General features: G+C 40.2%; 1 protein-coding gene, 1 long non-coding RNA gene and 1 other non-coding gene across 3 annotated transcripts; 2 read left to right on the top strand and 1 right to left on the bottom strand.

Annotated features, from left to right (window-relative positions):
- Positions 1-5,370: 5,370 nt before the first annotated feature.
- On the bottom strand, positions 5,371-81,336 carry Dgkk (diacylglycerol kinase kappa). The gene is made up of 29 exons (XM_074062182.1): positions 81,174-81,336; positions 73,974-74,158; positions 70,029-70,139; positions 68,053-68,133; positions 66,049-66,153; positions 41,875-42,010; positions 41,342-41,448; positions 40,897-41,022; positions 38,863-38,965; positions 31,954-32,137; positions 31,187-31,295; positions 30,329-30,468; positions 29,390-29,471; positions 27,277-27,368; positions 26,293-26,392; positions 25,203-25,431; positions 22,953-23,060; positions 22,440-22,536; positions 20,597-20,704; positions 18,546-18,642; positions 18,197-18,304; positions 17,450-17,563; positions 16,994-17,128; positions 15,703-15,863; positions 14,974-15,115; positions 13,850-13,936; positions 10,249-10,356; positions 6,960-7,083; positions 5,371-5,978 (listed from the first exon to the last, which is right to left on the bottom strand). Exons 5-29 carry the CDS (start codon positions 66,100-66,102, stop codon positions 5,968-5,970), a joined length of 2,862 nt encoding a protein of 953 aa, XP_073918283.1. The 5' UTR covers positions 66,103-66,153; positions 68,053-68,133; positions 70,029-70,139; positions 73,974-74,158; positions 81,174-81,336; the 3' UTR covers positions 5,371-5,967.
- On the top strand, positions 9,905-83,137 carry LOC141419714 (uncharacterized). The gene is made up of 4 exons (XR_012444331.1): positions 9,905-10,188; positions 37,818-37,946; positions 78,614-78,713; positions 83,010-83,137. It is a non-coding gene; the product is annotated as an uncharacterized lncRNA (long non-coding RNA).
- Positions 20,967-21,039, top strand: Trnaa-agc (transfer RNA alanine (anticodon AGC)). Its single transcript has one exon. It is a non-coding gene; the product is annotated as a tRNA-Ala (tRNA).
- Positions 83,138-121,896: the final 38,759 nt, after the last annotated feature.

Here is a 121,896-nt window from a genome sequence, read left to right as displayed (position 1 = left end):
CCCATCTATGGTTGCATGTGACTCTTTTGGATACTTCACCCCCAGTGCTATGTGACCTTCTTCACACTTAGGTTTTTAAGTTTTATCTCCCTGCTATGCCATACCCTCCCCCCTGCTACATTATCAGAACACAGACTTGCTTGTTTCTTTTTTTGGCCCTCCTCCCTGCTACAAGCAGAATGTGAAAAGTATGTATTTTATAATCTCTGGAATACCTCCTAAGAATATACAGAGATATGTCCTAGCCACAATAGATAAATTACAGTGAAATACAAAAAATGTTCAAATAATCTGAAAGAAGGCAGGCAAAGGAAAACTGGAATAAAAAAACAAGGACCAAACATAATAAGTTATAAAATGGCAAACCTAGGTCATAAAATAAGCCTTAACCAATTAAAAAGAACTGAAATAATACATAGTATGTTCTCTGACCACTGTGGAATTAAACTTGAAATCAGTAATAGAAAAATAATGGTAAAACCTTGGAACACTTGGAAAATAACATTTATATTTTTTCTTATTTTGCCCTCCCTTCTCCCCTTCCTTCCTTCCTTTCTTCCTTCCTTCCTTCCTCCCTCCCTCCCTCCCTCCCCGCCTTCCTTCTCCTCCCTCCCTCCCTTCCTCCCCTTCTTCCTTCCCTCCCTTTCTCCCCTCCTTCTCTCCCTCCCTTCCCCCCCCTTTTCTCCCATCCCTCCTTTCCACCCTTTCTTCCCTCCTTCCTTCCTGCCCTCCTTTCCTTCCTCTCTCCTTCAATCCCAGTTCTGGGGACTGAACTCAAGGAATAATATATTTCTAAGTAATCAATGGGTCAAGAAACTGGAAACAACTTGAAGGTCCTTCAACAAAAGAATGGATAAACAAACTGGTGGATCAATGCAATGGGATACTAATCAGCAATAAAAAGAATCAACTATTGATCCAAAACAACAACTTGAAAGAATTTGAAAGGCATTATACCAAGTTAAAGAAACCTGTCTCAAAAGGTTACATATGCTATGACATTCCTGAAAGCCTAAAACTATAGCAATGGAAAATAGATCAGTGATTAGGAGTAGGGTTAATAATATGAAAAAGATTTAGGAGGCAGTGGAAACTGTCCAATATTCTGATAATATTGGTTGTCACATAAATCTCTACACATGTTAAAATTGAGCCTTACACTAGAAGTGGAGCAATTTTCTTAGATGATAAGTTTAAAAAAGACTTAAATTTAATTCTGATAGTGCTTCACTAGCCTATAGTATACAGTACAAAATTCTTAACATAGATCACAGGACCATTTACTTCATAAAGCCTAAGAATGTAGTTTTTATTTTTATGATGGCAGACTGAAATGTGGTCCTGGATGTCACAATTTTTTTCTCTAAATAAGAGACTTGTTTTTAATAGTTAGAAACTTAAGAATTTAGAAGACTCGCATTCTCACCCTGTTGTAGCATGTTGCAGAAACCTGGTCTAGTACAGCCTCAGTTGCCTACCTATTAAATGTGACTAATATTTGGTTCCTCCACACCACTATTTGTAGGGAAGAAATTAAACCACTTTTGATGCTAGGCCTGACCAATTTTGGATCTGAACAGAACTCCTTCCTACCTCAAACTCTTCTGGAGGGTAGAGGAATGTGTGATGTTTGTGTTGCAAGCCTGGGCTGGACTCCTCCATCTTACTTCACCGCTCTAACAAATAATTCATTTTATTGATATCTGTATCCTGCAGAAAATTGGCTTCAATGACAATTATAGTGGTAGGACTGTTGTCCTATGTTGCAACTAGGTTTTAGAATACTTTTTGGCAGCCCTTTTAGTATTATGATAAACTCTAATGGCTATTATTATTTTTTTTGGTGCTACTGGGGTTTGAACTCACACTTGCCAGGCAGGCATTCTACCACTTGAGCCACTCTGCCAGCCCTGATGGCTAGCCTTGACTTATGTTGCTATTGTCCACCCTCACCTGCCATCCCTATCTGCAAGTGACTTGTTTAGAGTTTGAAGGACCACCCAAATCCAATCCCCTATGTCTACTACCATTCAACTCCCCCCATGCTGAAGTAAATGATGAGGCATGGGTGTTGATTACATTTATCCATTTATTAAAATATTTTAAGAAGCAATACTTTATTACTTTATTAACTTTGAGGACTGGTGTTCCATTTTTGGGGGGGAAGAGGAATAGGCACACTTCGTGGATCTTTTCTTTCTACTTTTTCCTGTTATTCTATGATTACCCAGCTTCCTCCCCTAACCAGCCCTTGGCCCTACTGCTTATTTGCAGGGGCCTCTGAGGAAGCAAAAAACACAGAACAGAAAACAATAATGAATTACAGATTAGCAGACAGACAAATGTAGTTCCAAAAACCAATTAGCTAGTCAAGGTCCCTTATAAGATGGAAGTATGAATGGGTTTGGTTGCTTTGGTATTAGTTTCTATCTATCTCTTATGAAGCTAAAATTCTGCATGAATCCTGATAGAAAATGATATTAACCACAACTGTTTCTTCTGGTCAGTCTTTAATTTATTAAGTCAAAAATCTCTTCTTTACTCTTCCCCTGTCCTGATAGACACAGTACAAGGCCTTTTTAAAATATCCACTGACCTCCTATAGTATCACTACTGGAAATAGTTGGTGGCAGCTCAAATCTATTGGCTTTTTCTTCCGCACTGTTTTTCGGCCAGGAATTACACATCCAATCAAATCTTCAGAAAGTGCTACCAAAGATGCAACCAAACCCCAGAGCCTTGGCTCTTAATGATTTCTGTACATAATTGAGATGGATATTTTGTGTCTGGTCCCACCACCTGAGCAACTGTATTACTGCAAGTAGCTAACAATGAAGTCCTGAAAGGGGATTACATTCTCAGTGGCTAAGGCAACTCACTTTAGAGAAGGAGCACTTCTTACTTTGTTTCCAAGTGAATATATGCAAGAGCAGGTGCTCAGTAAGCTAGCTTCCTTTTTGGGAAACAACTGGTAACTAAACAATCTAGAAGGTAACTGAGAGTTTCAGCAAGCCACACGGCTCTTGGGCCTCAGCATCTGCCAATTCTGATCCATATTTGGCTCTAGTCACAAATCCACATGGTTTGATTCAATATCATTCTGACTCAGGTGGGAGGGCAGGGAGGATGAAAGGGAATACAGATGATACAATACAGCAATAGCAGCATTACAGTGTACAAAGACCTACAGTACTTCAGCAAAGTAAGCACAAGAGATGGAATCCTATTACAGTTGACTATTATCAGTGATCAAAATAATTGTAAGACAGCCCTGCCAAGATAAGGCTAATATTTACCAGGACTTTCTTTTGTTTCCTTAAATTTGCTTGTTTAGAAATTTTCCCTTTTGGAAAAGGCTTTTCTGAGAAAAAATGCAACTTGGTTCCCCACTCTGTGAGGTGTTAAATTATGCAGCCAAGGAGGAGCCAAGTCTACTACAATGGTGACCTTGCTGATTTGATGTAATACCTCCTCCTGGGAAGAAAGAGTGATGCAGAGAATTTCAAAGACAGCAACAGCATACTTCCCACTCAAATACATACTGTAAGTTAACACATTCTGATGCTTAAATAAGTTTTGAATACTTTCTGTCATCTTTTTCCATTAACTTTCTTCTCTAGTTGTAGAGCTAGGACTTTTTTTGTTTGGCACAGCAGTCAGACATTTGGGGGAATATCCCCTTGTTAGTACATTTCTCTTCGCCCCTGCAGACGTGGAACACAGGTGGCTGGTTTAAGTGGGTTAGGCTGGTGGATTTCTAGAGTTGAGAACCAGTGCTTGGAGTCTGAAATGTGCACCTCGATGAAATAGCCATTGTACTGAATCAGGTAATTGAGTACACTAAGTTTGTCTGAGAAGTGGGGAGAGGCTAGTTTTCTTGATTTCCCTTGATAAGTGGGAAGAGACACTTACCCAAAGGTATGAATTGAAGGTGGGGTGGAAATGAGCAGAAGAAACCTCTCTGGGCACTGAGTTTTGATGATATTTGCCTGATTAGAAGCATACATTTAAAAATAAGATTCAAATAAGGATTTGGAGCAATTTAAGCCTAGTTCATTTTCATGAGAAATTTGGCAGAAGAACAATGGGGATGCCGATGCTTTTAACCTTCATTTCCCCAGGTCCATGTTCTTTCTGGTCATTTTGAATGTCCCTCTTATACTCAAGGGAAAGGAACAAGATGGGAGATTTAAAGATGTTTTGGGGACTACCCCAATGTCTTGTTCAAAAGATGCAGGACAAGATAGAACTTGTGGGGAAGAGCCTAGGCTGTGACTAGATTGTTTGCCAGTCCCTAGCTCAGACATCAAAGTCACAAAGCTCAAGTTCTGGTTGCTCCATGTTGTCTTTTTATTGGGGAAGAAGGCAGTATACATTGGGGCAGTTGCTGATGTAGAGTTCAGGACAAATAGAGCTAAAAAAAGGCAGCATGCCAGCTTAGCCACTTCTGTAGGGCATTGGTATTTTTGTTCCCCCTCAGTGGCCTGGCTCAGAATTTTAAGTGGGCATCAGAATCAGCTGGGCTGTAAATAGATCCCAGCTACTTCTAAGACACTAAAAATGCACCAAAAGATTAGAAGCTCCCCCAAGAATGAGGGCAGTTGGTAGATGTTTGTGTGTGTGTGTGTGTGTGTGTGTGTGTGTGTGTGTGTATGTTTGTGTAGAGTAATTGGGGTGGGAAGGGATTCCTGGGTTAGCACAATAAATTAGAGGGTCACTTAGAGTCGAGTTCTATTTTCAGTTCTTAAAAATATATATACATCTTTATGTCTCTCTATATAATCTCTAGTGCAGCACAGTGGCAAAACATTTAGTTAAAAAAAAAAGAAACCAGCAAACACTCCATGGAGGCATGCAGGCTAGGATCAAGGTAGTAGAAGGGGAGCTTGTATGGTTGCTATGATGAGTGAGTTCCAGTGGGCCCACTCAGCCACCAGAGCACCACCTGGACATGTGCAAAGACATACATGCACACATGGTAAAATACAAAGAGTTTGCAGAGAGAGTGGGAGAGAGGATGGGAGGGAGGGAGAGAGGGAGAGGAGGGAGGAGGGAGAGAGAGGGAAAAGAGGGAGGGAAGGAGGCAGAGAGGGAAAAGACAGAGGGAGGGGGAGAGAGGGAAAAGATAGAGAGGGAGAGATGGAGAGAAGGGAGGGAAGGAGGGAGGAGGGATGGAGGGGAGAGAGGGGGAGGGAGGGAGGAAAGGAAGAGTGGAGTGAGGGAGAGACAGAGAGAGAGAGAGGAGAGACGAGAGAGAGAGAGAGAGAGAGAGAGAGAGAGAGAGAGAGAGAGAGAGAGAGAGAGAGATTCCCATGTCTACAAGGAATGATTTCACATGGTCATTGTAACAGGCAAGTGCCTAAGCCAGGATCTAGATCTCATCTTGATGAGTCACTAGGAGAGATCTTCTGAAGTTTCAGTTTTCAATTGGTAGGGATTGGGGGAGAAACACAACCAAGTCTAGCTATCCTTATCCCCTTCTCTTTATCTCCTTGAGAGTCTGTCATTCATTCATTCCTTAGTATCATCAATTTCTTTGTCAGTGAGAGAAAACCATTCCCAAACTTCCTGAAGAGGTGTACTTCCTTGAATCCTTGTAGATCCCAGGTCATTCATAAAGAGCTTATCCTACTAAGTACTGTAGTTGCTCAAGATGCACAAAGGGAAGGAGAGCTGAACAAGACACCTTGGGGCAAGAATCTTTGGCAAATGAGAAAATGTAAACCTCTAAGAAGACCTGATTAAGTCCAGGGAAAATATATCAGTATAAAGAATTGGAGAGTTTTTCTTGGTGGTGCTCAGGTTTGTTCTGAAATAATTTAGTTCAGCCTGTATTGAGGTTTTGAGAGTTTTTAGCAGAATTTAAGTGTTGTGCGTTCTCCTTCCAGCTTTCAAAGGCTACAATTGAGAACTTGATGGTGTTGGAGAATCATCACCCTTTGGTGGTTCTTTGCGATTTTTGCGATGCTACAAATTACCTTCAGAGAAAAACCAAGTATAGAAATAATGAGGTTAGTACTTTGCCAAATGCTGAAATGTATGAACCCCAAAGAGATCAAAGAGTCTGTAAGGAGACAGACTGGTTTGTTCCTATTGTGCCATCTCTGAGCCATAGAAATGCCAGATGATACCATATGAGCTAAACAAAAATAAGATAGATTCTTAGAAACTTATACTCTATGGAACCCCTATCAACTACTTCACAGTCTTCAAAAAATACTCTTCAGCACCAACTCTACTGGGAGACCAAGTACCTTGCTAGATTCCCAACTGGCAGATTCTTAGGGAACCAAACCAGTTGGACCATACCTAAGAAAATATAGCTTGGTTCAAGAGATGTGATGTTGGCATCTGTGGGAAATCAAAGTTCCTTAAGAACAAAACAAACTGCTGTCCTCTGTTTTCCCATGTCTGCTGCTGCTCTCTCTCTCAAGCTTCCAGGTTGTATAGGCCCCAAATTTAGGAGAACATCGAAATCAGAAATGGCACAACTAACAACACTAGAAGAACCTGTTTTGAGTCCCCATGACATATCAACAAATGCTTAGGACCAATTCTGAAGAAAGATGGATAGAACCAAAATTCAAAACAATGAAATAAATAGAAATTTTACATTTCTAGGGACTTTCTATAACAGATAAGGGGAAAGTGTTCAGATAGGTAATGGAATCTGTTTCTTACCCTTAGTAATGAGTCAAGCAGAAAAATAACTGCCTGATTGCATTTTTCTTTTCAACTATACATATCATAGAGGCTGCATAGCAACATCCTTCTCAGGTTCTCCCCCTTCTGGTGTCCATATCACTTTTTTTCACCTTATCCAAGAGACTGCTTGACACTAAGATTGGCTCCCGCCTGGATTCTCCATCACCACCATGCCCATGAACATTTCTAATAGGGGCTTTACATCCCTGGTTAGGGAAGTCTTCATGACCTCTGTGCCTGTGGACGAGACTTACCAAAAAAACCATGGAATCTTTGGCTTGATTTAGGCTTGACTTCCTCTTCTAGCTTCTTCTTTCTCAATTTAGGGAGTTTAACTTTCAACCTGAGGCTTTTACTATCAGTATCTGAAGCCTTTTCCTGGGAAACCAAAGCAAGAAGAACATCAAAATGTTAGTTACCTAATATCCAAAAATAATTCCTATAAGCGCAGCAAGGTGATGGACAAGGATGACTACACAAAGCAGGTTGATTTGTTCTGTATTCAGATATGAGATACTGGTCACATACTTTAGGAAAGGAATTGATCAGTACCAAGATCTTACTGAATGCCAAGTGCCTTGCTAGATACCTCAGTAAATTCTCCCATATAAGCCTTGAAACAACTTAGCAAAGTGGCCATTATCATCCCTATATCACAAATGAAGCAGAAGCTCAGAGAGGTTAAATATTTCATTTGAAGTCATGTGGCTAATGATTGGAGCAGCGAGACTGTTGGGGCTACCACTACCTCATATGGCACTTCTGCATGCATTGGAGAAAAGCATCCCTTCCTCATAAACCCCTTCCTTGATAAACCCCTGCTTAACCTTTTGGCCTTCCTATAGGGAAGACCCTATCTATGCTTCCCTGTGTGGAATGCAGAGGGCTCTCTAAACAAATTTCTTTAATTATGAATGTGGGTTCTCTGCCATACAGATCATGCAGGCCCTGTATTTCCAGCTTAACCTCCTAATTGAGCCTCACTCCTAAAAATGTGTTCTTGCTTTACTACGTGTCTCAGTAAAACATAATTCTGAGATTCACTTTGTTGCCAGAAAATCCATCCAAACACATTCTAAGAAACTTTAGGATTATCTACCCTTAAGGATTATTTGGACCTCCAATCCCATCCATTAGAAGAGTATAAACCTGTCTTCCTCCTCAGACTTCCACTTTACCCTCGCTCTGCTGGAAGTGCTCCTGGCTATGTACACCAGTCTTCAGAATTACCTTTCTGAAGCAACCTCATCTTTTTGAAGCAACCTCAAGGAAGGGAAGGACCTTACCCTCAGCCAAGTTTTGGAAAGCCCAATGCTGCTTTTTCCCAGCAAAGTGGATGGGATTTTTCTGTGCCTTAGCAAAAACACCTAAGCAAGTTTGGTGTCAAGTGAATAAGCAACATCTTACTGGATTTCTTTCCATCCACTTACCTTCTTTATAGCCTCACTTATATGAGAATACTGGGGCTCAGAAAGGAGATTATGTCCCAGGCCAGGGAGACTCATACATAAATTGGGATCTCAAGGCAGGGACTGTGTTTGTCTCATTTTTCTAAATCCCCAGCCCATTTGCATGGCTCAAGAACTTGATGAGAGATAGATAAACCAGGTAATAGTGGAATGTGATATGAGTGTTTACTTCCCTTGCTGATGTTTTCCCTCCCCAGAGGGCTGCTTATTAAGAGCATCAGGCACAAAAGGCCTTGTAAAGTGCTTGGGTCTTCAGCAAAGGCATATGAAGAAACTGTTATATCTTTTAAGATCTGAATTTGTATATGGCTTTTTCTTCAGAATGGTAGCCTGATTGCTACCATTACCACCAGTCCAAACATACTTATATAGCTTGCTAACATATGTATAACTGGTGTTTGGAGCTAGAAACAGGTGTAATGAATGTATGGGGGGTGGGATTCTAACAGATTGAAACAAATGGTTCTATGGTAGGAAATTTTTTTTTTATTATTCATATGTGCATACAAGGCTTGGGTCATTTCTCCCCCCTGAACCCACCCCCTCCCTTACCACCCACTCTGCCCCCTCCCTCTCCCCGCCTCCCCCTCAATACCCAGCAGAAACTATTTTGCCCTTATTTCTAATTTTGTTGTAGAGAGAGTATAAGCAATAATAGGAAGGAACGAGGGTTTTTGCTGGTTGAGATAAGGATAGCTATACAGGGCATTGACTCACATTGATTTCCTGTGCGTGTGTGTTACCTTCTAGGTTAATTCTTTTTGATCTCACCTTTTCTCTAGTTCCTGGTCCCCTTTTCCTATTGGCCTCAGTTGCTTTAAGGTATCTGCTTTAGTTTCTCTGTGTTAAGGGCAACAAATGCTAGCTAATTTTTTAGGTGTCTTACCTATCCTCACCCCTCCCTTGTGTGCTCTCGCTTTTATCATGTGCTCAAAGTCCAATCCCATTGTTGAGTTTTCCCTTGATCTAATGTCCACATATGAGGGAGAACATACGATTTTTGGTCTTTTGGGCCAGGCTAACCTCACTCAGAATGATGTTCTCCAATTCCATCCATTTACCAGCGAATGATAACATTTCGTTCTTCTTCATGGCTGCATAAAATTCCATTGTGTATAGATGCCACATTTTCTTAATCCATTCGTCAGTGGTGGGGCATCTTGGCTGTTTCCATAACTTAGCTATTGTGAATAGTGCCGCAATAAATATGGGTGTGCAGGTGCCTCTGGAGTAACCTGTGTCACAGTCTTTTGGGTATATTCCCAAGAGTGGTATTGCTGGATCAAATGGTAGATCAATGTTTAGCTTTTTAAGTAGCCTCCAAATTTTTTTCCAGAGTGGTTGTACTAGTTTACATTCCCATATGGTAGGAAATTTTTAAGAAAAACTCTGTCAGACCATAAAGGGAATAATTTATCTAGTGATATGTGGCCATCTTTGGGTCATTTGACTAATGAAATGGGATTTTTTTTCAATCTTAGGAAAGCACTCCGAGTTGTCAAAAAATGACAGCATCCCTATAACTATACTGTGGCCACTGATACCATGTTTGATTTTCTCTTAAGCTGTATATCTGCTGGAGGAGGAACTGAGAAAGCCTATTAACTTTCCAGGTCAGGGGCAGGAAGCAGCAGGGAGAGGTAGTATTTGGATGATTTAACTACTGGTATGGCCTAGCACCAACCACTTAGAATAGTTGTTGGCTGTAAACAACTGGTATGACTATGCTGTTATGTACCAGATGAACTTCAGTCCTGACAGCAGATACTGAACAGAGAGGGGAAATTTACAGCCAGGAGAATATACAGAAAAAAAGATTATTGCTTATTCTGTCTTGATCATCACCTGCACACCCAAAGGAGTTAGTCTCCTTTATGTTATTTTTTGATTGTCACCTAACTTTTCATGTTTTCTGTCCACTTATGATGAGGATTCTCCTTTAAAGCTGAAGCTGAAAACTGCTACTGAACTCCCTCTGCTGCAACAGTTACCATGTACTGATCCACACTGGAAGGTAAGGGACCAAAGCAGAATTCTCTTTTCCCTTTTATTTCCCATTCCCCAGGTTACATACCTCTGGAAGGATTGGATTCATCCAGGCAATTGCTGATAGGTTTTCAAACACCTTATTCATGGCATCCAGGGTATTTTGAAGTGTGGCCTCATCCTCAGCATTTCTCAACTGGTACAGACAGGAAAACAGTGAGTGCCTAATGCCTAACACTCGGTCTTCATAGTCTCTTGCTCTTTGCTATTTCCAGTCCCTGCTAGTGGCCAAGAGACTACAAGTGATAACTTGAAACTTCTTTGCCTATAGTCAGCTCTTTTCTTTCTAGCTTTAGACTGCTCTATCTCATTTATAAACAAGGAGATCCAGGAAACAACCAGATGGTGAGGCTCTCCTTGGGGCTGGGCATGCTCACAGTTTGGTGTCCAGTATGAATTAGCACTGAGTGTTTGCCTAAGTTTAGGATCTAGGACAAGAGTCCTACTCTTAACCTCAAGTTCCTGGAACCATCCTAGAGTACCCATAAATAACATCTAGTAATGTTTGAGCACATAGTGTATGTCAGGTACTATGCATATGTAATTTCATTCTATCTTTCCAACAACCTTTTAATACCTTATAAGGTATTATTGTTCTTATTTCATAGGTGATAAAGCAGACTCAACAAAGTTTAGTGCTCAAGATCATATGGCTAGACAGAACCCATATGTGTTTGAATCAAGATCCTATCCTTTATACAACACTGTTCCACCCATCTGGGGTGACCGGATGCTGAAAGAATCTGTCTTACATACTTACTGTAATTTTAAAACTATTTTGTGAAGCAATGAGAGGGCTAGAGAGAAACTACCTTAAATTTCCCCTTTCTGGAAGAGAGTCTGCCTCCCCAGGCTGTGTTGTAGCCCCCTAGCCTTTGCTTTTAGTAATTAAAAAAAAACTATGGAAGTTTGTCCCACAGGTTTTTGGAAACCATACTTAAGTGCTACTTAGCAACCCCCAGAACCTATGACATAAACTCTGTATAGTGCCTGGGAGACTTAAAATAGATTCTTTTGAGACCATCTCCAACTCAGAAGAACCAAATTCCAGACCAGCAATACAGGTGGGATTGTTCATGTTCCAGTAGGTAATGAGCTGGAGACATACAAACATACTGATGCTTTCAGCCCCAACAGGCTTATAGCCCACCTAACCTGGCTTCACCTCTCCTCCTCACCATGCACTCTACTATCAATCTGGCACTTCTGTGGCTTTTTGCTATGCATGGGTCACTTGATTTGGCAGCCATAGGTAGAGGCTTGCCACCTGTCAGAAATGGATGACAAGTGAATGGGCAGGAGATGGTTGGGAGGGATATGGAGTAACAAGGCAGTGCTTACAAATAAGTTCTTTACAACTAATGACTTGCAACAATACGGAGTGGTCCAGATGCATGGGCCAAGTGTATGCCAAATAAAGGAATTGGGAATAATTGGGTAGGGTTCACTTCATTAAAAATCTAAACCCCTGCTATAATTTGAATCTAGCATGTCACCCATAGGCCCATGTGTTAAAGGTTTAGTCCCAGGCTTGGTGCTATTTGGAGGTGGTGGAACCTTGAAGAGGTGGGCTTTAGAGAGGGGTCTTCTGGTGATTGGGGCCATGCCAATAATGGGACCCAGCTCCTTCTCTTCCTTTCTTTTCATACCTGGTCATGAGTTGAGCAGCTTTGGTGTACCACATGCTCCCTACCATGATGTGCTGCCATTCCATAGGCTGAAAGTAATGGGACCAACCAATTGTGGACTGAATCCTCTAAAATTATGTGCCAAAATAAACCTTTCTCTTTATAAGGTGATTATCTTAAGTGTTTGTTATAGTAATGGAAAGCTAACACAATCTTCTTTCTAACATTGACCTCCTTACTGTCCTTTTTCTTCAAGGAGAGGAATAATGGCCAGAAGAAACAAGCTTTATCTTCACCTCATCTCTATGACAGTCCTTCTATAGACACATAGTCATTCCTAGTTGCTTATTATCTTCTAGCCTTGTTTGAATATGTGTATGTGTGTGTGGGTCCTCTCCAGGTCCTGTGGGGTGGAAGCCTTCTGAAGTGCCCACCCCATGGTATGGTATGCGCAAGTTAGGTTGTTGGCTAGCATGGGCCAATTTTCAAGCCACAAGCTTCAAGAAAGCCTAAGTAGCAATGAGAAGCCAACCTCCCATATTTCCTGCTGCTTAAACTGGCAAGGACATTGAGTTCTTCCTATATATACAGGCAGTCCTATTGCTGTTGTCTAAAGCTAAAAGATCCTAGTTTGGGGCTCAGGTTCTGGGATAGCCTGGCCTGATTGCCTTAGCCACTCTGCCTTTTATGGAGTGTGCCAATTACATATGCAAATGAAAGTGGATATATTTCTTAGAATTTCAGCTCAGAATCCCTTCTTCAAATAAACCTTAATTAGAAGAGAGGTAAGCACAGCATCTGCCTCCTGGCAGCCAGTCTTAAAGTGGGGTGGTCATGATCAGTTAACTCATCAGGGCACGCTCACCAAGTGTGCCCATGAGCTTTGCATTCTGAGAAACATGCAACTAGTATTATAACCCCCCCTAAAACAGAGCCTTAGTCCATTCTCCCTCACTAATAAAATACCATCTTTTGAGCCACTAGGCACTGCCAGGCACTTAAGATAAAATAGCTTATTAAATACTCGCAACAACCTAGAATGGTAAGGATTGCAATTTCTATCTTGTAGACACGTAAACCAAGATCCAGAGAGATGAAGTTAATTCACACAGCTAGTGTTGTAGATTGAACTTGCACCCCCCCCACCAAGAAAAGCTATGTTGCAGCCCTAATTCCTAATACCTCAGAATGTGACTTTATTTGGAATTAGGGTTATTGCAGGTGTAATTAATTGTTGAGGTCATAATGGACAGGACAGGCCCCAATCCAATATGATTGGTGTCCTTAGAAGAAGATGGCCTTATGAAGATAGAGACACACAGGAAGAATGCTAAAGACAGATTGGAGTAATACATCTACAAGCCAAGGAATGCCAGACTTATAGCAAACCACCAGCAGCTAGGAAAAGACAAGGAAGGAATGATTCCTCTACAGGTTTCAGTGGGAGTACAGCCCTGATCAAATCTTGAATTTTTACCCTGCTTCCAGAACTGTGAGACAAGTTTATTTGTTTTAAGTCATTCAGTTCTTCATACTTAGTTATGGCAGCCTTAAGAATCCAATACAGGTAGTAAGTGGCGGATTTGGGATTTGAACCCAGAGACTTCCAAACCTCCCCTGATTTCATATTGCCTTCCTACATGGAGAAAGAGGCATGTAGAAACTTGAAATCTATAGAGCAGCTCAGAAGAACTCACTCTTGTCTATTATAGCTGCACTGGGTATGATAAAAACACCCTACTTTTGATTGGCCTGGTCTGGACCCAGGAGATACTTGCTAATGGGAGAGACTTTCTTTCAAAGAATATGGTAGTACTTATGAATTAGCATAATCTATAAAGTAATAAAATCAATGACAATCCTGGGTGACACAGCAGGAACTTTCAGGCAAGCACCTGTTCAAAATGATTCCCTATCTCCAGTAACCTGGAACCAAAACAGATTGTGACCATCTTCAGATGGGATGCTTTGCCCTCCCATGCTCCAACCCTCTGCACTCACCAAGTTTTCATCCAGGAAAGCTTTGGTGTCATCGTAGAGCCCTTTAAGACTAAATGTAACATCTACTGCATCATTTCTGCTTAGAGTCTGAGAGGAGAAGAAAGGAAAGAAATGGAAGGGAAAGGACAAAGACAGAGGAGTTACTGGTTAGTAAGCATGCAGCTGGCTTCTCCATTGGAAGGTAGGAATAGGCTAGTAGAATGTGACTGTGGGTAAAAAAGTAATATTCAAAATATAGCACAAATAGTATAGTATGGGCACCAACCAATCAGAACTGATGGTAGCTGTCAACTGGTATCGCTGAATCTGTGCGTCCTATGAAGTGGTACAGCACAACTTGGTGCAGTGGGTGTAGGAAAATAGGAAATATGTAAACCAGAGATTAAATTTAGGAAACTTCTTGTTCCTAGGTTAAAACTACCCTTCCCATGGCAGGTGGAAACTCTAGGACTTAGGTTCTGGGCCTCCTCCAACTAAGATAAGGCCACCTTTAGTCCACATTTTAGCATATCCTGACCCTATTGCATTTTTCCTAGCTCTAAATTTATGTCTTTTATTTATTTATTTATTTATTTATTTATTTATTTATTTATTTATTTATTTATTTTTTGCTTCATGCATGCCAGGCAAGTGATCTACCACTGAGCTATATGCCAAGCTCTAAAGTTACTTTTTCAAAGCATCACTTAAACCTTCTGATAGTGGGTAAAGCCATAGAATGGCACATTTAATAGTTAAATATCTGATCTGGTCCTTTCCCTCAAGAGGGAAACCAAAGCACCTTGGAGCTCTGATTCCAATGGCAGGTGTCACCTTGTCAGGGTATATGGAGAACTACCTGGGATGAAGAAGGCCCAAGATGAAGTTTATGTTCATTCATTGGTCATCTCTCTTTAAGGCTTTCTCTCAGGCTGATGAAGTCTTCTGTGGGATTTCCTAATGGTAACCACCTTGGCCTTGTTACAAGTCAAGGTACGCCTGCCTTCCCATCCACTCTATGCAATGGTTTCCTGCCATAACATTTGTCTAGTTTCTCCATCCAATTTCTGGCCCAGCTTCCTTCCTTTTCATCCCCTTTATTATATAGTTTGACTCCTTTCCTTCATCCATCCTTTCCTCCTTACCTCAATGGGAGTACAGAAAACTGCAGCTGCCTCATTGCCATTGTCTTGGCCATAAAATATATCCTTTAGCATATTAGCACTGGCCTTCACAGAATCCATAAGTACAGACACATGCTGATGGACCTTGCTCAGGTCATTAAGTCTGTAATAAAGCAAGGACAGATAGATGAACTGGGAGATCTGGATTTCTGGTGTAGAATACTGTTAGGGTGGGATAAAGGTAAAAATAAAAGTCCTGGGTTCTGGATTCTAACTCTTTACTCCCTGTTATTTATGATCTTCTCTAGGTAGCTACCAATGCCAGAAAATGTTTCTACTTTTCTCTAGGTATTCACATTTGTCCGTTCTTGTTTCTCCTGAATTTATATACTAGGAACTTGAATAGGGTGAGAAGCCAAAATAAATGAGGGTAGCTGACTCCTCCAGAAACTCCAAGGTCCTTCTGCTATTTAGGGGCAAGGATAGACATCCTTAGTCCTACTGGGTCTGGGGTAGTAAGAAGAGATCACAATTCATATCTGTACCTAATGGGAAATGTCCAAGCTGGCTAATTGCTGAGTGGAAAGAGTATTTCCTGCATGGATTGTCAGGGCCCCAGTCAATCTTCACAGCTGTAGGTAAGATGCCTTTCTGAAGGCAGCCTCCCCAGCAACCAACACACATAAATTGGCTGTCTCTTCCTGTCCCTTCCTGGGTTTCCCAGCCCTGTATCTAGGCCAGTCCACTCACCTGCTAATGAGGTCTTCTGCAAGTTGGACTAAATGCTGCATCTGGGCATACTCCTCATCAGAGAGGCTGTCTTGAGATTCCTGGGAGTCCAGCTGGGGTTGGGGAGTAGCTTGAATTTCAGTATGCTTGCATTCCCACATTTTCATTGAGTTCTCAAAGTCCTGGAGATGAATACAGTGGCAGATCCTAATGATTGTTATAGCTAAGATGGTATGTGACAGATCTGAGTCTGACATTTGTGGGTAATGTATAGGAATAGTGGGTTAAAGTGAACAAGGGACCCCTACTTATTCCCCTGTATACCCACATATACATCTACCAATCCTTTTATCAATGTCTCTTCTGTACTAGGCACTTTTAGTTTTTGTTGTTGTTAATACACTGGGATGTGGGATACCAGTCTTGAATCAGACAGATGTCTGCTTTCCAGAGGCTTGGATATGAGGACTAATGTGTCTCTCTATCTGATGACTGATAGAGTAGAACACCTTTCTTACTCCCTTCTTTGTCAAATACAGGCAATATATTGTGATAGAGTTTAGAAGCAGACATGTCTAATTTAATTTGAATAATGCTTCTGTCATTTTCTAGTTGCATGACCTTTAGCAAGCTATTTAACCTCTTAATATGGAAATAAGTGTATCTGCTTCATAGGATTGTTGGGAGTACCTATGTGAGCAATGCATGTAAAGTGCCTAGCATAAAGTAGGCAGTTTATAAACTGAACAACCCCTTCCCTCTCTGTTGATGTTTCTATGGACTGTTCACAGGTTAGAGTGGAAGATAGCCAGCCTCTAAGCACTGAACAGCTAATCAATAATGACTCTTTTGTAGCTTTAGAAGAGTTAGCTGAAGTGAGTAACATTTGTGAATGCAATATTTTAAGGAACCTTAGACCATATTCAGTGTAGAATCTGTTATTAAACGAACATATTTGTTCATTACCACCAGAGGCCCTTAGCTCTCTGTGCAGTGGAGAGTGGAGGATAACCTTGTCCTAAACCATAGGAGGGAGCCCCTTGTCTCATTCTTTTGGACAGTGGTTTGCAAATGTCAGTGTATATCAGAATGTCTCAAGGACCTTTTTTTTTTTAAATAAATGCAAGCTTCTGAGAACCACCCCTCTCCATTCTGTCCAGTGGGTCTATTTGGGATCTAGGAGTATACATTTATAACCAGCATGAGTCTGATGCAAGGGGCATGCAGACTTCCCTTTGTGGAATTCTGCTTGACTGGAAATGTTCACTACTCATGTGATAGCCATGAATGAGGCAGTGTAGGAACATCTTACCCGATCTCTCATCAGCATGTGGGCAGCATTTTTGTATCTAATTTTGATAAGGCCTGGCTTCTGAACCCAGGCCTCCCCATCCACCTGCACAGGGATACCTTCTTCACCATCAATGGTTATCACCACCTCACGGCACTGACAGAGAAGAGGAGAGGGAATAGGGGAAAATGAGGCAACCACTGTAGATCAGTCTGATAATCTTACAGTTACAACCCGAATGTGTATCTGAAGTAGCAATGGAAAAGATATGAATCAGATTATCCCAAGTAGAAACACCTATTTCCTATGATGTTTTTCCTCCTTTGGTCCCTGCCACCTCTGTGTCTAACCTCAGCCAGCACCTTGCTGCACACCAGATAACCTACTCCCTCCACCCTGGAACTCTTATACCCAGGTAACCTAGGTTGCAGCCAGAAAATTCAGCCCTTTCCTGGTGCCCACCCAATCCCTACTTACCTGGGCAATGCGATGATGATGCAGGTTGATGATACGGGACATGGCCATCTGCATAGAACTAAAGATTGCCACTACCTCCAGCTTCTTATCATCTATTGCAGGAGCCTCATATTCCTAAGGAAGAAGAACTGTGTCACATCTCCCACCCTTGAGAAACCATGCTTTGTCTATAACCAGCACATGTGCCTTGAAGACTCCTGGTGACATTTTTCTACTTCATGAAGAGTGGGCAAACTGCATTAGAAGGGAGGGAAAGATGAGGTGAGGAAGCCAATCTGGAAAAAAGAGTGGTTCCTTTTGAGGTGATAACTCATATCTTGTGTCTTCCCTGTCCAATCCAGCACTATTCATTCCCAAGGCCAGACTTATTGGCCTTATGGCCTTATTGGGTGAGCTCTGGGGAAAGGGTTTGTGATTGGTTTCCTAGGACCTTTGATCGACAGATTTCCTTGGGAAAAAGAACATGGCTTGGGTAACCTTTTGAGGATCTGTCATGGCTGAGGAGTGAGAAATTCAAACCCCAGGCATCACTGAAGGGTTGACCTAATCCTAAGATCTTTGGTTGTTTCTTATGCTCTGGGATGGTAACTGTCGAAAAACTGATCCTACAGCTGCTGCTAATAAAGATTCCCAGTCTATTTCCTCTTTTCACGTTGTTCACTTCCCACTCCAGTCATCCCAACTCCTCTATCTGAGAGACCTTAGCAGAGCCATGACTTTCTCCACCCTGTTCCTTTCCATACTCACTGTGGTTGCTGTGTTGCCTCCCCAGAAGTTGACACCTCCGGCATAGCTAGTAATATTGAGCACTACAATGCCTTGCAGGTTTGGCAGGGAGATGGCTTCTCCATCACACTGAAAGAAGAGAGTAGCTCTCATTGTCTGGCTTATCAGTTATCAATGTGAAGGGACATTTTTAGAGATGGGGAAGGGTTCTGTCTTCATACTATCATTTTCTTATTAAAAAAATGGAAATCTATCCTAATGCCTAATGCCTTCCTCTCATGAGCTGTGAGTGAGAATCACAGAGTCCAAAGGAAGAACCAAAGATTTCCTTTCTCTGTGCCCAGGAAGGACCATTCCCATTTCCACTAACCTCCAGGTGCACTCGTTCTTCCAGTTTCCTGTAAGAGCGCTGCAAAAGTTCCTTGCTTCCCAGAAGGCCATACCATATCTTGTTCTTAAAGCGGCTACTACAGGGAAATAAGGGTAGAGAAAGATAAGAGAGTGTGGAAAGACAGGAAGGGAAACCATCTCGTCTCAGGTTCCTTCTTACAGAGAGGAGTTATGTTAAATGGTAACTGAAAACAAGGTCTGCTTGGATAGTATAACTGGTATCTTCATGCAAACACTTGCAGAAATGGTTCATGGACTCCTTTAAAGCCACAGCATCCTATTGATAGGTAAATCTTCCACTTTTCCTTGCTGCTAATATTGGTCTTGGAAGAAAAAGGCTATATTTAGAAAGCAATGCTTATAAAAAGCTGTGAGCATAACTAGCTGACACACACCAGCTACCCTGGTAGTACCATTCCAGGAGCACAAGATTTCAGCTGCTTAGAATTAATTTCATTTGCAGCTGAGTCTTCAACTACATTTTTTGAAGCAAAGACTTTTTGGCAAGGTGATAGGCTTTTCCAAACAATAGACCCATATATTAAATACTTAATTCAGTGCCATAGATCAGAATTCAGCTTGGTAAGGAGACTTTAGAATAGGAGCCAGTGGAGAAAATATAACACAGGAAAAATATCAGGAACCTTGAAGTGGAGTTAGAACAAGCAGGATCTTGCTAACTGTAGGATTTCTGATAAAACAGAAAGGGAGCTTAGAATCGCTAGAAAGGCTGGATATCATTTACTACAAGCTTTTAAAATAGAGCCACAGAAATGAGTCACCATCGGGAGTAAAATTTAAAATGTAAAAAGGCTAGCGCAAAATTATTTCATGCTGTTTAAAACCAAAAGTTTTCTGGGCACTTTAGTTTTCTCATTTACAAAAACAGAGGCTTAATTTTATGGAAATGCAAAATGCCTAAACCAAAATAATTCTGAAAAAAGGGACTTTCTCTCCCAATTTCAAAAGTTACTATAAAGGTGCAGTTATCAAAACAGTGTGTTTACTCACATAGGATAGACACCTAGATCAATAGAACACGAGTCCAGAAATAGACCCTTACATTTTTGGTTAATTGGTTTTCAACAAAAGTGCTAACACAATTTAAAAATGTGGTGCTGAGATAATTGGAATATCTTCATGCAAAAAGATAAATTTAGACTATCAGCTCACAGTATATACAAAAATTAAAGTACATCATATACTTAAATGTAAGAGCCAAAACAATAAAAATTTTAGAAGAATTCTTAGGAGCAAAAATTTAAGACCTTGGGTCAGGTAAAGATTTCTTAGATTTGGCACTACAGCATGGTCCATAATGAAAAAAAAATAATTGGACCTCCTCAAAATTCCAAACTTTTAGACTTAAAATGATACCACTGAGAAAATAAGAAAAAAGCAACAGACTGAATGAAACTATTTGTAAATCATATATCTGCTGGAGTGCTTGTTCCTCATCCCATGCCTATTTTGAGAAAGGGATTCTAGTTGCAGGCACAAGGATGGTCTAGGGGGTGGTGTGCTTCTTTTTACTTTTAACTCTGAGGCTACCCTTCGGGTATGTCTGTAGTACAAAAGTACCAGAAAGTGCAAGTGAGCTAATATTAGATAAGTTAAAATTCATAGGTCCAAAGGAATCAGGTTAGGAACACAATTGCCAAGTAGGGGGATCTTTGAAACTCTGTAGCCTTGCCAAGCAAAAACAAACCTGGAGTCACCACTACGACTTAGTTAAGCAATCACAGAAAGAACAAAGATAGGCAATTTGCCGCATCAGGTCAGTTGTATTTGTTCTCAGTAACAGTAACACAGAAAGAGAACTTCAAGTTTAGGATGCCAGTGCAGTCATCACAGACCAGCCGAACATCTGGGGCAAGCTGTACCATTAGGATAGTTTTGGGACCAATACACTTTACTTCTAAAAGACCTTTTTCTTTCTGTTGCTTGTCTGAGTAGGTAATGTAAGAATACACATGTGTATTGCGATTGTGTATCTTCATGAAGAGAGGGAAGTTTTTTTTTTTTTCTTACTTGCATTGTCCTGGGTGTTCTTCTCTTCTGATGTTGAACTCCAGGGAAATTTTAGCATCTAGTCCAATTCCAAAGTAGTTGTTCATGACACATTTTTCTTTGAAGCGTCTGAAATTAGCCAAGGAAAAGGACAGATACTAATGTAGGAAAGAACTGCTGCTGCCGTTGGGTAGCAGACTTCATCTGCATGATGAAAAACCATTGAGAGAAGCCCTCTTCCACATTGGGTACAAGCCATACTGCTAGTGAGAGACACATATAGATGTCCTGTGGTGTTAACAACTAACTTGTTATCTGTAAGAGAGGGTGCCCACCCAATTGGGAAGCTTCAGTGGAATTGGGACAGTAAAGAAGTAACATTTGTGGGGTTGGTGGAGTGGCTCAAGTGGTAGAGTGCCTGCCTAGCAAGCATGAGGCCCTGAGTTCAAACCCCAGTGCCACCAAAGAAACAACATTTATGATCTTAGTCATCTTTGGAGGCTTCAGATATGAGTGGCCCATATTTTCCAAATAAAATACAGGGAAATAAAGTCATTGGATTATTCCCATGACAAACTTTTGAGTAACCCATGTACAAGTGTATTTTGAAAGTGAAGTCTGCACCATTGCTGTCATTGATGTCTTACTCATTTGTAGTACTTTCACATCAGAAGGCAAAGGAAAGGCTGATAGAAGGGGACAGACGTACACAAGAACAACAACAACAACACATCTGAGCAGTCTTTTGAGTCGCCTGCATCCATCTACAGTGTCAATTATCAAAACTAGTTGTATGCTACAGCCAGTTCATACCAGCTCATATAAACTGATTATGCATATCTGTTCCCAGCTTGGCATTCAATGACATGTCAGCAACTAGAAACAGGCTATGGTGGGAGGGTTTATGCCAGAATAAATCAGAACCCCCCAAGAGAGTTGGTTGTTAAACACTTGCCAGTGCATTGTTGATCAAAACTCATTAGGTGGATCTATGTGGCCTCAAATGTGAACTTAATCTAATGGTGAAGTGGAAAGGAGTAAGGGTTGGAGATAGGAGTAAGACTAATTACTTAAACAAATTACTTAAGAAAACATAAATAATTGTTATTTGGGTCCTTCTTTTAAAAAACTGAAAACAGGTACAATTTAGCTATTTAATGATAGATAACTTTTTAATTAATTACTGAACTAACCCTACATCTTACACATGATATTTGCCTTCCTTGAACATAGTACAGAAATTGGACTTTTTCTAACTAATGTCTAAACTGATTTTAACAGAACTCAAAATGAGTGAGTGTGGTGGAACTTGGCTGCTGGGAATATTTTAAAGAAGTAGGACTGGTGAGATAGATGTCCTTAGATTTGCTACCTAGTCCCTTAAATAATAATCATTTGTTTTTTTAGTATCTTCAACCATTTACAGTTAAGGACAACAGTAGAAAAATAAGTTCTTAGAAATAATAACTAACAGTAAGTGTTTATAACAATGATGGTAATTGATAATACATATAACATTTAACTGTGTATGCAAGCACTGTTCAGTGCAAGTACTTTACATATATAAACACATACAGTAAACCTATGTAGCAAGTTCTATAATTATCTTCATTACATGTGAGAAACTGAGGCTCACATTGGTTAAGTAACTGTGTAGATCATACAACTACTAAGTAGAGTCAGGGTTTGACTCTGGATGCCCTTAGGCTATGCTCTTTTTTTAATATTTAATTTTTTTTACTTTTATGCTGGGTGGGGGTACATTGTGGCATTTATAAAGGTTCTTACAATGTATCAAATATATCATATGCTCTAAACCAGAGAGAGGAGGGAGCCATTAAAAGGTAATAGGCAAAATACTTACATTGTTTCAGGTATAAAATGTAAGTATTCCAAGTCAAGGTTGTCTAGGTCCTCACTTTTGAGAGAAGATATAGAAGACAAAGTGTCATGACGAGAACCTAGATACAAAAGACATCACTTTGGAGTCTAATGCAAACATGAAAGCCTTAAACCCATTTGTACTTGACCCTTTTTTCTCTCCTGAGGAAAGGTCAAGTTCAATGACTTCCTCCTAAATAATATTCAGGGTTCTCGTTTCAATGAGGGATCCTCATAGGTGGTTAGGGACTTTCACTGAGAGAATAGCAAGACTAGGCTGCCTGGTTGTTGGTAGGGAAAACAGCTTCAAATCTTGGGTTTCATCAGGCCATCCTTTTCAAAGTGCCTAATGGATTCATTTTTCTGGACATCTTATAGTGTGAGATTTCTACTGCAGAGAAGAGTTATGGCTAAAGCGAGATGCATGAAAAACACATATTTATTCTTTGGAAACTAGATACAGTGATGAAGTCTAGAATATTAGAAAGATCCTTACGATGTCTTGGGCTCATCTGGTTAATATCTTCTGAGTCATCATCTCCCAGGAAGAAAGTTGATGTAAAGTTCTTAACTGATATTGTCTGTCTGCTTTCCTCATCCAGAACTAAAGAGAAAAAAGTAGAAGGAAGAAAGAAAGGAAGGGAGGTGAGATAGGAGGGATAGAAGAAAGAAAGAAAGAAGAGACAGAGGCAGGATTAGTCACATTCATTGAACATTTACTGAACATCTGTTTTGTTTAGTTAATGCCAGTCACTGTGTGGGTAGATGAGATTCCCATTCTGACCATCACCCTTCCAACATGATGCTTCTTTTTTTTTCCCCCTTTTTCTTTTATTATTCATATGCGCATACAAGGCTTGGTTCATTTCTCCCCCCTGCCCCCATCCCCTCCCTTACCACCCACTCTGCCCCCTCCCTCTCCCCCCCCCAATACCCAGCAGAAACTATTTTGCCCTTATTTCTAATTTTGTTGTAGAGAGAGTATAAGCAATAATAGGAAGGAACAAGGGTTTTTGCTGGTTGAGATAAGGATAGCTATACAGGGCATTGACTCACATTGATTTCCTGTGCGTGTGTGTTACCTTCTAGGTTAATTCTTTTTGATCTCACCTTTTCTCTAGTACCTGTTCCCCTTTTCCTATTGGCCTCAGTTGCTTTTAAGGTATCTGCTTTAGTTTCTCTGCGTTAAGGGCAACAAATGCTAGCTAGTTTTTTAGGTGTCTTACCTATCCTCACCCCTCCCTTGTGTGTTCTCGCTTTTATCACAACATGATGCTTCTTATACTACCAGCTTCCCTGCAGTGTCATCGCCATCTTTTCTATGCCTGAACTTACTGTTTCCCTAGTTACTCTTTTTCTGTCAACTGCTCAGCATACATGGCTGCAAGTAGAAGCTCAGAGCTTGAATGGGGATAGCAGAGCAGCAAACACTGTGCTCTTCTACCTCCATTCTGTTAGTTAATTTACTCAAGTGACCTTAGTCCAGACCTGAGCCTCTAGGACCATGCCACTGTTTGACCCAGCACTTTTGTGCTGTCTCCTTCCTTTCAGCAGTCTATATGTTATGTAGTCACAAGCTCTAACTCTAACAATGTGTGTTGATGGAACAGACTGAGGGTCAGTTCTGACAGAGTTATGGCTATATCAGATTAATGTCTTCCCACTACAGAAATAGAGGCAAGCTGACTTTAAATTCTTGGAAACTAACTATAAAAACAGAGGCAAACTGACTAATTCTTCCACAGTGAAGAGGGGAGGTTTCCTTTCTTTCTTGGAAACATGGCTGAGACTGTACCTAAAGGTACCAAGGCAGAGGAAGGTATGATAGCTAAAAGTTAAAGGCCAGCCAAAGAGAATTTCTTGTTGCATGGGAGTTCTGCTCAATTTCAATAGCTTAGTTAGAACATACTTGATCTTACACCATTGTCTTGATCTGCTTTTTCAAAGAAGCATTGTAGGGAAGAAGTGGTCACCAAAATGTTATATCAGGAAGTTGGAGGACTTGAACAAGTTCTTATACTGATCTTGGAGATTGTCAGGAGTTCTGGGAAATGACAACCAATGTCAGAACCACCGGGACCTCTCTTGGGACCCTTATGCCTGACTAATACTGTGTCAGGTATGCAGAGATGAGCACCATTTTCTTTCTAAAATAGTCACAGGCTAATGACTAGACTTGGTGGCTAGAAAGAAATAGGAGCAGGCTAGATGTGGTGGTGCATGCCTGTAATCCCACCTATTTGGGAGGATCCTGGTTTGAGGCCAGTCTAGCAAAAATTAATGAGAACCCATTTCAATAAGCTGGGCATGGTTATACACACCTGTTGTCCCAGCTATGCAAGAGGCCATAGTAGAATTGCAGGGAGGAGAAAGAGAGGATGGAAAGGTAGGAGAAGAGAGAGAAAAGGAAGAGGAGGAGGAAGGAAAAAGATTATATCACTAGGGGTGAAAGCTGAGGGAGCTTTGAACCAGGCCACTTAGCCTTGTAATTGTTTAGAATGTGTTCCAAAAATAAGTAAGTAGCAATAATTGAGGGCTTGGGAGGTAGGAAGAATCAAAGGAACAGCTTATCAGGACTGAAGCTTTTTCACATCAGCAGTTTGAGGACTGACTTCAAATGCAACATGGGTATGGAATCTAGTCAAGATTTGGTAGTGAGGTCAGATAACAAACCCAAAGTAAGGGAGATCAATAAACCATCCACTGGAACCTTTTCTTGCCTCTACCCCAACCCTGCTCCCCTTACCTTGCTCAACTTGGAATATGATGAGTTTCAAGGATTTTTGGAGATTCTGAGCCCTTGTGGCTAGCTCCAACTTGCACTTGGCTATGTGGTCTGTTTGAGGGACGAATGGCTTTCCTTCTGCTTTGTCACTGTCTGCATATGCTGTAGCACTTTTCTCAGCAGAGGTAGCTGCTGCCTCCTCCACCAGGACATCAATCAGAACACTGAGCTTATCATACATTAAGTCACTCTATAAAGGAAGTAAGAGGATGGACATTGTTGTGAAGGACCAGTGCTTGAGAGGACAGAATGAGGATAAGGGATGGATGGGGAGGGATGGCAAAGGGTAATAGGTGGTCAGAAATGCTGAGCACTGAAAGCTGTGTGTGAGGTAATGAAGTACATGGGGAAAGAAGTACATGGGTAGGTGTGATGATACCCAAATGGTGTTCCTGAGCAGCCTCTGGCATCACTGTATGCTTTCATGTCTTTCTCGTGTCAGGCACATGTAATGTGGCAAGCTTGAGTAAAGAGAGACATTTTTGGATTGGCATGTTCATGGGCATGCTTCTGTGAATGTGGATGTGCCTCTGCATGGTGTTGGTGTCCACCTTTGTATGTGTATATGCTTAAGGATGTATATCTGCTGTGTAATTTATGGCTTTTATTCCTAGCTCCATCACTTAATAGTTTGTGATGCAAGGCAAGTTACTTAACTTCTTTGTCCATATTCTAGAGAAGCTGTGAGGATTAAATAAATTAATATATTAAAAGTACTTAGAACAGTCTCTGGCACAGAATATGTGCTATATAAGTGTTAACTATTTTTATAGAGGTGAATGTGGGCATATCTCTAGGGCGTACTTGTATGTGCATATTCTCAAGCATGCTCTGCTATACACCCATGTACATACATGCTTGGTGTCCATTTGTATTTAGTTGTGGGCAGATGCATGCCTAGGTGCATGACACATGTATATGCATGTACCATTCTTCATTTGTTAAAGATGGAAGATAATGAGGTTGGACCTTCCCCATTTTTGCCTTTCTTTGACAATTCCCAGTAAGAGGCACATATGTATAAATAGTCACAAATGGAAAGGAAACTTACTTTCAAAATTATAGACTCTACTGCTGTGTTGTTCTGTTTTATCTGATGCCAGGCCTTAACAATATCAATGACAAAATCTTCCACTGCTGAGCACAGGAATCTGGAAAGATGAGATAGATGACATGATGGGACATGGACCATTAGGTCCAGAACCCTTCTCTCTTATAACACCATTAGTCTCTTTCTCCTCTTCCTCTCTGTCTGTCTTTCCTGATTTCTCTTTCCTTCCTCCCTGTCCTTCTCTCTCCAACTTGCCTCCCTTCCCTCTTTGTTCTTTTTTCCATACATATGGTGAAATATGCTCCATTCCCATTCTAGTCAGTTTTGTACCACTTCCCAAGTGAAATATGTAAGACAGGTTGATTAGCATTTCTTGGTCCTAATTCTGAATTTCAAAAGAAGAGAATTTACTTGGTTAAACTTAGGTCAGTTTTTACCCTGGGTCAGTCAGCTCTGGTTCAAGGGGTGAGCTAATAAAATATAAACATAATGATGTCCAGAGGTCTCTTTTGTGGGAAGTGTTTCTCAGATGAGAATGTAATAGATTGAGCAGGAACCCCAAGAAGATCTGGGAAGGATGAATGATCCACATAGGTAGAAATGGGAATGTGTTGCTCAGGTTATGAGAGATCAGCTGCAGGTAGGCATTACAGAGACCTTCCCCAGTGTCAAAGATGGAAAGCAAGGTATCTGTACTATTGGTCCAGAATGTTGTGTTTCCCTTTTTTAACCTTGCTTCCAAATACCTTGCTTGTGATTTTGTCTCTGAAGAAGCAGGAGGCCTCACTTCAATCTCATTTTTCTTTCCTGAACTTTCCATTCAGGCAGTTTGAGTTGGGAGTAATCTGACTTGGAAATATAAACACATACTTTCCTTTGACTTAACACCCCAGACTATCAAAACGAGCCCATCCATATCTGTCCTGGGAACAGCCCACAAGAGGCAAAAATACTTCAAAGGATGAGAAGCAAAGGAAAACTAACCTGGTGGCGATGATCATCTCCATGGTACACTTGGCCTTCAGGATTTTGTTCAGCTCAGTAGTTGCAGATTCTAAGTGTTGTATGGCAGCAGCCTGGGGAGGGGGAGGGAAACAGTGAGCACTCAGCCTTAGAGTCTTAGCACCATGACCTAGTGTGCTGCGCATTCTTATTCCTCACAGCCTCATTATTTCCTCCTGATTCTTTATCAGCACCTCAACTGCCTCATTCTTGTTGAAGGTCCTCAGAGATAATAGTGAATCTGTAGTCATTTTAGAAATAAGAGGTATAGTCTATTTATTATTTAAATTAATAATAAAAAAACTCATGTGAAGTGAGTACTGTTTGTTCCATGTTACATATTACATAGTGAGCAAATAATAGAACTGGGATTTGAATCCATATCTTTCCAATACCAGCATGTCACCTCTTTAAAATATTACTAATAATAACTATCCTTATAAATGGATATATATATATATATATATATATATATATATATATATATGATATAAATAGTACTATATGCCAGGCTGTGTCCCAAGCTATATGTATATATCATTTTCATGTAACTGCAATAACTACCCTAACAGATAAAGATTATTATCCCCATTTCACACAGGAAAAAACTGTGGCACAGAGAAGGAATCAATTGTAGCAGAGCTTCAACTGGATTCTAGGTAGTCTGGCTTTTGAGTCTATACTCCTAATTACAACTTCTACTCCCTGCTGTCACCTCCTACATTCAAATATCTACCAAGTCCTGATAATTCTACTTTTTCAATATGTCTCAAATATGTCCAGTTCTCCTCATCCCTGTTAGTACTTCCCCAGTTCAAATCACCATCATTTCTTGCCTAGACAATTTCAGAATTTCCTAGCTTTTCTCCCTTCCTCTAGTCTTTAGTCCTTCAATTGTCTTTCCACACTCCATGGAATTTCTTTGCTTAAAACCCTTCTGTTACATAGCAGAATGGATAGATAGCTGGATATGTGCTAAAGCAAGTATAGTGAAATGTTCATGATAGAATTTACCATTTCAACTTCCTTGTATGTTGGGAAATTTTATAATAAATAAGGGGGGAAAACCCCTTCTAGAATTCTCATTGCTGTTAGGATAAAAGTCCTAACTTACTACCATGGTTTATCAACCCTTCCTGACCTGGGCCCTGATTACTTTTCTAGTCTCATCATTTAGTCCCCCTCCCTGCATGCTCCATCCCCGAATTCTACGCCCAGCCATTATGAATATATAACTGACTATTCCATACCCTTTCTTGTCTTTGGGACAATACATGTTTGTTCCTAGAGCAGACCTCTTCTGAGCCATGCTTCTAGCCCTCTTTGTTCTAGTTGTCTTGGAGATAGGGTCTCACTTTTTGCCTAAACTGGCCTGGACCATGATACTCCTATTTTACTCTTCCTGCTGGTATGACAGGTACATACCACCATGCCCTGTTTTTTTTTAATATTGAAAAGGGGGGTCTTACGAACTTTTTTGCCCAGGCTGGCCTTGAACCATGATCTTCCCAATCTCAGCCTCCCAAGTAGCTAGGATTGCAGGTTTGAGCCACTAGTGCCCAGCTGGGTCTCTTCTTAAATGGCACTTACCCTGTGAAGCCTTTTCTTGCCCTTTCCAGATTCATATTCATTCACTCTCTCTCTCTCTCAAACACACACATACACGTGTGTGTGTATTTATACATATATGTATATATATGTCACCTGCTGTGTGTTCTTCTACTTCCTTATATACTATCTCATACTACTTTATTAAAACTTTATTTTTCTATCTCTTCAAGTAGACTGTGAGCTCCGTGGCAGCAGAGACTATGTCATTCTTCTTTATTCACTAGCATAAGAACATCTTCTAAAACAGTATCTCACATATAGTAGTTACCCCATAAATATTTTGAGTGTATGAATAAGTAAATAGCTAAATGAATCCTGTCCCTATTGCCTAACACATTCTTAGTAAATAGCTGCTGACTGACATGTCTCCAATTCTCAATGTTCTCATCAAGTCCATGGAAATACAAAAGCTTCTCTCTGGGCTTTGCCCATTATTTACTTGTGATGAAGATGTTGGCCTGAATTTCAGATGGGCAATAGTTACCTCAAATCTTGTTATGTCCATTTCAACTTGTCCTTTCAGCAGTGGGATTTGTCTGGGAGTCTCACGGATCATCACACTCCATCTGAAATGAAATTAAAAGACGGATATTTAGGGTTCTGCTTCATTACACATTGGAATCAATGTTTCACAGGTCAAGAAAGAGGTCAAACTGCTTATGTGGTAGGGGGAGGTTGGTTGCAGGGGGTACTCAAGAAATCTCTGGTCACCTGATCTCAAGGTATACCACAAGAGGGAACTCTACTTCATGACTTATCTAGGCAAGTATAATGGAAGGAATTTTTCCCAGGATTCTCAGAGTACAGTGCATCTCAACCAGAGGTAGCATCAAGATCACTGGAGGTGCTTTTGTAAAATACACATACCAGAGCTCTGCTCAACACCTACTAAATCTTTGTGGTGGGCCCAGTTTGGTATCTTGAAAAAGCACCCTAGGAAATCCTTGTGGGCAATCACAACCAAATATTCAAATGTGCCTCCAGCATAATAAGTCTTATTTCTTAGGAGATAGGATGGCAATACATTCTCTTCTTTAGAGAAGAGACAATTTAAACCAGTTGTTGGTGAACTTCCTCCCTTTTAAAGTTTCTTTGAGAACCTGATAAAACTATAGACTCTTTCGTAAGAAAAAGTATGCTTCCCATGGATGGCTATGCAATTTGAAGGAGGTTCACAGAACCCATGAGACCCCTTCTCTTTTAGGTTTGGATCTTTTAGGTTTGTAAAAGGGCTTCAATGAAATTTGACAGATCCATTGTAGACTTGGCTTCCGAAGACAAGGCATCCCAAACTTCCCTGCACTGAAGCCAGAAAGTAAATGGGGCTCTATGAGAGAGTTCAGAGCATTCCTGATTGAGATGATAAAACTGGGAGTAACTGGTATGGGACTAGAAGAAGCACAAGTGTCTTGTGGCCACTAACCTGTCAAGAATCCTCACACTAGCCTGCTCCACTCTGTTGAGGATGTCAAGTGGCGACTTGTTTTTGTTCCAAAATGCACCCCATCCCAGGACACGGGCCAGATCATTGCCAGTTCCAAGTGGGATGACTGCCAGCTGACACTGAAAGAACAAAAGGAGACACCCTTTTCAGGCAGCCTTTCTACCAAGTTTCACCCATTAAAGGACCCAAAGGGTGCTCTTTGGGAAGAACTATGGTCTTAAAGCCAGTGGTTTTAAGGGACTTCAGATTCTAGGAAGTATAATTGGAGGATATTTGAATTTGATTTAAATTGTCTCTAATGAGTTGGCCCCCACTATTAGTAATTCAGAACATACTTAGTAAAATGGAAAGTTGCTGGAATATGTGAAAAGTCATGACTATGGTTATAAAGGCAAAATATAACCACAATTTTCTATTTTGGCTGGATCCAATAGTCAGGGTGCCTCAGGAGACAAAGCTGCTGGAATCATAAGAGCAGGGGGCTGCCTAGGGTTTGGGGGAGAAGTAAAAGAAAGTTTCGCCACTCTTGAGACTTAAGTCAGTGGCCTCAGGAGGGTAAAGAAATTGGGGGCTGAATGCTACCTATGGCCTCTTCCTTTCTACTTGCTCTCTTCCCCTTCAGCTCTTCACTTTGAAGCCTAGAGAATGAGCACTGCTTATTCTTTCTGCCCACTCCTTCATTTCTTTTTCACACAGACCAACAACCAGAAAGTGGTTAGATCCTATGGAAAACATACTTTATAGTCAGGGAGAATGAAGACTTGGGACTTCTTCAAATGGGCAGCTCCACACCCCAACTCTCTCTAAGATGACTGAACAAGTCAACCAGGGACTTACCCTTTCATGTAATCCAAAGACATCAATCAGAGATAAGACCCAGCTCACACTGCCATCTCCACCACAAACCAGAACACGAAAACGAGCAAAATTCTTGAACATGCACAACCTGAAAGGAAGAAGGGGAAATGGTCATTTTATGAATAGTCAGATTTTTTATAACTCTTTCTTAAAATGTATAAGGACCCAAGCCCTGCTACCTTAAGACCCTGATAACAGATTACCTGACTCTTTTCCCTTAGCCTTTATCTCTATGTGTACCTAATCACAGGCAGTTTCACGCAGGTAATCTCAGAGATCAGGCTTTGCCTCAACTCACATTATTTTGGGCCCAGTCTTGCTCTGGAAGCCATTAGTAACCTGGTTTAATCCATTTGCTGGCCTTGCAGAATGGCCAGCATGCTCATAGGAACCAAAATAAAATAGGCCTGTATGTGTGATCCCAGGGAAGAAAGAATAAATGGCAGAAAAGTTGGACAGCAGTATCCACTTGATTCTTCCTCTGAGGTCAGGAGGCTTAGTTTTACCTCTTCCAATCAGAAAAAAGTGAAGCAAATTTGGGAGTAGGACATAAGCTTGAAAGAGTTTCTGGGACTGAGCTAAAAGCCCTCCAACCAACCAACCAACACAAAATGCTCTGGAGTTACATGGCTGTACATCTGCCCAGGTACAGGGGTTAATTCCAGGAACTTATTCTACTCTAGAATGTATAGATGGGGAGTCCCTTCTATATACCCAATTATACACATCCCTTACCCCATGCTTACCCTGCTTCAGGGCCACCCTTCGATAGGTCAAACACTTGAGACGGATTAAGGTATTGCTTGAATTTTCGGAGGAAGACAATCCCTTGATGATCGCCACTTTTGGAGTTGATGAAGATGAGTAAAGGGCATGAACAGGCAGATGACCAATCAAGATTCCAGAAGTCTGAAGATACTACTAATTGACCTGATACACAAACAACAAAAAGAAAAAGAAGAGAAATAACAGGGTCATTGTTATGGAAATTAGATATGACTTAGCATCACATTTTGCAAAGATTTTTTGAGTACCAGTCCCAGTCTCCTGAGATTGAGGGGCAGAAGGAAAGTCAGGACATATCAAAGGGGTCTTAAAAGTCTTTGTTTAGCTGTTGCTAGGCAAAAACCCCCAACATTTGCTGAGTGACTATTACATACCAGGCATCAAGCTAGATACTGCTAGGGGTTTAGCCCTTGCTCTCAAGCTTGGAAGATAGATGCATACACAAGCAAGTATGCTAAAACACAAGGACTAAAGAAATTTGTGCCACAATCAAAGATTAGTAAACACTATGGGGAAACTAACGAAGGAGAGGACTGAGAACCCAGGAGAAGGACCAATAAGCCCTTTCTCTGTCTGGATAGCTCAGTTCTCACAGTGAGAAGATACCAGCACAGGAGAGAGTGGTAGAAAAGATGTCATTTAGCCAGAGCTAACGACAGAGCATATCAATGGGTGAAGCAAAGAGCTTTAATCACTTCTCCAAGTCTCTGGCAGAGCAATCCATGTTATCACACCACTTCCAAGGGAAACAAGCCTCTAGGGAAATTGTCTGAACAAGAAAGAGGTCTTTAATAATTCCCAATATTGAAGTTACCCATGGAGAAGTGGGGTTATAGCAATCTAAATATCCAAAGCCTTCAGCTCATGCTGAATCTTAAAGCCTATTGGCAGGAAGATAGGCAGTGAGTGAGGGCCTTCTAGGAGAAGGATGCTAGAAAAATATCAGGCCTCCAAAGCTCTGACCTCATAGCTTCCCAGGAATGCCCCCGGCAAAATAAATGCATAGGGCAAAAAGTGTGTGGCTCACTTCTGAGTAGGACCAGTGAGTAGGATGAATGAGTAGGATGAGTGCGATGTCCATTTATTGTAACCTGTGTGAAAGGGCGCCTGAAGGAAGTCTACTTGAGCAGATTTCATGGCTGTTTTGCCTGGAACAATGGGGCCAATTTCTACTCACTGGCCAGTAGAGCTTGAAGGCATCCTAAGCCAAATACCAGTCATACGCCAAATTTTCAGGTCTTGCCAGGATTTGCAGCTACAAAGGGAGTCTGCTATGACCCCTAAGTAATATGGCTTGGAAGTAGTTACTTTTCCTGAACAAAACTAGTACCCATATAGCATTTTTTTAACAAAAGGTAAAATGTTCACACAATGGTCATTCTGACACATTCATTCATTCACTCAACAAATATGTATTGAGAACATTCTCTGTGCCTCTGTTTTATGTTCTGAGAGAACAGTGGTAGACAAAATGGAAACACTCTTAGAACTTCTGCTTTTGTTTTGTTTATTGTTTTTTGGTGGTACTGGAGTTTGAACTCAGACTCATGCTTGCTAGGTAGATGCTCTGCCGCTTTGCCCAAGGCCCCAGCCCAGAACTGATATTTTAATGAAAGAAGACACATAACAAATGTAAAAAAGAATGTGTTATGAAGAAAACTAAAGCAAGGAAAGGTGGTAAGAATTGTTATTTTAGACTAGGTGGTCAAGAATGCTTCTCTGGGAAGGTGATATTGGCGATGAGATTTGAATGAAACAAGGGAGTGAGCAATACACATATCTTGGAGAAGAGGTTTGGGGACAGGAAGAAGCTAAGACCTTGAGAAGGGAGACCAGGGTACCGGAGGACCAGTGAAGACAGTAGCATAGCTGTTGTACAGTGTGCGGGGAAGACTGATGGTAGTATCTTTTTATGTTCTTGCTCCTCTCCCAACCAACAATGTAGACTCCAACTGATTGCGGAGCTGCGGAAGATTGAGAAGATCAGAAAAAGGGTAGCAGCAAGACTTTTTTTTCCCTAAATAGTGCGTAGGTGTTTTTCTTTTTTAAAAAAACATTGAACTATGTGAATATATTAGCCAGTAAAAGTCAAATTAAGGAAAAGGAAAATGAGAATTATGCTAATGTTATCTGTGGGACTGAAATAATTTTTAGCTGTGTTTGGTAGCTTGGAGCATGGGCTGCCTTCTGTGGTGTACTTCTACAAGAGAGTGCAGCTGTGTGCTATACCTGGTTGCTCTCCAGGTTTCTTTGCTAACCTAGAGCAAACATCTTAACCTGTCTAGGGGTTCATCTCTCCATATGTATAATAGTAGCACGTTTCAAGGACTAATAAAATAAGCCAAGGTGGGAACTGGAAGCTGTTAGATAACAAGAAAATGCTGTAATTAGGTGGCTTGAGCTTCAGTTTTAAACCTCATTCAGTCATAAAGGAAGCAGTGCCAGAAAGAAAGCAGTCCCAGAATAAAGGGGAAGCCCCATTTAGCATTTCCCCCACAGGCAATGAACATCTGAATTTGAGCAAGGCCAAGTTTGTCCAGACAACATGGTGGCAAAAATGAGTGCCATTGTGAGCTAGCATACAGAAATATTAGGCAGATTCATATTCAGGTAAACAACTCTGCCCACAGGCTGCTTTTGAGTAGTCTGATACTACTCACAAGAAGCTCCCTGTGCTATCGCATGATTTTATTTGACAATTCAGATGGAAACGCAGAAGGCTGACTTGTTAACTTGGAAGTACCCAAACCTGAAGAAAGGGCTACTGGATGACAGAATCAAGATTAGAAAACAAACTCAACAGGCCTATGGGTCAAAGTCAACAGATGAAATGTCAAGGGAGTAAGTGTGAAGCTTGGCCTCTGGCTCAAGGACATAAGTTATGCTAGAACAGAATAATAGGGACTTGGGTTGACAGCTTCAAGTGTGAAAAGAGCTTAGGGGATTTGGTTGACTTTAAATTGCAGATGAGCCCAACAGCCTGAAAGAACCTTTCAAAAAAACCTCATGTTTCTTTGAGCTGCATCCATAAGACCACAGTGCTCTAACCCAGCAGCCAGCAGCCATGCTCATATTTATTCTCTTCCAGTCCACAGAAGGATGCTAAATTGGTATAAGGTGTGCTTACTATTCCTCTTCCTGTACTTTTTAAATCCACTTTAACAAATGTTGGACGAATTTAACCTTCATAATGCACCTGAGTACAATTATCATTCCCTATTAGCAGAAAACAAATGACAAATAAGGCACAAAGAGGTTAAGTAACTTGTCCAGGGTCACACAGTAAATGGTGAAGCATGCTCTCAGGAGTGCTGGCATCAGCAGCATTTGGAATCTTTTTAAAAATGCATATTATTTGCCCCGCCCCCCCCCAGGTCCACTGAATGAAAAGCTCTGAGGGTAGGGCCTTGAAATCTGTGTTAATAAATCTTCCAGATGAATCTGATGTGTACTTATGTTCGACAACCACTTCCCTACACTATTCTACCTCTGTATCAATCAGTGATACCTTATTAGTTACCTCTTAGTCTCTAGATTGCTCAGCACTGGACCTTTTATATGGGCACAATTCAGTAGATGTGTTAATGAATTTCTGTAACAAATCTTGACTGTGCATATACCACGTACCCAGTCGGATCAATTGCTAGGGATACAGGATTCACAGACATGTGATGAACTATAAAGTCTTGTGTTAGGTGCTCTGGGATAGGTGTTCTTGGTTTATAGCACAGGAAGTAATTAATTTAGGGAAGTGGGAAGAGGCCTTCAAACAAAAAAGACAAGGATTGATTTTGAGCTGGACCCTAAAGAATAAGAGAAGGAATTTACCTAGCAGACTGAGTAGTGAAAAGGGGCAATTAGAAGTCATCATCAGAAACTGGAGTATCTTGACTGAGTAAATTAATGTATGAATGGGTGTGTGTTACTCAACACTGGCAAGAGCTGCCTCAGAAGGTCATCAGCTGGATGCTGGAGGATTCCCTAGGCTGGCTGAGGGGTTGGACTAGATCATTTTTAAGGACTTTACCATCTCCAAGGTTCTATGACTGAAAAATTCAAAAAAGATCTGTCTGGGGTGGGACTTACCAGTAGGGAAGCTACTCTTTTTCTTTTTTAATTTTTTTTAGTACATGGCCTCAAGCAGACATTTTACCCTTTGAGCCATTTTTGCTGTAGTTTTTTTTTTTCAGATAGTGTCTTGTGCTTTTGCTCTAGCCAGCCTCAGACTGTGATTCCTTCTACCTCTGCCTCCTGAGTAGATTGGCTGAGTAGCTGGTGTATGACCATGCCTGACTTATTTTTTTGATACAGGGTCTTGCTAACTTTTTGCCCAGGCTGACCTTGAACCCTGGTCCACCTGTCTCCACCTCCCACGTAGCTAGGAATACAGGTCTGCACTATCATGTCCAGCTCAGGAACCTACTCTGCCTGGCTAAGAAGCCCAGGCAGAGTCAAGAAGATAGGGAGGTGTTTGAAGCCATTCCAAAAATGTCCCAGGTCAAGTAATGCATGATAGAAAGAAGGGCTCTCTTAGAATGAGATTGAAGTAGATCAAAATTACAGCCCACCAGGAGGAAAGGCTAAAAGCTACTTGATGTGTACACTAGATGAAACAACAGCCTAACTCAGATGCTTCTAAGCAAAATAAAGTAGTGATGTCATTAGTTGGTGATCTATAATAAGTACAAGAAGTGATACGGGATAGAAAAACCCCCAAAATTAAAAAACAAACTTCCATAAGGACAGGAAACACAGAACATGTTTGACCCAGTTATGAAAAAGAGGTAGCAGCCACCTTTATACATAGTTGGGATGATTTGTGGGATTCCAAGGTGAGCCTTCTGCTCAAATCCAACAGCCCCAGGCCCCTGTGTGTATATAGGGGAAAATCTGATTCAAAAGTATGTTGACTTTATTAGCAGCCTGAGTTTTCATTCCACTGACTAGCTTGCTACTTTTCCTCTTGTATGAATCTCACCTTCCCCTAGTCCTTTAACTCTCCTAGCCAGTCAAGCATCTCTTATTGACCGAGTTATTAATCTCATCTTCTCTCTAGTAAACTGTCTGGTTGGTGACTATATGTGGATAAATATTTGAGTAGGTCTGAGAATAATATATGCATGCATCCTTGAGTGAGCTTACTTAGTGTCTGTACATGACATTATGGGCACATATGGTTGTACTTGCCTGCAGAACCTCTGTGAGTGGCTCACTCCATGATCTCAGGTCTGTCTGTATCTGTGTTAAGGTTGAAAAAAACTGGAAGAGACTAGAGTGGCTCTGAGTGCATAAGTGTGTGTGTGTGGGGGCTCTGAATGTATATGAATATAGAATATGTCTAGTTCTAAAACTGTACTGTAATGGTACTGAAATCCTTTTGCCCTTTCTATTCTCTGATGAAGGAAATCATCTACTTTTCCTTTTCCCCCTTTTGTTGCTTCCAGCTAATGCTGGATCTTCATTGGCAATGAAATGAGCAGCCTCACTGTGGGGATAATTTTTAAGTGAATAAAATGTTGGTTCACTAATCATTCCTGGACCAGTGTACATCCCACATGTCAGAGATGGATAAATTAGCACATTAGAGAAATATAGATTTAAACATTCTGGGAAAGGTTTGGACTTTCTTTCAGTAAATGAAATTGACCATATATAGAGTGAAACTAACCATATACAAACTGAAATTAATGAGCCATGTATTTCTTTCCTGGCTTGGTAAAATAGTAGCATGTCAGTGCTAACTATATTAGATTTCTCAATTTTTTGTGGTAGTAAAAATAGGTCAGCTCTTTTTAACTGTGATATTTGATTTTAATTTTGACAGCCTCGACTCTTTAATAATGAGTAATGGGAGAAACAAATGAACAACTTGATGGCAGAAAAACTCTCAGAAGAAACAGACATAGGGAAGAAGAGGTGAACTCAAAAAGGCATAATTATCAAGTGCAAAAGAGTAAGTTATCCCCATGGAAGTCTACAGTTTTCATTTTGCCAAAACAAAAAATTAGGTATTTAGTTGACCAAGAACATTGGGAATTTAATTTTGTGCTCTTTTGGGACTATGCTTCTAGATACTTGTGGCCTTTGGTATTACCATTTATTCTTACAATTAAAAACTTCATTCCCATTTACAGATAGGCAAAGTAAAACTTAGAGAATATAAGTGACGTGCCCAAGGTCACCTAGCTAGTAGGTGACTAAAACTCATAGTTGCTCTTCTTTCTGCTCAACTTCCTACAACAGTTTAACATTTCTTACGCTTTTTGACCATGTGTTTACCATTCCTTTGACACTTAGCATATGCCACATTAAATTGTTAATTGTATTATATTGAAATCCTGGATTCATAATAATCATTTGTTCTGCAATGCCTATGCCTTCAAGCACCGTGTTAATAGAGTGCTCAATAAACCACTGTGGTCCAGGAATTGATAAAGCATCTGTGAAGAGTGTTAGAGCAGTGGTTACATTAGTTTCAGATTTGGGAACAACTTTGATACTAGTTTCTATTTTAAAAGTAACATAATCTGGGCGTTCAGTAGTTCTTCTTAGACCACTTTGACACACAGAAACTTATTTTGTGCATTATCTAGTGTTTGGAAATCATGAAAAAGCCAAAATCAATCTTTATCCATCAGAAAGAATTGTGACAGAGGCTACAGAGAACATTTCCACATACATATACACCAGAAAGATCAACGCCATCCCATAGTTCTAAAGAGAACCGTGAGCTGTCTATGCACACATACACATTTCTGTTGCCCCAAATATTTGACTTGTTGTGAAGAATAATTTAATTTCAGCCCTTCTTCCCAGCCTTTGCACCTTCCTCCCCAGTGTATTTTTGAAGTTAAGGTTTAGCTACTCACCATCACCTTTGGGGTCGCTTAGAGCAGTAGGAGGAACGATAGATGAGCGATGACTTCCGAAGCAACATTCCTTGGAAAACCGTCTCTGGCAGTCGTTGTGCACCTGAAACGACAAGAACAGAGAGAGAAAAAAGGAGGGGGGAGAGAAAAGAATAACATTGATCAGTCTTAAATTCCAGTTCCAAGAATTACATCCTTAATACTGCAATCTCCCTTTCTGAGATTTGGTGCCACATACGTACCCCTAACTGACCTGGCCAACCTCATCCTACCCTGAGCCTACAATTGTCCCTGAGTATGCAAAATTCTGGTCCTTTCAAAGTTGGCTTTCAGGAGATACCCATCTACAGGCACTGAGAAGTCACCAGTCTTAGGACTCAATCTTAGCAGCCTACAGAATGGGAAGCTTACTTACAGTATGAGTCCTAATCCTGATACTCTGGTATTATACTTCAATCCTTATGACATTATGGTAGGGAAGACATTATTAGATTCAAGTTACAAATGAACATCCACCAAAGCTCACAGAGGCAAAAGGTCTTGCTTCCCAGTGAGATAGCTGGGAAGTAGCGAAACTGAATAGCCACAAGTGGCCATTCTTCCCAGGTTTCTGACATCTTCAAGCACTGTGAACTGGACAATTACACAGTTTCTAGGGGAAATGAATCTGGCCTGGTTATTCAAAGCAATTAAAAGAAAGCAGGTGGGGGAAAAAAAGAAACATTGGCTATTCAGTATAAGATGCACCATCAGTCACCTTGATAACCAAGCAACAATTTATGATTTGTATAAACCAACCAGAAAATTTGTAAGAAAAATGTACTTTGACTTTAACATGGACATGTGTAGAATATGGCTTGAGTGGAAAGGCCAAATAGCTTTGGAGAAAAATGGACAAGAAGAAAAAAATGGTCAAGCTCATATTTCAGTTTCTTCTTGTCTTCAAAAACCCAGTTTGAGAGAAGAATTGAAAAGGCTAGAAAGTCTAGATCAGGGTCTCTGAACCTCTGTCTTATTGCTATTCTGGGCCAGATAGTTCTTTGTTATGGGATGCTGTTCTGTGAACTGTAAGAAGATTAGCAGAATCCCAGGTCCCTATCTACTACATGCCAGTAGCACCCTTCCCTTTAGTTGTAACAATCAAAAATGTCTCTAGACATTGCCAACTCTTGGGGGGGGTGGGGATGGCAAAATTATCCCCAGTTGAAGACCACTGGTTTAGAGGCATGGCAGTGTTTGTAGTTAGGAGCATAGTCTTTACAGAATTATATATAAATCAAGACTTGTTTGCTGGCTGTGTGACCTTGGGCAAATCACTTGACCTTTCTGAACCTCACTTTCCTCATCTATAAGATGGAGACAATGAGGCCAGTTTAGGTTGTTGTAAGGATTGAAATCATGAATATAAAATATTCAATACATAGTGGCAGTGATAATTTCTTAATATTATTCACCATTATTGATGTATAAAGATTATAAGTCTCTAGGAAGTAGTGAATTAAGAAGGAGAAGGATTCTTTTTTTTTGTGGTACATGGAGTTGAACTCAGGGCCTATACTTTGAGCCACCCTGCCAGCCCTTTTTTGTGATGGGTTTTTTCAAGATAGGCTCTTGTGAACTATTTGCCTGACCTGGCTTTGAACTGCAATCCTCCTGATCTCTGCTTCCTGGGTAGCTAGGATTAGGCGCAAGTCACCGGTGCCCAGCCAAGAGAAGGGTTCTTAAGATTAGACTCAGAATTTATTTTTTAATTGCCCACACCGCCATTAGAGAGTTCAGTTTTTCTTACTTGCTAAAAGGTCCCACCAATTAAGAACCACCAGATACAAGCATCTTAAATTTTTTATCCCAAAGACTCCATAGACAGATCTAGAGTGGCAAGATACTGACCTCTATACTCTGGAATCTATATAATGTATTTGGGGATAAAGATCTCTGAGATTTCTATCTATGTATATGCACCACTAAACTCCAACCCAGTCCATCTCCAGAAGTCAAGTTCTTTAGGTATCAAGGAGAAGAGAAGAGTCTTACCGTAGAATTGCACCACAGACAGCGGAAATCTTGTAGTCTTTGGTTACTGCCACAGCTCTCATGACATACTGCGCACAGAGAGCTGACAGGCATGTTGCCTTCTACCCATTGATGGGGCATTGTTTGCTGAAGGGAACAAAAAGACAAGAGGTAGAAGTTAGTGACATAAGGAAGGAAAGTCCAGCTGGAATAATTGTACTACCCACAGAGGACGTTAGGTAAAAGCCCCAAGTTATTCATGGTTCTGCCCTCCTGGCTCCAAAGGTAGTGATCAATGAAACGTGGGAGTTGAGGAGGATAATTCTTGAGACTGGTTGGACTATAAGCCTGGGGAAAGGGCCTACTTTATTATTTAGTAAGAGGAAAAGTTTTTCTATCCCTGGGTGTCTTGATTGAATGTGGACATGGAAGAGGGTGACTGTGGAAAGGCACAACTGGTACTTACTATTTCATCTGCAGGCAGGAGCAGGTCATCTGTGATGGACAAGGTATTCCACTTGCAGTCTTTGTTGGCTCTCAAAGCACACAATCTGTGAGATTTTACTTTGCACACTGAGAAGAGGAAGAAAAAGGTTGGATGTGAATATGGTGATAATAAAGAATCTAATTCCCTTCCCTGAGCTGCTCTAAAAGTTAGAATCCTGAGACATTCTAAATAGTTCTGACCCTCTTCAAAGGCCTATTTCCATTATGAATCAGTTTCTTTTGATTCTTACTGGTCAAACTTTCGACTATCCAACTTGAATGATGTGATTTCTGTCTTTTCCACCCTTATCATCATATAGTCCCATCCTCCCATACCCAATCCTGTATTTTTATTCATGAGAACTTCCCTTCATGTTAGCTCCTCCCTTCTCCTTTCCTCTATCAGGGTTAACGTCACACCTAGAGTGAGTCAATGATACTAAAGCCACTTGAATTCCTTCACCCCTATCTTTACTCACTGTAGTTCACTTTCTAGAGGAATCAGAAAATTACCTTCACAGATGATGGCATCTCTAGATAAGGGAGGAATACTCTCTCGACAAACATTGCAGTGCTGAGTCCGGGAACTGTGGCTGGAATACCAATAGTGCATTCCAACAAGGAAAGGGTTGTTTTCTGCTGCAGGTATCTAAAGTAAATCAAAGAGAAGAGAGAAAATGGAGGGTTAATCACAGAGATGGATTAGGGAAGGCCAGAAAATCTGCAGTTAAGGCTAAAATGGTCTGCTATATAGGTGTCAGGGCGTGTGAATGGGGAAGATTGAAAGTTGTAGCCAATACCTGTTTTTGGTTTTTTTTGGTCTTTTTGTTTTGTTTGCTAGTGGTTTTAGAGAGGGGAAATAGAAGGGAAGATCCTGAAATAGGAGCTGAAGGCAAGAGCAATGATCTTTATACTGCTTAGTCAACCACTAAATTGTTTTAATCCAAGCAAAATTTGCTCTTAATAGACTTGGCCTTAGTTCTCTTTTAAGTAGAAAACAAAACGGGTGGTGAGTTATAAATTTAGTGATATCTAAATGTTCTGGCCAGTGAAGAAAGGGAGGAGGCAGGGTTCTGACTCTCGACTAAGGAATACATGTCAGGCTTAACTGCCTCTTGGAGATATGCATTCCCTTCCTGGCTTCTCTGCTGCCTAGCAATTAGAACATTGCCTAACCAGGACAACAGGTAAAGGATCTTTTAATTCCTTATCTCAGGAGCTTCTTGTTAAGAATCCTTTTCTTAAGACCACGCTCTGACTACCTACAGCAGTTTCCTGGTTAATAAGTTAAATTTATTCAATAACTCATTAAACAAATATTTACTGAGTAACTACTATATGCTTGGTACTTTTTTAAGGCATGTGAGATGCAGTAATTAATAAGACAAAGTCCCTGTACTCATGGAGTGACATTCTGTTTGGTGTCCTCTTTCATGGTAATGAATTTGACATTATTGTTAACCTGCCTATGAATGCTGTATTTGCATATTACAGCCTGACCTTGCATGACTGTGAGGAAGGCATAGTATATACCAGCAATAGTTTTGTAGTTGAAAGGAGAGGGAAAAGGTAGACACTGAAAACCCCCAAGTTTCTTCTGGGTATACCTACGCAGAACTTCCTCATCATTTATCTAATTCCTGTGAATGCCTGATTTTCTGTTTCTCTGCCTTCCTTTAGAATTTAGACAAGGCATACAGCTTTTTATTCCTGACATTAAAATGGGCTATATATGTAAAGGCAAGACAAGACTTTTAAAAGAACTATGTGTTCTCCCTGACATCAGTTGATAACCAGTCCATTGGAGGGAGAGCTATTGAGGACTCTGCCACATTAAGAGTTCAACTTTGGTCAATTTACAGGAATTAGCCATCCAAGCATCCAAGACATAGCCAGCACATAGCACTCTCTGATCACTCTCCCTTCCCCTGGCATGCTGGCTATGTGCTAAACTACTGCTAGATTGACCTAGAAGCTTCTGGAAGGAAAAGCTATTTTTCTGAGCTAAAGGTTCATCAAGTAATGGCCTGGAATTCCTTTGTGACTGGAATGTTTGTTGTATATTGAAACCCTGGAAAGCTCCAGGAATATCAGAGTAGCAGGTGGAGAGATCAGATGTAGTCTTGGCTTTGACTACATCTCTGGGGTCCCAGCCTCTTTTTACTCCTCAAGTCACTATAGTCTAACTCTACAGACATCTTTCTTCCTTTCAAACTCTTTACCTCCTCCAGTAATTACTAGGAAGCTGTTATGTGTCATGTAACATACTAGGCACTGGAGCTGCAGAGATGAAAGCCACAGTTATTGCCTGCCAGGAGCTCATAGTCTATTGAAGGAGACAAATTCTAAACAGATCATTCCAGTATAGAGTGATAAATGAACTCTTTAAAAATGTGCAAGGTACTAAAGGACCACGTAGAAGAAATGTAGAATTCATCCCAGGAAGAATATTCAATATAAAGGGATGTATTTAATGGACATTACTTAGGTTGAACAGTTGAGGACATGGAATTTATGTTTATTGTGTTCATCTTATTCTATAAGGAAACTTTGATGCATCCAACCCTGGATGAGTATGTGTGGTTAGTTGAATTGTGTCTCCTAAAATATGTTCAAGCTCTAACCTTTGGTACCTGTGAATGTGACCTTGTTTGGAAATAGGGTCTTTACAGATGTAATCAAGTTAAGATGAGGTCATGCTGGATTAGAGAGATGCTTGAACCAATGACTGGTATCCTTATTGGAAGAAGGAAATATGGACAGACACACTCAGAGAGAAGAACACCTTGTAAAGATGTAGATCACACAGATGCAGGGGAGAGCACCAGGTGACAATGGAGGCAGACGTGAGTGATACATCTGTAAGCCAAGGAATGCCAAATTTGCCTGTAATCATCAGAAGCTAGGAAGAAGCAAAGAAGGATCTTCCTGAAGGGCCTTCATAGAAACTGTGACCTTGCTGACACCTTGAATTCAGACTTCTAGACTCTAGAAATATGAGAGAATAAGTCACTTTTGTTTTAATCCATCTAGTTGTTGGTTATGTGTTACAGCAGTCCTAGGAAACTAATACAGATTTTGGTACTGGGATGTGGGTGCTTCTGTAACAGATACCTAAAAATACAGAAGTGGTTTTGCAGTTGGATAATAGGTAAAAGCTGTAAGAATTTTGAGGGCAAGATAGTAAAAAGGCTATATTTGAACAGAACATTGCTAGAGATATGAACATTAAAGGTGCTACTGGTGAGGTCTCTGATGGTAATGAGAAGTATTATAGGATACTGACAGAAAGAGTGACAGAGAACTGGCTGAATTTCATTCTACAGGTGAGTGGAAAGTAGAATGTGTAAGTGATAAACTTGGATATGTAGCTGAGATTTCCAAGCAAAGCACATGGAAGGTGTGGTCTGGTTTCTCTGATGAGTATGTAAAATACAAGAGGAAAGATTATTTTGAGGGAGGAACTTGTGTTAGTCTGCTTGGGCTTCCATAATAAAATATATAGACTGGGTGGCTTAAATAACAGAAATCTATTTTCTCACAGTTTAAAGCTGGGAAGTCCAAGAGCAAAGTGTCAACCTATTCGGTTTCTGGTAAGGGCTGTCTTCCTGGCTTTTAGATGGCCACTATCTCACTGTATGCTCACATGGCATGTATGTGGAGAAAAAGAAAGATCTCTCTTTTCCTTTTTTCTTTTTTTTTTGGTAGGGCTGGGGTTTGAACTCAGGGCTTTATGTTTTCTAAGCAAGTGCTCTACCGCTTGAGCTATGCCTCCAGCCTTTTTGCTTTGGTTATTTTTGATAGGGTCACACTTTTTTGTCCAGGCCAGCCTGGACTGAGATCCTCCTATTTATGCTTCCTGCCCTTGCTGGAATGACAGCTTATGCCACCATGCCCAGTTTCATTGGTTGAGATGGGGTCTTGCAAACTTTTTGCCTCAACCCATGATCCTCCCCATCTCAGCCTCCCAAGTACCGGCATGAGTCACTGGTGCTCAGCTTCTTTTCCTCTTCTTAAGCAATCATTAGTCCTATTGGATTAGGACTCCGCCCTTATGACAGCATCTAACTTTAATTTTCTACTGAAAATCCTATCTCCAAATAGTCACATTGCGAGCTAGGGCTTGAACATATGAATTTGGGAGAGTGGGATACAATTCAGTTTATCACAGAACTATTACATGAAAGGTTACCAGAACTTGAAGATTTGAAAAATTCTCAATCTATCCATTAATCAAATCACAAAAATATATATCCTGGAGGAAACCTCAAGGGTATAGCTGGACAAACTTTTTCTAGAGAGATTAAGTGTGGGACACATGGGTCCAATCAGCAGGACATTGTCATCATGTACTGAAAAGGACAGAGACAGGACAAATGAATAAGGTTGTCAGATTTCTGAGACTGTACAGCATGGAACAGACTGATAAAGCTATTCAGCTGTGAACTTATATTATCCTTCAGGGAAATGGAAGAATGACTTCCAAATATAGCTCAGAGGCCAGCACGGCTGCTGATGGAGGCTTAAAAAGTACTGCTGTTGTCACCACAGGAGTGTGGGCCTAGGGGGTAAGACCATTGTCTCTTTGGTTCCAGAAGGTGAGATTGCTTCCTAGGTTCCAGAATTTGGGACACTTTGGTTACAGAGGGAGGATGCCAGTCAGGTGGACAGAAAGGGTGGAGCCAGGGGACAGAACATTGAGCCATGGATAATTATTTTTAGGCCTGGAAACCTAATGGAATTTGCCTTTTTGGATTTCCAACTTTTTTTAGACCAGTGGCCCCTTTATTCCTTTTATTTTCTCCTTTTCAGAATGGGAATGTCTGACTCATTTTCTAGGTTTCACAGGTCCACAGAGGGAGAAGAATTTTGCCCCAGGAACCTGTACCCAGAGTCTCATAGATACCTGATATATAGTATTCAAAAGGTGAGTGTTTGGATTTAGAGTTAATGCTAGAACTGGTTAAATCTCTTGGTGATGTTGGGATAGTGCAAATGTATTTTGCACATAAGAAAGACATGAATTGTGGAGGACCAGAGGGTATTCTATTGTAGATTGAATTGTGTACCCCAAAATGTTATTTTCAAGTCCTAATCTCTGGTACCTGTTACTTAGAAATAGAGTACTTGAATCAATTTAATATGAGGTCATACTGGATTAGAGAAGGCCTTAATCCAATGACTGGTGTCCTTAGAAGAGGAAAATTTGAATACAAACATATACAAAGAGGTCACCTTGTAAAGATATAGAGCAAATAGACATAGGGGAGAGCAAGCACTATGTGTGCAAAGATTGGAATGCTATGTCTGCAAGCTAAAGAACACCCTGGATTTCCAGCAACCACTGGGAGCTAGGAAGAGGCAAAGGATTCTTTCCTAAAGCCTTCAGAGAGACCATGGGTATCCTGACACCTGGATTTCAGACTTGTGGTCTCTAGGACTGTGAAAGAATAAATGTCTGCTTTGTTTATTTATTTTTATTATTCATATGTGCATACAATGCTTGGGTCATTTCTCCCACCTGCCCCCACCCTCTTCCTTACCACCCACCCCGCCCCCTCCCTCTCCCCCCCAGCCCCTCGATACCCAGCAGAAACTATTTTGCCCTTTTCTCTAATTTTGTTGAAGAGAGGGTATAAGCAATAATAGGAAGGAACAAGGGTTTTTGCTAGTTGAGATAAGGACAGCTATACAGGGAGTTGACTCACATTAATTTCCTGTGCATGTGTATTACCTTCTAGGTTAATTCTTCTTTTTTTTTTCCTTTTTCTTTTATTATTCATATATGCATACAAGGCTTGGTTCATTTCTCCCCCCTGCCCCCACCCCCTCCCTTACCACCCACTCCGCCCCCTCCCTCTCCCCCCCCAATACCCAGCAGAAACTATTTTGCCCTTATTTCTAATTTTGTTGTAGAGAGAGTATAAGCAATAATAGGAAGGAACAAGGGTTTTTGCTGGTTGAGATAAGGATAGCTATACAGGGCATTGACTCACATTGATTTCCTGTGCGTGGGTGTTACCTTCTAGGTTAATTCTTCTTGAACTAACCTTTTCTCTAGTACCTGTTCCCCTTTTCCTATTGGCCTCAGTTGCTTTTAAGGTATCTGCTTTAGCTTCTCTGCGTTGAGGGCAACAAATGCTAGCTAATTTTTTAGGTGTCTTACCTATCCTCACCCCTCCCTTGTATGCTCTCGCTTTTATCATGTGCTCATAGTCCAATCCCCTTGTTGTGTTTACCTTTGATCTAATGTCCACATATGAGGGAGAACATACGATTTTTGGTCTTTTGGGCCAGGCTAACCTCACTCAGAATGATGTTCTCCAATTCCATCCATTTACCAGCGAATGATAACATTTCGTTCTTCTTCATGGCTGCATAAAATTCCATTGTGTATAGATACCACATTTTCTTAATCCATTCGTCAGTGCTGGGGCATCTTGGCTGTTTCCATAACTTGGCTATTGTGAATAGTGCCGCAATAAACATGGGTGTGCAGGTGCCTCTGGAGTAACAGTCTTTTGGGTATATCCCCAAGAGTGGTATTACTGGATCAAATGGTAGATCGATGTCTAGCTTTTTAAGTAACCTCCAAATTTTTTTCCAGAGTGGTTGTACTAGTCTAAATTCCCACCGACAGTGTAAGAGGGTTCCTTTTTCCCCCGCATCCTCGCCAACACCTGTTGTTGGTGGTGTTGCTGATGATGGCTATTCTAACAGGGGTGAGGTGGAATCTTAGCGTGGTTTTAATTTGCATTTCCTTTATTGCTAGAGATGGTGAACATTTTTTCATGTGTATTTTGGCCATTTGAATTTCTTCTTTTGAGAAAGTTCTGTTTAGTTCACTTGCCCATTTCTTTATTGGTTCATTAGTTTTGGGAGAATTTAGTTTTTTAAGTTCCCTATATATTCTGGTTATCAGTCCTTTGTCTGATGTATAGTTGGCAAATATTTTCTCCCACTCTGTGGGTGTTCTCTTCAGTTTAGAGACCATTTCTTTTGATGAACAGAAGCTTTTTAGCTTTATGAGGTCCCATTTATCTATGCTATCTCTTAGTTGCTGTGCTGCTGGGGTTTCGTTGAGAAAGTTCTTACCTATACCTACTAACTCCAGAGTATTTCCTACTCTTTCCTGTATCAACTTAAGAGTTTGGGGTCTGATATTAAGATCCTTGATCCATTTTGAGTTAATCTTGGTATAGGGTGATATACATGGATCTAGTTTCAGTTTTTTGCAGACTGCTAACCAGTTTTCTCAGCAGTTTTTATTGAAGAGGCTGCTATTTCTGCATCGTATATTTTTAGCTCCTTTGTCAAAGATAAGTTGGTTATAGTTGTGTGGCTTCATATCTGGGTCCTCTATTCTGTTCCACTGGTCTTCATGTCTGTTTTTGTGCCAGTACCACGCTGTTTTTCTTGTTATTGCTTTGTAATATAGTTTGAAGTCAGGTATTGTGATACCTCCTGCATTGTTCTTTTGACTGAGTATTGCCTTGGCTATTCGTGGCCTCTTGTGTTTCCATATAAATTTAACAGTAGATTTTTCAATCTCTTTAATGAATGTCATTGGAATTTTGATGGGAATTGCATTAAACATGTAGATTACTTTTGGGAGTATCAACATTTTTACTATGTTGATTCTACCAATTAATGAACATGGGAGAACTCTCCACTTTCTATAGTCTTCCTCAATCTCTTTCTTCAGAAGTTTATAGTTTTCCTTTCACATGCTTTGATAGGTTTACACCTAGGTATTTGATTTTTTTTGAGGCTATTACAAATGGAATTGTTTTCATATATTCTTTTTCAGTTTGTTCATTATTAGTGTATAGAAATGCTAATGATTTTTCTATGTTGATTTTGTATCCTGCTACCTTGCTATAGCTATTTATGGTGTCTAGGAGCTTCTGAGTAGAGTTTTTTGTGTCTTTAAGGTATATGATCATTCGTCTGCAAATAGGGATATTTTGAAAGTTTCTTTACCTATTTGTATTCCTTTCATTCTTTCTTCTTGCCTAGTTGCTCTGGCTAGGAATTCCAGTGCTATGTTGAATAGGAGTGGAGATAGTGGGCATCCTTGTCTCATTCCTGATTTTAGAGGGAATGGTTTCAGTTTTTCTCCATTAAGTATAATGCTGGCTGTAGGTTTGTCATATATAGCTTTGATAATGTTGAGGTACTTTCCTTCTATTCCTAGTTTACTTAGAGCTTTTATCATGAAATGATGTTGGATCTTATCAAAGTCTTTTTCTGCATCTATTGAGATGATCAAGTGGTTTTTGTCTTTGTTTCTGTTAGTGTGGTTTATTATGTTTATTGATTTTCATATGTTGAACCACCCCTGCATTCCTGGGATGAAGCCTACTTGGTTGTGGTGAATGATATTTTTGATGTGTTGTTGAATTCGGTTTGCCATTATTTTGTTGAGGATTTTCGCATCAATGTTCATTAAGGAGATTGGCCTATAGTTCTACTTTTTGGAGGTGTCTTTGCCTGGTTTTGGGATAAGTGTAATACTGGCTTCATAAAATGTGTTTGGCAGTTTTCCTTCCTTTCTATTTCATGGAACAGTTTAAGGAGGGTTGGTATCAGTTCTTCTTTAAAGGTCTGATAGAATTCAGCAGAGAATCCATCAGGTCCTGTAACTGTCTACTTTTTAAAGGAACAAATTTTGTGGTAAGTTGTTAACAACTACCCTAGGAGACTAATATAGTTTGTTATTACAGGCCTTTCTATTGATACAGATTTCAAAATACATATCGCAGGCGGATATAAAACTATAGCATATAAATAAACCATCAATCTCTAAACGCTAAGAAAGGTACGTTGACTTAAAGTTTTCAGTGTGGGGTTGTTGGGTATTTGTGTGTTTGATTATCATCTCTAAAATACTTAGGTGAATATATTCATGCATAGTCCATTATTCCAAGCAAATTCTTCACTTGGAGTGAACTTAGTGTTTATGTACATATGCTGAAATCCTAACCTTCAATAGAATGGTATTAGAAGGTGGGGTCTTTGGGAGGTGATTTGATTATGAGGATGGATTCCTGATGAATATTTTTGGTCCTTTTATGAGAGATCCCATCAAGTTCTCTCACTCCTTTTCCTGGCATGTGAGGACACAAAAAAGAAGATGGCTGTCTATGCACCAAACCATGCATCTGCCAGTATCTTGATCTTGGGTTCCCCAGCTTCCAGAAGTGTGAGAAATAAATGTTTGATGCTTAAGCCACCCATTCTGTAGTATTTTGTTACAGCAGTCCAAACTCACTAAAAGATAGTAACTGGTACCAAGAAATAGGGGTGTTGGTGTAATAAGTGCCTAAAAATATGGAAATGACTTTGAAACTGAGTAATGGTAGATACTGGAAGACTTTTGAGGAACATGCTAGAAAAAGCCTAGATTGCCATGAATGGGATTTTAAAGACAATTTTGATGAGACCTTAGAAAGAAAAGAGGGATATAGAGAAACTTCTATTTTCTTTAAGAATACCAACTAACATTTTACCAACATGTTGGTAAAGTATGAATAGTAAAGGTCACTCTGATGAGGTCTCAATATAAATGAAGAAGATACTATTACAGATTAGGGAAAAGTGGCAAAGAACTTGGCAGAATTGTGTTTGTGTTTTAGTGTTTTGTAGAATGTAGAACTTGTAAGTGATGAAATTGAAATTTTAGATGAGGAGATATGGTTCCTTCTGATTGCTTATAGTGAAATGTGAAAGGAGTGATGTCAGCAAGATGGCAGAATATTTCTCCAGCTTTACCCCCAACCACAAAGTCCAACTAGCAAACATTCACAGGCAAAAATACCATCATGAATATCCCAGAATTCGGGAGTAAGGCTGAGATACATCCTTGTACTGCAGCAGTAAAAAAAGAAAGCTGTGATAGAGTGCTAAGAGGAATGGTTCTTTGACTGCACCACTCCTCCCCCAAGCTATCATAGCAACACATATAGAGAGCTTCCCTAAACTAACAGTATCCACAGTGGGAAAAGTTTTGGAAGTAGACAGTGTTCTGGGACACTTTGCCAGATGCTCATACTTGTCTTGTCCCATAGGAAGCATTAGAAATCCTGCAGAGCTAGGCTACCTGGGGTCAGTTATAAACAAACAACAGGGACAGGGTTCACAGTGTGTGGATCTTGGTTGTTCTGCATTCTGGCCAATGGAGGCATCAAACCAGAGAAACTAGCCAACAGCATCACACAGCAAGAAACAATCCATGAGTCTTTCAGGTTCAAATTCTTTGTCACCTTCCCCATACAGCCCGGGGTAATCTTAAGTATTTCCCAGGTAGAGGCAATTGTAGGTCAGTGATTACACATGGAAAGAGCATTTGGCCACTCCCAACCCTAGCAGCAGAGAGGTGATCTAAGTTTTGGTGTTAAATTTTCCCCAGACCAGGAAATAACTGTAGGTCAGCAACTATTTGCAGAGGGAGCATCTGTCCTCATCCAACTCTGGCTGCAGAGCAATGTCTCTACTAAGCCTCAATTCTTTGCTTAAGTCTGCCCCAGGTCTGGAGGTGAGCCCAAGCATACACATATCTGAAAGCCAATCTCTGGTCCTGCCCACCCTGTGGGCTTGAGCAACAACCTTCAAGACCTCGCATAGCCTTAGAGCCTATCACATGGCCTTGCCAAACTACAGAGTTCAAAACAGTACTGCCCAGCCAAGGAAGAAAACCTGCAACCCTGCCCAATCAGACTGGTTGGCTGCAGAGCCAAACCAGCAGCCTCTCCTAAGGTGAAGTTCCACTAGTGGCCTCACAGGACCATGAAACACATTCAATAATGCTGTTGGACCCCAGGGCACAGGAACTAACCCAGCCCAACACCAAGATCTGTCTGTTAGGGTTGCTACCAGCTGGCCCATCTGGAATCCTAGGATAGGCTAAAGAGTAAAGGCCTATCATCACCAAAGAATACCTGCAAAGGTCAGAAGAGGTGGCCATTTCCTCAAATGAGCAGCCATGTAAAGATACAAGTATTATGAATAATGTGACACCACCAAAAGAAACTAATAAAGCACTAATTACAGACCCAGAAGAAATAAGAGATCTGTGAAATAGCTGACAAATAATTCATAATAATCTTTCAGAGAAGTTCATGGAACTACAAGAAAATACAGATAGAAATTTGGAAGTAGTTCATGAAAAAAATGACAAATTTGACAAAAAAATAGAAACAAAAATAAATAGATATCCTATAAATAAAAAAATACAACTGAAAAATTCAGTAGAAATTGTCAACAGCAGATTTGATCAAGCTGAAAAAAGAATCAGTAAACTTGAAGATAGAAGCTTTGAAGCTATCCAATCAATTGCACAAAAAGAACAAAGAATGAAAAAGAAGAAAGAAGACCATGAGAATTATGGGACACCATTGAGTGAACTAACCTTTGCATAATGGAAGCAAAAAGGAGAGAAAGGCCTAGAAAAGTATATTTAAGGAAGTAATGGCTTAAATCTCCCAAAGCTGGGGAAACAGCCACGTTCAGATATAGGAAGCTCAGTGGTTTCTAATCAAATCCAACCCAACAGGGAGTTCAGCAGGACATGTCAAAATAAAATTATTGAAAATCTAGGATACAGAAAGGATATTGAAAGCAGCCAGATAAGAGACATAAAATATTCAAGAAAACTCCAATACAGCTTTCCAGTGGATTCCTTAGCAGAAATTCTACAGGCCAGGAGAGAATAGGGTGATGTTACAGTTATAGTTTAGGTATGAAGTATCCCCCCAAAAAGCTCATGTGTTGAAGGTTTGGTCCCCAGCTGGTGGTGGTATTGAGAGGTGATTGGATCATAACGGTACTAACTTCAATGGGTTTATCCATTGATGAATTTATATTGAATAGGCTATTAGGTGGTAGGGCCTGGTTGGAAGAAGTAAGACATTGGAGCTCTGCCTTTGAAGGGTATACCTTGTCCCTGGTACCCTGCTATGTTTCTCTCTCTTTCTCCCTCCCCCCCCCTCTCTGGCTGCCATGAGGTGAACAGCTTTCTTTCATTATGCCCTTCTGCCATGATATTTCTGCCTGGCCATAGGCCTAAAAATCGTGGACTAAAACCTCTGAAGCCATTAGCCAAAATAAATATTTCTTCCCTTAAAGTTGTTTTCTCAGGTATTTTGTCACAGTGATAAAAAAAGTGAATAACACATATGATATATTCAAAATGGTGAAAAAAACCCCAATCTACCAGCTAAGAATACTTTACCCAGCAAAGCTATCCTTCAGAAATGAGAGATAAATAAAAGCTTCCCCAGACAAAAAAAAGCTAAGGGTATTCATCACCTCTAGGACTGCTTGGTAGGAATTGCTAGAAGAGTTAAGTTGAAACAAAGGCTTCTAATTAATAACAACATAATGAAAATTAAAAAACATAATGGCATTAGCAATAAATAGTCATCCTTAGCATTCTTAGCTGTGCATGAAGCAATTTTATTCCTACTAGAAGAGTTAAAAAACAAAACCATTAAAAGCAACCATAGCTGCAACAAATTGTTAAGGGACATGAATGTAAAAAAAAGTAAAATTTTCACATCAAATTCATAAAATTTGGGGAGAGAAGGAGTGAAATCACCAAAACCATAAAACGACAAAAGAAGACAAGAAGAGAGGAAGAAAGGACCTACAAAACAATCAGAAAACAAATTGCAAAATGATAGTAGCAAGTCCTTACCTATCAATAATTACCTTGAATTTAAATTAATTAAATCCTCCAATAAAAAGACAAAATGGGTGAATGCATAGAAAATAAGATCCAACCATATGCTGCCTACAAGAGACTCACTTAACTAGTAAGAACACACAGACAGAAAATGAATGGATAGAAAAAGATATTCCATGCAAATAGAAACCAAAAGAAAGCAGGGGTAGCTATTCTTATATTAGATAAACTAGACTGTAAGTCAAAAACTATAAAAAGAGAGACAATGAAGGTTATTACATAATGATACCGGGCTTGAATTACCAAAAAAGTATAACAATTATAAATATATATGCACCCAAAATTGGAGCACCTAAATACATAAAATAATATTAAATGACCTGGAGGGATAGACTGCAATACTAGAAAAGAAAGGAACTACAATACCTCACTTTCAATAATGGACAGATAAACTACACAGAAAATCAATAAAGAGATAATAAAGAGATATTGGACTTGAATTAGACTTTAAACTATACAGAGCATTTGTTTCCAGCCACAGAATACTCATTCTTCTCAAGTGCACATGAAACATAATCCAGGATGGATCCTATGTTGAGGCGAGCTTTCTCTCGCTCCCTGTTATTACTACTGAACCTAACTGGGCCTAACTAGTGGAGATGCAGAAAGAACACAGGATAGACAGACAGACAGAAAGTTGGGGCCAGGTGTGCTGGGCTCTTGGATAGAGACACACAGCAGCCTCATTGCTTCTTTTCTCTATTATTCTCTTCATTTACTTTGCTTCTTTTCTCTATCTTTATTCTTTAAAGCCTTACTCCTTTACAGTTCTTTAAAACCTTGCTTCTAAAGTCTTCTTTAAAACCTTGCTTCTCAATTCCTTAAAACCTCTTTCCTTAGACTTGCTCTGTCCCATGTTTTCTCTTAGCTTTTCTTTAGCATAATCTCTCTTAAAGTCTTTGCCCTCAGACTTGCACTGTCCCATCAGACTTGCACTGCCCATGTTCTCTCTTTAGCTTTCTTAAAGCCTCGGTGCTCAGACTTGTACTGTCCCATGTTCCCTGTAGCTTTTCTTTAGCTTAGCTTTTTTAAAGCCTATGTATAAAGTTCTTGGTGCAGACTTGCACTGTCCCATATTCTCTCTTTAGCTTTAGCAATTCCCCTTCAGCAATTCTTTTCCCTTCGGCAATCTCCCTCCAGCAATTTCCCTTCAGCCAAAAACCCCTTCAGCAATCCTCCCTTTATCAAAAACCTCCCTTTGTCTAAAAGCCTCACATCCTCCTTCAGTTGAGTCTTTTATACCCAGTGGTAAAAACAAGGAGGTGGAGCAATGGTTCTTGGGGAGAAACCTGCTTTAAACAAACAGGAGAAAACCTGCTTTAAAGAAACAGGAGAAACCTGCTTTAAACAAATTAGGAAAAGCATCTGAGCTGTGTCTTGCCTTCTCGCTCTGTTCTGTGGCTGGGGCTGTGCCAAACATCAGCCTACAGATTATTTGACATAAACATCTTAGGAAAAGTAGCTGCTCTGCATCTTACTCTATCCTTATTCTGTGGCTGGGGGCTGTGCTGAACTCAGCCTATAGAACACTGAGTACAACTGTGCTTCTCCTACTCCATTCCCCATGCTATGTGCAAATTTAAGAGGACTGAAATTGTATCAAGTATCTTTTCTGACTAGCACAGTGTCTCATGCCTGTAATCCTTGCTACTTAGGAGAAAGAGATCAGGAGAATTGCAGTTTGAGGCCAATCATGCAAAAAGTTCATGAGACCTCTTCTTAACCAATAAAAGTTGGGTATGATGGTATGTGCCTGTCATCCCAGCTATGTAGGAAGTATAAATAGAAGGATTACAGTCCAGCTGGACCCTATCTCAAAAATAACCAAAGCAAAAGGTGTTGAGAGTGTGGCTTAAGTGGTAGAGCACCCACCTAGTAAGCCCTGAGTTCAAACCCCATTACTGCCAAATAAAAAGTACCTTTTGTGATCACAATATGTGAAACTAAAAATCAAAAGTAGGGGAATTTCAGAAAATACACAAATATGAAGAAATTAAACAACCTGTTCTAAAATAACCAGTGAGGTACAGAAGAAATCAAAAGAGAAATTAAAAAATACCTTGAGACACACAAAAACAAAAATACAATATATCAAAACTTATGAGATGGAGCATAAGCAGTTCTAAGAGGAAATTTATAGTGATAAATGGCAATATCAAAAAATAAGAAAGATCATAACCTAACATTCCACCTCAAGGAACTAGAAAAAGAACAAACTAAGCACAAAATTAGAAGAAGGAAGGAAATAAGAGATATCAGAACAGAAATAAATGAAAGAGACTATAAAAACAATTGAAAAAAATCAATGACACTAAGAAGCTTTGATAAGATAAATAAAATCAACAACCTGTTATGTAAACTACCTAGGAAAAAAGAGACTACTCAAATAAGATCAGAGATTAAAGAGGAGATGTTACAATTTATACCACTTGCTGTGGTTTGCATTTGGGTTGTCCCTCAGAGGTTTGTATGCTGGAGACTTGTTTCGCATTGGTGCAATATGAAAGGTATTGGAGCCTTAGGGCCTAATGGAAGATAAATAGGTCATGGGGAGCAGTGCTTCCCTCTGCAAGAAATCATTTAGTTCTCATCAGACCCTGGCTGGTTCCAACCAAGAGTGAATTGTTATATAAGAGCAAGAATGGCCCTTTCCTGCTCTCTGGCTTCCTGTCTTGCCATGTGATCTCTTCTTCTTGTAAATACTCCTACCATGATATTATTTCTATGTTGTGACACAGCCAAGTGGGTACTCATCAGACATCAACATGATGGGGCCACATGATCTTGGACTTTCGTCCTCCAAAACTGTGAGCTAAATAAACCTATTTTCTTTATAAATTACCCAGCCTGTGGTGTTTCATGACAGAAATGGAAAACAGCCAGATGCCAGTGGCTCACACCTGTAATCCTGGCTACATACGAGGTTGAGATTAGGAGGATCATGGTTTAAGATCAGCTCAGGCAAATAGTCCATGAGACTCCATCTCCAAAATAACAGAAAAATAGACTAGAGGTATGGTGTGGCTCAAGCAGTAGTAAAGTGCCTGCTTTGCAAGCACAAACCCTGAATTTAAAAGCCCCAGTCCCACCAAAAAAAAATTAGAAATGGAAAACAGGTGAATATAGCACTGAAACATAAAGGGTAATATGAAATGACTGAATTCCTATATGCCAACAAATCAGATAACCTAGAAAAAATGATACCTACAACCTACCAAGACTGTATATAAAGAAATATAAAACATGAACAGACCAATAATGAGTAAGGAGATTAAATCAATAAGAAAAAGTCTTCCACTAAAGAAAAGCCAAGACCAGATTGCTTCACTGGTGAATTCTAGCTAACATTTAAAGATGAAATAAGGGTTGGGGATGTAGCTCAGTGATAAAATGTTTGCCTTGATTGTATGAGGCTCTGTGTTTGAGCCTCAGCACCACAAACAGGTAAAGAAGAAAATAACACCAATTTTTACTAAAATCTTCCAAAAAATTAAAGTAGAGGGAATGCTTCAAAATTCATTTTGCAAGACTAGCATTAACTTAATGCCAAAGCCAGAAGATATTACAAGAAAATAAAATTATGGGCCAATAGCACTGATAAACATAGGTGCAAAAATCCTCAATAAAGTATTAGCAAACCAAAGTCACCAGCACATTAAAAAGACCATTTAGTATGGTCAAGTGGGATTCATCACTGGGTACAAAAATGGTCTGGCATACACAAATCAGTAAGTATGAAATATATTATTAACAAAATAAAAGATAAAAATCACATGATCATCTCGACGGAGAAAAAGCATTAGACAAAATTCAATATCCCTTATTGATTAAAAAAAAAACCTCTTACCAATTAGGTATAAACGATATGTACCTCAACACAATAAAGGCCATATATGATAAACCCATAGATAACAAAGTTTTCTGGCAGTACTGGGGTTTGAACTCAGGGCCTAATGCTTGCTAGGCAGACACTCTACCACATCAGACACTCCATCAGCCCTGCTAACAAAGTTTTCAACAGTGAAAAGCCGAAAGCTTTTCCTCTAAGATCAGGGATGAGACACGGTTGCTTACTCTCATCACTTTTCAACATAGCACTGGCAGTCCTAGCCAGAGCATGTAGGCAAGAGAAAGAAATAGTATTCTAACAGGAAAGGAAGAAGTAAATTTGTCTCTATTTGCTGATGATATGATCCTAAGTAAAGTCCCCGAAGAATCTAGCAAAAAACCCTGTTAGAACTGATAAATTCAGTAAAGTTGCAGGATACGAAATCAACATACAGAAATCAGTAATGTTTCTGTTTATATTTCTATTATAAATGTTCTCATTTATAAAACCAATAAAAAACTAAATACTTATATGTAAATTTAACCAAGGAGGTAAAAGATCCGTTTACCAAAAATTATAAAACAATGCTGAAAGAAATTGAAGAAAACACAGATAAATGGAGAGATATATAGATATTTAGAGAAATATATTTGTGGATTGGAAGAATTGATGTTATGAAAATAACCATAATACCCAAGACAATCTATAGAGTCAATGGAATTCCTATGAAAATTTCAATGCCATTTTCAAGAAATGGAATAAAAAGTCTTAAAATTTGTATGGAATCACAAAACACTCAATAGTCAAAATAACTTGGCAAAAAGAACAAAGCTGGAGATATCATACTCTTTGATTTCAAAACATAAAGTAATTATAATCAAAACATCATAATAGTGGCATAAAATAAGACACATAAGCCCATGGAACAGGATAGAAAACCCAGAAATAGACTCATGCATTTACAGTCAATTAATTTTTGGCAAAGGTACCAAGAACACAAGATGGAGAGTGGACGGTCTTATCAATAAATTGTGCTGAGAAAACTGCATATCCATAGGTAGATGAATGAAATTAGACCCTTAACTTACATGATATACAAAAATCAACTCAAAATGGATTAAATCCTTAAATCTAAGACCGGAAACTATAAAACTACTAAGAGAAAATGTAGGAGAAAATCTCCACGATGTTGGTCTGGGCAATGATTTTTTTTGGATATGAGCCTGAAAGTACAGGCAATGAAAATGTAAATAGATGAATAGGATGGTATCAAGCTAAAGCAGGAGCATAGCAACATAAATGATTAACAAAGAGAAGTGACAACCTACAGAATGGGAGAAAAGATTTTAATTCGTATATTTGATAATGAGTCACTATCAAAAATATATATTAATAATTCTACTCAAAAATGGGCAAAGGGCCTGAACAGACCTTTCTCTAAAGAAGACATGCAAATGGCCAATAGGTAGCTGAAAATTGTTCAGTATCACTAATCATCAAGGGAATACAAATTAAAACCACAGTGAGATACCACCTCACACCAGTTAGAATGGCTCTCATCAAAAAAGATGAGTGTTAACAAGTGTTAGAAAGGATGTGTAGCAAGGAAAGCTCTTACACATTGTTTATGGGAATGGAAATCAGTTCAGCCATTATGGAAAACAATATAGAGGTTCCTCAAAGAAAGTTAAAAACAGAATGACCACATAACCCAGGAATCCCACTTCTGGATATATATCCAAAGTAATAAAAATCAATATGTTGGCCGGTTGTGGTGGCACATGCCTGTAATTCCAGTTACTTGGGAGGCAGAGGTAGTAGTATCACCAGCTCAAGGCCAGCCTGGGCAAAGTTAGCCAGCTCATCTAAAAAATAAAAGGGGTGGGGGTCATGACTCAAGTGGTAGAGCTCTTGCACAGCAAGCATGAATTCCCAGATTGAAGGAAAGGAGGGAGGGAGGGAGGGAGGGAAGGAAGAAAATCAGCATGTGGAAGGGATGTCTGTATATCTATATATCTGTACTACCATGTTCACTGAAGCATTATTCACAATAACCAATATATGGACTCAACCTTAATGTACCTAAACAGATAAATGGATAAAGAAAATGTAGTGTATATAATAGGTACACAATGAGGTGAGTAGTATGCAGCCTTAAAGAAGGATGAGATCCTATTATTTGAAACAACAGGGATGAATCTGGAGGACATTATGCAGTGAAATAAGCCAAGCACAGAAATACAAGTACTTCATGATCTTACATGTGTGCAGTATAAAGTTGAACTCATAAGCGAGGTGATAGAAATGCTAATCAACTGGATTGTGCCATATTGTATACAAAAATCAAAACATCACACTGTATCCAATACATGTATACAAATATAATTTGTCAATCAAAACTAATATTAATAATGTTTTAAATTAAAAATAAATATAATAGGACTGGGGATGTAGCTCAGTGGTGGAACATTTGCCTAGCATGGGCAAAGCCCTGGTTTTGATACCCAGTGCTGCCAAAAATAAATAAATATAATAGCACACTTATTTTAATTTTGACTACAGTCTAAATGATAATATTGTGGACAGATTTGGTTAATTATTAAAATGAAAAAAGGGATAGAGATGAATTTCAGATGAGATTATTAAGCAAAAAGGAGCTAGAATTTAAAGATTTGAAAAACTCCCTATTACAAAAATATGAGAAAGTGTGTTTGGTAGGGTGTGGCAGACTCACTGTCAGACTTACAATGATCTCAACAAAAGCCATGAATAGAGGTAAAATTATATTAGAAACACTGCCAGCTAAGGCTAAAGGAAACCGAGCAAATGGGCCAAAATGGAGGAAGCCCGTAGAATTTCTTAGACCTTATAGGACTGGACAAAAACTATTTGATTGCAAAGAAAAGCTATTCTTTAAGACAAGGAAAGAAGGCCCCAAAGTTGATTCAGAGATCATCAGGATTCCCACTCCCACAACAGGCCCAGAGTACAGAGGCGTGGGAGCAAGCCTGCCTCTACCTCAATTCCTTCTTTCCTGTTTTTCTCTTTTAAAATGGAGATGTTTATCCTATTGCCTGTCCCATCATTGTGTTTTGGAAGCACATGGTTGACTTCATTGGTTCACAACTGGAGATGAATTTTGCCACAGAATGTCTGCCATATCTGCATTAAATGATATTTAGATGATACTTTGGATTTCAGACTTTAGAGGCAATGCTGGAATTGTTTGGTTGGAATAAATTTATTTTGCATGTGAGAAGAACATGAGTTTCTGGAGGCCAAGAGCAGATTGTCAGACTGAATTTGTGTCTCCTTCCAAATTCATATGTTGATAGATTATCCTACAATAAAATGATTATAGGAGGTGATAGAGCCCTCATTAGTGAGATTAATTCCATTATAAAAGGATCCCTTTTCTGCCATATGAGGATACAGTGAGAAGTTGGTTGTCCATGAACCAGGAAATGGGCCCTCACCAGCCACAGAATCTGCCAGTGTCTTGATCATGGACTTCCTAGCCTCCAGAGATATAAGAAATAAATGTTAAGTCATCCAGTCTATGGTATTTTTGTGTGAACTAAGACACTGCTGTTCTAGGGCAGTTATAAGGCTATTTCCCTATCTCCTGAATCCCTTTAACTATAATGCAGAACTCAGGTATGTACACTAATTATTTGTCTATTAGTTAAATGAGATTCTTTTAGTCTCAGTGCTCTGTAACTTCTAATGCATTATCCAAATGTGAGGATTTAATAATACTAAATATCTGCAAATTGCATACAAGTCTCAGATAAAATATCCCATAAGCCACAAGATCTTATAAAGATGTAATTCCTCAAATGACTCTTGTTTGGAATGGCTTATATGATGAAATGTTGAGTTTTGATAAAACCAAGTCAGTGGTTTGTGCTGAAATGTGAACTCAACTGCGTGGTTTTATCAAGGTTGCAGAAGACTATTAGGGCCTCCAGGCTGGCTGCTGTTGGTAAGGTAATCATATTGTTCAAATCAGAACACTTTCAGCAGTTAAAGAGGAACAGTTAATACTTAGGGTGGGACAAGTGTAAACTGGACTTATCCTGGGCAAGCCACTCATCATGAAGACATGAGCTAGAGAGTCATTAGTCACTTTGAATCTAATTGTTGATCTACACAATGCACTTGTCTGGCTTATTATTCCTACCCCTATAATCACAAAAGGGTGAGGATTAGAGGAAAGAAGAGAACAAATTAAGCCGATTGAAGACATTTTTCCAACAGTATACATAGATCAAGAGTTAGAAGAGCTAAGATCTCAATTCTTCTAGAATAAACTGATTTCAGGCAAGGCAACTGACTCTGAGGCTCAGTTTTCTTATCTGCTTAATTGCTTAATGAAATCTTGCAATCACAAACTTTTCAAGTTGAAAGGAATGCTGGAGTTCCTTTAGTTTGCCTATCTGAAAAATTAATGCTTTCTACAACATCAGGACAATCAGTTCAAATAGTTTGCTTGTAATACTTCCAATGTCAGGGAGCTTTCTATCTTAAGAGATAGTTGATGGCATCGCTGGAGCTCACAGTTAATGTTAGAAAGTTCTTCTACTAGACCAAAGTCTAAGAAAAAAATTGTAAGATTTAAGTCTTTTACACCTAAAAAACTAGCTAGCATTTGTTGCCCTTAACGCAGAGAAACTAAAGCAGATACCTTAAAGCAACTGAGGCCAATAGGAAAAGGGGAACAGGTACTAGAGAAAAGGTTAGATCAAAAAGAATTAACCTAGAAGGTAACACCCATGCACAGGAAATCAATATGAGTCAATGCCCTGTATAGCTATCCTTATCTCAACCAGCAAAAACCCTTGTTCCTTCCTATTATTGCTTATGCTCTCTCTACAAAAAAATTAGAAATAAGGGCAAAATAGTTTCTGCTGGGTATTGAGGGGGGGGAGAGGGAGGGGGCGGAGTGGGTGGTAAGGGAGGGGGTGGGAGCAGGGGGGAGAAATGAACCAAGCCTTGTATGCACATATGAATAATAAAAGAAAAATGGAAAAAAAAACAATAAATGTTTAAAAGAAAAAAAAAAGATTTAAGTCTTTTAGATCATTGAATGAGCTCATTTTGCAAGAAACTTATTTCCCTGTCTTTGGAAGCATTCAAATAAAGGCTACCATGACTCATGATCTCAGATGCTCTAGAGTCTAGAATCTAGAATCTTGATGAGTTTTAAGGTCCATTTCTGTTCCCATAGTCAGTGACCCCATGATAGGCATTAGAAAAGAACTGTTAATGTAGCTGTCCAAATAGCTCCTTATTTCCAATTTGTTCTTTTATATGTTATATTCTTTCTTTAAATCCCGCAGTCTCAAATCTTTCATCTGTTGCCTCTCTCTCTCTCTCTCTCTCTCTCTCTCTCTCTCTCTCCCCTTTCTTCTCTCCTTCTCTCTCTCCCCTACCCATAGAGAATCAACCCCAGGGGCTCTCATATGCTAAGCAAGCACTCTGCCATTGAACTACATCTCCAGCCCCATGTTGCCTCACTCTTATATTTAGGTTCTCCCCTTTCCCTAACTTAATATCCACTACTGTTTGTCCTCCCTTATTCTGGGGCTTAACTCCATCTTGCCTGAATTGATCTGTAGCCCTCTCTGAACTTCTGGCCTCTAGTTTTTCCCTTATCTAATCCATCCTGTATTTCTAGAGTGTCCCTCTGACCAACTCCCTTCCCTTCCCAATCCTCCTCTAACTGAATTTTGATCATATTATAAGTCTTCCCCACTTTTTCCTGCATTAAAAAAATTTACCATTGGCCTTACCTTACCTCTCTAGATATGCTTCTTGTGCTTACATCCCCAAATATTCTGGTGAAATTTATTTTGCCTTTCAGTGTATTCTGTTTCCCTGTTACTAAGCTTTTTCATATACCAGTTCCCCTGCTCAGGACTTCCCCCTTCCCTAAAATTCCTTGCTACCAGTAAAATCCTATCCATCTTTCAAGGTCAGTCTCAATCTCTATTAACTCTTCCCAGAGGTGTCCAACCTAGTTATCTTTTCCTTCCCTGAACTCCTATACCTACCCTTTTATTGTCTGTTTTATTCATCTGGCAATCAATCATGCATTGCCTTATAACATCTCTGCTAACTATTTATTTTGAGTACTGTCATTTAGCTGTCTCTTTTGTTCATCTTGTCTCCCCAACTCCCTAAAAGTTCATTGAAGCCAGGAGTCAGAATTATACCTTCTTTTCAACTCTCTAGGGAACAGAACTGAGCACCTTGTAGGGGCTGCCACATTAATGTGTACTGGATAGTTTCCATTGGATTATCTAATTGTTCTGTCACTACTTTAATAGACCACTAAATCCATGTATAATATTCCCTCACCCCATTTGTCAGGCACTGGTGGAGATAGAAGATAGAAGGGACTGATAAGGTATGTATGGTAAAAAGCATATTTGGCTGTTTAAACTTAAAGCAAGATGAATTGCTATGATGCTGGTGATGAGACATTTCCCTATCAGCTAAAAGTATTTCTTAATAGGTTTAGGTCCCTGGAATAGTTCCTCAGAGGTTTTGATTACAACCTGATACTCACAACTCTTCCAAGAGAGTAAACAGATTTTTTTTTCCTATTTTGTGCTAGATAGTCAATACTTAGGTGTTTAATTCAGAATGGCACATCAATTATCTGATGGCTTTCTCTAGTATTTTTGCATTCCTGGACTAATAATTAAAATTCAAAATACCCTATGCAACTTTTTTTTCCAAATTGAAAATGTTATGTGATTTGTAGGAAGCACTCCAATTTGAATAGAAGTAAGCCAAGGGAAAGAAAGGGATTGCTTCACAGGGATGAAGATGGGAAAGAAGTATAGAATTTGTAACTCTTTGTGGTTACCTCTAATGCTATGTCATGGTGGCCTCATTGCCAGAGAAGGGATGTGCTTCTCCATCAGGAAAGGAAGAAGAAAATAACAAAGGAATGAAATGCTAAATGCTAAGTCACATGAAGGGTTTATTTTGAAACCCCATTATTACTGAGCCACATTGCACACTGCTGCTGTATCCCAAATGCTTAGACCAACCCTCTGCTCTTTGCTAGTACTTAAGATATCAGGATCTTTTTAGTGTTTTTGTTAGCATATATTAGTTTTGCAGGGGGGTTTCATTGTGACATTTGCCTGTGTGATCACAATGTATCTTAATTAGATTCACCCCCTCCATCTTTCTCCCTCAAAGGAAGTATTCATCTTCCCCTTTATTTCCAAGACGTTCAAAGAAGAACTTTACATTAGGATGAACCATGCATCATTCCCGTTCTGAACCCTGGCTCTAAGATTGCCCTTGGATTCATTTATTCATTCAAAAATGTGTATTGAGCCTCTGCTACATAAGTAAATGAATGCCAAAAATCCCTCCTCTCTTAGAACTTACATAACTCACAACTATACGAGTGCTACAGAAGATCGGGCTAAGGCAGAAACCAGAGTTTAAATGGTGGCACCACATATTTCAGGGACCAGTGACCAGAGATTTGGTATTGCCAGTGGGGGAAAGAAGAACCCTGATAAGCTGTGGGGATGACTTCACCTTTTTTATTCTCTCTACAATTCTTTTGTGGTGGACAGAAAATAAAGAGGTACAATTGTATAGTGGTTAAGGACATAAACTTTGGTATCACATAGCCTGGGTCCAGATCTGGGTTTTGCTACTGAGTAATTGTTTCACCTTGATCTGGTTTCTTCCTCTTTCTGACTCTCAGTTTCCTTGGCTGTTGCTATAGTTATTCAGGAGACCCAAGTCAAGATTGCTGATTGCAGTTTTCTTAACATAGGGGCATTTAATTTGGCTGTTCATATGCATCTTGAGTGCCTCATTCAAGTATACAGTAATATCTACATATAAGTGGATGTGTACAGAAGTATCCAAGCCACATACTTATCAAGAGTCTGAGTCTAAGTGAATTATTCCTGGGTAGTGTTCTAAACAAGTGTCCTAATGATATCTATATAATAATACCAGACTTATTATCTCTGCTTCCATTTTATTCACTGTTTGAAAAGTAGTTTAACTAATGCAATGAATTAAGTATTTGCCTATGAAAGTTGTGTGCATTCTTTACTCTTTCCCTTACCTTACGAGTTTCTCCCTGTTGGACAGTTTTTATGGTATTAATCCATTCTTCCATGTCTTTCCGGTTGGGTGCTGCCAGGGTGACTTTTCGTTGTGGTGTGATAACCTAAAGAAAATGTCACAGTATTAGCTGGTCTCACGCCGCAACATTTACCCCAAACATTGTATGTGAACTCGCTAAGGAACTAGACATATATATCTACCAAGCACAACCTAAGCCACTTCTTCAATATAGGACAGAAGTTCCCAGGCTCACTCACAGTTCCTTGGATATCCACCCAAAATAATAATAATGATGATAGTAATAATTAAGACTTTAATGGTACTTTCTGTGTGCCAGAAACTATTCTAAAGCACTTTAGGAATATTACTTCAATCAATCTTCACTACAACTCCATGAGATGGGCATTGTTATTTTTCCCATTTCATAGCCAGGAAAGCCAAGACAGAAGGAGTTAAATGACATGCCCAGGATCACCCAGAGGGTAAAAAACTAAGCCAAAATTGAAAGCCAGATTCTTTGGCTCCTGAATCCATGTTCTTTGACAGTAAGCCATACATGATCTATTATAGGGAGGTTGCCTAAAAACCCTACTTGCTTACTGACGCTCTGTCTACTTGAAGTGGTAAAAGTGTACTTGCTTCATTAAAGCATGTCTCTTTTTATTGGGGTAGGGAGTGAGATGTCTAAAAATTCAGTTTCTTTCTTTTTTATGGGCAGAGACAACATGGAGAGAGCTTTACATTTATCTTTCTTAATTCTAAAATAGGTGCAAAAACTTAGTAAGGAGCTATGAGAAAGCCAGGCTGAGGGTCTAGCACATGTAGACCATGGGTGGAACTTGGTTCTTCTCAGAGGTCTGGAGGAAGCATGGGTAGCTATGTATTGCTTCAGTGTATAGCTATAGAACCAATCATTGCTACCAATACCTCAAATATTGGAGCTAGAGCTCACCATACCAACAAGTAAGTTCTTTTTCCTTTGGCATGTAGCATAGCATGATTCTGTGGTAGTTGGGATCATGATCACAGACACTCCTTTAGTTTAGAACCATTCTTAGTTGGGGTTGATGTACAGTTTCTCTGTGTTTTCATTAGGCCAATGTGCAGCCTAGCCCTTGGGATTTCTTTGTAGAAATCAGACCAAAAACATTAGCCTACTGGCTCTTCACCCCAAGGTTCAGATTTTTTGAGACCAGTCAATAGAACCCTCAGCTTTACCATAGGTCAGTGTGATGTAATAAGAGAGAAATGAAAGCTGGGACTTCTTCTCAGATTCTGCTGTTCCCCTTTCAAGGGAAAGAACATGGACCAGCCATGAAGGAGGGTATGGGTCTAGTGCTTTTTACCACCTCTTACCTGCTCAAAGAGGAACCCCCGTTTCTATTACCTAGTATTGAGACTGAGAAAAGACAGTTCTGGAAGGATATGGGTAAGAGATCGCTGGGTCAATGGACTTACTTTTTCACTGAGTTTTCTTGTCTAGATTCACCTGAATAACCAAAGCCACGTGACATCTCGGGCTCATTAAGCCCCAGAACACTTTCTTAGAAAATGCTCTGCTTTCTTTGAGGTACTGTCATCAGTAGTCTCAGCATGGGGTATATTTCACTTTGGATTTACATTCTTGTCTACCTCATCAAAGTTACATGTCATGTAACTTGATTATCCTGATATTCTCTATGACATATTATTAGTTTCTTGAAACCCTCTCAGTGATACTCTTCTAAATCATCTTTACCAGGAGAAGTGACTAAATTTTGTAATAGTCACATGCTCCTTGCCCCCTGAAATCAGCTTATTGCAGGCTGCTAATAGGGAACAAGACCATTACTTTGCCCCCTGGACTGGACTGGTAGAAATTTGTTTGTATGAATAATAACACTTTGAGATTAAAGGAGACTTGGGAAACCTAATGTCCAGAGATGGGACAAGTGGGTATGGCAGTCCCTCTTCTCAGCTAGCCCCCACCCTTGCCCATTCAGTCATTCCCAATCTTACTTACACAAAAACTATGGCAAGGATTTCTACAGCTGCTTTCTGCCAAGGTGACCTGAGACAGATCAATTGTTTCAAAGTGTGCAAACTGGAAAAAGAGGGAAAAGGACAAGAAACCATCTGGTTAATGAGGCAAATAGATATTAAAAGGTACATACACATACATATACACACTGACAGGCATTTTGGGCAGTCACGATCCAATCATTTATTTGTTTTGAGGACTGGGATTTATGTAGCAACATTATTTTTGTGTATACATTGTGTGACAAAATTTAAACTAAACCAAAACACAATTTTCCCAAAACTGTTATGTGGATTTCTAGAAAGGCTTGGGTTGGTCAGTTCAGAATTATTTAAATATAAAGGTTAATGCTGGAGAAGATAATGGAATGTGGGCTAACTAGAGGTCTAGTAGTACAGATTGTTATTGGCTCCTATTTTATTGGCCATGTTGCTTGTCCTATTCACTTTGAGGCTAGTATCTTGTACATTGGACATAATAGATACTACTTAGCCAGCAGCAGGAAGTCAGTAGTACCAATATAGGTAGGGCTGGTTTCACCAGTATGCAATCTGTGCAGTTACACAGGACCCTGTGTTAAGAAGCCACCCCCCCCACCACGTGCTCTGCTATTGCCATATTCAAATTCTTAATAGTTTTATCTTTGAGCTTGTGTTTTGTAAATAAATCCCAATGAAACAGTAGGTCATGCATCTGAGCACAGGAGCTATGCACAATATGCATGTCCACCCCATGTCTTGTCACCTCATTTGCATTTGCAATGTCCATGAGCATAAAAGAACAGTGGACCCATCATGTGTGGGAATTCAGTGAAACTCAAAGCAAGTATGAGATGCGTTACATTTATGACTGACTACGTGGGGGAGCTACAGCTCTGAGAGGTCATGCTTTCTGTTGGAGCCATAACTTGCTGCAAAAATAAAGAAAAGGCAGTGGTGTTCTAGGAAACATGAACAACAGGGAGCTCTACTGTAGCCTTTACTCCTCATGTTCCTTCCCCGTGTCAGCCAGTCATTTGTGCTGAAAATGATGACATCAGAGGAAAGGGAGCTGGGCACCAGTGGCTCATGCCTGTAATCCTAGCTACTCAGGAGGCAGAGATCAGGAGGATCATGGTTCAAAGCCAGCCAGGGCAAACAGTTTATGAGAAACTATCTCAAAAACATCCAACACAAAAGAAGGGCTGGTGGAGTAGCTCAAGTGGTAGAACGCCTGCCTAGCATGCATGAGGCCCTGAGTTCAAACCCCAGTGCCACAAAAAAAGAAGAAATGGAAAGATAGGGCAAACCACAGTTCCTTTTCTGTTCAGTCAGAAAGTACTGATAGAATGTGCAAGTACCAAATAGTGAAACCAAAACAATTGAGCTAGTTTTGTGCGGTTTGGTGTACTAGTGAGGAACAAAATAGTTATGTACATATGAGCTACTAATTTACAAATTGTATAATTTGGGTTATTCTTCGCATGAGTTAAATGCTCTTATATTTGCATTTAAAACAGGCATGCTACAATGTACAAATGAATGGTAAAATTCAGGCTAATTATTAAAATCTTTGTTTCCTTTACTTATAGTGATGTTAAATAGCAAATAAAAACACAAGTCATTGCTTTATATTTTAGTATAAATGCAGAGCATTATATGTTAGTACCATTAATGGTATCCTGCCTACTTTGTGAATAAGGGACACTGCATTTTCATTTTGCACTTGGTCTAACAAATTATGTAGTTGGCTCTATGTACAGAGTCTAACTGGGAGCTCTTTGAAAAGGAAGAAAAACAGGAAGGGGAAATGAAAGACAAGTGCTCCCCCATTTGGCCCAAAGGGATAAATTAAAGGAAGAGTAGAGTGTTTCAACTTCCACCCTAATGGTTGCCAACATGTTTTTTACCTATTGGTCATCTCTGCACTCATACATTTTCTGGCACCCACCCACTAACTCAAGTGATAAGATTAGTTACCGAGGGATGGTGTGCAAAGTAGAGATTCTGTTCTTGAACCAGAAAATATCTAAGCTTCCATCTCTTGAAGGAGTTACAGTTCTTCAGTAGAGGTCCTTCCTTCAGTATTTTCTGAAAGACAGAAGCACAGCAGTTGATTAGTTAGATCAATTTGCAAGGCCATGTCATTTATTCTCTCAGATGGGAAGATTAGCTATTAGATTTTTATTTCTGTCACGTATATGTAGGCCAGGGAAGAACACAAGGACGTTAGTTCCATCAGAAAAGGCATTTACCCTCATAAATGATATAGGCTTTAAGTTTCTTAGGATAGTGACCCAAGAACTGTGGAGAACATCTCCATTTGTGGTAATGTAGACAGATGAATATAAAAGTAACATTAGTAGGAAAGTACAAGCAGCAGGAGAAAAGGCTGAGTTCAGTAAAGGCAGATTTTCCCAAAATATCCAGGTTGTAGTTCTAGATAGGACCTTCCTGTCAACATTTGTAGAGTATTCCTTTTTAGAATATTAAGTTAAATTATGTCCCTTCATTGCTCACAAGCCTCCAATAGCTTTCCAATACTTTTAGAACCAAATCTAAATTCCTCACAAGGCCTTGAGGGGACTTATGAGCTGGTAAGGAGTAAGCATATAAAAAGGGCACCACAAGATAACTACCTTCTGATTGCTTTCTTCACATATCTCCTAGCCTGACCACTGATTGGCCCTACCCAGGAATAGAGTCTACTTACCATTTTCACCATTGAAAACATTCTCAGTTATGTTGTAGAATACAACCTAACATGTAAGACTGCCATTTGAGAGCATTACTCATCCCCACCAAGCTGGGATCAAACCTAAACTTAATGAACAAAGAGCCACTTTAAATCACCAAATCAAGGCTCTACCATGTATTACCTCTGTCATCGGAATTAGAATTCACTATTGAATGGTCTATCTAGTGTTTTTCAAAGATTTTAATTGGTTGATAATATTTGAAAGGCAGAAGATTCCACATAAAAATGTAGATTTCAGCAGGGTGCTGGTGGCACATGCCTATCATTCCAAGCTACTCAGGAGGCTGAGATCAAGAGGATTGTAGTTCTAGGCCAGCCTGGGCAACAAAAAGTTTGTGAGACCCCATCTCAATAGAAAAAACCTGGGTGTGGTGGCTCATGCCTATCATCCCAGCATTGATGGGGAGTATAAATAGGAAGATTATGGTCCAGGCCACTCGGGCAAAACTGCAAAAAGGACTAAAGAGGTGGCTCAAGCAGGAGAGCACCTGCCTAGCTAGTGCAAAGCCCCGAGTTCAAACCCTAGCACTGCCAAAAAAGTGCAGATTTCTTGTTTATTTAAAAATTTCAGAACATCTGGCAACAGTGGGCTTATATTCGCATGTGGCAACAATCTGCTCGAACCATGTAGCAGCTGCCCCTTCAGATAAGGTGCCTGATTCTAGCAGGCATTTGAATTTGAGGTCCTGATCTAAACAATTATTTACCACTCCCATTCCCCCAAGCACACACATCTATACACTCTGTTCATTTCTCTAACCAAATAGATAGGTGGACAGAGCCTCTGTATGTCAACTGAAATATAAGTTCATGAGTAGTCACAATTTACCTAAGCCCCCTTGATAACTTATGAGTTTCATGGTTATTGTCCCACTCTTGAGATATGGAAGGATGACACCAAGGAGCCAGAACAGAGAACAATACGATCTTGCAGGAAAGGAGGAGGTGGCATGGATAGTGAGAAATTATATTTAAATTGTTGCAATCGAGGCACCAATGAGAAAACTCTTTTCTAAGCAGTATGAATGTATGTTTCTTTTCCTCTCTCTGGCCAGGTGACCTGCAGTATGACTCTTAAATGGTGGCATTTGATTTTCTCTGTCCTAACTTACCTCTGCCAGATCCTCATTCACACTAAGTCTTCATGACATCTAGGAAGTCATATTTACCCCCTTGCTGTTGAAGACTTAGATTAAAAATTTAACTGTTCCCAGTCTGTAAAACTAAAGCCACACCCATTATTTCTTCCCTTTTCCCAAGTTGTTCAGTCCTGTCAATTATTGTTTTATCCACAAATAATTTTTATTTACCTAAAGCATTCCATGATACAGACTTTCTGGGCCTTGGTTTTTTAATTTATATATATAATATATATAAATGAAATCATATTAATCATATATATATACTGGGGGCACATTGTGACATTTACAGAAGTGCTTATAATATATTATAGTTAAATTCACCCCTCCATCATTCTCCTTTATCCTCCCTCCCCCTTCTTAGAATAGTTTCAGTAGGTCCCATTTTTCCATTTTCATACATGAGTACTTAATATTTCTACCATATTTACCCTCCTTTCCTTATATCTCCTCCTGCCCACTGGTACCAACCACCAGACAGGACCTGTTTTACCTTCCTATCCTCTGTTTTTGAAAAAAGACATTTTTATTTGTTTAAGACAGGTATACATGTATGTATGTATTATATACCGAGTTGGTTCATCCCCTCCACTTTTCTTCTTTCTATCTTAGTCCCCTTCCTATGGTAATTTCAACAGGTTTAACAGTTCTATATTCAAATGCTTTCACTGTTCTTATTTTGTCATATATGATGTATTAGTAGTAATAGCTCACTGTATAATTTTTGGTTGGTTATTTCCTTCTCTCTGGTTTTGTTTTTATTAGCTTATATTCACTGAACAGAGTAAGGGGTTTCATTGTGATACTTTCATACATGGATATAATGTACTTTGATCATGTTCAGCACCCCCCATTACTCTTTTTTATTTCTCTCCCCATTTCCCTTCCCCTTCTACCTTGCAGTAGACCCCCTTGTACTTGAGCTTCTTTTTTTTCTTTTTTCCTCCTTAGCTTTCAAAAATCAAAGAAAACATGCCATATTTGTCTTTGTGAGACTGGCTAATTTCACTTAATATAATGATCTCCAGTTCCACCCATTTTCCAAAAACAGTATAATTTTCATTCTTCTTATAGCTGAATAATCACTGTATGTATGCATGTGTGTTTATCCATTTTATGTTATCCATTCATGTTAATGGGCACATAGGCTGGTCCTGTGACTTGGCTATTATGACTAGTGCTGCAATAAACATGGGTACCTTTATAGCCTTCTTTCCATTTTCAGCTTAATGCCTTATAACTCAGACTGGCAGATAGCTACACACCTGCATTCTCTTCTGAAAAGCAGTCACCTTTACAGAACATGTAGACAGTAAGATTTCTCTCTCTATAGCTATGAACATGATAGTCCAAGGTGACTCAGATGTTAGCTTCAGCATTTGCCAAGCTCTTTCATAACATGACTATGAACAAGAAGGGAAAAAATCTGCTTAAAGTTCCTATTTTATCTGCCTCTGGACCACACTCATCACACAGAAAAACATTCTGATTAACAAGGGCCCACTCCCAATAACACAGCCACCAACCTCAACTCAGGATCCTAGCCAAACTCCACAAACCGGGGGGCCATTAGAGATAATAGAACTATGTAGGTATATCACTGTAACTAAGTTAGTATAAATCAGAAGTAGATTCTAATAAGTTAAGATACATATATGTGATATATATATATGTGATATGTATATATATATATATCATATATACATATAATGTGTGTATTGTGAAACTGGGTGTGGTATGGTGGTATATGCCTGTAATCCCAATTACTCGAGGTAGAGGTAGGAGGATTGCAATCTGAGGCCAGCCCAGGCAAAAGTGTAAGACCCTATCCGAAAAATAAAGCAAAAGGACTGAGGACATGGCTCAGGTGGTAGAACACTTGTCTAGCAAGCACAAGCCCTAAATTCAATCCTCAGTAATTCCAAAAAAAATTAGGTATATATTATAAGCCCTAGAGCAACCATCAAGAAAATAACATTGAAACTTTGTTAAAACATCCTAGAACAAACATGAAATACTGCTACCCACCTACTAGAATGGCTCAAGTCCAAAATACTGTTAACTCCAAATGCTGGCAAGGATGCGGAGCAACAAGAACTCTTATTCATTGCCGGTAGGATTGCAAGATGGTACCGCCAGTTTAGAAGACAGTTGCTTGCAAAATCAAACATACAATGTAGCCGTTGAAATCCTTGGTATGTCCACACAAAAATCTGCACACAAATGTTTAGAGAAGCTTTATTCATAATCGACAATCCATGTTTTTCATGTGAAGTTTTGTAATTTTGCAATTACAACTAATTAAATTTTATCAACTAATTAAATTGTTCAAAAATGTCTGAGGGCCAAACAAAACATGTTTGCATGCCATGGGCAAATAATTTGTAACTTTTGAACACATCAGAGGAGGTTGCATTGTGTGAATTCAGTTTGTGTGTGAAGATCCCATACGTGTGAGATATACCACCAACTTAGGAGAAGATAAATATTGATGTGATTTATGTTAGGAAAACGCCGCACACCGCACACAAAGGAGGCTCACGAGAGGTATCTCAGGTCCAAAAGTTTAATAAGCAGGCTGGCTGGCTGAGAAAAAAATGACGCAGCAGCTTCTCTCGACGGGTCTGGCCTTAAGTAGTGTTTGGGAGAAAGCAAGGGCTAGCGACAGGCAAAGGGAGGTGGCAGGAGATAAGGGACAGTGGGGCTTTGTTCTGCAAGGGATGAGACCAGCTGCGGCTCAAGCTGCAGAATGGTGGCAAGGGGCAGTTCTTATCATTCCCCCAGTTTTTGTTTCTTAAAGAGAGAGGGAGAAGAAAAGGGTTGGGTATTGGGGCGCAGTTTGATCCGCTGGCTGCTTCTGGCTGGTGGGGGGTGGCGCATGTTCTCAGGTGGGGTCACATTTTTACAATAGTCTCTACTTTGGTCATATTGAAAGCAGACAAAGGGGTTGTAAGTAGGGAATATAGACTGCAGGTCAACAGAAATAGTGATTGTAGAGGAACATCCCTGTATAGGGCAATCAGCAATTCCTGCAATGCGAGAGACTGAGGCCTGGTTGTGTGTGTATGTGTAATCTAGATGGAGTTTGAGAGAGAGTTTGGTGAGTGTATTTTTTAATAGGCAATTGGCACACTCAACTTTACCTGAGGATTGGCGGTGGTAGGGGATGTGGAATTTCCAGTGGATGGCTTGTGTCAGTTTTTGGGAGATAAAGGAAACAAACTCAGGTCCATTGTCTGATTGCAGGGAGGCTGGGAGGCCAAACCATGGGATAATATCTGTGACCAGAATTGTTACTGTGGAGGCCCTTTTGTTGTAGGGAAGGCTTCCACCCATCCTGTGAAAATGTCTACCAGTACCGAGAGGTATTTAATTTTCTTTACTGGGGGCATATGGGTAAAGTCCACCTGGCAGTCCATGGCAGGGAGGCATCCCCTGGCTTGGTGGGTATGAAAGGAAGGGGGTCTAACATTGGAGCTAGGGTTTATGCGCTGGCAGATTGAGCAGGATTGGGTAATCTGTTTGAAGTATTGTATGTTTCCTGGAGATAGGGAAAGGGATTGGCAGAGAAAGGTGTAAAGAGCATGAAGGTTAGGATGAAAAATCATACGTAAATAGGAGAGAAGAGTTTTAACTTCAGAAGAGGGGAGAGAGAGTTTAGTGGGAGGGAGGAGGAAGCTGGAGTAAGGGGGTACATGGCCAATTGGGGTGCAGTTTGGAGGGCTGTTTGACCTCTGTATTCGCTCGGTTATTTTTTTTTTTGGTAATTATGGAAGAATCAGTTTGGTGGGCTTTGTAATGATAATGTCTACCTGGGAATGAAGCCTCTAAGACCTGGGCTATTAAGGCAGCATCGATAATGGGAGTTCCTCTTGTAGTTAGGAATCCCCTTTCCTTCCAGATTGCAGAGTAGGACAATAAAGTGTGAAATGTATATTTAGAGTCAGTGTAAATGTTAACAGTTTTGTCTTTTGCCAGGGTTAGAACTCTGGCCAGGGCAGTCAATTCTGCCTTTTGGGAAGTCGTACCCAAAGGGAGAGGGCGTGTCTCGATGATGGCGGAAGTAGACACGATGGCGTATCCAGCTCTTTGCTGTCCATTGTGAATGAAGGAGCTGCCATCAATGAACCAAGTGTAGTCAGCCTGAGAAAGGGTGCCCTCCTGAATGTATTCTGGGCAGGGGAAGAGCTCCTCAAGGATCTCGGAGCAGGAGTGAATGAGGGGTGTTGAAGAGAGAGGAAGAATAGTGGCTGGGTTAAGTGGGGGACATGAGACAAAAGTTAGAGTGGGATCCTCGACCAAGGCCACCTGGAGGGATAAGATATGGGAGGGGGGCATAGAGTAAAGACCCTTATATGTGAGGAGATCCAAGAGGCTATGGGGGGAGCAAACAGTGAGGGGGGACCCAAAGGTAAGCTTTTTACTTTCTTGAATTAGGAGAGAGGCAGCCACCAGGGCCCTAAGGCGTGGGGCCGGCCCCCTGGTTGTGGGGTCTAATTGTTTAGAGAGGTATGCTACTGGAGCAAAGGAAGGCTCTATGTTATGTCCTAAAACTCCTAGGGAAAACCCTTGCCTCTCAGAGACATAAAGGAAAAAAGGACGAGTGAGGTCTGGCAGGCGAAGTGCTGGGGCTTGTAATAGGGCTTGTAAGAGGGTTTTATTTATTTATTTATTTTTTGTAGTTTCAGAGAAAAGTTAATGAAGGAATGATTTGATGTTAACTCCCATAAATGAAACTGTTTAAACCCACATAACCAACCTTAGGTGTTTTTCCTTAGCAGGTTTTAAGCTGTAAGAGGGTTTTAAAATGACCTGACACAGGCCGAGAGGGGTCTAGGGGCTCTTGAATGGGACCCTTGGATGCCTCATATAGAGGCTTGGCCATTAGACTGAAGTTAGGTACCCAGGCTCTGAGATAGCCAGCCTGGCCGAGGAAGGAGAGAATTTCAGCCTTGGTGGTGGGGGCAGGGAGAGAGGCTAATAAGGCCTTATGGTCTATGGTGATAGCCTTATGAGTAGGGGAGATAGATAGGCCCAGGTAAGTTACCTGGGTGAGAGACAGTTGAGCCTTGTTAGGGGACACCAGGTATTCCTTTATTCCCAGAAAATTAAGTAAGAGGGCAGTGTGTTGTTGGCTATCCTTGAGTGAGGGGCTGCAGAGCAGGAGATAATCTATATATTGGAGGAGTTTACTTGGGGAGAGATGGAGGGTAAGGAGATCCCTAGCCAGAGCTTGGCCAAAGAAGTGGGGACTGTCCCGGAACCCCTGAGGCAGAATAGTCCAGGTCAATTGTTGGGAAGTATGAGAATCTGGATCAGTCCAGGTGAAGGCAAAGAGGTTTTGGGACTGTAGGTAGACTGGGATAGTGAAGAAAGCATCCTTTAGGTCCAGGAGTGTGAAATGGGTGGTGGTACCGGGGATGAGAGACAGGAGAGTGTAGGGGTTGTGTACCACTGGGTGTATAGGAGTCACTGCCATGTTGATTAAGCGGAGGTCCTGCACCAGCCGGTAAGACCCATTGGGCTTTTTTACAGGCAGAATAGGAGTGTTATAGGGGGAGTGGGTTGGGTGAAGCAGGCCCTTAGCAAGAGGTTATGAGATGATAGGCTTTAATCCCTGTAAATGGATTAGAGAAATGTGATATTGAGGTTGGTTTGGGAAAGTAGAAGGATCTTTGAGAGTAATGACAGCTGGCTCATGATGTGAGGCAATGGAGGGGTTTTTGAGATCCCATACAATGGAGTCCACCAATTTTGCCGGTAAGGGCAAGGAGTTGGGAGAAGCTTGTGGAAGCAAGGCACCTATGATGGCGAGGAGGGACCGTGAGGATAGAGACAAGGGGTTGATGGGTCACGGCTTTTATGGGGATGGATATAAGGTGAGGGTGGCCTGAAACTTTGCTAAAATGTCTCTACCTAAGAGTGGAGTGGGACAATTAGGTAGCACTAGGAAGGAATGGGTAAAGAGGGTATCTCCCAGTATGTAAGTTAAGGGAAAGGTCATTAAGGGCTGAGTAGGAGTTCCCTCCACCCCTACTATGGCAGTTGAAGAAGGCTTGATAGGTCCCCAGAACTCCAGCAAGGCAGAAAAAGTGGCACCAGTATCTAGGAGGAGATGATAGGCCTACTGTCAATGATGGCTATTAACCTGGGCTCCTGTGAAGTTATGGTCATCGGGCCTGGGAGTCCTGGGCTCCTTCAGTCTTCTGCCATGGTTGCTAGTCCTAGAAAATCAGTTAGGGAGGAGGAACGTTGAGGGGGTCTAGACCCCCGCCTTGAGAGGTGGAGGGGCAGTCCCTCTCCCAGTGGCCCTCCTGTTTGTACTTAGGACATGGTCCTGGTGGGCGGCGTATCTGAGGACAGGCCCAGGCCCAGTGTTGCTCAAGGCCACACTGAAAACATGGGCCGGGAGGTGTTCGGGATTTTGGAAGCTGAGGGGGTTTGTCGAAGGGCTTGGGCCAACATCTGGAATTTGGTCTTATCTCTCCTCTCCTTATCAGCCCTTTGCTGTTCCTCACGGTAATTATAAACCTTAAAAGCCACATTTAGAATTTCAGCCTGTGGAGTCTGAGGACCATTTTCTAGTCGTTTTAACTTTTTTCTTATATCTGGGGCTGACTGGGAGATAAAATGGGTCATAAGAATAATTGTTCTGTCTTGTGTTTCAGGATCAACTTTGGTATGGCGTCATAGCACCTCTGTGAGTCAGGACAAGAAACTGGCTGGATTTGTACAACCAACTGCAATGTCATCTGCAATTTCCAAATGGTAAATCTGAAGACTTGGCCATTTTTCCCTTGTTCAAAGACTCGCAATTACAAAATGCTGGTAGACTCTGTTTTCTCTCCCCATGACAAGAAAACTGGGAATGCTTGGGTTAATTAGTATGTACAGAGGGAACACATATCCCACCCAACCCCCACCAAACTTTGTCCTGAAAGACAAGAATATAGATAGCTAAGCATTCCAAAGAATTCTGTGAACAGCTCTGAATACTCATTACTTGAACTTAGGTAACAAGTGGCAACTAATAATCTTCACCTTTCTAGAGACCTAATGCCCTGTGGCGAGCAACTGGGAAGTTCTTTTTTTTAAAGTTACTGTTCAAGATTGACTGAAAAACTAATTAGAATTCACATTAGAATTCACTTTATAATTAATAAAATGCTTTTGCTTTCATTATGGAGTCCTTTCAACAGCCCTTTGAAGTAAGTTGTGAAAGGCATCTTGTAACTTAATTCTGACCTGTGAAAGAAATCCTGAACTTAGTTTAAGTGACTTGCCCATATCTTTTTTATTTTTAAGATATTGTCAAAGAAAATTTGACATTTTTCCTCTCAGATAAGATAGTCCATGTTGGTTTTGTACTTTTGAGATTTTGTAGCTAAAATATTTATCAGAAGAATGAATTTTAAGGTTATTACTAAAGGCAATGAGGAATGGGGCTCTGCATGGGGAAATTTGCTTGGTGACCACCTTTTTAGCCACTTAGCTATTATTTCACAAAATGGAACATTCCTATAATCCTGTTCATCTAAGCTACCACATTTCTGCGGCAAGTATCTGTGATGCAGCAGATAGGGAGAAGTTAGGAAGCCTTGCAGGATCCTGTACATACTGAATTGCTGTGCCACCCACCATCTGGTGCTTCTTAAACCACCACACACTTCAGGCAGGCCTTCTAGTCTTTTCTGCCGGTTCTAGCTGACATCAAAACTCATATAACACTGTGGTCTCTATTATTAAACTCTCAAGGCTGGCTGTTTTGCAGTGAGAGTGAGTATGGAACTAATGAGTCCATTGTCCCAAGTTCAGTCACCACAGAGATCAGTAGGCTTTATTTAGATCCCAAGAATGCAGGACTTCAAGGTAATTCAGCATTCACACAAAATGTCTGCCCAAACTGTGACAGACTTGCAGAAAAGGCTAGAGCTTCAGAAAACTCTGGTTCAGTTTCCTTTTGGGTTTTCTTTAACAAGCCAGTCTCCAGATCCATTATTCCTAGAAACTCCCACACCTGGGCACAGGTAGTCTCTCTCTGATGCTCTAACTCAGCATGTATAAATGAATTGTCAGGCGAGGGTAAGCATTTTTCTTACTCCATATTTATAAAGTATTTTCTATAAAATATCTCAACTGGTTCTGTAAAGCAGCCCGTTTTCCTATACATAATTAACACCTGCCTGCTGCTTAATTGAGAAAGGCCAAGTACAGCTGTTGCTGTGACCTTTTCCTAAGCTCCTCCTAGGGGCCCAAAGCTTCTACTATCTGCTCTTCTGTGTCTCTTTTTCTGTGGCCTGTTGGGATTTTGATGCATGAGGCTTTGGGGAATTCTTTACCTTTTCCTGGCAAAAGGAGCCCCTATTTCTTTTTCTTTTTTTCACTCTGATGAATTTTTATCTAAAACACTGTTGATTTCAATGCTATTTTAAAATACAACTTTGGTTAGATTACAATATGTGAATTTTCAGTTTGGTTTCTGAATACAATATTAAAGTAATATTGTTAATTATTTTAATATGGAAAAAATAACAAATATCAAGGTTGTACATATATTGCGGATGTCCAGTAATTAGGAAATATCTTTTTAAAAAATTTTTTTCTCGTTTATTCAAATACCTTCATTGTTTGGGCCATTCCCCCCCACCCCGCTATCAGGCAGAATCTGTTCTGCCCTTATCTCTAATTTTGTTGAAGAGAGAGTATAAACAATAATAAGAAAAAGCATTTTTGCTAGTTGAGATAAGGATAGCTGTACAGAGATTCCTAGCATTGCTTCCATGTACAAATGTATTACATTGTAAGTTGATTCATCTCTAACTGACCTTTTCTCTAGTTCCTGATCCCCTTCTCATATTGACCTCTGTCACTTTAAAGGTTCTGTATTAGTTCCTCTGCAGTGAGGACCTCAAATACTATCATGTTTTTTGGGTTTCTTACCTATCCCCATACCTCCTGTGTGTGCTCTCCCCTTAGCATGTGACCCAAGTCCAATCACATTGCTGTATTTGCCCTAGATCTAAAGTCCACATACGAGGGAGAACATACGATTTTGGGTCTTCTGAGCCTGGCTAACCTTGCTCAGAATGATGTTCTCCAGTTCCATCCATTTACTTGCGAATGATAAGATTTCATTCCTCTTCATAAGGAGCCCCTATTTCATAGTCAACTTGAATTCCACCCCCACCCATCAAAAAGTAGGCAAGCCTTGTGGCATGTACTACTAACCTGTTAGTAGCTGGCTGCTCTTCTGAGCAATTACTAGTTTGTAATTGCTCACGCTGTTCTGTGAGGGAGGCTGGATCAAGCTGGGGGATGATCACTCCCAAATGAGAACCAAACTCTCACTATGGGCACAGTTACAGAGGCCAGCTTTTCACCTATAGCTCCTTCGGTCCCCAAACCCAGAATATCTATTCTATTTGCTTTGGGGGTGGGGGTGATAGGAAGAAAGTCATTTCTCAACACAGGCCTGCCAAAGTTGATTCAGAGCAACAGTGTTTGATTTAGTTAAAATGCAACTCCGGGTGCTTTAGGCTTTAAGAAAGGCCAGACCTGCTGCTTCACTGAAGGCTTTACATTCCCCAGGGTCAAGGTGACCTGGCAAGAGTCAGACAGACTGGCTCCAGAACTTAGTAGCTGTGCGACCTTGGGCAAATCATTTAACCTCTCTGGGCCTCAATTTCATTGTCTCTTTGTGTCTGCCACTCTGTGAGTCCCTTGTGGATTGTGGCAGCAGGGGCTAGTGCCATAATTCCATTCATACCACTATTGGAATCATCGCTCCCTGGCTGGCTAAGGGCTGCAGCAGATGAGAAATTGGGTAACATACTGTCTGTTTTCCCCAGGAGTTTCACTGTTAAAACTAGGAGAGTCACAGGCAAACCAAGACATGTTGGTCACCATAGCACCGAGAAGCCAGATCTTTCTACTGCCCAGAACTGCAAATCATCTTCCACTACTTTCCGTGCTAAGGAAGAATGATAGAGGGTCATCCATGTCTCTGATCTCTATCAGTGAAATAAAAGAAAGCTGAGATGATGCTATTTTATTTTCCTAAATAGGCAAAAGATTAACAAGTGCCTTGCATATCAAAAGATATTTTATACAAAAACAAACATGATACAAATATATTCTTATTCTTCACATAAATCAGTGTTCTATGTACAATACTTTTTTATTTTTTGGCGGCACTGGGGTTTGAACTCATGGCTTCACGCTTGCTAGGCAGGCATTCTTACTGCTTGAGCCATTTCGCTAGCCCTATGTACAACATCTCTTGCTTTCTACACTTAATATATCACTTTGTCCTTACAATATTGGTACATATTTAGAAGCCTTAGTTCTTTTTAGAAGTGTATAACATTCCACTGTCTGGATATAATGTGATTTGTGTAAATGGTTTCTGATGGACACTACTCTCAGATCTTACTCTATTACCAAACAATACTGCAATGACTTTCTGTATATATGTGTCATTTTTCTCTGGTGTGAGTACATTGTTATTAAAACTAGTCCACTGGGATAATAAAAATCCAAACACTTAGAAGTTTTGAGGGAGCCAAAAGCTTAGAAGCAAGAAATCCAGTGAAAGGAACAGGGTTAAGTGAAGGTTTAGCCTATAAGCCTGTGACTTCTCAAATCTCTCTACTCCATCCCCCTTTCCTTTTTTTATTACTGGAGTTTCCAGGAAGGGTAAAGGCCACTAATTTCTTGGGGTGGTGGGGAGGTGAGCAATCTGGGCCCTGACTGGCAAAGTGCAGAAAGTGGTAACTTGGCTGTTGGTAATTGGACTGGGTTTAGCAGCAGCCAAGAAGGGGAGAAAGTTCAATTTAGTCCTCCAAGATTACACACAAATTTTGAGCACTGCTTTTGCTGCATACTGACTGTGCAGTCTTGAAGAAGCCATGAAATTGGGTACTACTATGAATAAGTTGGCAGCATGGGGATATAAGCTCTGGTCTGTGTGCAAAGTCTGTGCTCTTGCCACAAAACTGCTTTTTAACTTTCTGAGCAAACCTTGATCTAAACAATGAGTAATTTTATTCCTCCTCACCCTGTTAGGGATGAAGAAAATAAGGTTCCAGGAGGAGCTGCATGTACCCAGGTTAAGAAGCAAGTTAGTGACAGAACCTGGACTGGGCTTTAGGCCACCCTATTTCAATGGTATTGGGACTTCTCATCAACCTCCCTAAGGTGAGTGAAGGTTTCCTGTAACCACAGCCATTGAGTTTGCTCTTCATTAGCAGCACCTCCTGGAACAGGCTCAGAATTCTGACATGCCAAGGGAATAGCACGCAAAGAGATGCAAGGAGACCAGCAGCAAGATGGCTTGACTCTAAGAGTGGCATCAGAGGAAGGGATGAGTCAGAGCATTGAAAGTTTGTGGAGAAAGGTAGCTGGTGGGAAGGCTTCCAGCAGAAGGTTGGTTTTACTCTACAAATGCTGGGAAGACTAAAGGTTTCTATTAGGGGAAGGAGGATTGTTTTTGAGCCTTGGGAAAGCCAAAAGACTAGAATCAGGAAATATAGTGAGAGAATAGTGTAGGTGTGGGTTTAGTGAGAGTCCCCTATTGCTACCTCAGCAGTTGCTTGTTGACTAGAAAAGGAAGTTCTGTAGTCATACATAGTCCCTAAAAAAAAGATACTTGGACCCTAATCCTCAACTAACCAGATCACAGAGGCCAGGAAACCTGCCTTTCCTTACCTTTCCAGTTGATCATTTGCTACCAGATATGATGATTCTAACACTGTATGGAATGTTTCTTCTCTTGGTGGCACTCTGCCCACTGCTTCTAACCCTAGGTTACAACCACCAAGCCACATATCCTCTTTATCTTAAGTATGTACTGTAAGAACTGTTCTGACTCTAGTGATGATACTCATTAGAAGCAGTAGGAGCAGCAATTTCTTCTTTAAGTTTCTTTTCAATCATTCCCCTCAAGAAGATAGTTACTTCTGATTGACAAGTGCCTGCCATTTTCCTTTGCTTTTCATGCATTACTTTATTTAATGCCCACAGAAACTATCTTACAAGGGCAGTGGAGTAGTTGAGGCTTAGAATGGTTAAATGATAGTTTTAAGTCATAGCAAGTAGCAGAACTTGGGTTTGAACCCTAATCTGTTTAACTCTACTGCCCATCAATGTCAAAACATCTACATCATGGTCATCATGATGCCACTTGAGTGTCAGATCCACTTTGGAGGTCACTTCAGTAGACTTATTTTTCTCCTGGGAGCTGTTATTTTACCTAGCAGGAAAAGCCATGGATCAGTAATGCCTGCAAATTTCCAACTAGTTTAGTTGAATTTTTTGAAGGAGGCCAGGTACTGAAAATGGGTTCACAAACACATAGGAAAAAAATCACAAAGAGGTAACTGAAATGTCATAATCCCAAATTGTACATATATCAATGCTTTGTAACAATATCCTAGACCTAGGAACTCCTAAATCTGGAGACTTCAACCTTTAGAAATATTTAAAAATGCTTTCAACCTCATTCCAAAAAAGAATCCTACAAACATGTAGCTCATTTGGCTAAAACTCAAACAGTGAAACAGTGAACGTTCAATTTTTGTGCTATCTGTGCTCTGCTTTTTCTGATCATACCTTTAAATATTTCTCAGAATGTAGGTGTGTTGAGTCCAGATTACCTAACCACATGATTGCCATATTGTCAAACTGGTACAGTGTAGCCAACCATCTGAAGACCTCCTGCACAGAACCTAAGAACACTTTCACTAACAAGTTCTCTGGGGGGATGAAGTGGTTTGATAATAAAGAGAGGATGCAAGGGTTTGGGGTTTTTTTCTTAGCTTCATGAAGTGGCATCAATGAGAATCAAGAATAAGATAAAGAGAAACTGATGCCCAAACAGTTTATTCTGCTGCTTCTTGCAGCAGTGCTGGTCTAGGGAAGATAAAATCTATTAACTCACTAATGGTTGTGTGAGTGGTTGTAACGCAAAGGGTGTGTGTGTGTGTGTGTGTGTGTGTGTGTGTGTGTGTGTGTGTGTGTGAGAGAGAAAGACAGAGAGAGAAAGAGAGAGAGAGAGGAGAGAGAGAGAGAGAAAAGCAGGAGAGAGTGCATGTGTATGAGACAGAATGCTTTTTTGTGATATGCCTCACCAATGGTAGGTGAGAAAAGGAGCAAGTTGTCAGATAAGGCCAAGTCAGGGGTGGGATTGGCTTGGGGGTATAGTGGGTGAAACAGATAGATTGTTAGGAGATTATACTCAACCCTTAAAGCTGTGGATAGCCTTGATGCCTTGAAGAGGATGGTCCTTAGCTGAACAAAATTGCCTTATATGCAGTCAAGAGGTGTGACAGTTTGACAGCTCACCAGATCTGAAGGGGAAAGGTGGGGAGAAGAGCAATGATTGCAAGAGACACTAATATGCCAAAGAACAAACTATCAATGGGCCTCAATGTAGCAGGGAGGAGGACCAGAAGAGAAACAGAAAGGCCTCTGTTCTGATAAAGTAGCAGGAGGAAGGGATGGCATAGCAGGGAAATAAAACCTAAAGAATCCAAACATGAAGAAGGTCACATAGCACTAGGGTTTGAGGGGCACTTAGCACTAGGGTAAAATAGCCTATAGAATTGCATTTAACCATATATGGGTTAAACCTTTTTTTTTATTTCCTCTGTAACCTGCTTGCAAGGGTATATAAGGTGAGACCCCTTTTTTCTCAGGGCTCAGCCTTTGGACATGAGTTTGCTGAGTCCGTGCCAGCACGATAAACTGTTGCTTCCTCATTCAGAATCCCATGTCTCTTTTTGAGTTTCTTGGGGGCTCATCCAGGATTGTGGAGACTGTGATTTTTCATCTCCCTTGTTGACGTGGTGTGTCCCCCAGACCACTGGGAGAAGATCTCAACAGGCACCAATGGACAGCTTGATCCAGAGGAGGAATTTGTCCTCCTGGCGAGTCTGGGTGAGGGCCTCAGATGCACAACAGAACCCGGTGAGGTGCAGAAACCAGTGAGGGGAGCGCCTCCCATCAGACTGGTAAGAACCCAGGTTCAAATTCAGGCCTGTCTCAGGAGGCAGAAGGGGAGACTGCTCACCTCTCAGAGACCACTAGTAACCACCTTTTGGAGTGAAACCATGTCTCTCAGGTTCAGGAAGCAGAGCAGAAGTACTGTGCTATGTGAGAGCATGTGAAAGTACAAGCCTGAGATGCAGCCCAGCTGTGAAGCAAGTGAGGAGTTCCGATCTGTGGGTCCATGGCGAACTCACATGGTCAAGGGTGAGCCCTAATGGGGCCTCCAGTCTGGGGTTTACATGACTATCTCTTTAGGCCAAACACCTAAATCTGCATGAGGGGAGTGGCCAGAGATGGACAAAGTGAGTGAAAACCGAAAACCCCTTACCTCTTCTCCAAAGCCCCTCCCCCTCTGTGTCTGTCTTGCCGTCTGGTAATGGAAGGAGATGGGTGGAAGTCAGAGTAAAAACACTCCCTTGGAGTATATGGTTAAAAACTTTAAAAAGGGATTTAATGGAGAACTATGGAGTTAAGTTAACTCCTAACAAGCTTAAGGTCCTTTGTGAAGTAGATTGGCCTGTTCTTGGTATAGGGTGGCCCCCAGAAGGGTCATTAGATAAAACCGTGGTTAATGAAGTTTATAGGGTAATTGTAGGAAGGCCTGGGCACCTAGAACAATTTCCCTATATTGACTGCTGGCAGGATGCTGTCCTCAGCCAGCCACATGGCTAAGGCCCTGTCTGGAAGATGCCTATAGAATTATGGTAGCTAGGGTGGCTGCAACTTCCAAGTGTAGAGAGAAAGCAAAGGAGCCTATACTGCCTGAGCAACTCGAGGAAATGCCACTACCCTATGTGCCACTTTATCCACCTCTGCCACCAGTACCCAGTTCCACACCCCCGCCTCCAACATTGGATGGGGAAACTTGAGGGACAATCCACACCTGTAAAATCTGGTTTGGAACCCTGGAGGGCCTGGACTCTTCTGACCCCCCTGAGCCCAATGGACTCCATATCCACTCCGAGTCTGCCAGTGCTCACCCCACATCCCCCACTTGATCGAGAGCATCTAACTAGTCTTTGTGAGGACCCCTCCTCTCCTCAGATTCCTGCTACCCTGCAGATGCCCCTGAGGGAAGCCCAGAGCCCCATGTATTATGATCAGGAAGGCCATATACAAGGAGAAGGACAGGTATTTGTCTATCAGTTCTTTACCACCACAGACCTCCTCAGCTGGAAACATACCCACTCCACAGAAAAGCATCAGTCTGTGATTTGATGCAGTCTATCATCCAGACTCACAAACCCACCTGGACAGACTGTTGACAGCTTCTTCTGACTCTATTTAATACTGAAGAGTGATGCTGTATAATGTTGGCAGCTCTCAAGTGGTTAGAAGATCATGTCCCTGAAGGCACCCTAAATGCCCAAGTATATACTCAGGCCAATTTCCCTGAGGAAGACCCCCATTGGGACAACCAATAATAGCTGAGGTTACCAGCAACTTGAACGGTATCGGGAGGCATTAAGGAAGGAGGGGGAAAGGCCATGAACATGAGAAAAACATCAGAAGTCCTCCAAGGGCCAGATGAGAATCCCAGCCAGTTCTATGAGTGTTTGTGTGAGGCCTTCCATTTATACACTCCCTTTGTCCTGGAAGCCACTGAAAACCAGTGGATGATTAACACTGCTTTTGTTGGTCAGGCCCAGGGAGACATAAGGCAAAAGTTGCAGAAACTGGAGGATTCACTGGAATGAACGCTAGCCAGCTTCTGGAGGTGGCCACAAAGGTTTTTGTCAATTGAGATCAGGAGGCTAGGTGGGAGGCTGACAGGAAGATGAAAAGAAAAGTGGGCCTCCTTGCAGCAGCCCTTGCTGGACAGTCAGATGGGCCCTGGAGAGCTAATCCAGGTAGAGGTAGAGGCAGAGGCAATCCCCAAGGATGACAACAGATGCCCCCAGGCCACCCCTGTCATAGGGAGGAACTAGGGTGAAACCAATGTGCCTACTGTCGTCAGGAAGGGCCCTGGAAGAATGAATGTCCCCAATGGGTCAGGGACTCCCAAAAGGCCCCCCAGACCAGAGGCAGAAGCCAGGTTGTTGAAGGAAAATATCAGCCCACCTGCAGGGGAGCCAGCCAATTTTTGCCTTCCAATGGGAAAATCCCAACACTGGGGAAAAGGGGCATCTAACCTGGACTCAGTTGCCATAAGGTTTAAAAAATTCACCCACTATTTTTGGAACTGCCTTGGCATTTGACCTAAAAGCCTTTTCAGCCAACCAGTATGGCTGCATGCTCCTCCAGTACATAGATGACCTCCAGGCTGGCTGGACCAACTCAGGAGGACTGTACGGAAGGGGCATGCCTTCTCCTGTCTCTTTTATGGGAAGCAGGATGCAAAGTCTCTAGGAAAAAGGCCCAGATTTGCAAAAACAATGCTCGGCTTTCACCTGTCCCAGGGACAATGCAGGCTCAGCCCTGAGAGGAAACAGGCTGTATGTTCCATCCCTGCCTCTAAGACCCACCGGCAAATTAGAGAGTTTTGGGGAGCTTCAGGTTTCTGTTGAATCTGGATCCTTAACTACTCCCTCTTGGCCAAACCCCTCTATGAAGCCACAGAGTGGGGAGAATGGGAGCCTTTGGTATGGGAGAGGGATCAAGAGAAAGCCTTTAAAGAAATCAAGAAGGCACTCATCAATGTCCCTGCTCTGGGCCTGCTGGATGTGATGAAGCCCTTTTTCCTGTATGTCCATGAGTGAAAGGGAACAGCTGTTGGGGTCCTGACTCAGTTACTGGGCTCCCGACTCATCTACTAGGCTCCTGGCACGTCTGGTGGCTTACTTGTCAAAACAACTTGATGCTGAGGCTGGCCACCCTGCCTCTGTGCCCTGGCAGCTACTACTGCCTTTGTGACAGAGCAGACAAACTTACCCTAGAGCAAGAACTCACTGTCCAGGTTCCCCACTCCATCTTGACACTCATGGACTATAAGGGAAATTATTGGCTGAGCAACTCTTGGATGGTCAAATACCAGAGTATGCTATGTGAAAACCCGTGCATCCGGCTAAACCCAGCCACCCTCTTGCTGATTGACTCTGGCCCCCTGTAGCATGACTGTTTAGAGGTCATGAATGAGTTCTTCTTGAGCCAACCAGATCTAACCAATCAGCCACTTGGCAATATGGACACTGAATATTTCACAGATGGCAGCAGCTTTGTCTTGGATGGCACATGCTTTGCCAGTTATGCAGTGGTGACTTTGGACTCAGTTATTGAGGCTCGTTTGCTGCCATTAGGGACTTCTGTGCAAAAGGCTGAACTTGTCACTCTCACGCGGGCACTCAGCTTGCTGCAGGAGTGTGAGTAAACATTTATATTGACTCTAAATATGCCTTCACAACCATTCATGTCCATAGGGCATTATATAAAGAAAGGGCACTCATTAACTCGGGAGGAAAAAGTATCAAGTATGGGTAGGAAATCCTCAAACTGGTAGATGCTGTGTGGGCCTCTAAATAGGTGGCAGTTATACACTGCCGAGGGCACCAGAGGGAGATAAAACAATTGCTCAGGGAAACTGGAAAGCTGACAAAGAGGCCAAACAAGTGCCATCACAAAGGGGATCAGCCCCAACTGCTCTGACAGCTGCCTTGTTCCCATGCCCCTTAGCTGAATGGGACCCATGGTACACACCACAAGAACAGGCTTGGTTTAAAACTTAGGAAGGAAATTTTCTATCAAATGGATGGTGGAAGTTTACTGATGGTTGCATTGCCATCCGTGAGTCACTGGCCCGTACATTGGTCAAGCATTTCCGTGAAGGAACACATTCAGGGTGAGCAGCCCTTGAGACCACCCTGGCCCAACATTTTTATGTCCCCAAGCTCTCCAGCGTAAGTAAGGCAGTATGTGAGAGATGTACCCTATGAGCTAAAAATAACTCCAGACAAGGGCTGAGAGCGCCCCCTCGGCACAGAGTGTTGGTGGAACTCTTCTTGAAAACTTTATTATTTTTTTTTTTTCAGGTGGAATTTAATTTATTTATTTATTTTTTTTTCTTTTATTATTCATATGTGCATACAAGGCTTGGTTTATTTCTCCCCCCTGCCCCCACCCCCTCCCTTACCACCCACTCCACCCCCTCCCGCTCCCCCCCTCAATACCCAGCAGAAACTATTTTGCCCTTATCTCTAATTTTGTTGTAGAGAGAGTATAAGCAATAATAGGAAGGAACAAGGGGTTTTGCTGGTTGAGATAAGGATAGCTATACAGGGCATTGACTCACATTGATTTCCTGTGCGTGGGTGTTACCTTCTAGGTTAATTCTTTTTAATCTAACCTTTTCTCTAGTTCCTGGTCCCCTTTTCCTATTGGCCTCAGTTGCTTTAAGGTATCTGCTTCAGTTTCTCTGCATTAAGGGCAACAAATGCTAGCTAGTTTTTTAGGTGTCTTACCTATCCTCACCCCTCCCTTGTGTGCTCTCGCTTTTATCATGTGCTCATAGTCCAATCCCCTTGTTGTGTTTGCCCTTGATCTAATGTCCACATATGAGGGAGAACATACGATTTTTGGTCTTTTGAGCCAGGCTAACCTCACTCAGAATGATGTTCTCCAATTCCATCCATTTACCAGCGAATGATAACATTTCGTTCTTCTTCATGGCTGCATAAAATTCCATTGTGTATAGATACCACATTTTCTTAATCCATTCGTCAGTGCTGGGGCATCTTGGCTGTTTCCATAACTTGGCTATTGTGAATAGTGCCGCAATAAACATGGGTGTGCAGGTGCCTCTGGAGTAACAGTCTTTTGGGTATATCCCCAAGAGTGGTATTGCTGGATCAAATGGTAGATCGATGTCCAGCTTTTTAAGTAGCCTCCAAATTTTTTTCCAGAGTGGTTGTACTAGTCTACATTCCCACCAACAGTGTAAGAGGGTTCCTTTTTCCCCGCATCCTCGCCAACACCTGTTGTTGGTGGTGTTGCTGATGATGGCTATTCTAACAGGGGTGAGGTGGAATCTTAGTGTGGTTTTAATTTGCATTTCCTTTATTGCTAGAGATGGTGAGCATTTTTTCATGTGTTTTCTGGCCATTTGAATTTCTTCTTTTGAGAAAGTTCTGTTTAGTTCACCTGCCCATTTCTTTATTGGTTCATTAGTTTTGGGAGAATTTAGTTTTTTAAGTTCCCTATATATTCTGGTTATCAGTCCTTTGTCTGATGTATAGTTGGCAAATATTTTCTCCCACTCTGTGGGTGTTCTCTTCAGTTTAGAGACCATTTCTTTTGATGAACAGAAGCTTTTTAGTTTTATGAGGTCCCATTTATCTATGCTATCTCTTAGTTGCTGTGCTGCTGGGGTTTCATTGAGAAAGTTCTTACCTATACCTACTAACTCCAGAGTATTTCCTACTCTTTCTTGTATCAACTTAAGAGTTTGGGGTCTGATATTAAGATCCTTGATCCATTTTGAGTTAATCTTGGTATAGGGTGATATACATGGATCTAGTTTCAGTTTTTTGCAGACTGCTAACCAGTTTTCCCAGCAGTTTTTGTTGAAGAGGCTGCTATTTCTCCATTGTATATTTTTAGCTCCTTTGTCAAAGATAAGTTGCTTATAGTTATGTGGCTTCATATCTGGATCCTCTATTCTGTTCCACTGGTCTTCATGTCTGTTTTTGTGCCAGTACCATGCTGTTTTTATTATTATTGCTTTGTAATATAGTTTGAAGTCAGGTATTGTGATACCTCCTGCATTGTTCTTTTGACTGAGTATTGCCTTGGCTATTCGTGGCCTCTTGTGTTTCCATATAAATTTAACAGTAGATTTTTCAATCTCTTTGATGAATGTCATTGGAATTTTGATGGGAATTGCATTAAACATGTAGATTACTTTTGGGAGTATAGACATTTTTACTATGTTGATTCTACCAATCCATGAGCATGGGAGATCTCTCCACTTTCTATAGTCTTCCTCAATCTCTTTCTTCAGAAGTGTATAGTTTTCCTTGTAGAGGTCTTTCACATCTTTTGTTAGGTTTACACCTAGGTATTTGATTTTTTTTGAGGCTATTGTAAATGGAATTGTTTTCATACATTCTTTTTCCGTTTGCTCATTGTTAGTGTATAGAAATGCTAATGATTTTTCTTGAAAACTTTATTGTGGACTTTGCTGAAATGCCATGAGTTCGAGGATGCAAATATCTGTTGGTGTTTGTTTGTACCTTATCAGGATGGATGGAAGCCTTCCGCACACAAACTTAAAGGCCGAGGAGATGGCCAGATGTCTGTTAAAGGAAATCATCCCTCGGTTTGGAATACCTGTGTCAATTGGGTCAGATAATGGGCCAGCCTTTATGGCTGAGGTGGTACAGCTGATGGCTAAGGGCTTAGGAATCACCTGGAAGTTGCATATGGCCTACCACTCCCAGAGTTCAGGAAAACTGGAATGCGTGAATAGAACCCTAAAATTAGTTAGCAAAACTGTGTCAGGAGACCCGTCTGCAGTGGGATCAATTACTGCCCATAGCATTACTAAGGATTAGGTCTAATCCCACAAAGTGGACAGAGATCTCACTCTTTGAAGTCCTTCATGGATGCCCACCCCCTTAATCAAGGGCATAAGGGAGGACTTTAAGGAATAGGTGACCTCCCCTTGAGGCAGCAGATGCAGGCCCTTGGGTTGACTCTTTCAAAGATCAATGACTGGGTCCAGGAGAGACTTCCTGTCAGCTTGACAACTCCCATGCACCCTTATAGGCCAGGGGATGCTGTCTGGGTAAAGGAATGGAATGGCCGACCATTAAAGCCTCATTGGAGAGGCCCTTTTGTTGTTATTTTGTCCACCCCTACTGCAGTCAAAGTAGCAGAGATAGCTTCTTGGATCCACTACAGTCAACTCAAGCCTGCTTCTCTCATGTGGAAGTGCATCCCTTATCCAGCTTCACTGTACAGGGTCACTCTCCAGAACATCAGCACCCTCCCACTGCAGTAGTTTGCTTCCCAGAAAACAGCAGGGGACCATGAACAATGAGACAACAGCCTTGCTCTACTCACTCCGTTAGCTGACTAGTTTACACACAGTGGAAGCTCGAACATGGGACGCACCCCTGTTTTCCTCCACACACTTGCACTCTTACTATTTGGACCGGCCCTTGCAAGGTTTCCCCCATGTACTGAATGTTGTAAGAGAGCCTTTGTTGGGACCTCTGCACAGCCATACTTTGTATCATACACCTGCCAACAAGTCGGATGTTACATTGGCTCCTATCCTCCTCAGGTTTGCAAGGTTGCTGATAGGTGATGCTGGAAGTCCCAGAGTAAGGGGAACAATGCAGGCTATATTTGTCAAGGAAAGCAGGGAGAATGGGTCTGCTGGGCTTACTTGGGATATTGGGGAAGCTATGATGGTGGGGGAGTCCAGGACATAGCTCGGGAACAACTTGTTAGACAGCACACCAGGTGTCAAAGGTACTGTCACTCAGACTGGTGCCAGCTGCCACTCAAAGACCTGGCCACTGTATAATAAAATCAGAGACAAATTAGGCAAAGGATTAGACCTCCAGACAATAGGAAAAAGTATTTTTGTAGACCTGGTGGAAAGGATCGCTAAAGAACTAAATGTCTCAAACTGCTGGGTGTGTAGAGGCGCCCTCATGAGTGAGGAATGGCCTTAAAAGGGACCAGTTTAAATGCCTACCAACTTTTATTGTGGAATCAATCCATAACTAGACAAGAGAGTAACCAACCTCAGACCTGGATTCTCACATCAGAGGTAACAGGGGAAGAATGTATCAAAAGAACCAGGTCAGAGAATGAAAAGTGGGTGGGGGAAACCCCTTGTAAAAGGGTACTCTCTTGAAATGGGACTAATCTAACCTGGTGGCCCAATGAGCCTAAATGGTATTGGACATTACTCCCCACTGCAAAATGGTTCCCAATGTCATGATTCTCCAACCAATAACAGCCTCTTAAATTGTTCTACTTCTGGTGAAGCAAGCCCATTACAAAGCATCCCTAAAACTGGCTAATATTGGAATAAGCTCACCAATACGAACCCGGGGTGGTGGAGGGCACCAGATGGGTTATTTTGGATATGTGGGAATTGAGCTTATACCAAACTCCCTAGGACTTGGAAGGGAAGCTGTACTATCGGAGTTATCCAACCTGGGTTCTTCCTCTTGCCCAGACTCCAAGGGGAACAACTGGGGGTTCCCCTTTATGAAACTCTGGGGCCCAGAATAAAAAGGGACCTCGAGGTGGGGAGCCGACAGAGATGGGGAGAAGACAAATGGCCTCCCCAGAGGATTATTGAGACCTATGGACCAGCCACCGGGGCACAGGGTGGGAGCTGGGGTTACCGACTCCTATCTATATGCTCAACAGTATTATTAGGTCACAGGCCATTGTGGAAATTATTACCAACCAGACTGCCTCTGCTCTGGTGCTACTGGCAAGCAACAGACCTAAATGCAAGCTGCTATATATCAAAAATGCCTGGCCTTGGATTGTCTGTTAGCTGAAGTGGGGGGAGCATGTGGCAAGTTCAACCAATCAGACTGTTGCCTCCACATAGGTGACAATGGTCAAGCAGTAACAGAAATTGCCACTAATATTAGGTGTGGAAAGGATGGGATCCAAACAGTCTGTTTGGCAGGTGGTTCTTTGTCTTGTGTGGATTCAAAACTCTGATAGGAGCAATGGGTCTAATCTTGGGAGTGTGTCTGATGTTACCCTGCCTGGTTCCCCTGGTACTGCGATCTATCAGGGCTATTATGGAGGCTATTACAGAAAGGAAAATGGCCTCCCATGTAACGATGCTATGGAAATACAAACGCCTAGATCGGGATGATGCTCTTTGACCCTAGGTGGGTCTGAGCATCAAAGAGGGGAATGATGTAGAAGGGAGGAGGACCAGAAGAGAAACAGACAGGCTGTGTTCTGATAAAGTAGCAGGGGGGAAGGGATGGCATAGCAGGGAGATAAAACTTAAAGAATCCAAACATGAAGAAAGTCACTTAGCACTAGGGGTAGAGGGGCACTTAGCACTAGGGTGAAGTAGCCTGTAGAATTGCATTTAACTATATATGGGTTAAACCTTGGTTTTTTTTTTTTTTAAGTTTTATCACCTCTGTAACCTGCTTGCAAGGGTATATAAAGTGAGACCCCTTTGTTCTCAGGGCTCAGCCTTTGGACATGGGTCCGCTGGGTCTGTGCCAGCACAATAAAGTGTTGCTTCCTCGCCGCAGAGTCCCGTGTCTCTGTTCCAGTTTCCTATGACATCAGTTCCAGAGAAATTTGGGAAAAGGAGGCCTCTAAGAGCAAGCTTCCTGGAGTAATTAGTAGTAGTAATAATAATAATAATAGTAACTGTTGGTGACTCCTTACTATGTGAAGAAGGACTATGCAATAATGTTAAATGGGTTATCCCTTTTGACCCTAACAGTAATTCTAAACAGTAGCTGTCATGATAATCCTCATTTCGTAGATGAAAAAACTGTGTTTTGGAGAGAGTAAGTAGTTTCACTAGTGAGTTAATAAATTGCAGAGCTAAAAATCCCTCTTGCAGTTTCATAGTACATGAATTACCAGTTATTCCTTCAGGAAGAAAAAGTAAGGTTTAAATTGCTGGTCTTATTGGAAGTTATAAACTATTCTAAGTCAATAGACAGAGGAGGAAATTGGTAGTATTTTTTTAAATGTTTGTAAGTGAGTATAATTTTAATTATTTATCTTGAGATGATTGTAAATTCACATGCAATTGTAAGAAATAATACAAACGGATTCCCTGTACCCTTCACCCCGTTACCCCCAACAATAACATTTTGCAAAGCTATTATACAACATTGCAGCCAGGATGTTGACATTGGTGTAGTCAATGAATACCACTTTCTAGGAAAGTCATACTCCACTGAATCAGACCAGGGGTCTCTTCAGCTAGGATCTGTCAGTGGCATCAAGAATACGTGCAGTTTTACTATTCACAATAGCCAAGTTATGGAAACAGCCAAGATGCCCCACCACTGATGAATGGATTAAGAAAATGTGGTATCTATACACAATGGAATTTTATGCTGCCATGAAGAAGAACAAGATGTTATCATTCGCTGGTAAATGGATGGAATTGGAGAACATCATTCTGAGTGAGGTTAGCCTGGCCCAAAAGACCAAAAATCATTATGTTCTCCCTCATATGTGGACATTAGATCAAGAGCAAACACAACAAGGGGATTGGACTATGAGCACATGATAAAAGCAAGAGCACACAAGGGAGGGGTGAGGATAGGTAAGACACCTAAAAAATTAGCTAGCATTTGTTGCCCTTAACACAGAGAAACTAAAGCAGATACCTTAAAAGCAACTGAGGCCAATAGGAAAAGGGGACTAGGAACTAGAGAAAAGGTTAGATCAAAAAGAATTAACCTAGAAGGTAACACACACGCACAGGAAATCAATGCAAGTCAACTCCCTGTATAGCTATCCTTATCTCAACTAGCAAAACCCCTTGTTCCTTCCTATTATTGCTTATACTCTCTCTTCAACAAAATTAGAGATAAGGGCAAAATAGTTTCTGCTGGGTATTGAGGAGGTGGGAGGGAGAGGGAGGGGGCGGAGTGGGTGGTAAGGGAGGGGGTGGGGGCAGGGGGGAGAAATGACCTAAGCCTTGTATGCACGTATGAATAATAAAATAATTAAAAAAAACAGGAACCCTTATACACTAAAAAAAAAAAAGAATACGTGCAGTTTTAGAGTAGTTTCTCTGATATGATCCTTAAAATTCAGTCTATCCCCAAACACTTACAATGCATTTCAAATTGCTAGGAGGGAGCACATATAATTCTTATCTGCTGAACACCTTTCATCTTTGCTCTTGCACAGCCCCTCTCCAACCTCCTTTACCCTGAAGATTGATGGTGTGAATTAAAACTTGTTGGTTAAGTTTTGCTTTTGTTTTTAATATTAAATGCTAAAGTAATTAAAGTAATACTTGTTTAATTTATATAGCTATAGGCTGTAGCAATAGGCTATAAAGATCTTGAAGATTCTCAATTGACTCTGAAGACAACTCTAAGGCATTAGCAAGGTAGATAACACTATTGGCTTTTTTTTCTGTATAAGAACACTGTCACTCCAGGAAGTGAGGTAAGTGACATGTACAAGGTCACTTCGTGGTAAACTAGCTCTGGCTTCTTGACTTCTCGTACAAGCCTCTTTTCACTGTATTTTTGTATTTTCTTTTTCATATCATTTCAATTAGCAGTTCATATTTCAAAGCCTGATTTCTACTTTCCTGCCATCCTGAAATATAACTTTCTGCTATCTCTGCTGGTAAAAGAAGCATGCCATAATCAAGTGGGCTATTGGCAAGCATCCTCTTGGTTAATGAAAGTAACGCCATGCTGGACCCAAAGGGAAATTCTTCTCTGACCTGGATGACTCCTAGTGATACATTTTTAAAAAACTCAACTTGGCCATGTAACTTCTGCACAAAAGCATCCCACAAAGATCTTATTGAAAAAGATTGAGAGTGCTGCTCTTCCTGGTACCTCTCCTTCCCAGGGGCCACTTCCCACAGCTTGTTCAGCTGCTTTACCCTAAGACTTACTGCTATCCTTTACACAGTTTTTAGACCTCTATTTATGTCCCCATTGAAATATCATCCAGATCTGTAGCCTTTTCCTACTTCTCCCTGTCGGCAAACACCTGGTAGAATTATATGCCCCCTCCTCTGTAGCCACGCTATATTTAAGGGATTAAGGCTGCTCAACTCCTAAATGGCCACTAACCACAGTAATCAAACTGTAACACCCACTGGCCAGGGCCTAGAACAAGACTGACTGCTACCATCTGGATTTTGTGCTGCTTAATTCTTGATGGCCTAGCCAGAAGGGGTGACCAGAAAAGTATAAATTAACTAAGGGAGGAAGGGAAGAAGGGAGGTGGGAGAAAGAGAGAGAAAGAAATCAGCAGTATTATAACTTAATCTGACAGGCCTGGAATGGGGAGGAGGAGAGTAGTAGAAAAAAAAATAAGAACAGAACAAGCATGTTGCATTGGTGGGGTAGCTAGGGGATGGCAGCAAACACTCACAGTCTTGTAGGTGACAAGAAATGTTTGTTTCCCCACCGAGATTCACACTGGTCCTGGAAGAATCTCTGAGCCACTATTTCCTTGGCTCTGAGATTATACCCTAATCAGTGTGTGCAGTTCCATGTTCAAAGTTGCTGAAGAGAAGGCAGCAGTGACTAAAATGGGAAGAGAATTGTTATCACCTGCAATCTGAGGAACAGCTAGTCTTGAATCACAAAAAGAAAATAAAGAAACAGTGGGCAAATTTGTCCTGGGGGAGGGGGAGGGACTGTCCTTTAATTGGAAACAGGGCCTTACAAATAGGGCTAAAGAAAGGGAAGAAGCAGGAGAGAGTCCAGTTTGAAACAAACTCAGTAACAGCAATGTGTACATACGGAAATTGAAATGGAGAAATATGGAAACTTAGTTACCCTTCATACACCTTCTACCTCTATATACACATGATAAAAAGTAATGTTCTCATCAGGCTGGCATCTGATATCTACATCTTTTCTCAAATATCTTGCCAGGTTCTTTGTGCCCATGAGTGCTGCACTGATACTGCACTGAAGCTCAGCATGTGAACCCACTTTCCCAAGATCACACATTGCAAAGAGCAATGAGTTTGAACTCCAGTCTGTCTGATTCCAAAGCCTAGACTGATTTCTATTTGTTATACCATGCCTGCTATCCACAATGCCTCCATCTCTTAGATTCTGAGGGTGGTTTTTAGGTGAGAGACAGGGTGGATAGTTTACAAACCCACAAGAAATCAGAATGAACCCATATGTGAGTTTTTAAAGCTACATTTGTACACAAGTACAGTATGGGCAGCAATATGGCACCTGGGAGAGACAGTGGGTTTAATGGACTCTGAATTCCATGGAATTTGGCCCTCAGCAGTAACGTGTACCAGCAAATTGTATAACTTCCCCAAGCTGCCATCTCCTTGCAAAGATCTGTGGATAAGGGTATAGAAATTTGGCAGAGTCATCAAGGGAAGCCAAGATATAAGAGAAAACAATTAACATCACTCAGGTCTGTTGACATAAAGTGGCCTCCTACTCAATTTAAGACTGCATGGATAGTTACTGGTCTCAGGAATAGAAATTATTTCAAAGCTGAGCAGGTCAGAAGACAAACCTGAGCACAAAACTGTCTTGATAAATCATAATATGTGTCATAGCCGAGGTCTGACAGGCACAGTACCCACAATGCCACAGATTACCCATAGTAGGCATTTGATGAATATTTACAAAGTGAAATTGAGTGAGGAAAAATCAAACCCAGAAAGGATAATGAGAAAGTGTGCTCTCAAACTCAGGGATCTAGCTCTTATCAATTGAGGTCTAAAAGTCACTTGTTGTTGCAGGAAATATAGGTATTCTTATATACACTACCACTTCTATTTAGGCAAAACCCAATTTAGTACAGTAGAAAGGACTCAGATAAACCTGGGTTTGAAAATCAGCTCCATCACTTGGAGTATTAATTGTGTGTTCTTAGGCAAGTCATTTAGCTTACAAAGCTCGGCATTTTTATCTATAAAAATGCATATAATGACGTTCAACTCTAGTAAGGATCAACAAAGTGCCTAGTGTGAAGTAGAAATGTAGTACACATTTCGTCTTTATTTCTGCAGATACGGAAGCCATATTTTTGGACTCCTAAACTGGAATGCAAGGCTTCTCAAGTGTAAGTGTATATGGGGTGACAACAGTGCCTTGGACTCCATTTGAAATCAGTGTTTTACCCAAATTTAGGAGCACAATTTACATATGAATAGTCCAAGCTGATGGGGTCTTTACTACTAGGGATTTGGGTGCTTTAAATTTTTGTGAATTAGTTCATGAAAGCATAGATTCTTTTCTTCCCATGAATAATGAATAACAAGGATCATTGGGAAAGGAAACAAAGACTATAAATAGAAAATCAAATTTAAGTCTGTAGAGGAATTTGTGTCTGCTGTCCCTATAAAGTCCTTCATTGTGCTGAGATGTATGAGGCTCCTGAGAAAAAGCAGAACCTATAGCATCAGAAGGACTTCTCTCATAGGTATGAAGATTTAAGGTAAGTTAAAAGAAATGTTCTGTTTAAGCCTGGAAGAGAAACCATTGTTAGATCAAGTGGTGATTAAAGCAGTAAGTAAAGCCAAGTGTTTGTATATCTTTAAATTTGGCATGTAAACATTTCAAATCTAATATGGTCTAATGTTTATATTAAAACAGAAAGGCAATTTTCAAAGGCCTGAAAGGCTGAGTTGAGAACATCCTCCTTTTTATGGGAAACATAATTTCAAAGGTTGATATAATCTGCCATCGCTAAGGAACCACCATTTACCTGGTAGTAACTTATTACCCATAGTATATTCTAATTCCAGGCCAATTACCCAGGAGGAATTCACTACCTTTTAGAGTCTAATCTTGCAAACTCAATATCCATTAAGTGAAATAATGGGTAAATAGCACAAGAGCCATTTGTGCACATAATAAACTACTGGACAGGCCCCAGAAGTCTATAACTATGTAATAGCTTTTGCCATATACTTAAATTAAAACAAAACTCTTTCTTATTCTTTGTCATTCATGTGTTTTGGGCTCTCAAGGGAAGTCAAAATGTACAGTTCTACAATGAAGACTAGCAAGTGCATCTTCTTATGTATCTATATACCTTTGAAACGCTTAGGAGGATTGGAGTGGACTACACAATCAAAAATCCATCTCCTTGTTCATAGCTATATGAGATACTGTGTAGTTAAGCTATCCCCTCCAAATGGTTATTCTTTTCTTTATTTTTACTACTTAGAGACTACTTTATTAGTTTCTGTAATCTAATCCACATAGATAAGACCTACATATTTAGTACAGTGCCTTAGCCTTATGCAAATGGAAAAAAACTGAGTTGAACATTTCTAGACCAATATGGCTATTAATTTCTATACAATGCCAACTCAACAAGGTAAAGTGGAATACTTTTTTCCTAGTTGACAGCACAGTTTCTTTTCTTTCTTAAAAGTTTCTTCTCCTTTTACCTTTGATGCAGAGGAAGGAAATATTCATTCTACTTAGCTGTTAATTCTGTCAGGAGCAACTTTGCTATATCAACATGAGACTGCTGGAAAATCAAGAGCACTTTGAATGCAGACAGTTAATATGGAGTCCATACTGATGAACTCTCTCTGGTTATTATAGAGAGATTAGATATAAAGGAACTATCTTCCTACAATCCCTGTGCTTTTCCTGATGGGTAGAACTTTCACCTTGGTGTTCCCAACTTGATGAGCTTTTTTTTTCTCCAGGTCTTTCTCATTTGGAGACATGGCAAGACTCTTCTAGGCTCATGACCCACTGAACTATTTTTACCCAGAAGTAGCAACTTACATAATAAAAATGCCAGGAGAAATGTGAACTGAAAACCCCAGAAACCTCAAATTAAGTGTGACCTCAATATATTATGTTCCCATTCAAGGACTTGGTGGTATCTTGGGATCCCTTTGGTCTAATTCTGTTTCCTAGTTGAGTCTCACACATACATGTTCTCCAAATAGCATGATCACAGCTAAGAGTACATATTATTTGATGGCTTGAAACTAAGGTGGGCAAATGGATATTTGGATGAGAGAAGTTGATTCTGGAGGGAGCAGATAGTAGAATCAAAGACAAAAGCTGTAGTGAGAGGAAAAGCTGTAAGTAAAGGGATTTCAGGAAAGCAAAATTCAGTGCATAAAACCTTCTACTGTATGGAAAATGAGTATCAAGCACACAATTGTCATAAAGCTTAAAATGTTTTGTACACTCTGCCTGATTTGTCCTTTCAATATCCTACAAAGACAATTGAGGAAGTAGGTTATCATTTTCATAACCATTTCCTCAATTGATGCACCTAGAGTGCTTTTCCTTCCCCAGCTTTAAAGTGCAGGAAAATGTCATATTTTCTCAAATAGCATGTATTTCTAAGAATGTCAAAGTGTGTTATAGACCTGTTCATTCTGCATTATCACCACTTACATGTTTTTTTCAAAATGTGTGTGACTATATATATGCATGCTTAGGTATAATATAAATATATATATATACATATATATGTATATGTATATGCATGCCTAGGTATAAGCCATTTAGTAAATTGATATAAATCAAATGATTTAAAATGACACCATTTTCCTAGGCAAAATGCTTTCAGGATCTCATTGATGCAATTCAACAAAGGATCTAAAGCAAGCCACAAAAAGTCACAGATTCTGCCCACACTCGATGAGAAGGGATTGCACAAAGGAGTAAACACCAGGAGGTAAGGATCATTGGAGGTCACCTTAGGGTCTGTCTACCATAGCACACCAACAATTCCACCCCAAGAAACCTTGAACCCATTAGTGCAAATCCTCTCATTGACATCTCTATGTGAGAGAATTCACACCCTTTACATCAGAAGCTCTACTACTATATATACTATATATATGTATATATGCCTAAGATGTATTTTATGCCTATATATGTGTATAGGCATAAGAATATACAGATAGATGGGTCCAAAACAGGTATTATTTTTAAATCTTTTTAATATTATTGTTGTACTGGGGGTACATTGTGACATTTATAAAAAAGTCTTATATCATAGTTGAATTTACCCCTCCATCATTCTCCTTTTCTCCCCCATTCCTGGAATAGTTTCAACAGGTCTCATTTTTCCATTTTCATACATGAGTACATATTCACCCTCCTTCACCCTTTCCTTACATCCTCCCCCTACGACTGCTGCCAACCCCTAAACAGAACATGTTTTACCTTCTTGTCTAAAACAGGAATTATTTTTAATAGACAAATTAATTATGCCCTACATAAAAAATATACAACATCCAAAAATGTTACAATTGAGTTTTAAAAACATTTAAAAATTTTTTGAAGTGATTAGAGACTCACAGTAAAGAAATGTACAGCAAGGTCCTGTGCATCCTTCATCCTTTTTCCTCAGTATTGGCATCTTGCATAATTACAGTACAATATCAAAAGCAGGAGATTGATATTGGTATGATCCATAAAGCTTATTTGGATTTCACTGGTTATATGTGCACTCGTGTGTGTGTTTGTATGTGTTGTGTTTGCTCTATGCAATTTTCCCACATGTGTAGCTTCAAGTGTCCATCACCATATCATGATAGTGAATTGTATTACCACAGGACCCCCTCATGTTGCCCTCTTCTAGCCACGCCCACTCCCTCTGCCCCCTCCCATCCCTTACCCCTGACTTCCACAAATCTGTTCTCCATCTCTTTTATTTATTGTTTTACAACTATTACATGAATGGAATCATTTGGCATGTACCCTTGTGAGACTGTCTCTTTGCACGCAGTATAATTTCCTTGGGGTTCATCGAAGTTGTGTTGTTCTGATATTTCCATGGTACAGATGTGCCACAATTTGGTTAACCATTCACCCACTGAAGGGCATTTGGGTAGTTTCCAGTATTTGGCTACTACAAATAAAGGTGCTATGAATATTTGTATACACATTTCTGCATGAAAATATGTTCTTATTTCTCTGGGATATATGCCCAACAGTGCAATTGCTGGGTCATATGGTAAGCCCATTTTTAATTTTAAAAGAAACTGCCAAATTATTTTCCAATGTGATTGTACCAGTCTACATCTCCACCAGTGATATATGAGTGATACAGCTTCTCAATGTACTAGCTAGCATTTGGCATTGGCAATTTAATTTTAGCCATCCTAATAGCTGTGTAGGGGGATCTTACCATAGTCTTAATTTGCACCGCCCCTAAGTGTTAATGATGTTAAACACCTTTTCATGTGCTTATTTGCCATTTGAATGTCTCTTGAATAAAATGTCAGTACATATCACTCAGGAACTGGCACTTGCTAGGCAGGCGCTCTACCACTTCAGCCATGTCCCCAGTCCTTTTGGCTTTAGTTATTTTTTGGATAGGGTCTCGTGTTTGTCCAGGTCCAGCTTCAGACTGCAATCCTTTCACCTATGCCTCCTACATAGCTGGGACTACAAACACATACCACCATGCCCAGCTTGTTGGTTGAGATGGGTCTTGCTAACTTTTGCCAAGGTTGGCCTCAAACCACCATCTTCCCAATATCTGCCTACTATGTAGTTGGGATAACAGGTGTGAGCCACTATGCCTGATGATTTTTTTTTCTTTTTCAATGTTGAGTTTCAGAGTTCTTTATAAATTCTAGATAAAGATACATGGTTGGATATGTGTATTGTACATATTTTCTCCCAGCTTGTAATTTATGTTTTCATCTTTGTAACAGGGCCTTTCCCAGGAAAAATGTATGAAAATGATCAATTTTTACCATTTTTATGTGTTGGTTATATGATACCTTTGAAGAAGTATTCCTCATGAAGTTCTTTCTGCTGTCTTTCATGCCTTTCAAGCTTTTGTGTGTGTCTACATGTGTCTGCATGTGTGTATATGTGTGCACACATATGCTGACTGGCCTAACTAGAAGGATTAGAGCTTATTGCTTGCACATAATTAGTAATCTGTATATACTACAAAACTGTGTATAATACTTCAAAATATATTATCTAGTTTATTTACCATGCTTGAAGTGAATAGGAGGGAAATAGCTCATAAAGTTATAATTCCTCTTCAAATTACACTGCCTGCTACTTAGGCAAAATAAATAAGGAAGCATGACTGGTATGGATACAATATTATATGTATGTGACTAGCATATACAAATATGTGAAATGTCTACCTTGAAAAGTATGTGGTCATACACAAGCCAAAAAATGTCTGAAATCAACTATCCTTTTTCTCTAGGAGAAGAAGTATATATAGCAATTGAGCTCCATGGCCACTGTATAACAAATATGAGACACCTACTTTAGTAAGATAGCAACATGAATCAAAATTCAGGCAAGTGGAACTCACAGCAGAACAGTGGCTCTAGGTGTTTTCTACAAAGGCAAGCAGTCCAAAGTTCACATCGCCAAGCTCTGACTAGTTTTCATTATCAGCCAACTCTTGAAACCCAACTTGGGCTAAAGTAGGAATGGATTTCTAATGTCATACTTTGCTTTGTACCAGTATTTAACTGTTAATTCCTGTTATTTGCATAATAACAGGAATTTGTGTTCAGGGCAGACAGAGAGTCTAAATGACTTGCTTGGATTCCCAGTGGGAAACTCTCTCAGGAATGAGGGGACAGTAGCCCAGCTTTTCAGTATTCTTTTTGGAAAGCCTTTTGGACATAAACGCTGCTTTCTTCCAAAGGAGTGGCTTAAAGATGATCTAATAATAACTTAAATACTCAATACACTACCCTCACCCTAGTCCACTTCCAGATAAATATGGTGGGAAGTTTGTTTGAGATCCTTAAGCAAAAACATCAGCAATGATCCTTTGGCCCTTTGTTAATTGCAAAATAAATAGGTCTCCAGCCATCTGGACAGCTCAAATTCAAGAACTATTTGTTCCAACATTGAAATAGAAATCAGGCATATGGCATGGGCTACAATGTCCTTTGTAGAAAAGGGAGGGTCTTTCAAACTTTTTACCAAACCTCCATCTCTCTTCTTTTTCTGTCTTCTCCCCAGGACCTCCATCTTCCAGGCTCTGGACCCAATACCTTTTCCTAGATCCTAAATGACTGATTTAAAATTGGGCTATTTAATCTTTTTGGAGCTCCCCAAAAGAGTTTTTTTAATTTGAATTTGCCCTTTTTTTATAATCATCCCAGTCTGCTTGGGGACATCTGGAGGTGGGAAGTGCTTTCTAAACAAATTGCTCTTATTAATTCTCCCAAGAATGCCCGCACAGGACTTAACTAAAAAATATAATGCTAAACTCCCACACAGAAATACTAACTCATGCTGCTAAGAAGTGAAACACACATATACCAGCAGGGACAAATCTATATGAATGTTCATAAGTGTATAATGTGTGTATAGAGAGGCACAAATTGACGCAAAAGTGCACAGAGAGGGTGAGCTTCAAAATAGATTCTCCTATTCTTCTGGGGGTCTGTAGAGCTTTTGTAACTATCAAGAACTCATAACTGTCAATGAGCACTGGAAAACCAACATCTGTTAATAGTGGTGACTCAGAAGATCAGGTGCAAACTATGAGTCACAGACTAAGGTGTCCCAACAGTGAACTAAGCTGCACACAAGGCAAAGAGCTCCTACCTGCTCCCTGGCTTAGAACTCCCCCTGCAGGATTGCCTAGGAGTAATGGTCTTTGCTGCTCCAAAGGGACTGCAGGAACCTATGAAGTTGGGAGGGTTGAGTAGGTGCCGAATTGTCAGGTTACAAGAATGAGCTAAGCAGCACCTTTACCTATAGTAAGTCTTTGGTCTTTTCTTCTAAAGCAGGGGGTTGATAAGGCAGAGGTCATTGTTGTTAGCCTCAACAGCCCGCTCACCACTAGCTTGGTTTCTCATAAACAATATCAGTTTCTTTCTCTGTTGAGGTCACTACTACACTGATACTGCTGGATAGGAAGTCCAAGCTCCGGAATGGAGTTACATGGTGACACCAAAAAACTAGAACCATGTACCCCCAAGGAAGTAGCACAGGTAGTAGTCAGAGGGAAGGTAAGGGAAGTAACAGCCTCAGATATTATTACCTACTTGAAGCCTCCTGTCCTTCCTCACTCCTACTTTTCCCCTCCTCAAGTGGAAGCTGGGAAAGGCCCTCCCAAAGGTGACAAAATACTCAAATGCCACTTTAACAGCCATCCCACAAATGTAGTGACAGCTGTGGTGGAAGCCTTGACTAAAACATCTAAGACAAAGTTCAATAGCAATGGGACTAGAAGACACTGAGAAAAGAGAAGACTGGCTACTTTGATTATTTGTTTATTTTTCCTCTCTATGCCCAGATAATAGAAACTCTGTGCTGCCTCTGAGCAAAGAATGCTGTGGGTCATGCACAGACCCCAGTTACCAGGCTTCCTAGAAAGAAAAGGCAATAATAAAGCACTCTGGCCTCAAGAGTTGCGCTGGCTTACAACCACCCCTGTGCTGCTCTCCATACAATAGCTATGGTACCTGCTGTTGCTCAGGCACAAATACAGCAGACAGGCATCCAGCAGCTCCTATAACTGTTGACACTTTCGTGGGTGACTTCTCTGGTATACTACTTCATGTTTTTATTAGTGCAAATTAACTGTAAAAGGGGTTTCATTGTAATAGTTTTATACATGTATATATGTACCCCTTCTATTACTTTCTTAATCTTCCCCTGTGTTTAAAACAGCTTTTTTTATTTTACCGTTTTTACACTTACTCACATGTGTATACATTGTTTGGGCCACCTCCCAACCACCAACCTGTCCCCCCACCCGCTTCCAGGCAGAACCCGTTTCACCCTCTTGTTCTCTGATTTTGTTGAAGAGAAAACATAAGAGACAATAAGAAAGACATAGCATTTTTACAGCTTGAGATAAAGACAGCTGTGCAGAGAGATTCCTATCATTGTTTCCATACACGTGTATATTACAACCCACATTGGTTCATCTCTACCAGACCTCTTCACCACTTCCTAGTCCCCTTCCCATAGTGGCCTCTGCCAGTTTAAGATTACTTTATTTGCTTGCTCCCTCTACAGTGGGCACATCAACCACATTCAAGTTTTAGGTTTCCTTCCCTTTCCCTACTCCTCCCATGTGCACTCTCCCCTTAGTGTGTGACCCATGTCCAATAACATTACTGCATTTGTTTTAGGTCTAAAGTCCGCATATGAGGGAGAACATAAGATTTTTGGCCTTCTGAGCCTGGCTAACTTTGCTTAAGATGATGTTCTCCACTTCCATGCATTTACTTGCAAATGACAAAATTTCATTCTTTGTGGCTGCATAAAATTCCATTGTGTATAGATACCACATTTTCTTAATCCATTCGTCAGTAGTGGGGCATCTTGGCTGTTTCCATAGCTTGGCTATTGTGAATAGTGCTGCAATAAACATGGGTGTGCAGGTGCCTCTGGAGTAACCTGAGTCTCATTCCTTTGGGTATATCCCTGGGAGTGGTATTGCTGGCTCATATGGCAGATCTATGTTTAGTTTTTTGAGATGCCTCCATATTGTTTTCCAAAGTGGTTGTAATAGCTTACATTCCCACCAGCAGTGTATGAAGGTTCCTTTTTCCCTCACATCCTCACCAACATTTGTTGATGGTGGTGTTTGTGATGGTAGCTATTCTAACAGGAATGAGGTGGAATCTTAGTGTGGTTTTGATCTGCATTTCCTTTATGGCCAGGAATGGTGAGCATTTTTTCATGTGTTTTTTGGCCATTTGGACATCTTCCTTTGAAAAGTTCTATTTAGTTCAGTTGCCCACTTTTTTATTGGTTCGTTGATTTTGGGGGAGTTTAATTTTTTGAGCCCCCTGTATATTCTGGTTATTTGTCCTTTGATGTATAGCTAGCAAATATTTTCTCCCACTCTGTGGGTAGTCTCTTCAGTTTAGAGACCATTTCTTTTGTTGTGCAGAAGCTTTAATTTCATGTAGTCCCATTTGTCCATCCTTTCTCTTAGCTGCTGGGCTGCTGGAGTTCTACTGAGGAATTCTTTGCCTATACCTATTGCTTCCAGAGTATTCCCTGCTCTTTCCTGTACTAACTGCAAGGTTTTGGGTCTGATATTAAGGTCCTTAATCCACTTTGAGTTGATACTAGTACAGGGTAACAGGCAGAGATCTAGTTTCAGTTTTCTGCAGGCAGATATCCACTTTTCCCAGCAACATTTGTTAAAGAGGCTGTCTTTTCTCCATCGTATGTTTTTGGTGCCTTTGTAAAAAAATAAGGTGGACGTAGTTGTATAGATTCATATCCGGGACCTCTATTCTGTCCCACTGGTTTTCATACCTGTTTTTGTGCCAGTACCATGCTGTTTTTATTGCTATTGCTCTGTAGTATGATTTGAAGTCTGGTATTGTGATACCTCCAGCATTGCTGTTTTTGCTCGGTATTGCCTTTGCTATTCGCGGTCTTTCGTATTTCCAAATGAACTTCAGGGTAGATTTTTCAGTCTGTGGTGAATATCATTGGGATTTTGATGGGAATTGCATTGATCATGTAGATCACATTTGGCAGTTTAGCCATTTTTACTATACTGATTCTGCCAATCTATGAGCACAGGAGATCTTTCCACCTTCTGTAGTCTTCTTCGATCTCTCTTTCTTAAATGGTTTGTAGTTCTTAAAGAGGTCATTTACATCCCTTGTTAAGTTTATTCCTAGGTATTTGATTTTTTGAGGCTATTATAAATGGAATTGTTTTCCTATATTCTTTCTCAGTTTGTTCATTGTTGGTGTACGGAAAGGCTACTGATTTTTGTAAGTTGATTTTTGTATCCTGCTACATTGCTGAAGCTGTTTATGGCATCTAGAAGTTTTTGGCTGGAGTTTTTTTGGTCTTTGAAGTATAGGATCATGTCGCCTGCAAATAGGGATACTTTGACAGTTTCTTTACCTATTTGTATTCCTTTTATTTCTTCTTCCTGCCTTATTGCTCTGGCTAGGAATTCCAATTAAAGCAGTTTTTAGTGAGTTTCACTAAGCATTTTCAGTTTTCTTATTAGCATACATTAATAGTCCAAGGGATTTCATTGTGATGGTTCTATAGACATGTTGAACAAGTTCACCTCCTCTATTATATCTCTTAACCTGCCATCCTCCTTTCCTCTTTTTTGAACAGTGTTTGATGGGTTTCATTATGCTATCATATATATATATATATATATATATATATATCTAATATATATACATATCTAATATATATATATCTAATATATATACATATCTAATATATATATTAGATTCTCTTTATACGCTCTCCTTTCACCCTTTCACTCCCCTCCTACCATTCCCCCTAGACAGTCCTCCTTTTTACACTTATGACCCATCATCATCATCATCATCATTGCCATCATCATTTTAGGTCTAGCTCCCACATATAAGTGAAAACGTGATAGTTAGTCTTTTGAGCTTGGCTTATCTCACTCAACATGATGATATTCATTTCCTGCAAATGACATCATTTCATTCTTCTTTGTGACTGAATAATACTCCATTGTGTCATACATTTAATGTACTTTGATAACATTCACCCCCATCTCCCTCTCTTTTATCCATTCCCCTCCTGTTGGATCCTCCCCCCAAACACTCCCCCTTTTATAATCATATCATATTGTTATTATTTTAGGTCTAGATTCCACATATGAGTGAAAACATGCGATATTTGTCTTTCTGAGTTTGACTTATCTCACTCAACATGATGATCTCCAATTCTCCATTTTCCTGCAAATGACATAATTTCATTCTTCTTTAAGTTCAGCTACCCCACTTAAACTTTCCCCACAGAACTCTCCTTGGCAATCATGAGTCAGTCCGTAGGATAACTTTAGTCTATAAAGAATGACTTTTTTCTTTTGGCCCCTCAAATCATAGAAAATGTGTATGTCAGCCTTCTATGATATGGACTTGAAAAACAAGGCAGATATCTTGTGCATACTGGTATGTGCTGCAGGTGAGAGAATGATAGCTAGTCACATATACACATGTTTATAAATAATTACTCAGGGGGAATCTCTTCCATGTTCTACATACAAGCCCTATCCCTAAAGCCAGATTTATCCATTATTCATGCCAACTAAGATTCGGATTTGGCTCAATATGTAAAATGACAATCCTACTTCTGAAAGATGGCCTACACACACACTTTCATTTGCTATAAGTCTGACACCAAGCTATGCTATGTCTTGGAAGCTTTTCTTCTTCCTCAAGGCCTCTGGTGACCTCATCTCTTCATATACTAGCTGTTTAGTTTCCAGTTGCTGCTTATAACTTATACAGCACCAACTCAGATGAGTGGCGGTATAGCGGGAACTTGAATGTTGCTGCTGTAACTTTTTGATATGGCTGATCTTGTTCCATTGGTGGGCTTTAAGTGGCAGCTTTTCACTGTGTGTCAGCTGTGGACAAAAGTTAATCTTGTTGTAGGATGAAACATTAGCTGGGTCTGCTTCATGCTTCCCAGAAATACAGTGCTGTCTCCACACAGCTGCTTATTATCACTTGCCTGTCTTCTGAGGTGTGTGCTTACCAAACACAACCATTGAACCCCAGCAGTGTCTACACAAATTTCCCTGGAATTCAAATGTTATCTTTAATCTACTTAGTCTAAGAATTTCCCAGAGAACAAGGGACACACTTTTCCATGACCCTCCTCTACGACATCTCAAGGCTTCCTCATACTATGGATTAAATACCTAAATCTCTCTTCATGTCACCTAGTGATAGAGAGTTGGTTGTACAAGTGTCATTTACTGCTAGGAGCCTGGGGATCTTAGAAACCTTTTCAAGGCAGCCAAAATTGATGTCAGAGCTCAGGACTCTTAGTAGCAAACGTTCTGGTATCAGTACCCAAAGAGAACAGCCTTGTTCCCCCCACTGTTTTTCATGGGCATTAATCCATGTATCAGAGATCGGGTCTTTCATGTTTGTGATGATGCAACCTCAAATTCCAAGACAATCCTAGGAAAGTATAGTTGTCAGTATTCTTCAGAACAACTCCTATCAAAAAGGATTGCAAAGTGGAAAGCAACAGAAAACAGTTTTCTTCTCTAAGTGGAAGAATAATAAAAAGAGCCCTGGAATTCAATGGCACTTTTCTAGTCCTCCATCAAACAGGAAAAATTCTATGTAGGCATTGAATTAGCTCCTCTCCTATGTGCTTGAAAAATCTTCCTAGAAGGGCCTCCGAGGAAAAAAAGCCTCTTTAGGACTTAGGCTTCTGCAGCAGTTTCTTCAAAAGTTCTTATCAAGCTAATGCTATAATGCTATATAATATTTCTTTCCTTGATCATGGAAGCTTATCACCATCTTTGCTGAAGGAAGTTCCCTGTCATCTTTGATGACTGAGGAAGATCACTCAAGTATTACTGATATTCTTGCTAGGGGCCAATATCAACTAAATTTGTTCCAATGCCATGTACCTTGGCATACGTATGTATATATATATGCATATATATATATGCATACGTGTGTGTAAATAATAATGATTAGTGAGAGATACTGCTATCTCAGATGTCAGAAAGGCTTGAAATAATGACTGAAACTTAGAAAGTCCTAAATTACTCATTTCAATGAAATATTGGCCTTTCCCCACCAATAAATTACAACAAGAGGAGAGAATTTATTTTGAAAGAAGTCAGAAAGGCATACATTAGTGCATAAAAATACTTGTTGAATTGAATCGCAAATCTCTTTTGACATGCCCCTTTACCCAGGAGAAAAAAAAACAGCAGTGAGTAAAGAGTGTTAGGATGCATTGTTAAGAAGTGAAGTGATGATAATCACTCTTGTTGTTCTTACTTTTTCCTTGTTCTGCATAGGGCACTCGCCCCTTCTGAAAGGGAAGGCAGTAGAGACAGTGAGCAAGGATAGCATTTGTTTCAAGCAAAATCAGTTTCTTCTACATCATATCAGATATCATTTTTTAAAGAATCAATGAGAGCTGTGGATGTAGCTCAGTGGCAGAACACTTGCTTAGCATGTACAAGGCCCTAAATTCCATCCAAAGCACCACAAAGAAAAAGTACCAACTGGTACTGAACTGAGCACTTGATATTTCATTTGATCCTTAGAACAACCCTACAAGGAGGTAATTAGTAGTCTTTTATGATAAATGAGGAAAACAAGAATCAGAGAGGTAATTGAAGGGCTTTGCCCAAGGTCATAGAGCTAAGAAGTGACAGAGGTTGGGATTTTAATTAAAATGTGTATGACTTTGAAGCCCACTAATTATACTGCAACTCCATTTAGCTTCACACTTCATGCCTCAAGATCTACAGGTAGATCTGGGTGTGGTGGTACATGACTGTAATCCCAGCCCTTGGGAGGAGGAGGAGTATCACAAGTTCAAGTCCAGTCTAGACTACATAGCAAGACCCTGCCTCAAAACAAACAGAAAGATACGCAGGTAGAAGCAGATATTAATAACTCTATCTTATAGACAAAGACATTAAAAGCATAAGACAGAGAAATATTATTCAAAAGAGCCTAAAACACTTTCCCTTCCACATAGTCTAGCCTTTAAAAGGGGAAATGTAATAGTGAATTAGCCTTCCTCACTAGGCTTCTACTTTAGAAAAATCTCCATCCAGTGATACAAGTCTGTGCCATACTATCACACAGGAAGTACTATGCAAGATGATCCATCTTTCTGTGGTAATACCACATTTTGGCAGAGATGGAAGTGGAATATAGTCCTGAGCTGGCCCATTAAAAACAGTAGGCAGAAAAATAGGGTTGGCAGAGTGGCTCAAATGATAGCGCACTTGCCTAGCAAACGTAGGCCCTGAGTTCAACCCCAGTACCACTAAAACAAACAAAAAAACCCCAAATGACTAATACAAATTAACTTCTCTTCAGATTGAGATGTTTCACAGTAGACTTGACTATGGGTCAAAGGCAACACTAAAAATGTTTGTTCCTAATGCAATTGTTAAAAAGAAAAGTAACCAGAAAAATTATAAATCTCAACTCTTTGTTTTATTGGAACAGAAAGATAATTTTAAATTTCAAAAAAAAAAAAAACAGTAGGCAGGGAGGAATCTGTGCTCTAAACCTGTCTCCATACATTTTACTTATGTTTGTTGTTGTTACTGTTTGTTTGTTGCTTTTTAATTTTGTTTTGAGATAGGGTCTCACTGTATAGCCCAGGCTGGCCTTGAACTTGCTATTCTCCTGTCTCAGCCTCCTGAGTACTGGGATTTCAGATGTACACTACCATGTCTGGTCACTTTGTTTTTCATAAACAAACTCCATATTGTATTGATGTCATACTCATTTTGAAGCTATAAAAGGTGCTTTACAGAACTTATAAGGCATTGAAATATCTTTGAGCCTAGAATCTTAAACTGCTTCCTAGAGTGCCCATGCTAGGAAAGATGCTTATTTACAGATGGATATGTGAAAACTGAGGTTAAAAGATTTGCCTCAAATCACAAAGGTACAGCTAGGAATAGAATCAGCCTCTTAAATCTCAATTCTGGGCCCAAATCACTAAACTGGTGTGTTCTTAATCTCTTAAGAACTATAGAACCTTTTGAGAAATCTGATCTCAGGAAGTCTCAAAGCATTTAAATAATGAATCATCATTATAATCATTTAAATCCATTTGTAGCTTTTTTTAAAAAAGCAATCTTTATAACCACCTTAAAACTGTATCTCATCTTAAGTCTGTGGGTCTGGTCAGCTTTAAAGAAGGTAATTTGTCCTAAAGTGAAGTCAGGTGGCCCCCATTATCATACCTTGTCTAGAGGAACATAGATAATTTCTGGGCTCCAAGGAGTTGCTTTGAAAACCTTGCACTAACTAGCCTGCGGTGGGTTAGGGGTTGATTTTGTAGTCAGGGGCCTTGGACTTGAATTAAGATTAGTCCTTTAGCTTTGGTTTTTCTCATATGCAAAATGGTGATGAAATTGATATGGCTAATCACACAGGGTTGGGTGAGAATCCAAGGATATAGGATATGGAAATGTGGAAACATTTTGTAAGGCTATAGAGTATGGTACAAAAATCAAATGGCAGTCTAAAAGACTGCTACATTTCATGGCTATCACAAGCTTGATTAGGAAGAGTCTCTGCAATCTTAATTTGCAATTTTAATATTATTAGCATACAAAGAAAGCCAATTAGTAGTAGTACTCCCTACTTACATGACAAGGCCTTCCAAAGGTATGCCAACCAGACTTTTATTTAGTTATTTTTTGCAGTGCTGGGGATCAAACCCAGTGCCTTGAGCATGCTAAGCAAGCACTCTACCACTGAGCTACACCCCCAGGCCCCAAATAGACATACAAGCAGCAAAACTGAAACTGAAGGAGTCTCTTGAATGCCAAGGATTCAATATAGATTCTGCTTTGTGTAGGGGATTGGTCTCCTTCTCAGAACAGGACATCTCTGAAAGTCAATCAGAATCTGATGCTCTGACATCAGAATAAGATGCTGCACAGAAATGAGTGGTCCAGAAATGGAACAAAAGCACCCTAGATGTTGGGATGGTACCAAGAAAGAATCCAGTGGTCTGAGAAAAGATCAAGTTGCAAGATAATGAGAAATTATCAGTATTTTATGCTACCTTCTCAGGCCTTTTCTTGTCCTTCTTACTTCCCCATTTACTTATCCTCTGTCCACCTTCTGCTAGTTCTTCATTTCTTCCTGCATCGTCTGATGTACATCGTCTGGTCTCTAAAAACCTGTATTTTCTCATTTTAATTCCTTTGCTCAGACTATTTTGCTTACCTAGAATTCCTCTCATCTCCTTCCCCTCAAATAAAAAAAAATCTGGAATGTTCTTTTACTAATTTTTGAACCCAAGTGTACCCTATCCTGCTAGATCTATTTGAAGGGGCCTTTGAACTTAAGAGAATGTCTATTCTCGTTTACTTCTTGGGATTATAGTTATTTGTACACTTGGAAACAAATTTCCTTGACTTGGCTATAATTTCATTCAGGTAAATTACAGTTATTGGCACAGTGCCTGCCACACAGAGTAGGCATTCAATAAATGATTTTAGGTCATCATTTGTTGCAATAAGCAAGCCACTATCTCTCACTTGGATTTCTACAACAACCTAGGTAATCTCCCTGCTTCCTTGTCTTGTTTGCCTCCAATCTACCCTTTACACTGTAACAGTCTTAAAAAACAAAAGCATATACTTTTATGATTTTTGTCTCCTACTCAAAAATCTTAAATAATGTCCTGCTGTACAGAATAAGGTCCAAATCCCTCTGCCTTACTCTCAAAACTCTTTGATATAAATTAAATACAGCTCTTGCTGCTTCCAAGTTTTCATGTATGTTGCTCTCTTTGTGTATGTGGAATGCTTTTACCTTTCAGGGATTTAAATTCAACTGATCTCACTTCCATCAGAAAGCCTTTCCTCACTACTCCATCTTTTTTTGGTCCTCTTTTGTAACTCTACAGTATTATTATCTGTACTACACACGCTGCAACTTGAATCATCTTGACCTGTAGTACCTGTCTCCAGTGTTCATCTTTTGTCTTCCAAATGAGATTGTAGACTTCAAATCTATTTTATTGTTCCCACACTAGATTGCAAAGGGTTGGGGGTCTATACTAGGCCTTAACTTCACACTTTCAAATACTGATCAATTTATTCCCTGACTATTCTATCTGGCCTTTCTTTATTTCCTCCATCTGCACCCATTTTAAAGGGGTTCACACAATCGATACTTACAGACAAAAGTTCACTGGGTCAGACCAGTCTACTTGAAGAAAATCTCCACTTTCCCTCAGCATTTTCAGGGCAAATCTTATAATGCTCTAAATATATCTTAGTTTGCTATCTTTGGATATCTTTTAATGTCTCTGTTTCTTTTTTTATTGTTGTACTGGGGGTACATTGTGACACTTACAAAAGTTTTTTTACAATATATTATAGTTGAATTCACCCCCTCCCTCATTCTCCTTTACCTCCCTTCCCCATTCTCAGAAGAGTTTCAACAGGTCTCGTTTTTCCATTTTCATATATGTGCATATAAAATTTCCACCATATTCACCCTCTTACCCCCTTTCCTTTTATCCTCCCCCATCCCACTGGTACCAACCCCCAGACAGGACCTGTCCTGCCTTCCTATTTGTCTATTTATCTATCATCTATGACAGATTTTTGTTCTTTTTTGTGTTACTAGGGATTGAACTCAGGGCCTTAAGTCCTATACAACTTGAACCATGCCCTAGTCCTTTTTGTTTTTTCAGATAGAGTCTCAAACTAACTTTTGCTCGAGCTGGCCTGGAACCACAGTCTTCCTGCTTCAGCCTCCTGACTAGTGAGTAGCTGGGATTACAAGTGTGCTACAACATGCCCAGCTTTTTGAGATAAGGTCTCACTAAATTTTGTTCCAGCTGGCCTTGACCCAGATATTTCTGTGTCTGCTTCCTACTATGTGTGTAGAACTTTAAAATAGAATCTTTGATAGAAAGAACAATATATTCTCATTATTAACACAAGTGAAATGTTCTCATGATCCTCCTATTGCTAACTGGATAACTATTAATCATCCTTACAGGTTTCCCTAAACAAGGTATAGTCCTGAGTTTACAAATAAGGATTTGGGTAACAATAGAAAAGGCACCCACATTCTATTCAATAATAACATATAGTCAGTATTCCCTCTCTTCTTTCAAAATCATTCAGAGGATTTTCATCAACAAAGGAAAAATAGGCAAAGGGGAAGATAGAAAAGTTATTGAAAAAGTTACTCAGGAAAAACTTTTAAAAATTTTCATTAAAAATTACACATCCCATTCCTTCCCCCTTATCTTTCAATACTTCAAGTATTTTCCCCGCCCATTTCCCCAAACATTATTTGCCCATGTCCATTTTCCTTCCCTCATCTGATTACATTGATTTAGTTTCATTGCTTTTGATACAGGTGGGGGATACACAGACATTTTCCACCCTGCCAAGTTTTCATAGAAAAACATGCACACCTTGTCCTTTAACCCTTAAGTTCTAGCCTCTCTCTAATCACTATCTTGAGCTCTAACCTCACAACACCTCAAACTCAAATTGTCCAAAACCGGACTCATGGTCTCCTCTAGCTACTACCTAAGCCTGCTCTTGCTCCTGGGTTCTCTATAATTTTCCAACCAGACTACAAAGTTCAGACTCATCTTCTACTCTTCTTTCTCCCCCAGTCATCCAAATCAAGCCAACTGCAAACCAAATCCTGTCCGTATCTTTTCTAACTTCTTCCTGTATCTATTGCCTTAGTTTGGGTCCTCAATATCTTTTACCCAGACCGATGTTCCTTTCCCCCAAATCTTCCTGTCTAACCCATCTTATATATTGACAGAGTTTTTCATAAATCTGAGCTTAATCATATTGTCCTCAATCAATAACCTTCCAAGATTCTCTACTGCTATGGAAAAGAACACATATTCCTTCACTCAGCATTCTCAGGCCTTCCTGCAATGTAGCTCCTACCTAAAATTTCCAGACTTTCTTTCTGATGCACTGAAAGTTTCACCCATCTCAGTCTTTGTGGGATTTCTGTCTTTTCTATAACTATGCCTGTCCATCAAAGTCCTGCCTAATCTTCAGATACAGCTCAGATCTTGCCTCCTTCAGACAGCCTTCCACAACTGAATGGCTTCCATCTCTACATAACACAGTTCTTTGTCACTTGTAAACCTTCGGTAAAGGTTTATTGAATTAAACTCACATAAGAGCATGTAAACTTTAAGGGACTCCCTGCCTGTGGAAGTGAGACAGGTTGAAAATAGGTTAGATAGGAAAGCCGAGCAAGAGGTTAGTACCAGAATAGCCAAAGCTGTCTCCTTCATATGTTTCTCTCCTTTCCCCTCCCCTCCCCTCCCTTCCTTCTGCTCCACTCCCCCTCTTCTTCCTCCCCCTCTCTTCCTCCCCCTCTCTTCCTCTTCCTTCTTCCTCCTCCTCCCCCTCCTCCTCCCCCTTCTTCTTCTTTTTCTTCTTCTTCCTCTCTCTCTCTCTCTCAGCTTTATTTTGTGATTCTACAGTGTGCTAACATTTTATGACATGTGCATGCCTACCTACCAAGCATTTAACAATTGCAGTATATGTACTTCCTGAGAGTGAATGCAACAGTATACACCCTGGTAAACATGGCTGTTTGTCACCTAAAATTCCTGTTTCAAATCCTTGTTATGGGTTTCTGTTTTAAAATGATGCTTAGATTAAATGTGAAGTAGAATAAGTACTTTTGGAAATCAGTTTTGAGTATATGATTTATTGACTTCCAGGAAGTTGCTAAGGAAGACATTGTTTTTAAATGTGAGGAATTAGTATCAAAGTCAGCCCATAAAACACCTATGGGCACATCAGGAAAAAGTTCCCTTTCCTAAAGACATTTCACTTTAATTTGTCATAAAATTGCCCAAATATATTGATTTTGCTGAAGTAAGACTTCACTGCCATCTGCCAGAAAATTGTTGGAATAAATATATCCATCCATCTATAGTGTTTATGATTCTGAACACTGTCTCCTTAGATAGGTGTACAACCTGCACAACTTCATGTGATGATCCTACTGTGCAGCTATTCTAGAAAGGGTAGAAGTTTTCTATTTTACATAAGGGAAAAGTTGTTCCTTCCAACTGGAAACAAGATAGTTGTTAGGGTTCTGTGCTGTTTGAACAGGGACTCCATATTCTTTTTCTTCACTAGACCATTTTCAAGCTCAGGGTGTTAATCTGATCAAGAGGCATTGGTGAAACAAGTTAAGGCTTTTCTTGTAATTAGTGGAAAGCTATTTTGGATATGACTTGGACTGCCAAAGGAACAATAAAGCTTAGCTGCTACTTCTCAGTCCTCACAAAAAAGGGAAAGCCTGGAATAGTCCTGCTGACATCTAGCTAGCTCCAAATTCAAGTGCCCACTGCAAGAGAAATTTGACACCAAGGTAATGAGTCAAGAACTTTTCAATTAAAATAAAAAGAATCCCACAGGTAGATTAAATTATGATTACCAGTTAAGATTACTGAAAAAGGTACCAAATAGTACCTAGTTATTTGTTTCAGACTACTGTTTATAAATATAAATAATAATAAATGTAATATACTTACATGTAAGTATAAACATATTCTTTAGTTTTGCTGTCCTTCAGCATTTTAATAAATTTGCCTTTTTTCTTGAGAACTGACTAGATAGTTCATTGTTCTCAGTTTTCAAAATTAACTATGTTTATAGTTGAAGACTGGTTATTCAAGACCACATGATCAATACAGACCTGCTCCAAATACATAAAGTGCCTCTGTGGCAGTAAGAGCCCTCTGGGAAGATATAAAACGGCCCTGCCTACCATCCACACCTACTTATGGTACCTGAATTGCTAAGTTCGTTTGTGAGAGGTGAATATATTAAAACTTATCTGTATACCTAAACAGAGAATGTGATGACAGCAAATTTCATGGCATGCATACAAGTGGCACTAAAATAAGCTAATATTTGCATGTTTCTATTTTTTGAATATGTGTTTAAAATCTGATTTCTCTAATAAATGTTTGAGGTATTTGATTTGCCAATTACCCTGATCCAGTCACTATACTTTGTATACATGTATTGAAATATTGAACTATCCCATAAATATGTACAATTATCATGTCAATTAAAAAGTAAAAAATAAAATCAAATCTGCCTTTTCATCTAGCCTTTATGGTATTCTTCTAAGGTAGCTGTGCCACCATTTATTGAGTGGCAGGCAATAAGCTAGGCCCTACGGGCCTTGTTAGCATAGCCTAATGGGATACACAAGCTGGTGATCTCGCTATGTGGCAGATGAGAAGCAAGAGGTTTGCATAGAGCTTTCTGAGACCCCAGAGGCAGGGTATCTAGCCCAGGTAGAGAATCAGTGAAAGCCTGCAGGAGGAAACTTCTCAGCTGAGTCAGTGTTGCATTACTGGCTTCATTTAAGGACACATAAACTAAGTCATGGGAAGATTAAGCAAGTTACTCCATATTGCAAAACTATCTAAACTGGAATCATGCTAGAACCAAAGAGAAGTGACTCTCAATCTAAGAAAGAGTCCAAACTCTTGAACCATTGGCTACAAGAGTACTGTGGTACCAGGTACCATGAATAAGGGTACATTTGAGAAAGCTCCATACTGATGTGCTTCGTAGACACATGCATTAGAATATTAGAAAAATGCAGGCCCACCAAAATAACTCAAGCATTCAGCTTTCTAGGACAGCTAATTAACACCTATACCACAATCCTGGCAACCTTTAGTTCTTCATTCTGTGGTTGCTATAGCTTGCTACAGGAAGATGTATCGCATTAAAATGAAGCATCAGCTCAAACTTCCTCAGATACCAATTTTATGAGGCCTGAGTTATTCAAATCATTCCCCAAAGTCCTTTGACAACCAAAAACAGCAGAACAAAAGTATTGCTAAAATTAAATGTGTAATTAGAGTTTGTTATAACAAGAACATATTAGTTTTAGGACTCATTCACCACTGCTTTGAATTGGCTTTGTCCTGTTTTTAATTTTGGCTTAATTGCCCGTTTTATATTCATTTAATTTTATAAGGTATTTCATGTCCCTCCTGGATGAGACAGAGTGTAAATTCTAAGTAAATAATAATCAATAAATTCAATTTATGTACAAGTGGCTCTTTCATATGCTTCATGTACAGTTTATAGTATACTGGGACCCCTTACAAAATCAATGTGTATGCTACATTTATGCCCATTTTGCAGGACTTGAAAAATTTTGCTGTCTTAAATGTTTACAGAGGCTTACAGTTATATATTCATTTTTACTATGTATTTTTAGTTATATCTACAGTTTACTTAGTATAATGTCCTTGGTCAGGAACATAGTCCCTCAATAATAACGTTCTTATAAGCAAAGGTAATGCTATGAAAATCTACTTTATGACATAATTTTAACACATTGCAGGGTGGAAGGAAGGGAAAGGAGCTCTCAAGAATGACCATATCCTATGAGAGTATTATCTACTTTCTGAAATATTACAGGCCAAATTTTAAATTCTTACTTGCTTCTTTTTTCTACCCAATGTGCTCTTGTATCACCTGCTTCTTTGCTGAGGAACCAGTAATAAGGTGTGCAACTCACTGTCCTATTAAAATAAACAATGGAGAAGATAATTCAGTTAATTCAGTTACCCATTTTCACATAGAGAACTAATGAAACACTACATGTTTTATGTTAAAGATCAGAATTTCATTTATGATTTTATTGAGAAAAACATAAGATCCTACTTTTAAAAGGTTTTTTAAAAACTGGACTAGCTGATCCTCAAAGATCCTTTCTAGCACATTCTTTGGGTCTATAATAGTGAAGATAAAAAGTTTCACTGGATTCCCAACATGGTGTCTT

This window comes from Castor canadensis, chromosome X (genome assembly GCF_047511655.1).
Source record: "Castor canadensis chromosome X, mCasCan1.hap1v2, whole genome shotgun sequence".
Classification (NCBI taxonomy): domain Eukaryota; kingdom Metazoa; phylum Chordata; class Mammalia; order Rodentia; family Castoridae; genus Castor; species Castor canadensis.
Note: the sequence above shows the minus strand (reverse complement) of the source record. Positions and strands in the feature narration are given on the sequence as shown.

Bases quoted from the DNA above. Each gene is read 5' to 3' on its own strand.
- Dgkk (XM_074062182.1), bottom strand. From the start codon at position 66,102: ATGGAAGAATGGATTAATACCATAAAAACTGTCCAACAGGGAGAAACT. The intron at 41,449-41,874 runs GTAATTTTCTGA...TCCTCTTCTCAG, and splicing joins AGATGCCATCATCTGTGAAG to TGTGCAAAGTAAAATCTCAC. The intron at 30,469-31,186 runs GTAAGTCCCTGG...TTGTTCTTTCAG, and splicing joins TCTTTGGATTACATGAAAGG to TGTCAGCTGGCAGTCATCCC.